Below are 144,179 nucleotides of genomic sequence, written 5' to 3' on the forward strand. Positions count from 1 at the left end.
GAGCGGGCCGTGGCTCAGCGCCCCCGCGCCCGCTTTCGGAGCCAGGACCGTCCCGCAGAGCAGCCGGGCCACTGACATGGCCGGGAAGGTCCCCTGCGCAACAAAGGCAGCCCAGGCGGCCCCAAGGGTAATGCCCGGGGTGACCCCAGTGCAAAGGGGAGTTCTGGGGGAGAAGCAGTCCGAGGCACCCGCCCCCAACTCCGGGGGCATTTATTTGAAATGTTAATGTTTTGAAGCCTCCCCTGGGCCCAGATCCGTCTCCTAGAAAGCAGGCAGAAGCCGCTGTGGGATTACTAAACTAACCGCCTCTGGCTCGGGTGCGAACCCGGTAAACATGTGTTGGTGTAAGCTAGAGAGGCCAGTGTACACAGATGAACCGGGTAAATTATTACACACCCCGACCCCTCGCCTTAAAGTATCCTTGGTGCACCAATTCCAGGAGTTGAAGTTTCTCCGGGCCACAGACGTTTATTTGCTCTTGTCCTTTACACCCTCCGCCCCCGCACAGGAACCGCGGAATGCAGGTCACAGGTGGGGGCAGGGAGGCCCGGGCGGGGTGGCTGCTGCGCAGCTCTGACAGAGCCCAACCCTGGCCCCGCCCGGGCCGCAGGCCTCGCCCAGGTCCTGCTGGGTGGCAGCCCGGCCTGCACTCAGCCGCCAAGTCTCCGCCACGCCTCGGGACGTCCTTGGGTAGCCCGGACCACGCGAGGTCGGGTGTCGCTGGCCCGGAGGCCGCCGGGCCTGGGGAGGACACAGAGGGTGTCACAACGGGAGCTTTTTAGAAACCTTGGAATGCGTTTCACTGTCCACATTCGATAGTTTGTCGAGTTATTGCCAAAATTATCTAGTCAGATCCTTTTCCCAGCTCAGCTGCTGGCGATGGTAATCATACCCGCACACACTTTGGGCGCGCTGAGACTCTGCCGGGCGCTGTTCCAAGTTCTTCTTATGGATTAACCTGTGATGAGGCGACCAAAGTCAGTCATCTGGCTTCTTTCGAGAACTGGCAGGTCACCTGCCCTCCACTCGACTGGTGGGGTGAGAGTAAATTGGGGCGTGCTCCCCTGTTGGATATGGGGCCCGAGCTGCGCAGACATGATTGCCAAGGGCCCGGGGCTCCCGTGCTGGAGAGGGGCTAGGTAGGGCGTCAGGCACCGTCTTGATTCTGGAAGATTTTTTAGGCCCCGCTATAGTTCTCCAACTTCAACATTCTCTAATCCACGAACTCCTCCAAGCTGCCTGAGCTTCCAAAAGCTTTCGCCTCAAGCTGGGAGAGCCCAATAGAGTGATCATTTTTCAACCAAGGGAGCCAACACTCATACATAATGAAGCGAGTTACACAAAGGACAGAATTCTTTCCCACTCTCCTGGGAGAGGCCCCTCAGCTCAGGGAATATGCAGGGCTGCCCAAACGACCCAAACTATGGGCCAGGTTAGGGGCGCATCAGAGGAATGGGGGCAAGCCGAAGAGCTCCTCTGCCCACTCAGAGGCTGGAGTTCCTCACACGAAGAAACCTCCACCCAGGTTATTCCTGAGCACTTCTCAGAAAGCACAATTCCTCCCTTTTCTTTGCCCCAAAGGCCAGTTGCAGAGCCCATGACCCAGCCGTGGGACAGGACGCTGTGAAGGGAGGAAGAGCCGCTTATGGTGGAGGAGCTCCCTTCAGGCCCCAGCAATACATCTGGATGCTGTCAAGAACCAAGTGGGCAGGGCAAGAAGAGACATGGGCCGGTTAAGACAAGACACTGTGACCTTGACTTCAACAACCTGGCCTGTTAGATCTCTGTCTGCCACCCTACCTTTGCTGCTCACAAATACCTGATCTCTCCCCAGGTCAAAGCTTCTCTACCTACAATTCCTCACTCCTCCTTGAATTTGGCTGCTTCTTCTAAACAGCTTTGAGTTATTGATCTTGATCCTCACTCCTCCTGGCTTGAGCCTCTGGCTTGAAATGACAACAGAAGGATGGGGTTCCTCTACCTGGCTTGATATTCAGGGCCCAGGACAGCACATGCTTCATGTCTGGAACCTTTGGAGAAAGATAGTTTTGGTTTAAAACCCTGGCTCTGTCACATTAATCAGTTGGGTGACCTTAGGCAAGTCATTTACCATTGTACAGTATTCCTTAAGAGTCCTATCAGAGAAGTGGTAGGATAATGCAGCTCTGATAAGGAGATGAGACATCAATGACAATGTAAATAACAATGTAAATTACAATGCAGGGAAATCTGCACTGTGGCTGGCAAAAAATAGGACTCAGTAAATGGTAGCCTTCTCCCTAGGTAAGAGTAGAGCAACTCAGCACCTAGGAGGCTGCTTGCCGTTGTTCTTTTATTTTAAAAAGTTCTTTTAGAGACAGGGCCTTGCTCGGTAACTCAGGTGGGAGTGCAGTGGCATGATCATAGCTCACTGCAACCTTGAACTCGGCTTACGAGATCCTCCTGTCTCAGCCTCCTGAGTAGCTGGAGCTTGCCTTTGTTCTCACACTCTCTCCCAAGGCTCCACAATATGGAGGTAGAGACCATGACATCAGTAATGTTGCTGCCACCTCCACCTCCACTCAGTCATGCCCTGGAAGTTAAATACCTGAAACTGTATGGCCATGGCATCCTCGCTTGGGCAAGCAGCATTCAGAGGCAGATTGGCTTTCAGAGCAGGTGACACCCCAGAGGCCTCTCTCCTGACGTCATTGTGGGCAAGCAGTCAGGGAGCAGGGCCTCACTGCTGGGATCTTGCTCCTAACTGGGTGTCCTGCTGCCTCTCACCCAGGAAGTGAGCCCAAGTAGATTTTCCCTGACATTCAATAGCCTTGTTCTGCTTCCACTGTTTCCATCTCAAGGTTATTAATTCCTCGCCCACTCATGGCTATCAGAATTCTTTTTCAACATTTCCAAGATTAATATATAGACCACCCCCCCCCCTTTTTTTTTCTTTTTGAGATGGAGTTTCACTCTTGTTGCCCAGGCTGGAGTACAGTGGAGCCATCTCCACTCACTGCAACCTCCGCCTCCCAGGTTCAAGCGATTCTCCTGCCTCAGCCTCCCAAGTATCTGGAATTACAGGCGCCAGCCACCATACCCAGCTAATTTTTGTATTTTTAGTAGAGATGAGGTTTCGCCGCCTTGGCCAGGCTGGTCTCAAACTCCTGACCTCAGGTGATCCGCCCGCCTTGGCCTCCCAAAGTGTTGGGATTACAGGTGTGAGTCACTGCACCTGGCCCATATCCATCTTCTAAATTCTTACTAGAAAGAAGCACGAAAATGACAAAAACATATGTCTGCTTTGCTGTATCTTCTTTTGTTTTTTTTAAACCTTTTTTGAGATAGATAGGGTCTAGCTCTGTTGCCCAGGCTGGAGTGCAGTGGCACAATCATAGCTCACTGTAACCTTGAACTCCTGGGCTCAAGTGATCTCCCACTTCAGCGTCCCAAGTAGCTGGTGTTAACAGAAACATGTTAACGGTAGAGTGTCCATGTTCTTGGTGTCTTGAACAAAGAATTGGACAAAAAGCACTAACACAGCAAGGAAGGAATGAAAGGATTTATTGATAATCAAAGTACACTCCACAGTGTGGGAGTCGGCCAGAGCATGAGGCTCAAAGACCCCATTACAGAATTTCTGGGAGTTTATATACTCCTTAGAGGATTCCACTGGTTACTTCGGGTACACCCTATGTAAATGGAGAGGATGAAGTAAAGTTACAAAGTCATTTACGGCGTATGCCCTATGGAGAGAATATTTCCTGTTATAGCTAAAGTATGAATTGGCCTTATGTTCCCTGCCTCCAGACCCTATCTTCCTGCCTCATTGTGACTACAGGAACATGCCACCACACCTGGCTACTTTTTTTGTTTTGTTTTTTTTTGAGACAGAGTCTTACTCTGTTGCCCAGGCTGAAGTGCAGTGTCACAATCTCGGCTCACTGCAACCTCTGTCTCCCAGGTTCAAGCAATTCTCCTGCCTCAGCCCTCTAAGTAGCTAGGACTACAGGTGCGCACTACCATACCCGGCTAATTTTTTTGCATTTTTGTAGAGACGGGGTTTTATCATGTTGATCAGTCTGGTCTCGAACTCCTGACCTCAAATGATCCACCTACTTCTGCCTCCCAAAGTGTGGGATTACAGGCATGAGCCACTGCACCTGGCCTAATTTTTTTTTTTTTTTTTTTTGAGACAGAGTCTCACTCTATCGCCCAGGCTGGAATGCGGTGGAGGGATCTTGGCTCACTGCAAGGTCTGCCTCCTGGGTTCATGCCATTCTCCTGTCTCAGCCTCCTGAGTAGCTGGGACTACAGGCACCCACTACCATACCTAGCTAATTTTGTTTTTGTATTTTTAGTAGAGATGGAGTTTCACCGTGTTAGCCAGGATGGTCTCAATCTCCTGACCTCGTGATCCGCCCGCCTCGGCTTCCCAAAGTGCTGGGATTACAGGTGTGAGCCACCGCACCTGGCTCTAATTTTTAAATTTTTAGTAGAGACAGGGTCTCACTATGTTGACCAGGCTGGTCTGGAACTCCTGGCCTTAAGCGATCCTCCCAAATTGGCCTCCCAAAGTGCTGGGTTACAGGCATGAGCTATGGCACCTGGCCCGTATCTTCTTTTAACATAGAACTGGTGGAACCAAGGACTAGAGGATGACTGATTCATTTATGTGAGGCTCCACAAGTGCAGAGGGAGAGGGAAGTTCTAGACAGAGAGGACTGCATGAGCTGGGCATGGAGTCAAGTAGTCTGGCCCAGCTAGTCAGGAGAGGAGGGAAAGAGAGGTATGGCAGGGTAGAACATAACCATAAATGCCAATGCAAATTACTTATGCCTATGGGATATGAACTTATTTCCCATAGATAGTGGGGAGCAAAATATTTTCTTCTTTTAGGAGAGGGAAGTGATTTCTCAAATGTATGTTTTAGAAATATCATTCTGGGGACTGTGCAAGAAGAGTACATTCATTTTTAAAAAATAGACTTTTTTAGAACAATTTTAGGCTCGTAGAAAAACTGTGCACATAGTACAGAGTTCCCATATACCTCCCTCCCCAATCCCCTTCCCCAGTTTCCTCTATTATTTATTTATTTATTTTGAGATGGAGTCTTGCTCTGTCGCCCAGGCTGGAGTGCAGTGGCACTATCTTGGCTCATTGCAACCTTCACCTTCCAGGTTCAAGCGATTCTCCTGACTCAACCTCCCAAGTAGCTGGGACTACAGCCGTGTGCTACCATGCCCAGCTAATTTTTTGCATTTTTAGTAGAGATGGGATTTCGCCATGTTGACCAGGCTGGTCTCGAACTCCTGACCTCAGGTAATCTGCCCGCCTTAGCCTCCCAAAGTGCTGGGATTACAGGTGTGCGCCACCATGCCTGGCCAGTTTCCTCTATTATTAAAATCTTGCATTAGTGTGGTATATTTGTTAAAATACTGATACATCATTAACTTAATTTACATCAGAATTCATTCTTTGTGTTATATAGTTCTATGGGTTTTGACAAATCTATAATGCCATGCATCCACTGATACAGTATTACAGGTTTTTTTTTTTTTTTTTTTTGAGATGGAGTCTCACTCTGTTGCGCAGACTGGAATGCAGTGGCGTGACCTCAGCTCACTGCAACCTCCAACTCCCAGATTCAAGCAATTCTCCTGCCTCAGCCTCCCAAGTAGCTGGGATTACAGGTATGCACCACCATGCCTGACTAATTTTTGTATTTTTAGTAGAGACGGAGTTTCGCTATGTTGGCCAGGCTGGTCTTGAACTCCTGACCTCAGGTGATCTGCCCACTTCGGCTTCCCAAAGTGCTGGGATTACAGGCATGAGCCAGCGTGCCTGGAGTATAACAGAATTATTTCACCACTCCCTAAGTCCCCTGTGCTTCAGGTATCCATCTCTCTTCTCCCCTCCTCCTGAACCCCTAGCAACCACTGATCTTTTTACTCTCTCCATTGTTTTGCCTTTTCCAGACATCATATACAGTAATTGGAATCATATCGTATGTAGTCTTTTCAGACTGGCTTTTTTCACTCAGCAATATACATTTAAGGTTCCATATCTTTTCATAGCCTGACAGCTCATTTCTTTTGGTAAATTCATTTTTAATATTTTTCTTCAACAAATATTTACTCAGCCTTTTTTTTTTTTTTTTTTGAGACAGGGGCTTGCTCTGTCACCCGGGTTAGAGTGCAGTGGCGCAATCATGGCTCTCTGCAGCCTCAATCTCCCAGGCTCAAGCGACCTTCCCACCTCAGCCTCCTGAGTAGCTAAGACTACAGGCATGTGCCAACACACCTGGTTAATTTTTGTAGAGACAGGGTCTCACCATCTTGCCCAGGCTGGTCTTGAACTCATGGGCTGAAGCCATCCATCCCGCCTCGGGCTCCCAAAGTGCTGGGATTATAGGTATAAGCCACTGTGCCCAGCTACTGAACTTTGATATCAGGGCTGCCAATATAAATATAATGCAAGTCACAAAGGTAACTTAATTTTTTCTAGTACCCACATTAAATAAAGGTAAAAAGAAACAGGTGATATTAACTTTAATAACATAATCTATTTAACTTGATATAAAAAATCATTTCAACATTTAATCAGTGTAAAAAGTATTGAGATACTTTATTTTCTTTTTTTGTAGGAAGTCTTTGAAATCCAGTGTGTGTTCTACATTGTCAGGATTTCTCAACTTGGACTAACTATATTTCAAGTGCTCAGTGAACGCACAGCTCATGGCTACCACATTGGACTGTACAGCCTGTTCTTGGTGCTGCGCATACAGCAGAGAGCAGAATGGACAAGATCTCTGCCTTTACACAGTTGACATTCTAACGTGGAAGATAGATAATACAGAACTAGACTGGGCGCGGTGGCTCACACCTGCAATCCCAGCACGTTGAGGGGCCGAGGCGGTAGACCATTTGAAGTCAGGAGTTCAAGAACAGCCTGGCCAACGTGGTGAAACCGTCTCTACTAAAAATAGAAAAATTAGCCGGGCAGTAGTGGCACAAGCCTGTAATCCCAGCTACTCAGGAGACCGAGGCAGGAAAATCACTTGAGCCTGGGAAGCAGAGGTTGCGGTAAGCCGAGATTGTGCCACTGCACTCCAGTCTGGGTGACAGAGTAAGACCCTGTCTCAAAAACAAACAAACAAACAAAGAAGTACGCAGGCTGGGTGTGGTGGCTCACAACTGCAATCCCAACACTTTAGGAGGCCCTGGAGGATTGCTTGAGGTCAGAAGTTCAAGACCAGCCTGGGCAATGTAGTGAGACCCCCCCCCGATCTCTAAAAAAAATCAAACATTCATTTTTTGAATTTTTCCCTAGGTGTCACTCTTGCCTGTAGTTCCAGTTACTCAGGAGGCTGAGCCTCGGAGGGCAAGGCTGCAGTGAGCCATGTGTGTCTGCACCACTGCACTCCAGCCTAAGTGACAGAGGGAGACCTTATTTGGAAAAAAAAAAAAAAGAGAGATAATTTGGGAGAGTGGTATGTGTTAATAATACACCAGTGTTATGATAAAGACTGGGAAGCTGCTTCAGATTGCCTAGTCAGGAAAGTCTTTTGGAGGCTGAGACTCCAAAAAAGGAGGCATTATCAATGGGAAAATCGCTAGTTGTTATCCATTATTTATTGTCACAATGCTGTATAACAAACCACTCTAAAATTCAGAAGCTTAATATAATAAGTAGCTATTATTACTCATGAGCCTCCAGGTCATCAGGACAGTTCTAGTCCCAGGTGGGCTCACATCTACATCTTTGGGTGGCTGCAGGTCAGGTGGGTTGCCATGCTGCTCCTGGCTGGGCTTACATGTTTGGGGTCTGCTGGCTGTTCATAGGTCAGGGAAGACTTCAGCTCTTTTCCATGTGGCTTCTCATCTTCCATCAAACTAGCCCAGGCCTGTTCTCATGGCAGAAGCAGGGATCCCAGAGAGAACGTGGAAGCATTCAAGGTTTCTTTAGGCTCAGACTCAGGACTTTATCACTTCTGTCATTTTCTTTAGGCCAAGGTGAGTTAAAATCTAGCTGAGATTCTGGGAGAAGCTGCCAAGTCACATTGCAAAAGGTGTGGCTATGGGGAGGAGTGAGTGGAAAATTCAGGCAATTTTTGCAATTAATCTCCCATATTACTTTAAAAGTTTTCAATTCTACCGGGAAGCGATAGCAATTCTAACTTGTACAGTATGTGCCCAATAAAATAGCCTCAAAATGCAGAAAGAAAAATAGAACTACAGGGAGAAATGAAAAAGATTACTCCTATAGTGGGAGGTTTTCATGCATGTTTTGCCATTATTTATAGGTCAAGCAGACAAAAAAAATTATTAAAGATATAGAAGAGCTGAACACTATTATTATTTTTGAGAAAAAGTTTTGCTCTTGTTGTTCAGGCTGGAGTGCAATGGTGTGATCTTGGCTCACTGCAACCTCCACCTCCTGGGTTCAAGTGATCCTCCTGCCTCAGCCTCCCAAGTAGCTAGGATTACAGGTGCCTGCCACCTGCCTGGCTAATTTTTGTATTTTAGTAGAGATGGGGTTTCATCATGTTGGCCAGGCTGGTCTTGAACTCCTGACTTCAGATGATTCGCCGCCCGCTTTCACCTCCCAAAGCGCTGAGATTACATGTGTTAAGCTGTACACAATTTTTTTTTTTTTTTTTTTTTTTTTTTTGAGACGGAGTCTCGCTGTCGCCCAGGCTGGATTCCAGTGGCGCGATCTCAGCTCATTGCAAGCTCTGCCTCCCAGGTTCACGCCATTCTCCTGCCTCAGCCTCCCGAGTAGCTGGGACTACAGGCACCCGCCACCACGCCCAGGTAATTTTTTTTTGTATTTTTAGTAGAGATGGGGTTTCACCGTGTTAGCCAGGATGGTCTCAATCACCTGACCTCGTGATCCGCCCGCCTTGGCCTCCCAAGGTGCTGGGATTACAGGCATGAGCCACTGTGCCCGGCTGCTGAACACAATTTAAAGCTTGAATTAATTCAGGTATTCCGTCAACAAATATTTATAGCACACTTTCTGTGTGTGAGGCACTATTCAAGGTGTGCTTGGCATATAAAGTGAACAAGTCAGTCATCCGCGTCCTCATGGAGTTTATATTCTTGTGAAAGGAAATAGATAATAACCAAGTTCATACACAAAGCAAACGTAATGACTATGTTATGGAGAAAAGCAGCAGGGAAAAGGAGATACAGGGTGCTGGATGACCTTAAATAGCATGGCCAGGGAAGACACTACTGAGAGAGACACTTGAGCAAAGACCTGAAAGCATGGAGGGAATGAGTCATGTATGTCTCTTGAGGACTAACAGAGGGAACAAGTATGAAGAGGGCCCGCAGGCAGGAGCTGGTTTGGCATGTTCTAGTAGTAGTCAGAGGCAGGCCTGGCAAGGTGGGAAGGAATAGGAGTACTCAGGGGCCAGATCATGCAGGGCCTTTTTGCCATAAGAATTTTGGATTTTAGTCTTAGTGACAGGAGGACCCTTCAGGGTCTTTGACTAGGGGGGTATCATACAGTATTAGGGGTGAGGATCCTGGATAAAAAAGGGCTGTTTCCAAGACAAGGGTCACGAAGCCAGACTTCTTCAAGGTTGCTCATACCAGTCCTTGTCAGGCAATGTGCTCCTAGAGAATTTCCTTTGCTTTGTGTTTCATCTACCTAGACAGCAGTGTATTCCCCAAAGGATGTCACTATCTCCAGAGAACATATTCCAATTATCCTGGGAAATAAGATAACTGAGATTATAAGAGTACTCATTTTCTCAATTTTCAGAATGAAAACCTATCCAAGGCAAGAACAAAAGGTCTCCAGAAAGTACTCCCTTCCCCATTGTGATATCCCAGTTAACACTTTATTAGAGCTACCAGGTTATGTGAAACTGTTGATAGTTTTGCCACTTTCAAGATATAGGCAGGGGCAGTGGCTCAAGCCTGTAATCCCAGGACTTTGGGAGGCCAAAGTAGGTGGATGGCTTGAGCCCGTCAGTGCAAGACCAGCCTGGGCAACAAGGTGAAACCCTATCTCTACCAAAAATACAAAAATTAGCGGGGCATGGTAGCATGGACATGTAGTCCCAGCTACTTGGGAGGCTGAGGTGGGAGGATGGCTTGAACCCTGGAGGTGGAGGTTGCAGTGATTGGAGATCATGCCACTACACTCCAGCCTGGGCGACTGAGCGAGACTCTGTCACAAAAAAAAAAAAAAAAAAATGCAGCCAGGCATGGTAGCTCACACCTGTAACCCCAGCACTTTGGGAGGCTGAGCCGGGCAGATCACAAGGTCAGGAGGAAAAAATGAGCTGGGTGTGGTGGTGCGTGTCTGTAGTCCCAGCTACTGGGGAGGCTAAAGCAGGGGAATCGCTTGAACCTGGGAGGCAGAGATTGCAGTGAGCCGAGATTGTGCCACTGTACTCCAGCCTGGTGACAGAGCGAGACTCAGTCTAAAAAAAAAAAAAATGTGTGTGTGTATATATATATATGTATATAATCTTACACGAAAGAAGGAAATAAATGGGTGCTTTTATTCAACAAGTATTTATTGAGCACCTACTCTGTGGCAGGCAGTCTTCTAGGTGGTAGGGTTGTAGCAGAAAACAAGACAGGCAGAGATCCCTGCTCTCAGAGGGAGCACAACATGTAAGATAAACATGCAGAACACCTGGTATGTTAGATGCGAAGATAAATGCCCTTAAGGAAAGTAAAGCAGGGACAGTGACATTTAGGAGTGAGGATGTTGCAACAATTTAAAATAGGTTGGTCAGGGGAGATTCATTGAAAAGTCCCATCTGAGTCAAAACCTAGAGGAGAGGAATTGAAGCAGGCTGGCATCTGGGGGAGTTGTGGGCAGAGGAAATAGGAAATACAAAGGCCCTAAGGTGGGGAAATAGCAAGGACTCAGGTGTGGGCAGAGCAGAAAGTAGGGGCTGCATGAGCAAAGGGCAGGGCCTGGCCCACATCTTGTAGAGCTTTGTAACATAACCACAACATGCAAGTGTACAATTTAACATTTTATTCCACATCTTATGGCAAAGAAAAATTGACTGCTACCAATATGGTAGTTTCTGACCTCTAGTTCCCTAAATAGAATTCTGTAAGTTGTAATACACTTTACTACACATTATCAGAAAAAGACTAAAAGTTCTATTTAGTAACTCCAATTCTGACAGTTCTCATGTCTGGGCTAGAACAAGCGCGTGGCAATGGCAGAACAGATGTCTTCTATTTTCTTTGCAGGATTTTCTTTTTTCAGAGGAAAGTACAGGTATGGGCCCACTCAAGTGGGGCTCCAGGTAGTAGGGGGTTCTGTCCTCACCCAGGCAGCAAACAGGAGGGCAGAAGCCCCTCCAAGGGTACTACAAACTTGGCTCCGATCCATGATTTCAGTTTCTGACAATTAACAACTTTCAGTGGGGGAAAGAAAATCAGGTATCTGAGAGCTTGCACAGAGGCATTCTAGCAAAACCAAAAGCATCTACTGGCCACTTGATGTTAGTGTGAAGATTCTCATGAAATAGAGACAACCATTCTAGGGGTTGAGGGTGGCCAGGGGGATGGGCAGAGGGTGAATCCTGAGCTGAGAGAACTAAGAAAACAAAAACAATACAACAAAAAGCTGCTCAGCCATGTGTTACCCATACTGGAGTCCTGTTTGCTTATTCTGGTGTGGAACCCAGGGCCCTGGTAAGGGAATGAGGTGACTCCAGGGCATTTGCTGCCTCAGTGGAAGCAGGGAGGTAAGGGGTTAAGGTGGTAGTACAGCCTGCAGGGCCAGGGGTCTGAACTCCCTCCAGGAGGGACCCAAGAGGTGTCTTTAGCCTGAGCCACACAAGGAAGGGTACAGAGCCCAGAAGAGCTCTGCTTAATATTCATATAGTAAGTTTCCACAGACTAAATACACACACACACACACACACACACACTTGTTTACTTCTCAAATCATGTACCACTTTCTACCAGATTCAAGAACATCCATAAGTACTAATGGGTACCCAACCATTAAGAAAAAGTTTGACTCCCTCACTAGTTGTAATATACAAGTCTTCCCATTTCCTTACCTGTAAGATAAGGGAACAGCCTAGCAACTTACCTGATGCATAGGAGGTTCTTAATCATCTCCCTTCCTCTCCCTCATCCTAACGAAAAATACTAGATTGCTGTCAAATGCTATGGGTATACTTTAAATCGGTGCTTGTCAAACTTTAATGTGCAGCCCAATCAGCTGGGGGAATCCTGTTAAAATGCAGGTTCTGATTCAGTGGAGCTGGGGTGAGGATAGGAATTATGCGTTCTTCACAGGATTCCAGGTTATGCTACACTGCTGATTGGGGATCCTTCTTTGAATGGCAAGAATTTGACACTACTAAGTTCCATTACTTAACACAACCATCTCACAAAAGCCCTCAAAAGGCACCACACAGTCTAAACAATGAGCCCTTCCACTTCAGCTTCATGCAGGCACTGACCCTGCCAGTGTCCAGCACTAGAGAGGCCAGGCATAATACATATATCCTTTGGTCTTGGGAGGTTCACAACACCCTCCTACAGGAAGATCTTGCAATTGTCTCCTCACCTCTTCTGGTTTTTTGATCTTATCTTTTCCCTCTGATGATAATTACCCTTTAATTACCATCCACTACCTTGTCATCTAAATAATTATAGTAAGTGCAGCCTGCACCTCTGCCAGAGATCTTTAAACAGAATAAAAACAAGTTCCTAAATTGCCAATTAAAAAAAAGAGACAAAACTGACCCAAATAAAACAGTCATGTGCATCCCACCCACAGTGGAAGATATGGACTTGTTATTCATATAAACTACAGAAGAAGTTGGTTTATTTTGAAACAAGAAAAAATACTGACTCAGTATTTGGGAAATTGTAAATGTCAGAATATAAATTCTGCAGTCAGGTAGGCAAAACAATCCAACCACACTAAAATCCACCTCAAATTCCTCTTGGGAAAGGCTGCAGGGTCTCTGAACTATTTTTCCTTTATTTGGAGTTTCCCCGATTATACCGGAGGGAGCTGGATAACTTCTGGGTGCATTAAAAGCAAATTATCCATTTGTGGAAGAAGGGCGGGCTTCTCACTGAAAGCAATTAGTAGTTTTCTAATTTCCCAGGTGGGTCTCCATTAACCGCCTAACAAACATCAAGGCTGTCCGAGTCCGACGAATCATGCACCTCTCTTAGGGGGAACTGGTTGTGCTATTCTTTAGAATGCTGTTTTCTCATAGTAGCCTTTAAAAAAAAAAAAACTTACCAATTTTCTGAATTAGGTAACACATTAAATGGGGAAAACCTAAGACAGCACAAAAAGGCGCACAGCGAAAAATTAAGACTCCTTCCTCCCTTCATCCGCCACCTCACTGTTCTCCCTTGAGGCAATCACTGGCTTACTTCTCTAAACTTTTTATTATGGAAAATTTAATATACACAAGTAGAGAGATTGTATGATGAGCGCATGTGCTTGCATCACGCAGCATCAACGATGAAAAACGTCCTGCCAGCTTGTTTTATTCCTCTCCCCCAGTTTTCACAGGCGTATTTTACACTCCTGACACCAGATCACTCTACCTGTCAACATATCAGTAGGTCTTAAAAAAAAACAAAACCATAACCACATTACCGTTACCACACCCAACAAGGTTAATGATAGTTGCTCAATACCATCCAATATTCTCGGGGCCACTTTCAATCGGTGACGGGCAGACGGAGTTAGAGGGAGGACTGCAGGACTGGAGGGGCGCGAAAAAGCGCGGGGCAACGCTGCTGGCGGCCTCGGGTGTCCGGCGCCTCGCAGTCCCGCCGTCGTCACCTACGCCGGGCCAGGACCTGCCAGGCCAGGTCGAGGGCGGCTCTGGACCACGCGCTCCCTGCCTCCGCGCTCCCGGGCGGCGGCCCCGGCAGGCCCAGCGCAGCTGCACAGCCCGCGGTCCCCAGACACCGGCGGGTCCCTGGAGGGGAAGCGATTGATACAGCTGCCTGCACTGCGCCACCCGCTCGGCCGCCCATCCCCGTGGCACCTGCGTCTCCCGGCGGGGCCGGGAGCTAGAAGTGGCTGCCGAGACCAGGAGGGCCAGGCCAGCCGCCCGCTCCCGCGCCCGCTCCCGCGCCTGGTCCTGGGCAACGCGACCTCGCGGACCTGGACTACAACTCCCGTCGGGCCCCGCGGTCAGGCCAATGGCGGGCGCCGGAGCATGCGGAGCGGAGCGCCTGCGCGGCGGTTTGAGTAAGCGGCTGCGTGATTGGCTGCGGGGTCGGGCGGCCGCGCGGGGACTGTGGGAAGCGGAGTGACGGAGCGAGCGGCTGTTGGAGGAAGGAGGTGGGGGCCGGGAGCGCAAATGGCGTTGAGATGGTTCAGGGCCCTGTTCAAACTCCAGCGCTGACCATTCACCGGCGGAAGCGGCGGCGCAGGAGGCGGCGGCGGCCCAGCAGGGGCACGTAGCGGGCTCTGGCACCAGCTCCGGCGGCGGCGGTCAGCGAGAGCTAGGCCCGAGCCCGGCCGGCGGCGCTCGAGGCGGGGAGGGAAGTTGCGGGGCCGCCGCTCCTCCCCCCCCCCCACCGGGCTTCCTATTTACCGAAAGCGGAGCCCCTCGCCTCTCTCGGCTCTCACCAGCCGGCCCTGCTCTCCCGCGCGGGGGTTCCGCGCCCGCCCGCGGGCCGTAGGGAGCGGGAGAGGCGGAGGCGGCCCGTGGCCAAAGCACCCGCCAGGCGCCGAGGGTAAGTGAGGTGTCGGGCGGCCGCCTAGGCCGGGAGGGAGCCGGGAGGGTGGGGGAGGCAGAGGCTGGGAGCGGGCGGTGGAAGTCTAACTGCCTCGCCCACCGGGCCGCTGAGGAAGTTGAGCAGGGGAATGACCTGAAGAACTCTCTTTTTCCCCTTTTATTTTCCTTTTTCGGAGTTCTTTTTCGGGCGACTGCTGATTGACTTAGGTCCCCAAACCCAGTCAAGTGTGTTGATTTCAGCCCCGAGTCCTTTCCCGTGGTTTCATCCGCCCCTGGCTGCCACTGGGGCCTTGCACTGCCCTAGGGATTCGGTGGCAGAGGCTTCCGGGGCGTCGAAAGCGACCTCCCTTTCCTGGGCGGCGCGGGTTGGGAGGAGAAAAGTTGCGTGAGTGTCCAGTCCGAGGGGTCCACCGCGCCCACTGCCCGTGGCGCCCCGGCTGTCCCCAGGTGAGGATTTCTCGATAGTCAGGTTTGTCCCGTCCGCTTTCCATCCTTAATGGAAGCCCCTAAAGCCTTTGGGGATCGGGAAGACGCTAGATTAGGGTGGGAGTGAAAAATAAAGGCTTTTTTTTTTGGTTTTCTTTAATCAGCGCACTTCCCTGAAAATTCGACCTGATTTTGGGCTAGGGCAAAAGCCCAACAACCGAAAAGACTTAGTCGTGAATCATTCTTTCGTTTTTAGTTAGGACAGTCTTTGGAGTTTAAAGGTTGAGCAGGATCGTGTACTTGAAACACTTAAAATTTAATTTCAAAGACGTCTGCACACTTATTTTGGAATCTAGTGCTTTATGCTTACATGCCATTGCAACAGTCTGCAGACTTAAAGACATTTTATTGTGGGAAACGATAAAGGCAATCAGGAAGAGATACTATATAATGAACTCCTCTGTACCCATCGCTTGGATTCAGCAGTTAATATACAAAGTTATTTCATCTGTACACTTCTCATTCTTTAATGTTGGAAAATCGCTGACGTTATTTCATCAGTATTTCACTATGTATTTGCAAAAAACGTGGTCTTTTGGCACGAAATTATTATTATTATTTTTGAGATGGAGTTTCGCTCTTGTTTCCCAGGCTGGAGTGCAGTGACGTGATCTCAGCTCACCGCAACCTCCGCCTCCCGGGTTCAATTGATTCTCCTGCCGCAGCCTCCCGAGTAGCTGGGATTACAGGCATGCGCCACCACGACCGGCTAATTTTCTATTTTAGTAGACACGCAGTTTCTCCATGTTGGTCAGGCTGGTCTCGAACTCCCAGCCTCAGGTGATCTGCCTGTCTCGTCTTCCCAGAGTGCTGGGTTTACAGGTGTGAGCTACCGCGCCCAGCCAGCACAAAATTATTTTTTATCACATAAAATAATTAAGTCCTTAGTGTCAGATATTCATCTGCAGACTTTAAACTTTCAACAGTGAATGCCTTGGGGTTCTAGAACCATTTTAACAGTGAGTTTTTCTGATGTTGACATAAAGGAACTCAAGTCTAGATTTTTGGTTTGGCCTTTGGTTAGTATTTTTAGATGATTAGCACATAAGCGTATCGAAAACATTTCAACTTTGTTGGTGTATATATGTAAGCACACTTACAGACCTGCAGGATCTCAGCTTTACATTCTTGAAAGAATCAAGAGAATCGACTTTTAGTTTGTTGTCCGTGGTAGTTGCCCAGTATCCTGTTGTGTTTAGGCTGTACTTAACAAGAAAGAGAGTAAGACTTCTTAGTGTTAGAGCTGCAGTAGAAGATGAAATAGATCTCCTTCAGGAACACTGTTTTCTCTTAACACAGATATATATGATGACTAAATTATTATTTTGTTAAATTAAAATTGTCTTCTCACCAAACATCGGGGGATCTACTACAGAATATATATAAAACTCAGACAGTGACTCATTGTAAGTTGTAATAATTTAAGTTAAGGGAAAACACAAGTGTAGCTCAAAACATATTCAAAAGTATAGGTCAAATATAATTTCAGTTCTTGTAGTTTTCAAAGTAAGAAGATTTTTCATCCCTTAGGCCCTTGTTCACTTTTTAAAGTTATATTCGATGTATTGATGTTTGAACTGTAGAAAGGTCAAAGTGTAGACAAACGGATAAGGATTGATCATGTTTAAAAAGTACTGTACCTTTTTTTAATAGGCACAGAACCAATGCAAGTAACTTGTTTTAAAAAATGTTTGACTCTTGATTTTCTGCCCTAAAGATTTTTTTTTTGTCCTGTGAAGTAGATAAATCAGGTAAATCGATTTGCCATTTATAAATCGAAGAGAAAAATAAAGGTTATATGTTTCTATTCCTGTATTAATCCATGAAACAGTGTAATATGCTGGAGCTCACTAGCTCCAGAAAATGTAACTCAGCAAATGAGCACAGCACTATCGGGACAAGGCAGATAGGATAAGGATAGTTTCTTTCCCTTAGGGAAATGACCATCTAAGGAACATTTTTTAAGTCACAGCCCGAATTACACTACACCAAGAAGCAGAATCTTCAGGATTGGGTTAAAAGCTGCAGGTTGTAAAACATGAGAAAAAGCACCATTTTGGGGACCTTTTTTCTCCTATGAATTAGTGCCATGAAATTTCAAAGAACTAAATCAAGTATTGGATATTTCTGAGGCCCTGAAAAAAATTAACATTCTGTGCTTAAGATTTTATATAGGTAATTACCCTATATAGATTATTATAACATCACTGCAACCTCCATCTCCTGAGTTCAAGCAGTTCTCCTGCCCCAGCCTCTCAAGTAGCTGGCATTACAAGCGTGTGCCACCACTCGCAGCTAATTTTTTTATTTTTAGTAGAGACAGGGTTTCACCATGGTGGCCAGGCTGGTCTCAAACTCCTGACCTCAAGTGATTTGCCTGCCTCGACCTCCCAGCCTCTATACAGATTATTTTTTAAGGTAAAAATGATGTTTATAAGAATAGCAAGTTGATTCATTTGGAGCTTAATACGTTTCAAGTTAGCTTTGTGGATATCGTATTATAAGTTGGTTAATCATTAAGTTTTTTTTACTTTGTAAGTAGCATAAGAATATGTACTCATTGTAGAGGAAAATTGACATGGAAGCATGTAGAGTAATAAATCAGCCTTTCTTTATACCCCTTCCTCATATTTGTTTGTTTAAAAGTCTGTGGTGATGTCAAAAGTCATGAGGGAATAATCCCTAGGTTTTTATTTTTATAGCACTGTTTAACACTTGTTGAGTATTTGATGATTATATGTTTTCTTAAATTTTTTTTCACAGAATATGAAACTGGTGTCAAAATGACATCCAGATTTGGGAAAACATACAGTAGGAAAGGTGGAAATGGCAGTTCAAAATTTGATGAAGTCTTTTCCAACAAACGGACCACCCTTAGCACAAAATGGGGAGAGACTACATTTATGGCTAAATTAGGGCAGAAGAGGCCCAATTTCAAACCAGATATCCAAGAAATTCCGAAGAAACCTAAAGTGGAAGAAGAAAGTACTGGAGATCCTTTTGGATTTGATAGTGATGATGAGTCTCTACCAGTTTCTTCAAAGAATTTAGCCCAGAGTAAGGGTTCCTCTTACTCAGAATCTAGTGAAGCTGCTCAGCTGGAAGAGGTCACTTCAGTACTTGAAGCTAATAGCAAAATTAGTCATGTGGTGGTTGAAGACACTGTTATATCTGATAAATGCTTCCCTTTGGAGGACACTTTGCTTGGGAAAGAAAAGAGCACAAACCGAATTGTAGATGATGATGCAAGCATAAGTAGCTGTAACAAATTAATAACTTCAGGTAAGTTTTGATTTTCTTTATTCTCAGCCAAGAGGGCTTCATGCAAGCAATTTTTTAAAATGATTTAACTTCTAAAATACATATTGTGTTTTCTTTCTGCACTTAGGATAAATGGGGACTATTGATAGTTTTGTAAAAGACATTTAAGAACTTTAAAGAAACCAGTTGGAGGTTGAAATAATAAAACAACTTGGATATTAATGTTTATAGACTGTTGCTCAGGGTACATTTTGGGAACAGTCATACGTTTCTAACCCCGATTCCAATAAGAAATATCTCTTTTTGTTGTGTTAGGATCACGGAGTATCTCATTTCTATTACTGTGGAGGATTTGGATGGTTATTGTTAATGAAAATGAGATGAGTACTTAAAATGAGGATTAGTTAACAATGGTAGACTCTCTGCCAAAACTAGCTCAGAAAGATTAAGGAGGTATTGAGTGGAGACATTAAAGAATTGAACTTGATTCCAAATTGAGATTAGTTTGGGGCCAGTAGCAGCTTGTATTGATAGATTTATTTATTTTGAGACGGAGTCTTGCTCTGTCGCCCACGCTGGAGAGCGGTGGTGCCATCTCGGCTCACTGCGCGCTCCGCCTGCCAGGTTCATGCCTTTCTCCTGCCTCAGCCTCCCAGGTAGCTGGGACTACAGGGGCCCACCACCACGCCCGGCTAATTTTTGTATTTTTAGTGGAGACAAAGTTTCACTGTGTTAGCCAGGTTGGTCCCGATCTCCTGACCTTGTGATCCGCCTGCCTCGACCTCCCAAAGTGCTGGGATTACAGGCGTGAGCCACCGTGCCCCGCCGTATTGATAGATTTTAAACCACAAAACTGGTTGTATTTTAAAAATGTTAATTTGTAAATAGAGCATCTAGTACTGTCTCCTAAAACGATACATTTTGTTCTGTCTCCTGTAAGGGATTTGAGATTTATAATAAGTGAAAAAGGTACAATTAACTAAAAGACTGAAGAGCTAATATTGAGGGTGGCAGGGAAGAGGTGGGGTAGAGAAGTGGGAGCACTCTATCAGCATTAGGATAAGGGTGGCACTATACTGTAATTGAAAAGAAACCTTAGTTCTTGACATCTTGGCAAAGTTTAGCAATAATGAAAGGTTATAAAAATCTTCCTTTGAAAGGAAGTAAACACAAACACAAAACTTTGCTGTACTGAATTCTTTTTTTTTTTTTTTTTGTGACGGAGTCTTGCTCTGTCGCCCAGGCTGGAGCGCAGTGACCAGATCTCGGCTCACTGCAAGCTCCGCCTCCCGGGTTCCCGCCATTCTCCTGCCTCAGCCTCCCGAGTAGCTGGGACTACAGGCGCCCGCCACCTCGCCCGGCTAGTTTTTTGTATTTTTTAGTAGAGACGGGGTTTCACCGCGTTAGCCAGGATGGTCTCGATCTCCTGACCTCATGATCCACCCGTCTCGGCCTCCCAAAGTGCTGGGATTACAGGCTTGAGCCACCGCGCCCGGCCTGTACTGAATTCTTAAGGGGAATTTGTCCTCTGAAGGTTAAGGCACATGAAACAGTACAATGTACTGGGCTTTGCATAGTTTTACTAAAAATGTTGAGCATTTTTTCACTCTTTCTCTCACTCTTGGATGAGACGATGAGCCAGCTGTTACTGTCATTCCTTTGATCCTCCGGGTTAATTCTAATTTGGCTGTCCTTACTGCTTTGCCCACATTTCTCCTCAGGCGTTGTTGGCAAGTTTAGGTTAAATTTCCATTAAAAAGACGGCATAAAGGGCCTGTGCAGTGGCTCATGCCTGTAATCCCAGGACTTTGGGAGGCCAAGGCGGGTATATCACCTGAGCTCAGGAGTTCAAGACCAGCCTGGCCAACGTGGTGAAACCCCATCTATATTAAAAATACAAAAAATTAGCTGGGCGTGGTGGTGGGTGCCTCTAATTCCACCTAATAGGGAGGTTGAGGTGGGAGAATCACTTGAACCCAGGAGACAGAGGTTGCAGTGAGCCAAGATTGTGCCCCTGCACTCCAGCCTGGGCAACAAAGCAAGATGCCATCTCAAAAAAATAAATAAATAAATAGCATAAACAGCATAAAAACTGTTTTCAGGTCAGCTTCTAAAAATACATAAATGTATGTTAAAATCATCAAACTTTGACACAGAGTCTCACTGTGTTGCCCAGACTGGAGTACAATGGCGCCATCTTGCCTCACTGCAGCCTCTGCCTCCTGGGTTAAAGTGATTCTCCCACCTCAGCCTCCGCAGTAACTGGGATTATAGGCACCTGCCATCATGTCTCGATAATTTTTTTATATATATATATATATATATATATATTTTTTTTTTTTTTTTTTTTTTTTTTTTGAGACAGAGTCTTGCTTTGTCGCCCAGGCTGGGGTGCAGTGGCCGGATCTCAGCTCACTGCAAGCTCCGCCTCCCGGGTTTAGACCATTCTCCTGCCTCAGCCTCCCGAGTAGCTGGGACTACAGGCGCCCGCCACCTCGCCCGGCTAGTTTTTTGTATTTTTTAGTAGAGACGGGGTTTCACTGTGTTAGCCAGGATGGTCTCGATCTCCTGACCTCGTGATCCGCCCGTCCCAAAGTGCTGGGATTATAGGCTTGAGCCACCGCGCCCGGCCAATTTTTATATTTTTGTAGAGACAGATTTTCACCATGTTGGCCAGGCTGGTCTCGAACTGACCTCAAGTGATCCGCCCACCTAGGCCTCCCAAAGTGCTGGCATTGCAAGCGTGGGCCATCGCGCCTGGCCCCTCAAACTCTTTTTGAACTAAAATGAATTTTAACTGAGCTCTCATTTTATATATGAAGCTCAAAGAGGTTAAGTCACTGTCCAAGGTCAGCTAGTGGCAGAACTGGAATGAGATTTGTTTATTATCAACATATTGAGCACCTACTGTTTGTCAAACCACTGTGTTAGGCTCTGCGAATGCTATTCTGCTTGTGTTTGTTGTTCAACTGACATTTCTTTTTTTTTTTTTTTTTTTTTGAGAGAAGTCTTGCTCTTTTCCCCTAGGCTGGAGTGTGATGGCACTGTCTTGGCTCACTGCAACCTCTGCCTCCTGGGTTCAAGCAATTCTCCTGCCTTGGTACCCCCGAGTAGCTGGGATTATAGGCACCTGCCACCATGCCTGGCTAATTTTTGTATTTTTAGTAGAGACGAGGTTTCACCATGTTGGCCAGGCTGGTCTAGAACTCCTGACCGCATGTGATCTACCCATCTCGGCCTCCCAAAGTGCTAGGATTATAGACATGAGCCACTGTGCCCGGCCTGACATTTCTTGATGTTTTCAGATAAACCAAAACGTGGGGTGGGTGGGCTGGAGGAAGGAAGATGACGCTGTACAAGTGGTGAAAGTCCTCAAGGCTAACTCCAGCTTCCTTAAGTGTGTGGTCTTTTGAGGGATGGCGCATCACTGGCAGGCAGGGACCCTGATGGCAGAGCGTATTAATAAAGATGAACGTTTAGGTAAGGGGGAAAGGAATGTGAAAGTATTCAGAAGTAATTGTTTCTGTAGCTTTGCGGACAATATATCTTTGTGTTAAATCTGTTGTTGGAAGTAGGTTGGAGAGACCAACCAGCTAAGTGGGATAATTGCTTCCCAGTCTACGTAGCTAAATTGTAGTTCTAATGCTGATACTGTGACTGACTCTGAGTTCAAATTCCATTTTAATTGGTTTGTGAGGGGAAAATACATACTAAAATACAGGCAAATAGATGTTCAGGAACATCTTGTCCATCTTCCTCCTTCACAAAGGGTCTTTTAGTGGTCAGGGAATGGTATAGCACTATGAATATTTCTTTTTTTCTCCTCTCCCTTCGTCATCCAGAGTTGCAACAACCTTGGCAGCTCCTTGTAGGATAAGAAGTGAATTTGAGGGAGTGCATTTAATTTTTATGGTAGTCTTCTCCTGTCTCTAATGTGTGCGAGTTAGTTGTTGTTATAAACCATTTATAAGTTTGTATGTTTGTAAGTTTGTTATAGTTGTGGGGATGCTTTTGCACTTCGTGACCTTTCCTTTGTCTCTCCCCTCTAAACTGGTCATTTCTCTTGTGCCTAGACTGTTTTCTTGCATTATGTCTATCAATTTTTGTTGCCTTTACTCTCACTCAGAAAACCTTGTAATTTTAATTGAAATTTAGAAACCGAAACCTAAATTTTTGATAAAAGAGGCCTCTGTAAATCTCAAGGGGTTCCTAACCTTTTTTGCATTAGGGACCCTTCTGAGAATGAGTTTCGAATTCTTTTCTCCAGATGCAAGTACTCATATACCTACTTGGGTCTCAGAAATCTTAGCAGTCTTTTGCAGATCATGGTTAGGCATTTTATTTAAGAACCTGTTGCAAATTTTTTTTTTTTTTTTTTTTTTTTTTTGAGACGGATTGTCGCTCTGTAGCCCAGGCTGGAGTGCAGTGGCGCGATCTTGGCTCACTACAAGCTCTGCCTCCCGGGTTCAAGCAATTCTTCTGCCTCAGCCTGGCAAGTAGCTGGAACCACAGGCATGCACCACAACGCCCAGCTAATTTTTGTATTTTTTTTAGTAGAGACGGAGTTTCACCATGTTGGCCAGGCTGGTCTCGAACTCCTGACCTCAGGTGATCTGCCCGCCTCAGCCTCCCAAAGTGCTGGGATTACAGGCGTGAACCACCGCGCCCGGCCACCTGTTGCAAATTTTAACAACTCGTTCAAAGTGCACAGAAGAAGTTCCATCATATCTTTCCAATGGAGTGTTGAGTGTCCCTGCTCGTTCATCTTATTTTTTTGCTGTAGAATTATATCACATTAGTGAAAAGGGCTAACCCAGGCTCAGAATTATTATGTCATTTGACCTGGCATTACGTTTTTAAGTGCATCTCTTTATCTATAGGGGAGTATGTGGTTGATTTTTTTTTTGACACTGTTAAAATTCTTTAAGTACTTTTATAAAAATGGATAGTACTTTTAAAAATTGTGTTGCGGGTGCGGCAGCCCATGCCTGTAATTCCAGCACTTTGGGAGGCCGAGGCAGGCAGATCAGGAGGTCAGGAGTTTGAGACCAGCCTGACCAACATGGTGAAACCCTGTCTTTACTAAAAAAAATACAAAAATTAACCAGGTGTGTTGGTGCATGCCTGTAATCCCAGCTTCTCAGGAAGCTAAGGCAGGAGAACTGCTTGAACCCAGGAGGCAGAGGTTGCAGTGAGCAGAGATTGTGCCACTGCTCTCCAGCCTGGGTGACAGAGTCAAACTCTGACTCAAAAAAAAAAAAAAAAAATTGTGTTTCACTTGAAGAGGAAACATAGGATGAGGTCACTATGAAACATACAATAGCCGGGTGCAGTGGCTCACGCCTGTAATCTAGCACTTTGGGAGGCTGAGAGGAGTGGATTGCTTGAGGTCAGGAGTTCGAGACCAGCCTGGCCAACATGGTGAAACCCCATCTCTACTAAAAATACAAAAAAAGCCGGAAATTGCTTGAACTGGGGAGGTGGAGGTTGCAGTGAGCCGAGATCGTGCCACTGCACCCCAGCTTGGGCAACAGAGGGAGACTCCATCTCAAAAAACAAAAACAAAAAACAACCCACAAAATCTACAATGGTTCCCATTTTCCAGACAGATGCTTGATGGGTAAGGGGAACCAGAAACAAGATTACAAACTGAATAGGTACTTCAGGGAAGAGTCGTGTTGCTAAAATATCCTATTCCTTGAACAAGAAGAAAATGTTTATTATGAAACTTTTCAGGCACGCAAAAATAGAATGGTAAAAAAAACCTCATGTACTTGATTGTCCACCTCCAATATTTAGTATCTGGCAGATCTTGTTTCATCTGTTTTGCACACTACTCTCTCCACTTCCCATCCTTTACTCCCTGGATTTTAAAGCTAATTTCAGATTTCTGTTTCTATCTGCAAATATTTCTGTGTCTAATCTTTAATTTTGAAAACAGAAATTTCTGATTACGGTTGCTATTAAAGCCAGTCAGTTCTCAGCCAGGTGTGCCCATTAAAAATGACTGTTAGCAGGAGCTAAAGGTTCACCCTTCTAAGAGATCTCCAGGTAATCCTTAATGGTTTGAATCAGTGCTGTCTGTAGTAGAGGCAAAAAAAAGTCTTCTTTTGCCTTTTATGCAAGGCTACTTCCATTTCTCCTCTTTGTTCTGTCTGCTACAGGTTTTTAATCTGGACTCTAAAGTGTGCAAAGACTTATATTTCGGCTTGGCACACTTTCCTTGCCAGTCAGCTGGGATTCAGTCTACATATCCTGCCAAATACTGAGAAAACTACAGCATAGGCTCTTAATTTGCCTGACTGGTTTTGTAGCCAATAAAATTTTTTAATTTGTTTAAAGCTGTAATGAGTATTTGTGTAAGTTAGAGGGATGGTATTGTCAGGAGATTTTTAACTTAGATTTAGAACTGAAGGTGATTTTTTAGAAAGGGAAATGAATTATTACTGAAAGTTTAGAGTAGTCCACGAACTTGTGACCTGAGATGAGATTGTCATTGGATAAACTATAGATGATTAATGAGGATTATTATTATCTTTTAAGTCCTGAAAGGATAGTATCAGCAAGAGTTACCTACCTTTATTTATTGCATGTATTTGTTGTGTAGAATATATTTAAATCATATCTAAAATCAGCTTCTTTTTAAGAGAAGTAGATAAGACTTATTATTTCTTTTTTTCTTTTTATTTTTTGGAGACAGGGTCTTACTCTGTCATCCAGGCTGGAGTGCATGGCTCATCGCAGCTTCTACCTCCTGGGCTGAAGCCATCTTCCCTCCTTGGCCTCCCCAGCAGTTGGGAGTATGGGGTGCACCACCACACTGGGCCAATTTCTAAATTTTTTTTGTGGAGACAGTGTCTCAGTATGTTGCCCAGCCTTGTCCTGAACTCCTGGACTTGAGTGATCCTCCCACCTCCACCTCCCAAAATGTTGGGATTACAGGAGTGAGCCACTGTGCCCAGCCCTGTTATTTCTTAAATTCCTACTTTTACATATTAATTGATCCTTAATCACAACTGTATAAGAGAGGCTTTGTTTCCATTGTATTGAGGGTAAGGCACAGTTCAGAGGTTGAATAACTTGAACTGTTAAGTGGAAGATCTGGGAAACATCCAAAGTGTTCTTTTCATACAGTGCTGTTGTATTCTGATGTGAATGAGATTAATTTTGTCATCTTCAAAGCTGTACGTTTAGAAGAGACTGTCACTGTAAGAACAGTTTTATCTTGATGTTGGAAATAAAGTTGTTTTGCGAGGGCCAAATTATGGATTCCCTCTTGTCTCTGTTCAAGTAATTTTCTGCTTTTTTTTAATATTAAAGATCTGATTTTTTTTTTAAAGAGGTGGGATCTTGTTATCTTGCCCTGGCTGGCCTCAAATTCCTGGGCTCAAGCGATGCTCCCACCTCAGCCTCCTGCCTCAGCCTTCTGAGAGGCTGGGATTACAGGCATGCTACCTGGCTTAAATAATTTTTTTTTTTATAAGAATGATGGGCCAGGCATGGTGGCTCATATCTGTAACACCAGCACGTGGGGATACCAAAGTGGGAGGATGGTTTGAGCCCAGGAGTTCAAAACCAGCCTGGTCAACATAGTGACATCCCATTTCTTCAAAAGAAGAAAAATTAGCCCGATGTGTCGGGGTGCACCCGTAGTTCCAGCTTCTTGGGAGACTGAGTTGAGGATCACTTGAACCCAGGAGTTCAAGGCTGCAGTGAGCCATGATTGGGTCACAACCTGGGCGACACAGCAAGATACCATCTCAAAAACAAAACGAGAATGATGACCAAACTATTTTTAATACTTACTGAATAAAGTTTTTGACTTGATTTTTATAGATATTTTCTACTTCTTATTTTCATATGTGTGTATACAAATGGAAATTCGACACTATGTAAATTATGAAAGAGGCATTATAATTTTAAGTAAATTCATTTTGTTCTAAAGCAGAACTTTTGTTTCTTACTCAGATATTCTGAGTAAAAAGAGTATTATTCTCAAGGTTTGTGTATTAACAAAAGCATGGGAGACCACTTAACAAATTTCTTCTCAGATCCAGTTTGAATACCAGCTATGGGGTAAAATAAGAAATTTATAAACATAGCCTCTGTACTTTAGAGTTATTGACTTCTGCTGGTCATGATAAAGAACTAACATGATGACAACACTTTTATATAATACATTGTGCTTTTCTGAGCATTTTCCCTAAGTATTCTATGCTTTTAGAACTTGAAGCCAGCCAGCCAGGCACGGTGGCTACGCCTGTAATCCCAGCACTTTGGGTGGTCAAGGCAGGTGGGTCAGGAGGTCAGGAGTTCGAAACCAGTCTGACCAACATGGTGAAACTCCGTCTCTACTAAAAATACAAAAATTAGCCAGGCGTGGTGGTGTGCGCCTATAATCCCAGCTGCTCAGGAGGCTGAGGCAGGAGAATCACTTGAACCCAGTAGGCAGAGGTTACTGTGAGCCAAGATCACGCCCCTGCACTCCAGCCTAGGTGACAGAGTGAGACTCTGTCTCCATAAAAAAAAAAAGTAATCCCATCCCTTTGGGAGGCCGAGGTGAGCAGATCACGAGGTCAGCAGTTCGAGACCAGCCTGGCCGACATGGTGAAACCCTGTCTCTACTAAAAATACAAAAATTAGCCAGGCATGGTCCGGGCGCCTGTATTCCCAGCTACTCTGGAGGCTGAGGTAGAATCACTTGAACCCAAGAGGCGGGGGTTGCAGTGAGCCGAGACCGCGCTATTGCACTCCAGCCTGGGCGTGCAGGGTAACTTGGGGGGTTTAAGGGAGCTGGAAAGAGTTCAGATAGATGTTACTTAAAGTGGGAGAGTGAGCTGTCTAGAGACAAAGTAGAATTCCTGGACATTATTGAGGCCTTAGTTGAAGTTGGTGTTACTGAAAACACATGGTCACTAATCTACCTAGTGTGTGAGTATGTTTTTTCTCTCTCCTTTAGTAGGCCCCATTACCTGGAACCTGGACAGAATACAGAATATTGGATAGGGTTATTAGAATTATCCTCAATAGACATTCTGTCAGTCAGCATGTGGAATGAAGAGAGAGAAGCAAGGGAATTTAGGATATTATTGCCCAGAGAGTGATTGAGAAGATTAGACTGTGGAATTTAAAATGCTGAGTGCCTGGACAGGGCTAATGAATAGGAGAAAGAGGAGAAAAAGGGTAGTATACTGAGAATCTGCTTAAGTAAAAATGAAGAATGGGAGTACTGGCACAAGCAAGTTGGATGGTTGGTAGGTTATGATTAAAAAAAAGTGGGCTATCTGATTTTAATGTTTAAGAAGTAAAGCATTTTAGGATGTACAGCAAGCTTCTGGATGAAACTGGTGGCTGAGATGGAATGCGGGAGATTGTTGATGATGAGATAGGTTAAGAAACTGGGAAGTCAGGGTTGGAATTTGGTGGAATTCAGTGTGATAGCAAAATTGGAATGGAGTAGATTATAAATATGGTGTAAAATCCTTAAATACATGAACAGTGAATAAGAGGTTGAATAAGAGGTTGTTAGATGACAGGTATTAGGAAGATTGGAGGGTAACTAGCACAGCCTCAAAAGAAGGGGCTTTACTTTATTTATTTATTTATTTTTTGAGACTGAGTCTCATTGTTGCCCAGGCGGGAGTGCAGTGGTGCAATCTTTGCTCACTGCAACCTCTGCCTCTCGGGTTCAAATGATTCTCCTGCCTCATCCTTCCAAGTAGCTGGGATTACAGGCGCCTGTCACCACACCTGCCTAATTCGTGTATTTTTAGTAGAGACTGGGTTTCACTATTTTGGTTAGGGTGGTCTTGAACTCCTGACCTCAGGTGATCCACCTGCCTCGGCCTCCCAAAGTACTGGGATTACAGGTGTGAGCCACCGTACCCGGCCACTACTTTTTTTTTTTTCTTAAATCTTTCCTTGTTTATTTTTGTTGTCTTATTATTATTATTATTATTATTATTATTTGTTTAGTCTTACACAGGAAAATCAAAGAAGCCAAGAAGGGGCTTTTATATAACAGGGTGAAGGAGTAATCATTTTATAAAGAGGCTCTGGAGAGTCAGCATATCAGTGTCCCCAAACTGTCCTGCCCTGAAATAGCAGGGAGGGCTGCAGGAGAAGAGGCACCCTTAGTCAAGTGTAGGGCAAGGAAGTGGTAGAAAGGATGAACCCCAGGTATCCTTTTAATTTTTTTTTTAGAAGCAAGGTCTTTCTCTGTTGCCCAGTCTGGAGTGCAGTGGTGTGATCATTGCTCACTGCAACCTTAAACTCCTGGGTTTAAGTGATCCTACTGCCCCCACTTCCTGAGTAGCTAGGACTATAGAAATGTGCCACCATGCCCGGCTGCTTTTCAAAAGTTTTTTTTGTAGAGACAGTCTTACTCTGTTATCTAGGCTGGTCTCTGACTCCTGGATGTAAGTGATCCCCCTGCTTTGCTCCCCCCAAGTGCTGGGATTATAGGCGTGAGCCACCACACGTGGCCAATATTGACATTTTAAAATATAACATGCAGTTTAGGTGTCAATAGTGATTTTCTTTAACTTTTTTAAGTTGTAAAATAAAACATACAGAAAACCGCACAAAAGAGGTCTAGCTTAATTAATTATTAGAAGAGGAACACTCCTGTAACCATTACCTAGGTTAAGAAATAGAATTGTGCCAGCCACTCTAGAAGCTCTTCCATGCATCACTTCCTCACCCTCAAAGTATTTATTTTTTTTTTGGAGACAGGGTCTCACTCTGTCGCCCAGGCTGGAGTGCAGCAATGCAATCATATTTCTCTGCAGCCTCAATCTTCTGGGCACAGGTAATCCTGCCTCAGCCTCCTGAGAAGCTGGGACCACAGGTGTGCACCCTCACAGTCAGCTAATTTTTTTGATTTTAGTAGAGAAGAGGTCTCGAACTGCTGAGCTCAAGCAATCCTCACACCTTGGCCTCCCAAAGTGTTGGGATTCCTGTCATGAACCACTGCTTCTGGCCCATAATTATTTTCTTGCTTGCAAATACCATAATTACCTGCTGTTCGTTCTCTTTTTAAAAATTTTTCTTTAATAATTTTTCTTTCTTACAAGTTCCCATTATGTCCCAGAAACTGTTCACTTTTGTATGTTTTAAAAAATACAAGAACATGCTCTTTAATAGCTAGAATATAGTGTTCCTTGTTCTTTTTGAAATTGTATTTCTATCCTACTTCCCCTTCAGAATTTTATCCTAATGATTATGGTATTTATGTTTAGTCTTTTAGTGGTCATCTTTTTCATAATTCTTGGTACAAAAATATGTATATGCATTTAAATTCAAATTATTTATGTATTTATTTTTCTTTTTTTGAGACGGAGTCTCACTCTGTCGCCCAGGCTCGAGTGCAGTGGCGCGATCTCGGCTCACTGCAAGCTCCGCTTCCCTGGTTCATGCCATTCTCCTGCCTCAGCCTCCTGGGTAGCTGGGACCACAGGTGCCCACCACCACACCTGGCTAATTTTTTTGTATTTTTAGTAGAGACAGGGTTTCACCGTGTTTGCTAGGACGGTCTTGATCTCCTGACCTCGTGATCCGCCCGCCTCAGCCTCCCAAAGTGGGAGAGGATTACAGGCATGAGCCACCACACCTGGCCTAAATTCAAATTTTTAAGAGCTGCAGTCGGGCCTGGTGGCTCATGCCTGTAATCCTAGCACTTTGGGAGGCTGAGGTAGGCAGATCACTTGAGGTAAGGAGTTTGAGACCAGCCTCGTCAACATGTTGAAACCCCATCTCTGCTAAAAATAAAAAAATTAGCTGGGAATGGTGACTTGCGCCTGTAGTCCCAGCTACTCAGGAGGTTGAGACAGGAGAATCACTTGAACGTGGGAGGTGGAGACTGTGCCACTGCCTCATTGACAGACCAAGACTCTGTCTCCAAAAAAAAAAAAAAAAAGTTGGACGCTGTGGCTGAAGCTTGTAATCACAGTACTTTGGGAGGCTGAGATGGGAGGATCACCCAAGTCTAGGAGTTTGAGACCAGCCTTGGCAACATAGAGAGACCCTGTCTCTACAAAAAAAAAAAAACAAAAAAAAAACTCCACAGCTTTTAGGAATTTTATGTGACTGTAATGCTGTAAACTGTTTTAAAAATGATTCTGTACTACATCATGATCACAGTTACCAGTGCTTACTTTTTTTTAAATCAAATGCTCTCTCTCTCTTAGCAGAATATTTGATCAAACTTAAATGCTGTAATTTATGAAACTTGAATGCTGTATAAATTAAGGGTAAAATTTACTGGAAATGTATCTTTTTAAGAGATGACTGGGCTTTTTTCAGTTAGTTTATATATATATGAATGAGTATTATTGCTAAAGTATATAAAGGTTTTGGACAAAAAAGTTTTTTGGTATCAATTTTATTCCTATTTTTTGTTGTTTGTTGTTGTTGAGATGGAGCCTCGCTGTGTTGCTCAGGCTGGAGTGTGTGGCTACTCACAGGTGTGATCGTAACACAGCAGCCTCAAATGAACTGCTGGCCGCAGTACCCTGGGTAGCTCTAGGTGGGACTACAAGCACGTACTACTATGTCCCTATTATTCCTATTTCAAATTTTTTTTTTGTTTTTGAGACTGAGTCTTGCTGTGTTGCCCGGGCTCACTGCAACCTCTGCCTCCCAGGTTCAAGCGATTCTCCTGCCTCAGCCTCCCAAGTAGCTTGGACTACAGATATGTGCTACCACACCCGGCTAATTTTTTGTATTTTTTAGTAGAGATGGGGCTTCACCGTGTTAGCCGAGATGGTCTCGATCTCCTGACCTTGTGATCGCCTGCCTCTGCTTCCCAAAATGCTGGGATTACAGGCGTGAGCCCCCGCACCTGGCATCCTATTTCAATTTTTTAATATGCGTAAATGTTGAGAAGCCATAAATTCATAAAATAAAGATAAGAATGGTAAGAATTTTGTTATAGCAGATTCTATTATTTGAATTCTTGCATGCCACAAAGCATGTGGTAATCATAGAAATTCATTGTAATAATGAATCAGTTAGGTCTTTTCAATTCTGTGAAATGCAATTAATTTAGGAAACTACCTGACATGAAAAGGATTTGTTACCCACACATGAAAGTTTTACTTAATTGTGAAGTACAGAAACCAACAGTCTATCACGTTATCAACAATCTATCACATTATTTCTTTATAGTTCATGTCAAGAGTTGGAGAAATGTACCATATAAGATTAGGGATAGGTGAGCGATACGCTGTTATTAATACTTGTAATGTGGGAGAAGAGTGATTGGTTAATGCCAGGTGGGTTGGCAAATCAGTTTTTGGAACAGTATACACCTGGAGGTTGGGGATTTAGAAGTGAATTTCCTTAAAACGCCATTGTACCTATATTTGGAAAGCCCTTGTATAGGCTTTCCACAGGCTGTGTTAGTGGGAGTTAAGGGAAGGTTGCGATAACCTGGACTGTTCTGTGTGGTGGGCCAAGCTGAGTAGTACTTTTGAAATTGTTTTTAGTTTAGTGTTTTTTCTTTAAAATTGCATGTAAATTTTGTATTTTATAGGTATGCCTTATAAAATATAAAATGTTTTGGATTACCAATTGTAACGCTTTACCGTTTTTTTGTTTTTTGTTTTTCCCCAAGACGGAGTCTCACTTTGTTGCTCAGGCTGGAATGCAGTGGCGGATCTTGGCTCACTCCAACCTCTGCCTCCTGAGTTGAAGTGATTCAACCAGCCTCAGCCTCCTCAGTAGCTGGGATTGTGCAGCACCACTCATGGCAATTTTTTGTATTTTTAGTAGACAGGGGGTTTCACCATGTTGGCCAGGCTGGTCTCAAACTACTGACCTCAAGTGATCCACCCGCCTTGGCCTCCCAAAGTGCTGAGATTACAGGTGTGAGCCACAGCGCCTGGCCTTAACTATTTTAAAAAATAATTTTTATCTTTCAAATCTTTGAGTAAAGATTTGCTCACTTAGGAAGATGTGCCGTGTTTTTCCTGTGGCCTTTCAGGTGCCTCTGGTGATCAGCCACATGACCATATTAACAGTGAAAAGTGAATTCCCTTCCACTGACCCAGTGCTGTTAACGGTCTGTTACACAGTCTTTAGTAGGCACAGCATGTGTGTCTATATTTGTGTTCTTAAAAACACACACAAATGGGAGCATATATGCATATATATATTTAGTGTATTATGCCTTTAAAAACACTTAATCTTTTAAGATGTTTATTGTAACATAAGGCAGATCTATAAATATTAATAAGATTATAATTAAAATTATAATCTTATTTTAATTATACTCTGATATAGATTATTATAGATTTATTTATACATTGTTACAATCTTACTGATATTTATAGATCTGCCTTGGTTTTTTTAAAGCAGTTTCATAGTTTTCCATTGTAGTTTCCATAGTACTATAACTGGTTTTAGTTTCCATTGTAGTTTCCATAGTACTATAACTATAGTTTCCATAGTACTATAACTGGTGTCTTACAGATAGTTTGGCTGTTTCTAGTGTTTTGCTATTACACATAATGCTACACAATATTATTATATACACATAAATGCTACACAGTATTACATACACATGTGTATTAATATATTAATATATTAGTATAATACACATGTATAATTATATTAATATATTAATACATGTGTAGTGTATTAATACATGTGTATTATATACACATAAATGCTACACAGTATTACACATAAATGCCACTTCAGTTTTCTCTGGAACGACCATTCATTGTTATTTGCTTTAACCTTTCTGATATGTTTTGTGCACATACAAGCAATACAGGCAGTTCCACATATCTTTGTGTACATGTGTGCCTGTGTATTTTAAGCCACAAAATTAAAATCCACAAAATGATAATTTGCTGCTGTTTTGTACCTTACTCTTTCTCATGTAATATCTGGGTGATAATACCATATCAGTTTTCTTTTTGGCCCTCTCCCTACCCTTTGAAAAAATACTGTTGCATGTTGTCAATTTCTGTATGTGCTATAAATTACACACGAATATGTCTTTGACCATTATGTCCCATGTCTGAATATAAGGGTAGGAGATGTTTCTTAAGTGGCATTGAAAGGGTTTATATTTATTTATCTTTGAGATGGAGTCTCGCTCTGTTGTCCAGGCTGGAGTGCACTGGCGTGATCTCAGCTCACTGCAACCTCTGCCTCCCAGGTTCAAGCAATTCTCATGCCTTTGGAATTACTGCGTGAGCCACCACGCCCAGCCCCTGCCCTACTTTTCTTTTTAAAACAGTTTATGGCTGGGCTCGGTTTCTCATGCCTGTAATCCTAGCAGTTTGGGAGGCTGAGGTGGGTGGATTGTCTGAGGTCAGGAGTTTGAGACTAGCCTGGCCCATGTGGTGAAACCCCGTCTCTACTGAAAATACAAAAATTAGCTGGGCATGGTGGAGGGTGCCTGTAATCCCAGCTACTTGGGAGACTGAGGCAGCTTGAACCTGGGAGGCAGAGGTTGCAGTGAGCAGAGATCGTGCCACTGCACTCCAGCCTGGGAGACAGAGTGAGACTCCGCTGCAAAACAAACAAACAAAAAACCCAAAAACACACAAAAATACCTTTTATTTGCACATGGTTCAATATGGTGTTGGTTAACAACTTCCCTCCTAGCACATTTCCTTAGCCACCTCAGTTTTCTCTGGAACAACCATTCATTGTTATTTGTTTTAACCTTTCTGATATGTTTTGTGTATATACGAGCAATACTGGCAGTTTCGCATATCTGTATGTACATGTGTGCCTGCGTATTTTAATCCACAAAATTAAAATCCACAAAATGATGATTTGCTGCTGTTTTGTACCTTACTCTTTCTCATGTAATAGCTTGGGGATAATACCATATCAGTTTTCTTTTTGGCTCTCCCCCTACCCTTTGAGAAAATACTGTTGCATGTTGTCAATTTCTGTATGTGCTATACATTACTTAGCCAATTCCTTATTAATGTCAGACTTTCAAGTTGCTTCCAATTTTTTTTAATAAGTTGCCTTATTTTTCAGAGAGTAAATACCACTCAATAGCCATGTAATCAACAACTAGTAATGTAAGCCCATTGTCCTTTATCTGTGGAATGAGATAGAGGTTCACATTTCGTTATCTGAAATCGTTGGGGCCAGATGTGTCTTAGAATTTAGAATTATTTTGGATTTTGGAAAGTTTATATTAACTCCCCTATCAGGATCTGAGGTGGTGTTCTCTATTCAAATATAGTGTTTCTTCAGAGGAGAAAATACCTTCCCTAAGTAGGGTAAATACTATAAACAGCCTCCCTTTGGTTGGGGTCGGGTTTTGCTTCCAAGTGTGCTGTGAGAAAACTTTTTACTTTTTAGAGCTTTTTGGATGTTGGAATTGTGGGAAAGGGATTATGAATATGGCAGTAGTACCTACCTGATGGTTGCTTTGAGATAAATTAATGGAAAGTATTTAGAATAGTACCAGGCGTATACTGAGGGCTTATATAAATATAGTTCAGCTTTGTTTTACTTTGAGTTTTGTGAGTGAAATTGAGTATCCTTCATAAGTTATTTAATTCATTATATATATTTTAATGAATTGCTTCTTTGTGTTCCTAGCTTCTGATTTATTTATTTTTGAGGCAGAGTCTTGCCTTGTTGCCCAGGCTGGAGTGCAGTGGTTCTATCTCAGCTCACTGGAACCTCCTCTGCCTCCTGGGTTCAAACAATTCTTGTGCCTCAGCCTCTCAAGTAGCTAGGACTTGGGAGTGGGTGGCAGGTGCCACCACGCCTAGCTATTTTTTTTTTGTCTTTTTAGTGGAGACAGGGTTTCGCCATGTTGGCCACGCTGATCTCGAACTTCTGGTCTCAAGTGATCTGCCCACTTCGGCCTCCCAAAGAGCCAGGATTACAGGCCTGAGCCATTGTGCCTGGCCCCTAGCTTCATTTTGTACTGGGACATTGGATTTACTGATATGTAACGATTCTTAGTATATTAAGGAGTTTACCTTTTGTGTTTCCCTAGCAACTCATGATAAGCATTTTTCATGTGTATATTCTTGATGTCATTATAATTTCGTTGGTGACAGCTGCTCAAATTTTTTTTTTTGAGACAGTCTTGCTTGTCACCCAGGTTGGAATGCAATCTATAGTGGCCTGATTATGTCACACTGCAGCCTTGACCTCCTACTCGGTAATTCTCCCACCTCAGCCTCCTGAGTAGCTGGGACTAGGCATGCCTCACCACGCCAGGCTAATTTTTGATTTTTTTGAAGAGACAGGGTTTCGCTAAATTTCCCAGGCTGGTCTGGGACTCCTGCGCTCAAGTGATCTTCCTGCCTCAGCCTCCAACAGTGCTGAGATTTACTGGCATGAGCCACTGTGCTCGGCTCTGAAGCTGCAGTGAACCATGATCACACCACTGTATTCCAATGTGGGTAACAGAGTGAGGTCCTGTCTTGAGGGGAGGAAAACCTATTGGGTAGCATTAAACATTTTATAGTGAATCTGTCCATGTAAAGCATCCCTCTCACCTGTATTTGATGATACTAATTGAGATTTGTAAATAGATTTTCTTAAATGTAGATATATTTTGTAGAAGTAATTTTATTGTTTGTCATAGAGTATACATTTTGCCAGTGTTTTTCTACAAGTAAGTGTTGAGGGAATTAATAATAATACCAGTTGGAATCATATTTGTATCTCATTTGGAAAGGTTATAAAAATGTTCCAATAGTAAAAATTGAAGGCAACAAAAATGAATTCTCCACATATAAGATGAAGAGGCAGGCCAAGGATTTGTTACTGGCTGATATGCATAAATAGCCACTATTAGCCATTTAACTAACACACCAGAACTACTGCTAAAAATTCCTTGAGGTTATATGGCTTTTAGGATTAGAAGAAAGAACAGAAATAGCTAGAGAAACCTGATCCTATGGGCAGGCTTCTAGATAGAACTAGCATACCTTATGGGCAGCCCTATCCCAAATAAATAAAAACATTGGTAGAAGGTTTTTCGGTTGGTTTAGATTTTACTGAATAATTTTTAATTTAAGCATCTTTATTTGAAAAGCCCTTAATACCCCTAAGAAGGTTTGGCTGAGTCATTTGCATGTCATTCTGAATGGATTCCGTTGCTTAACCCTGCTGAAATTTCTTGTGAGTTGATAATTTTAAGGGACTTGATTGCCTGAGGAAAGGTCAATAGAAGACATGAGAGCTATATACTGAAAAGATAGGAGAGAAAATGTCTGATATGTAAACGTTAATTTCTTCACAACCTAAAATTGTTTGCAGTTCTTTCGAGATTGATCATATACTATTGATTAACCACATGTCTGTTGTTTATTAACTTTTATATTGATACCACTCATGTTTTTATCCTTTGACTTATTTTTACAGATAAAGTGGAGAATTTTCATGAAGAACGTGAGAAGAATAGTCACCATATTCACAAAAATGCTGACGACAGTACTAAGAAACCCAATGCAGAAACTACAGTGGCTTCTGAAATCAAGGAAACAAACGATACTTGGAACTCCCAGTTTGGGAAGAGGCCAGAATCACCATCAGAAATATCTCCAATCAAGGGATCTGTAAGAACTGGTTTGTATGAATGGGATAATGATTTTGAAGATATCAGATCAGAAGACTGTATTTTAAGTTTGGATAGTGATCCCCTTTTGGAGATGAAGGATGACGATTTTAAAAATCGATTGGAAAATCTGAATGAAGCCATTGAGGAAGATATTGTACAAAGTGTTCTTAGGCCAACCAACTGTAGGACGTACTGTAGGGCCAATAAAGCGAAATCCTCCCAAGGAGCGTCAAATTTTGATAAGCTGATGGATGGCACCAGTCAGGCCTTAGCCAAAGCAAACAGTGAATCGAGTAAAGATGGCCTGAATCAGGCAAAGAAAGGCGGTGTAAGTTGTGGGACCAGTTTTAGAGGGACAGTTGGACGGACTAGAGATTACACTGTTTTACATCCATCTTGCTTGTCAGTTTGTAATGTTACCATACAGGATACTATGGAACGCAGCATGGATGAGTTCACTGCATCCACTCCTGCAGATTTGGGAGAAGCTGGTCGTCTCAGAAAAAAGGCAGACATTGCAACTTCTAAGACCACTACTAGATTTCGACCTAGTAATACTAAATCCAAAAAGGATGTTAAACTTGAATTTTTTGGTTTTGAAGATCATGAGACAGGAGGTGATGAAGGGGGTTCTGGAAGTTCTAATTACAAAATTAAGTATTTTGGCTTTGATGATCTCAGTGAAAGCGAAGATGATGAAGATGATGACTGTCAAGTGGAAAGAAAGACAAGCAAAAAAAGAACTAAAACAGCTCCATCACCCTCCTTGCAGCCTCCCCCAGAAAGCAATGATAATTCCCAGGACAGTCAGTCTGGTACTAACAATGCAGGTAAGAATTTAAAAAAATATATATAGTAAGTACAGTAGTCCCCCCCTTACCTGCAGTTTCACTTTCTATGGTTTCAATTACCCAAGGTCAACCACATTCTGAAAAGAGGTGAGTACAGTATGATAAGATAAAGACCCCATTCACATAACTTTTATTATAGCATATTGTTACTCTGTTTTGTTCTTAGTCATTGCTAATCTCTTACTGTGCTTGATTTATAAATTAAACTTTATCATAGGTATGTATATGCAAAAACATAGTATATACAGGTTTTGGTGTACTATCCATGGTTTCAGGCATCCACTAGGAACTGGCATGTATCCCCTATTGATGGCGGGGGGACTACTATAAATGTGTTTTTCAGGCTTAAATCAACACCTACATAGTTTCTTCCTAGATATTCAATTTTAACTTGTTGTATTTATTAAAAGTACCTATTTAGAACTATCTAAAGGTACAGCATTTTAAGTGTTAATGATCAAGTCCCAAGTTTTAAGGAACCAATTTGTAGATTGGAGAGTCGTCATACTTTGAGTGTTAATTTAAGCTTTAGCACTTGAGAATTTTAAAGCATGTATGTATATGGGGCAGGGACACCAAATATCATGATGTTTCCACTTGACAAATGCAAATGCAGTGAAGACATAGATTAGATTTTGGACCTTTGGAACTATACTGATAACAAATGGTTATAATGAGGGAAATACCAGAAGATTAGAATTTAAAAACTCTTTGTGGTTGGCTGAAAACTAATAAACATTCAAAACACTCTCAAACCATCTTAAGTTGGTTCAATAAAATTGAAAAGTACCAGGTAACTATGCATTCACTCTTAACTGTGGAAATTTAATTTGTGTGGAGATTGTAGACCCGGTAATGACTAAAGGTCCTCAAGGAGTTCAGTCTCCACTGTGAGAGACAAACAAATGAAGTAGGTTAGCTCTGCTATAATTAAGTCATTACCTGACAAGGGCTTTGTGAGGTGGATTGACTGTCTAGTGAGGAAGAATTTGTGAAAGCTTCTGGGATACATGGTTTCTTAACCAAATATAGTTTTTCTGGATTGCTTTACCTATTAAATCTTTTTTTCCTGGTAGGGCCACAGAAGTGTCATTATGGTAAATTAGAATTACAATAGTATTTTAAAATACAGATTCTCTTATAGAATATAAGTCATTCTTGAGATTACCTGCCATTTTGCTTTATTTGGCCTAAAAATAGTTTTGCTTAATTTATTCTTCAAAACTAGACATACACAGGAGTACCCCTAGAGGCTCACCCCTACCTTCTCCGAAAAAAAAGAAAAAATACATCCAGTGTCGTCTTTGAATCTTTTCTGGAGAATGGAAGTTTGCCGCAGCCTTACTATAGTCACTTAAGATCTGGCTGGGCAGAACAGCTAGGCATTTGCTTCCTCAGTAGAATGATAAATACTGCTATACAGTACCAGTGCCCTTGTCCTGCTGCAGTTTACTTATAAGCTTTTATTCTAATCTGGATAGCAAGTTATCCCCTGCAATTGAAAATCTGTGACTGAAATTTACATCTTGGGTAATAAAACTTTTAAAGATTTAAAATGTGAAATTAGACTCCCTTTGAGAAACTTGAAGTAGATGCTAAATAACATTTGACAATTAGAGGCCATTTGGTTGATCCACCCAAAGTTGAAATTTGAGTCTTCATACCATATGTGAAACAGCAAAAAACTTTAAGCATTGGGATACAGAAAAGTCTTCCTATTTTTCCTATTTTGTTTAGCTTAGAAAAAGATACCTATTTTTAACCAGTTGGGAAATAAACTGATTTTTTGGTTAGTTGTGTTTGAAGACCAACAAATCATTAAACTTTCTTGTATTAGGTCATTTTAAATCTCTTGCCAAGGATAACTGTCCTCCTTTTCTGGTGTTTTAAATGTGGCTTTTGTAGTTGCCAGCAGGCATTCTTTGAAGGCCAACGTGATTTAGTGGATTTAAAGTTCTGAAAAATGTTACAGGTAGATACCGCCTCGTGTTTTGTATATGTATAAACTATACCATTCCAGTGGCAGTATCCATAGATATCCAGCAGTTATGTGACCTCTCGGAAGTAAGAAAATTATTTGGGAAAAGATTTGGTTTTTCCATTTAACATAAAATAAGACTAGAACACATACACAGCAATCAGGTTTATGATTTCTCTCGGGAGGGGCAAGCAGGAAGGGAGAATGGCAGAATGAAACTTCTTATTCTAGGGAGTATTTTGTCAGCTCTGTGGTGCTCTGATTCCTTTATTCTTTTCTTCCCATTTTCATTGATTCATATATATATAATCTTGATAGGTTTTCCGGTAGGTAATTTGAAATATTAGTAAGCTAGATAGTTTTGATTACTATTTCAGAAAACTTGGATTTTACAGAGGACTTGCCTGGTGTGCCTGAAAGTGTGAAGAAACCCATAAATAAACAAGGAGATAAATCAAAGGAAAATACCAGAAAGATTTTTAGTGGCCCCAAACGGGTAAGTAAAGCACTATCAGTGATTTTTATTATTTATTTGTTACTGGAGGGCTCAACTCTTTATTTTTTATTTGAAAGTTACTAATAAACATAGCAACTGTCTTTCAAAGGATATATGGAAGTCCTTTTTTCAGATGTAACCATTTTTTAAAAATTGTAAAATATACATATTTTTTGAACCATTCTCAAGTGTATAAATCAGTGGCATTACTTTCACGGTGTTATGTAACCATCACAATTATCTATACCCAAAACCTTTTTATATCCAACAAAAACTCTGTACCCATTAACCAATAACTTCCTCCCCCACCCCATGCCTAGTCAATAGTATTCCACTCTGCTCTAGGAATGTGCTTTTTCTAAGTATCTTATATAAATAGAATCATACAATATTCATCACAAACCAGATACAAAAGGACAAACATTGTATGAATCTGGTTTATTTCACTAAGCCTGATTTGTCTAAGGTACATCTGTCTTTTACTGTATGTCAAAATTTCATTCCTTTTTATGGCTGAATAAAATTCCATTGTATGTGAGATATATATGTGTGTGTGTATATATTTATATATAAGAATAATATTCCATTGTGTGTGAGACAAACATACCAGCACCACACCCCCACACCTTCCACGTTTTGTTTATCTATTCATCTGTTGATGGACACTTGGATTGTTTTTACCTTTTGGCTACTGTGAATAATGCTGCTGTGAAGGGTGGCACACAGCTATATTTGTTTGAGTTTCTGCTTTTAGTACTTTTGGATATATACCTAGGAGTGGATTTCCTGGGTCAATATGGTAGGCCTGTAACTTTCTGAGGAACTGCCAAACTGTTCTCTGTGATGTCTGCACCATTTTACATTGCTACCAGCAATGTATGCTACCAGCAGTGTATGAGGGCCCTAGTTTCTTTTTTTTTTTTTTTTTTTTTTTGAGACGGAGTCTCGCTCTGTCGCCCAGCCCAGGCTGGAGTGCAGTGGCGCGATCTCGGCTCACTGCAAGCTCCGCCTCCCGGGTTCACGCCATTCTCCTGCCTCAGCCTCCCGAGTAGCTGGGACTACAGGCGCCCACAACCGCGCCTGGCTAATTTTTTGTATTTTTAGTAGAGACGGGGTTTCACCGTGGTCTCGATCTCCTGACCTTCTGATCCGCCCGCCTCGGCCTCCCAAAGTGCTGGGATTACAGGCGTGAGCCACCGCGCCCGGCCTATGGGCCCTAGTTTCTTCATATCCTTATCAGCACTTCTATTTTCTGTTTTTTGATAATAGCCTAATGGGTGTGAAGTGGTATCTCATAGTGGTTTGATTTGCACTTCACTAATGACTAGTGATGTTGAGCATTTTTTATATGCTTACTGGCTACTTTTGTATCTTTGAAGAAATGTCTAAGTCCTTTGCCCAGTTTTTGCTTCTTTGTTTTAGATGGAGTTTCGCTCTTGTTGCCCAGGCTGGAGTGCAATAGCACAATCTTGGCTCACTGCAACCTCCGCCTCCTGGGTTCAAGCGATTTTCGTGCCTCAGCCTCCCAAGTAGCTGGGATTACAGGCATGTGACACCATGCATGGCTAATTTTGTATTTTTAATAATGGGGTTTCATCATGTTTGTCAGGCTGGTCCCTAACTCCTGACCTGAGGTGATCCACCTGCCTCGGTGTCCCAAAGTGCTGGGATTCCAGGCGTGAGCCACTGTGCCTGGCCTCTTGCCCATTTTATAATTGAGTTTTTTGTTTTTATTGAGTTGCAGTAGTATGTTAATCCTTATCAGTAATAGGATTTACAGATACTTTCTTCTGTTTCATTAGTTGTTTTTCACCATATTGATATTGTCCTTTGATGCAAAAAAGTTTTTAATTTTGATGTTCAATTTATCCTTTTGTTGTCTGTGCATCTGGTGTCATATCCAAGAAATTGTTGCCAGATCCAGTGTTACGTACCTTTTCATTTATGTTTTTTTCCTATAGTTTATAGTTTCAGGTCTTTACGTTTAGATCTTTGTTCTGTTTAAGTTAATTTTTGTATATGGTATAAGGTTAGGGCCAACTTTATTCCTCCTCCTCTTTTTTTTTTTTTTGAGATGGTCTCACACTTACCCAGGCTGGAGTGCAGTGGTGTGATCACTGTTCAGTGCAGCCTTGACATCCTCGGGCTTAGGTGATCCTCCCACCTCAGACTCCTGAATAGCTGGGACTACAGGCGTGTATTTTGATACCTGGCTAATTTTTGTATTTTTTGTAGAGATGTGGTTTCACTTTGTTGCCCATGCTGGTCTTGAACTCCTAGGCTCAGGCTCTCTGCCTACCTTGGCCTCCCAAAATGTAATATGGTCCAGCATAGGTATTGAGAATAATTTGATTTCACCTTTTTTATAAAAAAATTCTTTAAATAGCTTGTTAATAGTATTCTGTTATTTAAAGTTAAAATTAGAGATTGTCAGTACCTTTTATTCTTGTAGATTGAATTGCTTTTAAGTAACAAATGAGTGTGTTCAATTTTTATGGCCTTATTTTTCCTATTTTACCTAAAGAGCCCATTTGGGGATCTTTTCAATGTAATTGTGCTATGGTTTTGCACTCCCAGGTGCTTAGGTGAGACTTTGGATTTCTAGAAAACTGTATGACTTCACAGTGATATATGTAGTTGTATTTTAACAACCTTTTTGAGTAATTTTGGATATTCTTCTACAGTACTACCCCAAAACTCAATAAATGGGAGTCTCTTGATGATTAGTTGCAACTTGGAATCTGAAACCATGCCAGTAACCTTTCATACCATTGCATTAAAATCTGCTGCTTTGTCTTGCATTTTGAATGGGCATTTACCCATACATGCTTTATAACATCATGTACTGGTCACTTGCAAAATACTGGTTACGATGAATTATGCAAATCTTTCAAATAATGACACATTTCATTATACAGTATCAAAATACCACTGTCAAACTCAGAAAAGTTTGTAAGTACTGAGAACCTGTCAAGTTCACAGTGGTAGATACAAGTTCTCTAATTTTTTGTTGTTGTTGTTGTTGGAAGCAAAGGAAAACAACTGATGGTAACAGATTTACTCTTTGTTTTCGAGAAAATGCCTGCCACATTCCCATGTTTGAATCAGCACAGTTTGTCGATCTTTCCAGTAAAGAATGATGTTTGAGAAAAAAGTAGCTAGTTTGGCTTGCAACTTAAACAGTGGTAGTTTTTTCTCCATACAACCACTGTACTTTACATGCAGCAGAAGTGTTTTATGCATACTTGTTTTGTCACAGAGATTATTAGTATATTCAGGGATAGAGATTTAATAAAATTAACCATCTTTATTCCTTCATTAAGGGCTTTAAGTGAAACTGGCATTTTACTTTTTGACTGCTACATAGTATGTAGCAGTTCAGAAGTCCTACCTTTATTGGTGCTAAGGCACCAGCAGTTTTACCCACCATTGCTTTTGCACCATCCATACAAATGTCAATCCAGTAAAAAAAGCCAGATAACATCTTTATAAAATTTTTTTTGAGGTGGAGTCTTGGCTCTGTTTTCTAGGCTGGAGTGCAGTGGCACGATCTCAGCTTACTATAGCCTCTGCCTCCCAGGCGCAAGCAATTCTCCTGCCTCAGCCTCCTGAGCAGCTGGGACTACAGGCAAGTGCCACCATGCCTGGCTAATTTTTTGTATTTTTAGTAGAGATGGGATCTCATCATGTTGGCCAGGCTGGTCTCGAACTCCTGGCCTCAGGTGATCCACCTGCTTCGGCCTCCCAAAGTGCTGCAATTACAGGCGTGAGCCAATGCACCTGGCCCCATCTTTAAAAAAAAAAAAAAGAAAAAAAAGAAAGGAAAAAATGTAGTTGGGCATAGTGGCTCCCAGCTACTTGGGAGGCTGAGGCAGGAAGATCACTTGAACCCAGGAGTTCAAGGCTGCAGTGAGCTATGATCACATCACTTCACTCCAGCCTGGACAACAGAGTGAGACCCTGTCTCTTAAAAATAAATAAGTTAAATAAATAAACTAAAATTTGAAATATACAGAAAATGTGAAAGAGCAGTAAGATGAATACCCATATCCCTCTGCCTAGATTGATTTCCAATTAGCATTTAACCATAATTGTACATGGTCCCTTCCCTTTCTCGCTCTCTATAATACGTATTTACTGTATAATATATAATATTTATATTAAATATAGTCTTATTTGCAAGTTTATTATATTAAATATATATAAGGTCTATTTGAAAGTAAGTTGCCTGCATTTCTTAAGAGAAAGGTCTTATACCTGTGGTTATATAACACTGAAGTCAATTCCTAATCTTTGATATAATCTGATAATCACTGTGTATTCAGTTTTCCCCATCTTCAAAATGTCTTTTCATATTTTTTTTTTCCAAACCATAATCATTTAGTTATGTCTCTTTTAGTTTTGAACAGTACCCTCCTTTGAAAAAAATTCCCGTTTGCCCTGATGTTTTTTCTTTTCTTTTTGTTTTTTTTTTTTTTGAGACGGAGTCCCACTCTGTCACCCAGGCTGGGGTACAGTGGCGCTGTCTCTGCTCACTGCAAGCTCTGCCTCCTGGATTCACGCTATTCTCCCGCCTCAGCCTTGTGAGTAGCTGGGACTACAGGTGCCTGCCACCACGCCTGGCTAATTTCGTTTTTGTATTTTTAGTAGAGACCTGGTTTCACCGTGTTAGCCAGGATGGTCTCGATCTCCTGACCTCGTGATCCGCCTGCCTCGGCCTCCCAAAGTGCTGGGATTACAGGCATGAGCCACTGCTCTCAGCCGGCCCTGATGGTTTTTTAAGAGCCTAGGCTATTTGTCTTACAGAAAGTTCTACATTCAGAATTTATCTGATTGTTTCCTACTGATGTCATTTAACTTGTTACATCACTGCATTAAAGTACCAGAATTTAAGTCTGGAAGTTTGATTAAATTCAGGTTAGACTTTGTGTGTGTGTGGGAGGGGGGAGAGACTATTTCACCGGTTGCATCATGTATGATGCTTTACATCAGAAGTCTCATGACATCTGGTTACTCCACTCTTAGCATTGTTTGATCACCAGCTCTCTCCAGAATATAAGTACATTTCTGCTTTTATAATTTAGTTAGGAAACTTCAGAATGCTAGTCTGGTACCACATGCATGCCTATTCCCCATTGTTGTCTTACCTCATCATTTTCGTATCCATTGTTGAGCTTTGCCTACATCATTTATTGCTCGAGTTACAGAATGATGAATTTTCTAATCATTATTTCTTACACATTTAATAGCTGGAATTTTGTAAAGAGGAACCTTCATCTCTCTTCCTTCTTCCCGTCTCCTTCCCACTGTCTCCATCACTATAAATTCAGTAATTTCTGCTTATTGGATAACATTTTTAGTTACGTTATGCTAAGTGAAGTAACTCAGACACAAAGAATATTAAAAATGGCATGATTTTACTTGTGTGTCAAACTAAAAATAGTTGAATATGTAGAAACAGAATAGAATGGTGGTTACCAGGGATGAGGAGGGGGAGGAAATAAGGCAGTGTTGGTCAGACAGTACATATTTGCAGTTACATAGGATGAATAAATGTAGCTATCTGATGTATAGTAGCAGACCTGTAGTTAATAACATAGGATATTTGCTAAGAGAGTAGATTGTAGGTGCTCTTAACACACACATAGGGTAACTGGAAAGTGATGGATGCTTGTAGTAATCACTGTGTATATTAAAGCATTATCTTGCGTGTGAAATATATGCAATAAAAATAAATACTATTTACTAAATGTTTTATAGTTGATTTTGCTTTTTTTTTTTTTTAAGTTGAAGTTGTTTTAGATTTGGCCAATGTGAACCATTTCAAGCTGTCTCTTGTATCCTTTTGAAATAACCTGTCATCTTTGAGCACTTCCCTTGCCTTCTGTACGATAAGATGGCTCAGGCTCATCTTGTAGATTCCCTGTTAAGTCATGGAATCACGTGTTTTTCTAGAAACTTGGTTCTGTTTGTGGATATTAGTACTCAGAAACCGAGATCTGAGTGCTGAATGTGTTCATCACATCAAGGGCCTTTGTTTGGACAGAGTTACGAGATACGTTAAAAAATGAACCATGAGTTTATGTTATTGATAGTTTTTTTTTTTTTTCAAATTTATTTATTATTTTATTTTTTTTTTGAGACAGAGTCTTGCTCTGTCACCCAGGCTGGAGTGCGGTGGCATGATCTGGGTTCACTGCAACCTCCGCCTCCCGGGTTCAAGTGCTTCTCCTGCCTCAGCCTCCCGAGTAGCTGGGATTACAGGCATGCACCACCATGCCCGGCTAATTTTATTCGTATTTTTAGTAGAGATGGGGTTATTCCATGTTGGTCAGGTTGGTCTCGAACTCCCGACCTCAGGGGATCCACCCGCCTCAGCCTCCCAAAGTGCTGGGGATTATAGGCGTGAGCCACTGCGCCTGGCCTTCAAATTTAACATCACAGAATTGTATACTTATTTGCTTTATCCTACAGCATACATATATATAAAAATAATTCCAGCGACATAAGCAATAAATATACTGAGTGAATTTTAATTTCTTTGCAATTTGTTTTGTCCTTAGATTATAGTTTACTTAGGATGAACAGTTACGGTAGTGTGTTAAAATTTGTTGAAATGATTTTTATATTGTCTGCTTATGGTTAATTCTATATTCAGTTGAGGTCATTTGTACCTATTTGTGTTCTGTTTTTTTAACTTAGTTTTGAACTTAATGTTGGAGTAATTTCTTTGCTACGAACATAGCTTAGAAGGCAGCAGTGTACATGTACTTGACCTGATTACGAAGGAATCTATCTGGCCTAAAGTAAATCAGGTCATGGCAACTGAGTCAGCAGCAGACCTATTTACTGTTAATGGATGCAACGTGATAGTGTCAGAAAATTAAGAAAATTATTGCTAATTTATAAAACAAAAAGAGCTATGGGACTGAGCTTATTTGAAAAATGTAATATGAGTAAAATTGTGTATGTGTTTTTTTTGTTTGTTTGTTTTTGTTTTTTGAGATGGAGTCTCACTGTGTCGCCCAGGCTGGAGTGTGGTGGCACGATCTCGCTCACTGCAACCTCTGCCTCCTAGGTACAAGCAATTCTCCTGCCTCTGCCTCCCAAGTAGCTGGGATTACAGACATGCACCACCATGCCTGGCTAATTTTTGTCTTTTTAGTAGAGATGGGGTTTCACCTGTTTGCCAGGCTGATCTTGAACTGCTGACCTCAAGCAATCGGCCCACCTTGGCCTCCCAAAGTCCCAAAGTGGGCCTCCCACCGCGCCCAACCAAAGCTGTGTCTTAACAAGCTGTGTCTTAACATAGTAGCGCCCCCCCCTTTTTTTTTTCAAGGCAAAGCCTTTATTCATTTTAATGTTGCACAAGTGTAAGGAACATATAATCTGGATTTATTAACTTTAGGTAACAGTAATTTAAAAGATAGAGAAAGGTCTCATATTACAGAAATTTAAAAACTGACTACAATAAATGGTGAAGAAAACTAACAGTAGAACAGGACAACGTTCAAATAGGTCATACAATTAACAGATGGGGCCAAGAGATCAACATATATCCCATGACATCTTTCATGCAATGTTTTAGCTTTTTTTTCCCCCAAACATAGAGGCCAATTAATTCAAATTAGCCCTATTAAGAATATTAGTTTGTTTCCTTCTGAAATTAATATTTGAGTGGAAAATGTATTAACTCATGGTTTCCTACTGAAGTTTAAGATTCCACCAGATGTTGCTCAGATTTAGACAGTGCTAGAATAAGATACTACTGGGTGATTATTTCGAAGTATGAACTACAGGTAAAATCTGAAAGGACATCATAAACATTATTTTCTAATTTAAAAGACATAATAAATATAAATGAATTAACTCACATAACCTTCTTACAAACAAAACTAGAAGAAACACAGCTTTTAGGAGCCAACTGCAGTTGATTTCATGACTTAACAGGAGCAAGATCTTAGATGTAGCCCTGACGTTTTATTCCCAGAAGAGCCTTACTTAAGTAAATGCCACAGATTTCTTTATGTATGAGAAATTAGGATTTATGGAAAGCTCAGTTCTCCAGGGAAGTTTTACATAAGTTACCTCACGTGTACCGGGAGAAAAAAAAGGACGAGATAGGTGGGTATAGGAAATGTTCTCAGCAGTCATTCCAGTCTCTCTTTTCTTTTTGTTGTTGTTTTTTGAGACATGGTCTTGCTTTGTTGCCTAGGCTGGAGTGCAGTGGCATGATCATGGCTCATTGCAACCTCAGCCTTTGGAGGGTAGCTAGTGCCTGTAGCTGTGACTACAGGCATATGACACCACATTTGCGAATTTCTGTATTTTTTGTACAGATGGGGTCTCATGTTGCCCAGGCTGGTCTTGAACTCCTGGGCTCAAGTGATTGCTCTCTTTGGCCTCCTAAAGTGCTGGAATTACAGGCATAAGCCAATGTGCCTGGCCCATTCTCTGTTATAATAGAAGCACCCTTGTGTAGTTGGTAGGCCAGTGGGAATATCTGGATTTTCTGGCTCTCTAATCTGATTAGATTTAAGAATACCAGTGGCCCCATTTCCAGGTGGTAAAGAGGTAGTCTATGACTTGTAGTGGCAAGAGTTTTCCTCCTGCTCTATCACACTTTTTCAGCCTAAGCACTATTGATATTTTGTACTGAATAATTCCTGGTTTGGAGGCTGGCCCTGTACATTGGAGGATATTCAGCAACATCCCTGGCCTCTATCCACTCGTTGTCAGTAGCATCCCCCTCTTGCCTAGTTGTTAAACCCAAAATGTCTTTAGACATTGCCAGATGTTTCCTGGGGAGTGAAATGCATCCTCCCATTGATGTATATGTATGTGTTTGTGACTTGATAGTAATTTCAGATGTGATGCCCCTTACTCCTAAATACCTAGTTTGTACTTTCTAAAAACAAAAGCACTTTACTGTACTGCCACAGAATACCCATCAAAACCAGAGTTAACATTGATGTAATCCATTGTCTAATCCACAGATCCCATTCAAATTTCAGCAATTGTCCCAGTAATGTTCTTTACAGCAGAACAACTAAACCACATCCCCATGTCTCCTCAACAAAGAACCCATGATCTAATCCAGAATCACATGTTTTTTTTTTTTTTTTTGAGACGGAGTCTCGCTCTGTCACCCGGGCTGGAGTGCAGTGGCCGGATCTCAGCTCACTGCAAGCTCCGCCTCCCGGGTTCACGCCATTCTCCTGCCTCAGCCTCCCGAGTAGCTGGGACTACAGGCGCCCGCCACCAAGCCCGGCTAGCTTTTTGTATTTTTTAGTAGAGACGGGGTTTCACCGTGTTAGCCAGGATGGTCTCAATCTCCTGACCTTGTGATCCGCCCGTCTCAGCCTCCCAAAGTGCTGGGATTACAGGCTTGAGCCACCGCGCCCGGCTTAGAATCACATGTTAAATGTAGTTGTCACAAGTCTCTACTCTCCTTCAGTCGGCCATGGGATCTGTGTTTCCTGATCTTTTCATGGTTTTTACATCTTTGGGGGAGTTAAGGCCAGTTATTTTGTCGAATGTCCCTCAGTTTGTGTTTGATGCCTTCTCATGATTAGACTCAGGTTAGATAGTTTTGATGGCAATACAGAGGAGATGCCATTTTCTTGCTGCATCACATCAGGTAGTACTTAATGTCAGTTTGTACCATTACTATTGATGTTAACTGATCACTTGGTTAAGATGGTATTTATCAGGTTCGTCACCTTTCCTCATTAGACTTTCACCCGCTAGTTTTAGCATTGATTCTTGCCTGAGTCAGTTTTTACAACATTGGTTGCCAAATGTGATTTCCTAATTATAGTATTTGTTCTACAGTTATTAGTATTTGGCCTTCTAGTGTAAGGTAGATATTTTCTTCCCCTCCATGTAGGTTAGAATGTATGCATGTATTTTTGTATGTATTCATTCAATTATTACAGTATGAACATGGATTTCTACTTTATTCAGTCATTTTTTACTGTATTTATTTAAATCATACTTCTGTCATTAGTTTGATCTTCTTAGATTTGGTTGGTGAATGTTCCTTCAAGCTGACTTTGATGTGTCCCACTATTTTGCATTTCCTTCCTTACTGACATTCTGTTTTCTTTAATTTTAACGCTTCATGAATTTGTGTGTCATCCTTGTGCAGGGGTCTTGCTAATCTTCTTGATATCGTTCCAGTTTTTGTATATGTGCTGCTGAAGCAAGCACCTTACTGACATTCTAAGATGTTCCAGGCTCATCCTATACTTTCCCAGTCCTGGAGTCAGCCATTTCTTCAAGGATTCCTGTTTGCAGTTCATGGAGAATGGTATTTAGAAATAAATATTTGTTCACTAGGTATGATTATTTCTTCTGAAGTGTCATTGCTGCTAGGGTCTCTTTGAGTAGACAGCTAGGAAACATGTAAAAATATGCATATACTCTTTCATATACAGACACATGCCTATTTCATGGTCATTCTATGTATGTTCAGAACCATGAGTTCATACTAATATTTCTGATACCACGTTTTATTCTAGACTTCTCATTTTCCATATTTTAATTCCCTTCACCGAGAGAAATCTGGTTTCCATTATCCTCCATATGTGTTCTTATTTTCACAATCCTCATGTATGTAACCAGTTTCTTGACTATGCCGGCCATCTTCCTCACCTTAGTTCTGCTGACATAGTCTGGCCAAGAGGTCCCCCTTCCCTTTACCTACCCCTCTACTCTGTGTTAGAAAGCATTAACTCTTAAGCATACTTGTCTGTGAGAATTTTCTTTAACGTCTCCCAGGAATATAGAGGAGTTGTTAATATCAAGGTTGAGGGCTGACTGTAGGAATACATGCCTCAGAAAGAAGATGAGGAGGGTGAAGAAGAAAACTTGTAGTAAAAACATAGTTGAGAAAATGATTCAGAAAAGTTGTCACTTGCTGGTGAGAAAAGGAAAGATAGGATTTGATAGATTGGGTTGAAACATACATGGATTTAAGTACCTATTGTTTCTAGGTAAGGTTTTGATCATTGAGCAGTTCTTGGTGCTTTCGTTCATGAAATGTCATCCAGTTTCTGATTTCTGGCTGTAGCTTCCCTACATGCCATTATTTGTAGCTGTCATATGTGTGCTGATAGATTATTTCTTCTGCTTGCCCTGCTTGTGGTTTGATTTCTACCTTTTCATTTAGCTGCTGCGTGTCATCCCTGCTTGTAAGCATTCATTGTCTGTATAGTCAGCCTGACTATACAGGTTTTCAGTGCTTGTGGGGTTGGTTGTGTTTTACTTGGGATGTTGGCCATCTTGTTGTGCAGTTAAGACTGTTGCTGGGTCATTGATGAAACTAACCATAACGTCAGTCTCAGTTTCAGTTCTCAAATATTTAATACCTTTACGTTCTTTTTTGTTGTTATTGAGACAGGGTTTCACTCCTGTTGCTCAGGCTGGAGTGCAATGGTGTCATCATGTTTCACTGTAGCCTTGACTTCCTGGGCTCAAGTGATCCTCCTGCTTCAGCCTCTTAGGTAGCTGGGACTACAGGTGCACGCCACTGTGTCCAGCTAACTTTTTTATATTTTTTGTAGAGATGGGATTTCACCATTTTTCCCAGGCTAGTCTCGGGCTTCTGAGTCTAGCCATCTGCTGGTCTGGGCCTCCCAAAGTGTTGGGATTACAGACATAAGCCATCATGCCCAGCCTGTACCTTTACTTTCATCATTCCCCTGTGGTTTAAAGCTAGGCCCTTCTGGCACTATCTTTTGTCTAACTCTTTAAGGAACATTCTGGACTTAATTTTTTCTTCCCATCTGTCCTTCAATATGACACTGGATAGTGGGCTTCTGGGCAATTAAAATTTATCAGTATAAATCATGGTTACATATTTAGTTGTTTTAGAATGTTACAATTACATAAACCTGCAGTTTTAAAGTTGGATATAGCTGTATACTTTGATAAACTTCATTTTTTGTTTCATAAAATGAGTTTATACAGGTTGTCAACTTAAGTAGCAAAATCTTACAATTGAAGAGACTTTAAAGGACAAGTACTCCCACATCTCACCCAAGAACAAATGTTCCTTCCACACAGTATCTTCCTTTAGCAGTTAGAACCCACTCTCATGAAATAGCATATTTTTCTGTCAGAACAGTTTTACCCAGTGTTACCTTTGTTCTATGTATAGGAACTCACTGACCATCTTGAGATCCAGTCATCATGTGGTATTGTGAGATCCACTATATTCTCAAGTACTAGAAACCTGTATTAATTGATATGAAGCCTGAAAAAAAGAGTGACTGTAGCAATTGGATTGGTGATGAGGGAAACTGGCAAAAGTGTGGAAGTTAATAGCAGCTGCCATTCATTACAGCTCTGGGGTGGGTGATCCAAAGAGTTGTTGAAGCTGAGCAGGTTCTGGCTGGGCCTGGGTATGGAAGAGAGGGAGTCGGTTTTAGGTGCCTTTTTTTTAATCATTGTTTTTATTTAGTGTTTACTACATGACTTTCACTGTGCTAGGGATACAAAAAGGAATAAGAAGAGTATCTTAAAAAGGCAGAATTGTTTTTTCCTGCTGGAATTTTGAGCAGTCTTAGTATTTCCTTAGTGTGTTTGTTCCAAACCAGAAGCATTATTTCTTCCTTTTATATAGGTAATATTTAACTTAAATAATAAACCAGATAATTAAAATCTTTGATCTATGTAAGTAGGCTGGGTGCAGTGGCTCACGCCTTTAATCCCAGCACTTTGGGAGGCCGAGGTTGGCGGATCATGAGGTCAGGAGATCGAGACCATCCTGGCTAACATGGTGAAACTCCATCTGTACTAAAAAAAAGTACAAAAAATTAGCCGGGCGTGGTGGTGGGCGCCTGTAGTCCCAGCTACTTGGGAGGCTGAGACAGAAGAATGGCGTGAACCCGGGAGGTGGAGCTGGCAGTGAGCCGAGATTGCGCCACTGCACTCTAGCCTGGGTGGCAGAGCGAGACTCCGTCTCAAAAAAAAAAAAAAAAAAAAAAAAAAAGGCAAAAGTTAAAAAGGCTTAGGAAAATGTAAATTATTTTCTCTCTGTGATCCAATTCTTGTGCTTTTTTTCCTTTAATACTTTATTCTGGAAGGATTTTAATAAGGAATGAAAGTACGGTTAATCTTTTTTTTTTTCTTCTTTGGATGCAGAGTCTTGCTCTGCTGCCTAGGCTGGAGTGCAGTGGTGCAATCTTGGCTTACTGCTTCTTGGGTTCAGGTGATGCAACTGCCTCAGCCTCCTGAGTTGCTGGGACTACAGGCGGATGCCACCACGTCCTAGGGCTAATTTTTGTATTTTTAGTAGAGATGGGGTTTTACCGTGTTGGTCTTGAACTCCTGATCTCAAGTGACCTGCCTCCCTCGGCCTCCCAAAGTAATGGGATTATAGGTGTGAGGTACCACGCCCTGCCTAATCGTATTTTCTTTAGTATAGGTGCCTTTAAAGTTTGAAAGTTCAAAGTATTTTACTATTATTTCCCAGGAAATGAGGCTCGAAATGAGAAAATGTGGCCAGGGGTTATCAAGAGCTGGAAAGCACTGACATCCATTTGATAGTTAAAGATGGGAAGGATTGAGGTAGGGGTTAGGAGGGTGGGTAGGGGGGAAATGGGGGGTGGGGAGAGAGAGAGCGAGCGAGCGCGCGCGCACGCGTATGCCTGTGTGTGTGTTAGGGTGTTTATAGTTTGGAATTTCATTTGTTTTTCCATTTTGTACTACAGTCACGCATTACTTCATGACAGGGATACGTTCTGAGAAATGTGTCATTAGGCGATTTCATTGTGCAAACAGAATGTACTTAGACAAAGCTAGATGGGAGAGCTTACCACACACCTAGGCTTTATGGTGTAGCCTGTTGCTCCTGACATGTTGCTGTACTGACTATTGTAGGCAATTGTAATATAGTGGTAAGTATTTGTGTATCTAAACATAGAAAATGTATAGTGAAAATACATATAAAAATGGCACACCTATATAGGACACTTAACCATGAATGGAGCTTGCAAGATTGCAAGTTTCTTTGGGGAGTCAGTGAGTAAATGTGAAAGCTTAGGACACTAGTGTAGCCTTTTAAACACTGTACATGTATGCTGCACTAAAGTTATAAGATAATAGTTTCTTCAGTGATAAATTAACCTTAGCTTACTGTAATGGCTTGTTTTGTTCTTTTTGCTTTTTGTTTTGAGACAGTCTCCTATCACCTAGGTTGGAGTGCAGTGGTGTGAATGCTGTTCATTGCAGCCTTTACCTACTGGGCTCAATTGACCCCCCCACCTCAGCCTCCCTAGTAGCTGGGACTACAGGTGGACACCACCACACCCTGCTGATTTTGTATTTTTTGTAGAGGTGGGGTTTCGTCATGTTGTCCAGGCTGGTCTTGAACTCCTGGGCTCAAGCGATCCTACCCACTTGGCCTTCCAAAGTGCTGGGATTACAGATGTGAGCCACTGTGGCCAGCCAGCTTACTGTAACTTTTTAACATTATAAACGTTTTAATTTGTTTAAAACTTTCTGGCTATTGTTAGTAACACTTAGCTTAAAACAAACACACTGTACTACTGTACAAAAATATTTTCATTCTTTATATCTTTATTCCGTAAACTTTTTTTTTTTTTTTTGAGACGGAGTCTCGCTCTGTCGCCCAGGCTGGAGTGCAGTGGCCAGATCTCAGCTCACTGCAAGCTCCGCCTCCCGGGTTCACGCCATTCTCCTGCCTCAGCCTCCCGAGTAGCTGGGACCACAGGCGCCGCCACCTCGCCCGGCTAATTTTTTGTGTTTTTAGTAGAGACGGGGTTTCGCCGTGTTAGCCAGGATGGTCTCGATCTCCTGACCTTGTGATCCGCCCGTCTCGGCCTCCCAAAGTGCTGGGATTACAGGCTTGAGCCACCGCGCCCGGCCCCGTAAACTTTTTTCTATTTTTAAAATTATTTTTAATTTTGCTGTAAAAGTTTTTTTGTTGCCTGGGTGCGGTGGCTCACGCCTCTAATCACAGCACTTGGGGGAGGTTGAGGCAGGTGGGTCACCTAAGGTCAGGAGTTTGAGGCCAGTCTGGCCAACATGGTGAATCCCCATCTCTACTAAAAATACAATTAGCCAAGCATGGTGGCAGGAGCCAGGATCAAGCCATTGTACTCCAGCATGGACAACAGAGCGAGACTGCCTCAAAAAAAAAAAAAAAACAAAAACCCACCAAAAAAACATTTTTTGTTTAAAACTAAGATACACTAGCCTAGGCCTATCCAGAGTGAAGGTCGTCATTCTAACAGTCTTCCACCTCCACATCTTGTCCCACTGGAAGTTCTTCAAGGGGCACTAACATACGTGGAGCTGTCATCTCCTATGATGCCAGCCTTCTGGAATAACTCTTGAAGGAGCTGTCTGAAGCGGTTTTACCGTGAACTTTTTTTTGTTTTACAAGTAGATGGATAATACTCTAAAATGGTTAAAAGTATAGTAAATACATAAACCAGTACCTATGTTATTGTTGATAGTCATTCATTGTCAGGTGTTACTGTATCTAATTGTATGTGCTATACTTTTTTTTTAAAATGAGATGGGAGTTTTTGCCCTTATTGCCCGGGCTGGAGTGCAATGGTGTGATCTTGGCTCACCACAACCTCTGCCTCCCAGGTTCAAGCGATTCTCCTGCCTCAGCCTCCTGAGTAGCTGGGATTACAGGCATGCACCTCCACGCCTGGCCAATTTTGTATTTTTAGTAGAGGTGGGGTTTTTCCATGTTGGTCAGGCTGGTCTCGAACTCCCAACCTCAGGTGATCCACCCACCTTGGCCTCCCAAAGTGCTAGGATTACAGGTGTGAGCCACCACACCTGGCCTGTATGTGCCATACTCTTATAGGACTGGCAGTGCAGTAGGTTTGTTGATGAAAGCATCACCACAAATACTCACCTAATGCTTTGTGCTAAGATGTCACTAAGCATTAGGAATTTTTCAGCTCCATTAAAATCTTATGGGACCGTTATATATGCAGTTTGTAATTGACCGAAACCTTGTTATGTGGTACATGACTCTGTAAAGTACATTATTATTAACTGTAGTTACCATGCTATAAGTCAGATCTCCAGAACCTAATCATTTTATAATGGGAAGTTTCTACCCTTTGACCAAAATCCCATTTCCCCTACCTGCCAGCCCCTGGCAGCCACCTTTCTACTCTTCATTCCTATGAATTTGACTTTAGTGAATCCCTACTTTTTCCCCAATGGTTTATAATCTGTTACTGTACTTAATTATTCGGGGCCTAAATTTGTCCTAATTTGGCTAGTAGAGCCTCATCAAGCTGGCTGTTTGGTTCCTCTGCCATGTCCCCATCATTCTATGAAAACTTCTTTCTTCCTGGTGTAATACAGTGTTCCAGGTTCATCTTATACCTGGTCAGCTGTAGCCTTGGGATCAAGTCCATTCTCTGAGGAGTAATGATTCTCTTTAGTGGAGAATGGTATTAGAGATTATGATAATGGGCCCTAGGTGTGTCCTTTGCTACTTGGCCCTTTTAGCAAACAGGGATAGGAAACATGCACATATACATATATTACGTATATACATATATATTCACATACATTCACATACAAATATACCTTCACATGTATATGTGGATTCATGCCTATGCACATAAGTTATCTAGAAATTATGAATTCACACTGATACCTTCAGTATCAGCGCATCCTCACAGGATTATTTCTTGTCTTCTGTCTTTTTCACAGTGAGAGCCCAGGGTTCTTTCTGGCCTTATGTCTTTTTCACAGTGAACAACAGCAACACCTTTACTCAACCTGTAATATATCTAAATAGGTACGGAATTGCTTTGCCCATTACACTACAATAAGTAAATTTACAAAAATTTTCAGGAATTGTTTGGCAATTCTGTACTTACCCTCCTCCATCCTGCCAAAGATTGAGGGTATAAAGTCAAATAATGTGTTCACAAATTACTTGGGATTATTTCTGCCTGCCTGCCTCTTTGATTGGTCAGTGCTTTGGGTTGTTTGTCTGGCTTCTCTTCACAGTATTTGCTGTCCATGTGAAATATGAGTAGGTTTCTTTGTTCTGGTTTGCTTTAAGTGTTGGGGTTTTGTGTTTCCATTCTTACCTTTTTTTTTTTTTTTTCAAATATGTACAGCATTATAAAAGTCAAAACTATATAAAAAGGTAAGTTTAATGAGGTCACTTCGTCTGAGATCTGTTCCAGTCTGTCACCCACCCTTGTAGGGAACCAGTTTTATTGTTTTCTGCTTTTTTTTTTTCTGTGTTTCTTTTTTATATAAAAATAAACAGACTAAAATTTTTCAGCCGGGCACAGTGCCTCATGTCTGTAATCCCAGCACTTTGGGAGGCCAAATCGGGCAGATACCTGAGGTCAGGAGTTCGAGACCAGCCTGACCAACATGGAGAAACTCCGTCTCTACTAAAAATACAAAATTAGCTGGGCGTGATAGTACTTGCCTGTAATCCCAGCTACTCGGGAGGCTGAGGCAGGAGAATCGCATGAATCCGGGAGGTGGAGTTTGCAGCGAGCCAAGATCGCGCCATTGTACTCCAGCCTGGGCAACAAGAGCAAAACTCCATCTCAAAAAAAAAATTTTTTTTTCTTACATAAAAAGTAGCATCTATATGTTCTGTTTTGCACTGTCTCTCCTTTAAAATTTAGTAATATTTCTTGGAAATCACTCTATATCAGTTCAAATAGATCTTCCTCAGTATATATTTTTATAATTCTAAAAAGTTGGTTTTAGATTTTTTTTCTTTAGTTTCTGTCTTCCTCCTTACATGTTGACTGTTTATATCTTTTACATTGTTTCTTTTTAATGTTGTATGTGCATAGTTTACCCACATCCAGTATTGGCAAAATTTTATATTTTCAGCATGTCCTGTTATTATTTGTTTCTAATCTCAATTTACTGTTGTTCAAAGGTGGCTCTTAGGGTTTGGTTCAGATGTTGTAAAAGAAATCACAAATTAGTTTTTAATAGATAGCTTATTTTTCTCTGGCTTACCAGTCTCTGGTTGTTTATCTCTGGACAATTTTCAAATTGCTGCAGTGTAGGGGACTCAGGTTTCCCTTGTGTGGTGGTGGTCTACCTTTTCTAGACTGTTGATTAAGATAAAGGAGCTAGAAGGGAGGGCAGTGAACCATCCCTAGAAGCCACGACCCCAGAAGGTGTACCTCACTTCTCTTCACACTTCATTGACATGAGCTTAGTCACATGCCCATGCAAGCATCAAGATATTGAGAAATCTGTGTGAGCATGTGTCCAGCTAAATGTTCTTAAAGGAAAACGAAGGGGAGAATGGATATTCTCGAATCACAGGTGGTGGTGTCTCAAGATATTTACAGCTTCTGTTTTTTTATTTCTAAATTTGATAATCATCTTTCTAATACAACTTGTCAACAATATTTAATGGTATTTTTAGTTGTGAGAACTGTTATTTTAGCTGATTGTGGTCATGGCTCTCATACTAGTGTCTTGGTTTTTAATTGTTGAATTATAGGCTAAGTTATGTTCTCACAAAATGCCAACTACTGCATTTTATGTTTTTTTGCACGAACTTTTTAGAACTTACAACCAAGTTATGCTATTTCCTGGTGATATTCTGAAGTGACAGTTACCTACTTTTAATAAAACCGTGGCTACCAATTAAGCTTTGAAGTTATACTCACAGTAGTGGTGTGCATCATTCTTCATGAAGACAGGAATTGACAATTTCTTCATAAAAATGGCAGCTGTCTTTTTAAAAGTCATTACTACCTGTAGTACGCAATTGATTCAGGCAAAGAAGAAAGACTGCAGTTTTATTTCTCCCTATTAGCTGTGGATTAGATTTCTGCACAGTGTTTCATATTGAATATTACAATTTCTAGTTCTTGATAGTACAGACACTGTTGGTTTTAATTTAGGAGTTTCTGTAGTCTTCCTTCAAATAATTCAATACTCTGAATATTTAACATGTGTTATGTTTTTTGTGTATTATTATGCTTAAAAGGAAGTTGTAAAGAGCTGAAAGATTCTTTGTAAGACTTTTCTTCTTCCTGCTTCTGATTCCAATTGTCTTTTATACAAATCCTTTAAAGAAATTTTTGACAATCCAGATCCAAATTGTTTTTTCTACTTCCCCCTTTTGAATTGCCAGTAAAGTACTGTGCATACATACACACACAGTTATGCATTGCAGTACTTCTTCAGAGTTCATTTAGTTCTACTTCATGCTGATTGATTAAATTACTGGTGATATCCTTGGGTGGGTAAGTCTGGGTGAATTCTGATCAGCTTACTATTTTTGTCTTCATATAGCACATAGTTTTTGAAACGTATAAATAAATTTGCTCTTGTTGTTTATAAAGTATTTATGGCTTAAAAACATTCCTTTTTTTGGCCAGGCGTGGTGGTTCACGCCAGTAATCCCAGCACTTGGGAGACCGAGGCGGGTGGATCACCTGAGATCAGGAGTTCCAGACCAGCCTGGCCAACATGGCAAAACCCCGTCTCTACTAAAAATACAAAAATTAGCCGGGTGTGGTGGCGGGCGTTTGTAATCCCAGCTACTCGGGAGGCTGAGGCGGGAGAATCACTTGAACCCTCGAGGCGGAGGTCGCAGTGAGCTGAGGTTACAGTGAGCCGAGGTTGCACCATTGCACTCCACCCTGGGCAACAAGAGCGAAACTTTGTCTCAAAAACAAAACCAAACCAAACCCATTCCTTTTTTTCCTCCTTTTATGACACAGCCCAGTGAGTGGGGGATAACATAATGTTGTCACTTTTTTTTTGAAATGGAGTGTAACTCTGTCATCCAGACTGGAGTGCAGTGGTACAGTCTTGGCTCACTGCAACCTTCATCTCCCAAGGCTCAAGTGATTCTCCTTCCTTAGCCTCCTGGAGTAGCTGGGATTACAGACGAGTGCCACCACACCCAGCTAATTTTTTTGTATTTTTAGTAGAGATGGAGTTTCACTATGTTGGGCAGGCTGGTCTCCGGACCTCAAGTGATCTGCCCACCTCAGCCTCCCAAAGTGCTGGGATTACAGACACGAGCCACCATACGTGGCCTTTTCCTCTGATTTATAGTTGTGATTCAGTAATCCAATCGGTTAACAGCAACCTTTGTGGTGTTACTGTAAAAACCCATTTTTGTCCATTGTTTTTATAGAAGCTATATTATCTCTCATGGAGAAATGCCCCATCAGTTTGTCACTGGAATATTTTTTCCTTAGCTTTAATGGAATGTCACATTTGAGGTTTTTCTTTCTTATGCCCTTGGAGCACTGAATATAAAAGAATAATATATTTAAGATTACTACTAGTATTGAAATATGCTAAAATGGATCTGAATATTTAGAATGTTAGATTATTATTATGAACTTTTTGCTTATTTTGTTCTAAGTATTTTTCTCATTAATTTACCTAGCAAACAGAATCCACCCTTTTTTTTTTTTTTGAATACAGGATCTCGCTCTGTCACCCAGGCTGGAGTGCAGTGGTGTGATCTTGGCTCACTGCAGCCTCCACTTCCTGGACTCAGGAGGTGATCCTCCCACCTCAACCTCTTGAGTAGCTGGGACCACAGGCATGTGCCATCATGCCCAGCTAATTTTTGTATTTTTTTGTAGAGACCGAGTTTCATCGTGTTGCACAGGCTGTCTCAAACTCCTGGGCTTAAGACATCTGTCTCCCTTGGCCTCCCAACTTGCTGGGATTATAGGCGAGAGCCACCATGCCTAGCCACAATATGTATATTTTTTAACACAGAAAAAAGTTTAGGAATTGGGTTTATATGCTGTATCTACTTTGCTTTGCTTTCTTTTCTTTTCTTTTTTTTGAGACAGAGTTTCACTCTTGTTGCTCAGCGTGGAGTTCAATGGCACAATCTCAGTTCACAGCAACCTCTGCCTCCCAGGTTCAAGCAATTCTCCTTCCTTAGCCTCCTGAGTAGTGGGGATTACAGGCACCTACCACCACACCTGGCTAATTTAAAAAATATTTTTAGTAGAGACGGGGTTTTACCATGTTGGCCTGGCTGGTTTCAAACTCCTGACCTCAAACTCCTGATCTGTCTGCCTCGGCCTCCCAAAGTGCTAGGATTACAGGCGTGAGCCACTATGCCCGGCCTGTATCTGCTTTTTTTGTTGCCCAGGCTGGAGTGTAATGGAGCAATCCTGACTCACTGCAGCCTCCACCTTCTGGGTTCAAGCGATTCTCCTGCCTCAGCCTCCCAAGTAGCTGTGACTACAGTGCCTGCCACCACACCCGGCTAATTTTTTGTATTTAGTAGAGATGGGGCTTCACCATGTTGGTCAGGCTGGTCTCGAACTACTGACCTCAGGTGATCCACCTGCCTTGGCCTCCCAAAATGCTGAGATTACAGACATGAGCCACTGCGCCTGGCCCTTTATCTGCTTTTCAAACAAGAATAAAATTAAGAAGATTAAAGACAATCCTGGTGATGCAATCAGAATGACTCTGTTAACATTTAGCTAGGTTGCTAAATGGTAAGGGTGACTTTTGATTTTCCATGGAAAGTTTATTGCTATATGATATTTTTACATATTTTGTACACACATGATCACTTTCATTAAGTGAAATTAGCATGTGACATACCACTGTTGTGTGCTTTACATACACAATTCACTTGGGAGCATGTGGAATTATTATACTGTTTTGGAATGATGTAAAGAGCTCAGTCAGTGTTCCTTTTCTGTCTTTCCCTGTTTCTTCCCCTCTCTGCTGTGCGTGTATGTTAGCCATACACAGATATTACTTATTTTAATTTTTGGTTAGTAAGATGTGTCTTCAATATCCCTCCTCCCGTAGTAAACCCTATATTAATCTTGTAAGACTTTGAAATAAAAGTCAAGAAAAAGTTCTGATGGGACTACTTCCTTTAGATTGCTTATTAGTATTAAAATGGTAAAACATCAAAAGCTTTAAAACTAATAGTGTTACTGAATTGCCTTGTTCAGCAGCATAACCAATAGTTCCTTTAATATGACCTTTTAATATAAATATTCAGTTATTCTCTATGCTGTCATGCTTCAAGGACTTTTGAGATGAATGGACACATCAGTTATTCCATTTGTTTATCATATTTATTAGGTAGTTAGGCTATATATTTCTATTTTCTTATGAATGTGTTAGACTTAAACTGAGCAGCACATCATCACATAACAATTATTAATAATATTTAATACTTACAAAGCACTTTTTTCTTTTCTTTTTTTTTTTTAAAGACAGAGTCTCACTTTGTCGCCTAGGCTGGAGTGCAGTGGCGCAATCTTGGCTCACTGCAACCTCTGCCTTCCGGGGTCAACCGATTTTCCCGCCTCAGCCTCCTGAGTAGCTGGGACTACAGGTGCTCACCACCATGCCCGGCTGTTTTTTGTATTTTTAGTAGAGACGGGGTTTCATCCTGTTGGCCAGACTGGTCTCAAACTCCTGACCTCAGGTGATCCACCCGCCTCGGCCTCCCAAAGTGCTGGGATTATAGGTGTGAGCCACCACAGCCAGCAGCACCTATTCTTTCAGGCACTCTTACAGTGTTTTAATTTAGAACTTTGAGCCGCCCTAGTATTTTGTTGGCTGTGGAACTAGGTAACTAGATTATTACCTGTAGTCAATGCTTTTTAAAAAATAATTTCTCTTTTTGTTTCTTTAATTTCTTTAATTTTATTTTTTGTAAAGAACAGGGTCTTGCTTTCTTGCCCAGGCTGGTCTTGAACTCCTGGCTTCAAGTATTTTCCTGCCTCAGCCTAGAGGGATGCTGCAATTACCAGCACGAGCCACTCTGCCTATCCCAGTCAGTGCTTTTTAAAAAGAAGTAAAATGCGTGAGCTTTGAGGCACTCGTTCTTGCCAAAAGGCTGTTGTTACCAAAGCCTGGACTCTGAGTATGCTTGAGGTACTAAAGGTAGTTCAAATCAGGGATCCATAACTAGCACACAAGTTATATAGTTGGTCTTTGAAAAGAATGGAAGGAATAGAGAGGTAGGTTTTAAAATTTATGTTCAGTCCACTTTATGTGTTGTGTCTCAGGAAGCCAGATCAAGTCATTGCATGAGTGCATAAATTGTTTCAGATTGCTAATGCTGCATCATGTTATGGAAACCTGGCATATAAGAATGATGGGTTTGTATACACAATACAAATAAGAGTTTTTCTACTTTGTTAAAGATAATATGTAAAAAGCTAACCATTAGTTCACACTAATGCTTAATGCTAATTATGTTGCTTCATTGCAGCTAGGAAGGGGAGATAAGTTTTTTAATGTAGATTTTTTGACGGTCTTGAAGTACGGTTTTCCACTTGTCTTCTTATTTTTGTGTTGTACTGAAAATAAGATTAGTTGCATAAGAGAAAATCTCTAATTTGACCAAACCATTTCTTTGAAGTTCAAAACATAATTTAACATCACATTTGTAGAGGATAGAATGAGATGTGACCTTTTTTTTTTTTTTTTGAGACGGAGTCTCGCTCTGTCGCCCAGGCTGGAGTGCACTGGCCGGATCTCAGCTCACTGCAAGCTCCGCCTCCCGGGTTTACGCCATTCTCCTGCCTCAGCCTCCCGAGTAGCTGGGACTACAGGCGCCCGCCACCTCGCCCGGCTAAGTTTTTGTGTTTTTTTTAGTAGAGACGGGGTTTCACCGTGTCAGCCAGGATGGTCTCGATCTCCTGACCTCGTGATCCGCCCGTCTCGGCCTCCCAAAGTGCTGGGATTACAGGCTTGAGCCACCGCGCCCGGCCGAGATGTGACCTTTCTATCTTGTCAGTCGTTGTAATTATGCAGTTTTCTCTTGAAAGTGAGGGTTTTGTTCTTTTACTTGATTTGATTTTGTAGGTTTACTGTCATTTATTCTCAGTTCTGAAATTCTGTGTTAAAACTGAAAATCCCCCTCTATAAGTTTAGGTAAATTGATGGGGCAGCACAATAACCTGAATTGATGTGAGGGACTTTACATCCTTGTCCTGCTTAGTGTGACATTTTGCTGCAGAAATCATGTATGTTTTTACATGGTACTTTCTTGGATCCCACTGTATCTTGGAATATGTGGTATATGTATTGTATTTACCTTGATAAAATTTGAGAACTCTTGAGTGGTGGCACACATCTGACTGCAGTGGTTTGCTTTAAATGAGTGCATTATCTGTCATAAACTGCTGGATTCCCATTGTTGGAATGTTGTGAGGCATGAATTGGTAGTAGGAAGAATAACGTTTTACTACAGAACACGTTGAACTATTATTATTATCATCATTACTATTTTTTAAATTTTTTTGAGATGGGGTCTTGCTTTGTCACCCAGGTTGGTCTTGAACTCCTGGGCTCAAAGTGATCCTCCTGCCTCGCTCTCCCAAAGTGTTGGAATTACAGGCATGAGCCAGCATGCCCAGCCCATGTTGAGTTAAATGTGTTGATTACTTAGTAAGCCTAGAAAGAGGCTTACTATTTTTTTTTTTTGAGACGGAATCTCACTCTGTCACCCAGGCTGGAGTGCAGTGACTCAGTCTCAGCTCACTGCAACCTCTGCCTCCGGGTTCAGGTGATTCTCCTGCCCCAGCCTCCCAAGTAGCTGGGATTACAGACGCCTGCCACCATGCCCAGCTAATTTTTTTAATTTTTAGTAGAGACGGGGTTTCACTATGTTGGCCGGGCTCGTCTCAAACTCCTGACCTCAAGTGACCCGCCTTGGCCTCCCAAAGTGCTAGGATTACAGGCATGAGCCACTGTGTCTGGCCTAGGTTTACTTTCAAGTGCCATCTTTTCTTGGTTAGTCATAGTTGCACAGAGCGTAGTTACTGATTTTGTGACCTAGTACTACAGAGATTATATTTGCCATAGACATGAGAATAGGAACTATCGTGGGACTATTCCCAGTATCCATCCTGCTGTTTCTAGGACATGTTTATGCATATAAATTATTCTTTATGATTTTTAGTTTATTGAGAGTCTTTTATAAGGATGGAAGCAGTTGATCTTTCTCTCATTTCTCTAGTCACCCACAAAAGCTGTATATAATGCCAGACATTGGAATCATCCAGATTCAGAAGAACTGCCTGGGCCACCAGTAGTAAAACCTCAGAGTGTCACAGTAAGTGAACTGTACTTATTTATTTTGTGTTTTTTAATAAGCTGTACTTTAAACAATAACTCTTTTAATTCATAATTTGTAAATCTTTGACTTTTCTATTTAACGGTTTATTTTGGCCTTCTTTACTGGAACTTAGTAGTTTCAGTTTAATTCATTGGAAAACCGAGGATTGTCAATAAGATAGCAGAAATTCTAGTGCTAGGTTAAACAATGAAAGCCATAAAAAATAAGGCTCTTGTTACTCATGATCCACATTTCATGGAATTTATAGTATTTAGTGTTTAAGAGCAAGATTGTCCATATTTGATGTTTGTATAAGAGCTATATTGTATATTACATCCTGTATATATTTCTAAGTGGCTTTCAGTGCTTAATTTGCTTTTCAGAGGCAAATCTCTTCCTGTATTCCAGTAATACTTTTCAATCCAAAACATTAGGAAAAAGATTCTTAGCAACTTACTTTCTCCAGAATGACTGGTAATATCATACATGATTTCTAGGTTAACAGTAAAGCTTCACTCATCTGGAGTTATCAAGTAAATTAGTTCTTTATAACAACAAGAAATTTGGGGATAAAGTCTTTCTAAAGTATAATGTACAGTTCCCTGTTTTCTTAAACTGATTAGACTCCTTTCGATAGTATAAAGAAATCATTTTGCATATTAGTAGTAATATAGCATGCTTCTGTTATAGCTATTTGTTTCTACCCTAAACTACTTCACACTCTTGTGCTATTAAAATTCTTTTGATTCTGTCTAGTTTTTCTGTCCTGTCCCTTTCTGCTTATAAAAGCTATTTTTGCATGCAATTGTGGTTCTTTAGTCTTTCTAATGGTACTAGAGACAAACGACAAATTGTGAAATAAAAAGTTTAAAAAAGACCAGAAGGAATCCTTGAGTGGTTCTTCTGTGTGCAGACAGACATATATCTTACCTGTTAGTGCATGGAATTCAAAGTATTTCTAAAGACCTTTGAGAGGCCTCCCTGCTCCCCGCTTTTTGAAAAGCTTTATTTACTTTTTTTGGAAGCTGAATTTGCCAGATAGATGAGATGTTCCTATTTTTATATATTTATTTAGAACAACTAATTTAATACCTTTATTAATAGGTGAGGCTGTCTTCAAAGGAACCAAATCAAAAAGATGATGGAGTTTTTAAGGCTCCTGCGCCACCATCCAAAGTGATAAAAACTGTGACAATACCTACTCAGCCCTACCAAGATATAGTTACTGCACTGAAATGCAGACGAGAAGACAAAGAAGTAAGCAGCCATATACAGTGTTTACTGCATGTTGATAGATTTTTGTATGTAACATTTAGCCTTTTAATATCTTCAACAAGTATCAGTATACTGATACTCAGTTTTGAACCACAAACTTCTTTTGTCCTACCATCATTGTTCTAAAAATATTTTTGTTGCCATCTAAGGAACTATTTTATGCACTTATGTAAAAGTACAGTGAGCCCATTGTTTTAAATATGCTAGTTCCTAGTTAAAAAGGGGTGAACTTTTTTTTTCTTGGCAGTTATATACTGTTGTTCAGCACGTGAAGCACTTCAATGATGTCGTAGAATTTGGTGAAAATCAAGAGTTCACTGATGACATTGAGTACTTGTTAAGTGGCTTAAAGAGCACTCAGCCTCTAAACACACGTTGCCTTAGGTAAGATCTTATTTGTATATTTTATAATTATGTGCATGCCATATTAAATTTTTTCAACTAGATGTTGTCCAAAAAGCCAAACATTTTTTATTTTGTTATGATGGGGAGTATATATAGCCAGTGATATGTTAAAATGCTATCCATTTCTTTAGAAAGAATTTGATTCTACATGATAGAGGGAAAGCTGGGTGGTGAGAGCCTTTTTTTAGCATAGCATAGGCTTCAGTTTTCAAGTGCTTTAAAAAAAAAAAAAAAGCATTATGCTAAAGCATCTTTTTGTCCTGTATGGTGGCTCATACCTATAATCCCAGCATTTTGGGAAGCCAAGTTGGGAGGATCGTGTGTGTCCAAGAGTTCGAGACCACCTTGGGCAACATAGTGAGACCCCCATGTCTACAAAAAATAAAAAATTAACGAGTCATGGTGACATATGCCTGTAGTTCTAGCTACTTGGGAGGCTCAGGTGACAGGGTGGTTTGAGCCTGTGATCATGCCGTTGCTCCAGCCTGGGTGATAGAATGAGGTGAGGCCCTGTCTCCAAAAAAGAAAGAAAAAAATAGCAGAAAGAAATAAAGTAAATAACTTTTTAAAAAGATATTTTAAGTTCTTTTTACCTCTGATGTTTAAGTAATAAATTAGATTTATTTAAGCATATTGTGATCTGAGTGCTTACATTTGCACCCAAATGCTCAAAATAAAAAGATGATCTTTTGTATTTCCTAATGGATTGATTGAATACTATAATTTTGATTGAATTTTTCAGTCATTTGTAGTATATCCAGTCAAATATAATTATAATTTTTATCAGAAGTATTATGAAAGGCAGTTCAGATTTTAAGCTTTTAATGGTAGTAGTAATGTAAGGAATGCACTAAAGACAGTTACGTTATTTTTTTAAAATACAGTATACCTAATCATGCACTAGGCATCAGTATGTTTTTAATAGTGTGTTTTGCCTATGGTTTTTATATTGTGATCATGTATGGGCAGTGCTTTGACCCTTTTACCCCCTTCCTATTTGCTGGTTTTGGTATTACACAAACTAAAAACTAATGTACTAGCTGTTTCCAGTCCCCCTAACCTACTCTATTTTCTTGTAGTGTTATTAGCTTGGCTACTAAATGTGCCATGCCCAGTTTTCGAATGCACCTGAGAGCACATGGGATGGTAGCAATGGTCTTTAAAACCTTGGATGATTCCCAGCACCATCAGGTATTTTTAAGTTTCCGAGATTGAGAAGCCTTATATTGAAAACTACTAGTCTATTTGGCTATCAAAAAATATCTTCACTGAATAGTCTATAAATATATCCTCATTACAGATTGAGTTCATTTTATTTGCTAAATTTGTAGTGCTTATGGCCAGAAGTTTTTGCTTAATACTTATTTTCTCATGAAAACATTTTTTCTTAATTTGTCATTTTATATTGTTAAAATTGTATTTTGTTATCTTAGCTAACGTAGTATATTGATACTGAATTCTGTAAGCATGATTTTCTCTATAATCAGAAAGCACTGAGAAGAATCTTTTAATATTATTTGATACTAATGAATGGAAAAAAACTGGTTCGGAAATGCAGCCCTAATTTTTTAGAAACGTTTTTGTCCAGTGTTGAATCTGGAACATGGCCTCATTGTGATAAGGAATAAATTCTTCATTTTCCTTGCCTTTGATGCTTTTGCTTAATAATAAACATAATAACAAAAGTTATTAGGTTTAACATTTTCCAAAATTAGAAGAGAGTAACATCATTGCTAATTATTATCATTAGTAGTATTTTGAGATGGCCTTACTGTATTTTTGTTAAATTATGTTCTAAATACAGGTTAGGCGATAAATAATTTAATACTGCATCTTCTGGGCTGGGTGCAGTGGCTCATGCCTGTAATCCCAGCACTTTGGGAGGCCAGAGTGGGCGAATCACCTCAGGTTAGGAGTTTGAGATCAGCCTGGCCAACATGGCAAAACCCCAACTCTACTAAAAATACAAAAAATTAACTGGGTATGGTGGCGGGCACCTGTAATCCCAGCTACTTGGGAGGTTGAGGCAGGATAATTGCTTGAACCTGGGAGGTGGAGGTTGCAGTGAGCCGAGATTGCACCACTACACTCTAGTGTGGGCGACAGAGCGAGACTCCTTCTCAAAAAAACCCCCAAAAACCTGCATCTTAGGAAACCTAAAGTAATGCACTTAACCCTGAGTGAGCATAACTCCTTTACTCAGTTGTAGCAGATACAAAATAATAATGGAGAAAAAGTGAGCACTAAGAAGTTAGTTCGTTAGCTAGGCACGGTGACTCACACCTGTAATCTCAGCACTTTGGGAGGCTGAGGCAGGTGGATCACTTGAGGTCAGGAGCTTGAGACCAGCCTGGCCAACATGATGAAACACTGACTCTACTAAAAATATAAAAATTAGCCAGGTGTGGTGGCATGCACCTGTAGTCCCAGCTGCTCGGGAGGCTGAGGCAGGAGAATCGCTTGAACCTGGGACACGGAGGTTGCAGTGATCCAAGGTCGTACCACTGCACTCCAGCCTGGGAGACAGAGCAAAATTCTGTCTTAAAAGAAGTTAGTTTGTCGCTAGGCAAGGTGGTGTGCATTTATAAGTCCCAGCTACTCTGGAGACTTAAGGTGGGAGGATCTCTTGAGCCCAGGAGTTCAGATCCATTTTGGGAAACCTAGTGAAACCTCATCTCTTAAAAACAAACAAAAAATAGAATTTGCTTTATTATGCAGTTAACAGTGAACTTAGACATTATAGTGTGTGATTTTAAGGGCAGTGGATCCCCAATGGCCTTTACTATGGCATCCTAATTTCCAAAAATAATTTGCTATATAAACATTTAATCAGACACCTGGTCTGATGCTTCTCTATTTCTGGGGGCTCAAAGTTTAAATCTTTAGATAGTTGCATTTTCTGTATATTGAAATAAGTGTAAGTACAGAATATCTCAAGTGTTGGGATATCCCAAATGTAAGACCTTTTTTTTGTATTCACATTTATCTAGAATATTTCACCTTCAGTATTTTTAGATTGTGTTAGTAGAGTGTCCTGGCCAGGTGCGGTGGCTCACACCTATAATCCTAGCACTTTGGGAAGCTGAGATGGGCAGATTGCCTGAGCTCAGGAGTTTGAGACCAGCCTGGGCAACATGTGAAACCCCATCTCTATTAAAAATGCAAAAAGTTACCCGGGCGTAATGGTGCGTGCCTGTAATCCCAGCTACTCAGGAGGCCGAGGCACAAGAACTGCTGGAACCCAGGAGGTGGAGGTTACAGTGAGCCGAGATTGTGCCACTGCACTCCAGCCTGGGCGACAGAGCGAGACTCCCTCTCAAAAAAAAAAAAAAAAAAAAAAGTAGAGTGTGCTGACTTAACTACCTGATCTGAGTGATTTTGAGACAGTTTATTAATGATTTAAAAAATTATTTGGTTCAACCAGAGTTGATTGGTTTATTTTATTTTTTTAAGTGATCCTCCCAACTCACCCTCTCAAGTAACTGGGACTACAGGCTCCTGCCACTATGCCAGGCTAGTTTTTGTATTTTATTTTGTTTTGTTTTGTTTTATTTTATTTTTTATTTTTTTATTTTATTTTATTTATTTTGAGATAGAGTCTCACTCTTGTCACCCAGGCAGGAGTGCAGTGACACCATCTCAGCTCACTGCAGCCTCCGCCTCCTGGGTTCAAGTGATTGTGCTGCCTCAGCCTCCCGAGTAGCTGGGATGACAGACGAGCGTCACCATGCCCAGCTAATTTTTTTGTATTTTCAGTAGAGACGGGGTTTCATCATGTTGGCCAGGCTGGTCTTGAACTCCCGACCTTAGGTGATCTGCCTTCCCCAGCCTCCCAAAGTGCTGGGATTAACAGACGTGAGCCACTGCGCCCAGCCTAATTTTTGTATTTTTAATAGAGACGAGGTTTCACCATGTTACCAGGTTGATCTCGATCACCTTACCTCAGGTGATCTGCCCGCCTCAGCCTCCCAAAGTGCTGGGATTACAAGTGTGAGCCACCACGCCTAGCAATTGGTTTATTTTAAAGAAATCCAAATACGTGTATTTCAGCATCCTGGGTTTATATACGGATGCAAACACAGCTGTGTTTTCCAAGGGAAAAAATGTGTTAAGGGTTTGATATAGATTTAAAATTATTATTTAAATTATTGATTTTAAACTGAAATATGACTACTATGTCATAAAGAATAGGCTGGGCGTGGTGGGTTACGCCTGTAATCTTAGCACTTTGAGAGGCCAAAGTGGGTGTATCACTTGACCTCACGTGTTCAGAACCAGCCTCGGCAACATGGTGAAACCCCATCTACAAAAAAATAGAAAAAAATCAGCTGGGCATGGTGGCGTCTGCCGATTGTCCCAGGTACTTGGGAAGCTGAAGTGGGGAGGATTGCTTGAGTCCAGACAGACAAGGCTTCAGTGAGCTGATGTGGTGCCACTGCAGTCTAGTCTGGATGACAAAGTGAAACCTTGTCTCAAAAAGAAAAAAAATGAGGTATGTCATAATAGAATTTATATATATATATATGCACACTCACACACACATATCTGTAAAAATGTTCTATAAACTCTTCGTTTAGCACAGAATAGCCAAATAAATATTTAACTCAGCTTATATTCTTCTAGCTATCAGGCATTCATATATGGATGATCCATTGAAAGGAAAATTTTAAGCAACAGCGTTTAATTTTTTTTTTTTTTTTTTTTTTTTTTTTGAGACGGAGTCTCGCTCTGTCGCCCAGGCTGGAGTGCAGTGGCGCGATCTCGGCTCACTGCAAGCTCCGCCTCCCGGGTTCACGGCATTCTCCTGCCTCAGCCTCCCGAGTAGCTGGGACTACAGGCGCCCACAACCGCGCCCGGCTAATTTTTTGTATTTTTAGTAGAGACGGGGTTTCACCGTGGTCTCGATCTCCTGACCTTCTGATCCGCCCGCCTCGGCCTCCCAAAGTGCTGGGATTACAGGCGTGAGCCACCGCGCCCGGCCAGCGTTTAATTTTTTAAACATGTTTCTTCAGAATATTTGGTAATATGTTTTAAGTGTTCTAACTTGTAAACAAAAGTCATTAACCATCTTATTTCCTGAGATGTCAGGAGTTGCTTACATGAACTTTTTTCTCTTTTCCTTTTTTTGGCCTGTGGAAGAATCTGTCCCTGTGTACAGCTGCCCTCATGTATATACTGAGTAGAGACCGTTTGAACATGGATCTTGACAGAGCTAGCTTAGATCTAATGATTCGACTTTTGGAACTGGAACAAGATGCTTCGTCAGCCAAGCTACTGAATGAAAAAGATATGAACAAAATTAAAGAAAAAATCCGAAGGCTCTGTGAAACTGTACACAACAAGCATCTTGATCTAGAAAATATAACGGTGGGTTCCTTCTTCCTTCCTTCTAAGATGAGAATTACTTTCATAAAGTCTTTGGTTAGTTACAGCAGCTGTGTGACTGTGGGCAAATTATTTTAACTCTAACCTTGGTTTACAGTTTGGCAAATTTCTTAGGTTTAGATCTGAGCATAATTTCCTTCCTTTCCTGAACTTCCTAAACTAGTTTATCTGTATTTAGGCTTTTTGCCCAGTAAATAGTTGCATTTTCTGTGCATTTTTTCTAATCCTTTTCTCTTTATTTTTTATTTTTTAAGGAAAAAAATGGGCCGGGCACAGTGGCTCATGCCTGTAATAACCAGCATTTTGAGAGGCCGAAGCAGGTGGATTGCTTGAACCTGGGAGTTTGGGTCCAGCTTGGGTGACATGGGGAAACCCCAGCTCTACAGAAAATACAAAAAGTTAGCCAGATATGGTGGTGTGCACCTGTAGTCCCAGCTACTCAGGAGGCTTAGGTTGGGGGAATATCCTGAGCCAAGGGAGTTTTAAGGTACAGCGAGCCGAGGTTGTGCCCCTGCACCTCCAGTCTGGGTGGCAGAGTAAGATCGTCTCAAAAAGAAAGGGTAGAAACTACATTTAGGCTATTAGGAATTTGAATTCTTTTTCTCCATGGATTTCAGGAATAAAAGTTTCAGAGGATTTACGTCTGCCATTTTCTTTTTTAATTTTTATTTTATAATAATAGTAATAATTATTATTTTTTGAGACAGGGTCTTGCTCTGTTTCCCAGGCTGGAGGGCAGTGGTGCAGTCATAGCTCATTGCAGCCTCAAACCCCTAGGCTAAAGTGATCCTCCCACCTCAGCGCCCCAAGTAGCTGGGACTACAGGTGTATACCACCATATCTGGCTAACTTTTGTATTTTTAGTAGAGGCGGGGTTTTTGCCATGTTGCCCAGGCTGGTTTTGAACTCGTGGGCTCAAGCGATCTCCCCTCAGCCTCTCAAAGTGTTGGGCTTACAGGCGTGAGCCACCACCCCTGCCATAACTGCCATTTTCAATTGGCAAGCATCTATTTATTCCAGAGTACCTCAGGGTGTCTAACTGCTTCATTGGACTTGAAGAACCCTGAAGACACGACAAGGAAGATTCCTAGGCACCTCGCCTCCCCTGAGGTGGTATTCCTTATAATTTAGTCATGGCCAGTAGCTGCTGTTAATGCTCATCATGATGCCCCATGTGTGAGATGGCTATTCCAGTTTTGCTTTAGTTCAGTTCTGCTTTCTTCTGACTTTTTACTTGTACAATCAATAATGTTTCAATGGTTTCTAGGCCAGTAGAAGATAATTGGCCTGTGATTTTGAAAACAAACAAACAAAAAGAATATTTATTATAAAGTAACCTGGTTTTCAGACATTTCCAACATCAAAACTATATAAACATTGGTTATTGTCTACTGGTTCACAATGGACAAGTCTATGCAAACGTACCCCCAAAGTCCAAGGAAGCTGAGAGGCCGAAGAGTGACAAATCCAGTGTTTTAGAAAGAAACATTTAATAGGGACTTACGAACAAAAGCCGTATCTGTATCTCGGGATCCCCATGCCATTACACCCCACATCCAGGATTTATATGCTATATGGAAAGCGTAATTCAGAATGGATGTGTAGGGCTGTTGAAGTACACCAGGGTTGTTTGACATAAGGGCAGGATATACAGTAAGTACCTGATTTTACATAAGGAACAATGGGTAAACTGGAAATTTTAGAGGCTTTCCTGAACAGATGTTAATTAATCAGAAGCCAGGCTGGGCGGTATGGCTCATGCCTATAATCCCAGCATTTTGGGAGTCCGAGGCAGGTGGCTCACCTGAGACCAGGAGTTCAAGACCAATCTGGCCAGTATGGTGAAATCCGGTCTCTACTAAAAATACAAAAATTAGCTGTGCATGGTGGTGGGTGCCTGTATTCCCAGCTACTTGGGAGTCTGAGGCACAAGAATTTCTTGAACCTGGAACCTAAGAGGCAAGGTGGAGGTTTCAGTGAGCTGAGATTGGCGCCACTGCACTCCATCCTGGGCAACAGAGCAAGACTGTGTCTCAAAAAAAAAAAAAAAAGGCCAGTGTCTCCACACTTTCTTAACTGAAGACTGCAGCATTTGCCACAAAAATTTGTAGGATGCTTTGTGCTAGCCAGATGTGACTTAAGGCTCTTGCTCTATTCTCTATTTTAATTAAGGTAGAGGTGGTAATACATTCTGGTTACGGTGGAGGATGGGAGAGCAATTTAACTTTAAACAGCAAGGTACAAAACTGACATGTATTCAGTACTTTTCACTTTATAAGATTGTGGAGAGAGGTGGTGTGCTCAGATGGCAAATCATGAAGTCTTGCCCCTGTCGCCCAGGCCAGAGTGCAGTGGTGTGATCTCGTCTCACTGCAGCCTCTGCCTCCTGGGTTCAAGCAATTCTTGTGCGTCAGCCTCTTGAATAGCTGGGATTACAGACGTGTGCCATCACACCCAGCTAATTTTCTTGTATTTTTAGTAGAGACGGGGTTTTGCTATGTTGGCCAAGCTGGTCTCAAACTCCTGATCTCGGGTGACCTGCCCTCCTCGGCCTTCCTGGGATTACAAACATGAGCCACTGCACCTGTCCAAAATATCTGTAATTTTTATTTACTTCTATATTTTTAGTGTCTACTAATTTTTTCATGCTATAAAAGAATAAATTTGAGCCTATAATTTTTATTTGCCTGCATAGTTGGATGAATGTGCCTTTAGTTTTTTGTCTGTATTCGACATTTAGATTCATTTCAGGTATGCTGTTAAATAACATGATAAACTTGATAATTGGATTTGTCTTATATTTTGTTGAATTTATTAGGATGATAAATACCAGAATAGAAACTTTCCTACACTGTATTAAATAGTTTACTCATATGATTAAGCAGAGCACAGTTGTCAATTTTAGGATTCCTCTTTTTCCCCACTAATGTTAGCTATTCTTGAATATTTTTGTTTTAAATTGTACAGTAGATTTACTATGTTGTTTTGTACAATGAATATCCTCTACACATTAGTTTTGTTACTAGTTGCTTACTTTCTTGAATATATTGGTATTGCTGATTTGCCATGAAAAGATAATTTAAAATAGTAATATAGTCATGTTTTGCGTCATGACGGATATGTTCTAAAAATGCATTGTTAGGTGATTTTGTTGTTGTGTGAACATCAAAGTGTACTTACACAGACCTAGAAGTTATAACCTACCACACATCTCGACTGTATGGTAAAACCTGTTGCTTTTAGGGTGCAAACCTGTATAGCATGTTACTATATTGAACACTGAAGGCAGTTGGAACACAATGGTGGTAAAATTTGTGCATCTAAACATAAAAAAGATACAGTAAAAATATGATATAAAAGATTTTAAAAGATACACCTATATGGACACTTACCATGAGTAGAGCTTGCAGGACTGGAAGTTGCTCTGTGTAAGTCAGTGAGTGATGAGTGAATGCGAAGGCCGAGGACATTATTGCACACTACTACAGACTTGATAAACACCATACACTCTGGCTCCCTTAAGTTTAACTCTTGACTCTTTTATAATAACACTTAGCTTAAAACACAAATTGTATAGATCTACAAAAATATTCTGTGAGCTTTTGTCTGCTTTTAAAATTATTTTTTAACTTTTAAAACTTTTTTTGTTAAAAATGAAGACGACACACACACTTTAACCTAGGTCCACACAGGGTCAAGATTATCAATATGATTGTCTTCCACCTCCATATCTTGTCCCATTGGAAGGTTTTAGGGGCAGTAAAACTTGCATGGAGGTGTCATCTCCTGTGATAACAATGCCTTGACCTGGAATACCTTCTGAAGGACCTGCCTGGGGGCTCCCCTGCACTGCCTTGAAACTCTCTGGCTCTGTCAACCTGGCTGGAGTGCAGTAGCGCCATCTCAGCTCACTGCAACCTCCGCCTCCTGGGTTCAAGTGACCCTTGTGCCTCAGCCTCCCAAAGTGCTAGGATTACAGGTGTGAGCCACCTCGTGGCCTGTTGCTCTTATTTTCTGATTAGTGATTTGACTGTGCTTTAACTCTGAGGACTATTCCAGTTTTCAAATAAAATGCTTGAATAGTAGGCTGTTTTTACATGCTAGCTTATAGTATACTGAATATAGCCTAAAATATCAAAGAATCGTTTTTATGCCAATAGAAACAAAACCAAAACTTACTAAAAAGACTCGAGTTTTAATTATTAATATCACATTACCATCACCTTTCTTCTAAACAAAGAATGCCTCATTAGGCTTCAGCTTTGCCAGTATGACTCATGAATTAACACACCCGAACCAATCTAAATTACTCTTTGAGGGACAGAATGAAAAATGGGCACAATTGAATCTGTTTTTTGTGGTATTGGATTCTAGTTCTATATTTGTCACCTTGGAGAACTTTTTTTTTTTTTTTGAGACGGAGTCTCACTTTGTCGGCCAGGCTGGAGTATAGTGGCACAAATCTTGGCTCGCTGCAACCTTGGCCTCCCGGGTTCAAGCAATTCTTCCTGCTTCAGCCTCCCGAGTAGCTGGGATTACAGGCGCCCACCACCACGCCCAGCCAATTTTTGTATTTTTAGTAGAGATGGGGTTTTACCATGTTGGCCAGGCTGGTCTTGAACTCCTGACCTCAGGTGATCAGCCTGCCTCGGTCTCCCAAAGTGCTGGGATTACAGGCTTGAGCCACCACACCTGGCCGAGAACAACTTTTTTTAAAAGAAGTAGATTAAAATATTCTAGATCTCTTCTAAATGTGCAATCCTAAGGTTTTCACTGGTAATATCTGTTATTTGCGTTTCTAAATATCTAATTATTTTGCAGTTTTCAAATAGACCTGATAATGTAAACCATCATCTTTCGAAAGGGAGAAATTTAGGGAGAAAAATCAGATCTTGTCAGTCTTTGCTAGTTAAAGAGCGTTTATTTTGTTATGCTGAAGTTCCTTTATTACAGCAGGAACCAAATTGCTGTTTGTTGGGAAGTGGCTGTCTGCTTTAAAAAGAAAAACAACAGCCAAAGTGAAATAAAGAGCAATAAAAACTTTACTCAGATTGTGAATGTGGCTCTTAGCTTTTGTACCAGAAGGTGGTGGTCCTAAAGCATTATTTGTATACAGTTTTGTTATCATGGCCACATGATGAATATCTGAGCTGCTAAGCCTGCAGTATGCCCTTTAAAACTAGTCAGTCTGCAACACTAAAATGAACAAAAGATTTGTATGCAGAATAGACAAAATACACTGAATAATAAGAAAAGACCATCAGTCTTGAAGGAAAATATGGAAAGAATAATGAACAGGAGTCTCATATTAGAAACAATATGTGAAAAACTGTTCAAGGTTATTGTAGTTGTAAAAATACAAACAAAAGCAATATGTTACCATTTTGTGTCCTCAGACAAAAATGTTAAGTGATAACTTGTGCTTTTGAAGATTCAGGGCAACTGACTTTGCTCCTGAGAGCGTTACTTGTTAAATCCATTGCAGTAAATTAATCCAATATTGATTTACAGTTAAAAAATACATGTACCCTTTGACTTAGCAGTTCCACACTTCTATGCTGTAGAAATAAGAGTACCTATATATATGTATAATATTAAACTGATAGATGATAGACTAATAGCACATTTTCTCTATGAAAAGCTGGTTAAACTTTGTTCAATGTAGACTATTCTGATAAAATTGAAAATTAGTTCAATTTTATGTATAAAAGTAGTATTAAAAAACTACATGTAGCATGCAGTAAAGTTTTGTAAAGAAACAATTTCTAGACTTATTGCTGAAAGTTAATATTCATTAATGATGCTTCTGGTTTTTAGACTGGGCATTTAGCTATGGAGACATTACTGTCCCTTACTTCTAAACGAGCAGGAGACTGGTTTAAAGAAGAACTCCGGCTTTTGGGTGGTCTGGATCATATTGTAGATAAAGGTATGATATTCACATTTATAATGTTTTTATATATTATTTAAAGCCTGAAGAAAACACTCCATTGACATACTTCAAAAAATAATTGTATCCGTTTGGAAATGTCTGTTTTTTTTTTAGTAGCATCCTGCAAATTTCTAACATTTAAAGAAGCGACCAGCTGGGCGCGGTGGCTCACGCCTGTAATCCCAGCACTTTGGGAGGCCGAGGCGGGCGGATCACCTGAGGTCAGGATTTTGAAACCAGCCTGACCCACATGGAGAAACCCCGTCTCTACTAAAAATACAAAACTAGCCAGGCGTGGTGCTGCATGCTTGTAATCCCAGCTACTTGGGAGGCTGAGGCAGGACAATTGCTTGAACATGGGAGGTGGAGGTTGCAGTGAGCTGAGATTGTGCCATTGCACTCCAGCCTGGGCAACAAGAGTGAAACTCTGTCTCCAAAAAAAAAAAAAAAAAAGGCCATTAACATTTTGATATTGGGGGATTATGGAAACAAAATAATTACAGAGTATGATATATTTCCAAATCTCACAGTATGAAACCTAGAATAAAAAATGTTCAGAGAGGTCCCAGCATGTTCATAGCGTGTGTACAGATGGCTTCTAATGTTAGTTAAAAGTATTCTGTTGGTAAGTATTGATGGTAAATACTAACTTACGTTTGTTTCTTTTCACCTAGTAAAAGAATGTGTGGATCATTTAAGTAGAGATGAGGATGAAGAGAAACTGGTAGCCTCACTATGGGGAGCAGAGAGATGTTTACGAGTTTTAGAAAGTGTAAGTATGGATGATTTGGCAAAAATTATTCAATCTTAATTGTGATTGTGTGTGTGAGAGAGACTGCCAAATATTTTATATACCCCTGGGGGTTCACTTCTGTTAATCCAGATAGAAATAGCAGTACTTTTTTTGAGCAACCAGTTAATAAACAAGCTAAATGAGTAGTTTTATATTTTAGGAGTACCTGTATTGTTGCTGCAAATGAAATGTTATGCTTGTTTGTTTATATATGCCAATCTTTTTTTAAGATTTTATTATTTTTATTATTTTTTGAGCCAGAGTCTCGCTCTGTCACCCAGGCTACAATGCAGTGGCCTTGTCTCAGCTCACTGCAACCTCTGCCTCTAGGGTTCAAGCAATTTTCATGCCTCAGCCTCTTGCGTACTGGGATTATAGGCGTGTGCCATCATGCCCTTCCAATTTTTGTATTTTTAGTAGAGTCAGGGTTTCCCCATGTTGGCCAGGCTGGTCTCAAACTCCTAGCCTCAAGTGGTCTGCCGGCTTTGGCCTCCCAAAGTGTTGGGATTACAGGCATTACACCTTGCTGGGCCCCTCCAAGCCCAGCTTTTTTTTCCTTAATGTGAATTTCCTTAATGTGAATTTCTACTTGACTACATTGTAGATAACAATAGTGAAATGCAATCAAGTTTTATTTTTAAAGTATTATTAGCATTTTGTTTATTTGACTTTTATTTGAGTCAGATTGTTTATAGGCGTGACTTGTCATAATATTTGACTTTGGAGAATGATACTGTTGAACTGCAGTAAGTATATTTTGTTCTTTGACTCTTATGAAGGACTTAACCCACTTCCGTGTAGATTAGAATTTATACTGCCAGCTAATTTCAGCATGCATAGGTTTGTTCACCAGGTTATTTTAAAAACATCTATGGGGAAAATAGGCCAGGCACGGTGGCTCACGCCTGTAATCCCAGCACTTTGGGAGTCCGAGGTGGGCTGTTCACGAGGTCAGGATATGGAGACCATCCTGGCTAACACGGTGAAACCCCATCTCCACTAAAAATACAAAAAATTAGCTGGGTGTGGTGGCAGGTGCCTGTAGTCCAATCTATTCGGGAGGCTGAGGCAGGAGAATGTTATGAACCCAGGAGGTGGAGCTTGCAGTGAGCTGAGATTGTGCCACTGCACTCCAGCCTGGGTGACAGAGTGAGACTCCGTCTCAAAAAAAAAAAAAAACAAAAAACAAAAACTGTGGGGAAAATAGTGTGGTATAAATTAAAAGCTCTGGCCAGATTAAATTGTAATCGCTCCATATGTTTTCTAGAGTGCTTTGGGTACAGTAGATAACAGATATTTCTTTGTAAAAATGTATTCTAAATGAATCTACTTATGAACTTTACGTTATTTGTAAGTTGAGGACTGCTCTATTCTGACATTCAGTGTGTTTGGCAATTTGTTACAGTGAATATATAGTGTAGAATATGTTAATTATGAATGAATAATTATAACAGTGATGTCTTAATTTTTTCGTAAAATATTAGCTTTCTTATTTTACATCTGGAACCTGTGGGTTGTGAAATTATTTCCTTAAGTAACAAGAACTGTTTCTTCCTCATTTTTATATCTTTTACGCCCCAGGCAGAATGTGGTGTTGTGAATGAATGAAAGTTTTGGATTGTCACAATTATCTCATATTCTTCCCTTTTAGGTAACTGTGCATAATCCCGAAAATCAAAGCTACTTGATAGCATATAAAGATTCCCAACTTATTGTTTCATCAGCTAAGTAAGTTTTTTGTTTATTAGTTAACAGTTAACATTGTTACTTATTTTGAACATTTGGATTGATCATAAATGAAAGAAATTTGGATTAGCTTCCTCCATGAAGTACTCTGTTGAGTTCTATGAATCAGTTCACATTGTGTAACGAAAGTTTGAAGAGTACAGATTTTGGACGCAAAATGAAGATGTGGATTCCAATTTGATAATTTCAGCTGTATCACTTTTGTAATATACAAACCAAACTCTTTACAAGGGGGGATAATAATTGTGTCTAACCCACCTAGGATTTTTATTACAATTGAATGAGTTAATTTGTATGTTTGTAAGAAATATATACTTAGTAGACATTTTAAAATATGTGTATATTAAAAATACATATAAAAACATTTTTAAAATTTAAATGACGTTAAAAGTATCTTTTGTATCTTATTTGTGATACATATTAATGAGTTACATTAGTTAATATGCAAAGCCTAGAACAATACTTGGCATATAGTAAATACTAAGCATTTTTCCTCATTCTGGTTTTAAATGGAGTTTTCTAGCCCTCTTCTTCTGCACTTTATTTATCTATCTGTATGTAGCTTCATATCTGTATGTAGCTTCTTCCATTCCACATTTCTTTCTTCCCACATTTCATCACAATTAGGCTAATGCTGTCACCTCTGCGCAGGTAAAATTCCCAAGTATGTCTCCAGTCCTGGTTTTATTTTATTACAGCAGCCTCTTCCTGATACCTCTGTCCTAGTTCTTGATATCTGCCCTAGTTCTCTGGCTTTTAGCCTATCCAGAACAATACTACTTGGAGTTAACTTTCTCCAAATCGCTACTTTGAAAAAATAGTTTTAATTTCTCAAATCTCTGATTCCTTACTGTCTTTAGATATATGTACGACTTTCTTATTGAAGTCAGCCTTATCAAAGGCCCATTGCAGTCTTACTCTAGTTTATCTGTTTTTTAACCTTTTATTTTGGAGGAATTCAAATATAAATAGTGTAATAAACTGTAATGTACACATTATCAATCATGACCAGTCTGGTTTCCATCTGTAACCCCATCCATTCCCTCTGCTGTATTATTTGAAACAAATCCAGGTATTATTTCATCCATAAATACTTAAGTACATAAGGTCTGAAAGAAAAGGACTCTTTTAAAAAATATAACCTCAATGCCATTTTCATACCACACATTATTAGTTGCCTCCTATTTTATGTTTAGGCAATATTCTAATTTTCAATAGTCTCAAATTTTTAGTCTCAATAGATTTTCTTAATCTGTAGGTTTTTAAAATCTCCCTTTTTGTCTTGGATTTGTACATTTTGTATCTTTCATTTGTATATTTTATTTATCTTTATTTTATTTATTTTTTTTTCTGAGCCCCAGCTGGAGTACAGTGGCATGATCTTGGCTCACTGCAACCCCCGCCTCCCAGGTTCATGTGATTCTCCTGCCTCAGCCGGAATATGAGTAGCTGGGACAACAGATGTGCGCCACCACACCCGGCTAATTTTTGGATTTTTAGCAGAGACGGGGTTTCACCATGTTGACCAGGCTGGTCTCAGGTGATCTGCCCGCCTCAGCCTCCCAAAGTGTTGGGATTACAGACGTGAGCCACTGTGCCTGGCCTATTTTATATACATTTAGCACTTTTTTTTTTTTTTAAAATAGATACAGGGTCTTGCTGTGTTGTCCCGGCTGGTCTCAAACTCGTGGGCTCAAGTGATTCTTCTGCCTTGACCTCCCAAAGTGTTGGGGTTACAGGCATGAGCCACTGTGCCTTGCCTATATTTAGTGCTCTTACCGCATGCATTCTGGTTGGTTGCTACCATGTTATTACCCTTCCTTACCAAAGATTATTGAAGTTAAATGTTTCTGGTTTCATTTTCTTTTTTAAATTGACAAGAAAAATTGTATATGTTGTTTCTGATTTAAAAATATCTCTTGTGTATACTTCATAACCTCTGGCAAGTACCTTGTAAAAGGAAGTATTTCATATGACAGATGCTCTTTCGTTGTGATTAGGAAAATCAGGCCACATGTCTTGGAAGTGGCAGTAGAGGTCAGAATTGAGTGTTTGTAAAAGAGCACTTATCTCTAGGTTTTTAAGCTTTTCAGCAGAAACCATAATCAATTCAGAGATAGCTTACAGAAAGATTAAATAACATATGCTGAACCTCCTTTCATCTTCAAAGCCCGAGTTTAGCCCAGTCTAAAAACAGTTGAGTTACCAATGACAGTATGGTAATCCTGACCAGCATTCAATACCAGAAGAACAAATTATTTTAGGTTAGACATGAGGAACACCTTCCTGACCAAATGGTTGTAAAATATTAAGAACTTTCACAGAATTTCCTCAGTATGTTTTAAAGGGCAACTAGGCATAGATTAGATACGGTTTCTAATTTTGTGTGATATATAATGCATGAAGAATCAACTGATAGAGCCAGCTTACTTGATTTGTATTAAACATAAAAATAGTGGATTTGATGATTTAAACAGTGTCTTTAGAAATACTAGATCCATTTAGGGATTATATTTCCTTGTTATTTTGGGTAGAATCTTGAGAATCCTTGGATGTAACTCATCCCCTTGGATAACTGTCAAGGAGACATGTCAGTTTGAATGAACTTAAATTAAAAAATAATGATTTATATTGTCACATTGGTAGTTAAGATAATAAAAATAATGATTTGCTCTAATGCGTATGAAATATTTAATACTTGTGTTTACTTTAACATTTGTTATGTAGTCATAACATTTACTACCTCAGAAGTGTCCAACATTAGCTCTTTAATCATTTGCACTGTTTGAGAAAGGGTTGTTGTCCGTCTCATATTGGAGAGATCAATAACATGCGAGACAATTTGGAAATAAAGAGATTACTAGTGGTAAATGTAGATAGTACAGATATAAACTTCTGCCATGAGTTTTTAATTTTAACGTTCCTTGGATAATTTTTTTTAAGGTATCAGGTTTTTCCAAAATAAAGTGAAATTTCATCCGATAGCCTTTAGGTTCAAGTAAATAGAAATTTGCTGTGTACCTATTATTATTTACTATAATAGTCTATATTTTATTTCCTTTTAAGAGCATTACAGCATTGTGAAGAACTGATTCAACAGTACAACCGCGCTGAGGACAGCATATGCTTAGCTGACAGTAAGCCTCTGCCTCACCAGAATGTAACTAACCATGTAGGCAAAGCAGTGGAGGACTGCATGAGGGCCATCATTGGGGTGTTGCTCAATTTAACTAATGATAATGGTAAGATTTTTTCCATTTTTTTCTCATTGAAAGATGTATATTACATGTGAAAACAAGTTATTTTTCTTTGTTTCTCCTTTTCTTAGGATAGTGATTTTTTAATTTGTCATAATGTACTTGACTTATTCATGTGTAGGTTTAAATTGCTTTTAAGAGTTGGTATTTTTAGAAGCTTAGTAGCTTAACCCGGAAGTATCAACAGTATGTTTCAATGGAGAAATGACTGTACAATTCCAAGTTAATGTCCATGTTAATAAATCTCCATTATTAGTGTTCTAAGGAAGAATCAATAACACTTTCCTATATCCATTTCTTATTTCAGAGTGGGGCAGCACCAAAACAGGAGAGCAGGACGGTCTCATAGGCACAGCACTGAACTGTGTGCTTCAGGTTCCAAAGTACCTACCTCAGGAGCAGAGATTTGATATTCGAGTGCTGGTAAGTTGAAATGACTTTTTCAGAAAAATGAGTATCATATCTAGTAAGGTGTGCAAAATGTTAACCTTAGTTTGGGTTTAAGAACCAACCCTTTAATATATTTTGGGTTTTTTTCATGAATTTCCTTAAGAACATACTTTTTTTTTTTTTTTTTTTTGGAGATGGAATCTACAGTGGCATCATCTTGGCTCACTGCAACCTCCGCCTCCCTGTTTCAAGCAGTCCTCTTGCCTCAGCCTTCCAGGTGCTGGGACTATAGGCATGTGCCACCATGCCTGACTAATTTTTGTATTTTTAGTAGAGATGGCGTTTTGCCATGTTGCCCAGGCTGGTCTCAAACTCCTGGCCTCAAGCGATCTGCCCACCTCAGCCTCCCAAAGTGGTGGGATTACAGGTATGAGCCACTGCGTCTGGCTGAATGTACTTCTTATTGTGCAAAAGAAAGCCATGAAAGACCCTATGTAAACATAAAAAGTGCAAAAGCTAAAAGTGACGGTTAAAAATTAAAGGAATGATTCTTTGGGAAAATTGGTGGGTTTTTTTGTTTTGCTTTTTTTTTTTTTTTTTTGAGACAGAGTCTTAGTTTCTTTCCCAGGCTGGAGTGCAGTGACACAATCTTGGCTCACTGCAACCTCCATCTCCTGGGTTCAAGCAATTCTCCTGCCTCAGCCTCCCAAGTAGGTGGGATTACAAGCATCCAACACCACACCTGGCTTGTTTTTGTATTTTTAGTAGAGATGGGGTTTCCCCATGTTTGTCAGGTTGGTCTTGAACTCCTGGCCTCAAGTGATCCACCCACCTTGGCTTCCCAAAGTGCTGGAATTACAGGCATGAGCCACTGTGCCCGGTCTTTTTGCTTTTTTTTTTCTTTTTGTCCTTTCATACTACTGGTTTTTAGCCATTTTATAGATGGTAGAACACTGATATTCAGCTTTTTAGCTACCAATAAAAATTGTGTATATTGTGTTTATTTGTTTTAAGCACTCATCTCTGATAATATGTGTCTTTTAAAATTTTTGAAGGGCTTAGGTCTGCTGATAAATCTAGTGGAGTATAGCGCTCGGAATCGGCACTGTCTTGTCAACATGGAAACATCGTGTTCTTTTGATTCTTCCATCTGTAGTGGAGAAGGAGATGGTAGTTTAAGGATAGCTGGACAAGTTCATGCTGTTCAGGCTTTAGTGCAGGTAAGCAACCACTTAAATACAAACTCATAACTGCAGTTTGTTGGATTTGTCCAATTTCTTTTATCAATTCCACCTTTTACCTCCTTTTCTTCCCCACCTGTTGCTGGCCCCTTCTGCCCCTCCCCCAGCCTTTTTAGTTAGAACTCCTGAAGCATGTCTCTGCTAGGGTCGAAAGGGACTGTTTTACACCTGACCAATTTTTAAATATTCACAGCGTCTAGGGTGAAAGCTTATTTTAAACCAGAATTTGTAACCAATTAAAAATGTGGTACACGGTGGTGCACGCCTATAATCCTAGCACTTTGGGAGGCCGAGGCAGGTGGATCACTTGAGGTCAGGAGTTCAAGACCAGCCTGACCAATATGGTGAAACCTCATCTCTACTAAAAATACAAAAATTAGCCAGGCATGGTGGCATGCACCTGTAATCCCAGCTACTCAGGAGGCTAGGCAGGAGAATCACTTGAACTGAGGAGTTTGCAGTTCCTCAAGTGGAGGTTGCAGTGAGCCAAGGTGGCATGTCACTACACTCCAGCCTGGACAACAGAGGAAGACTCTGTTTCAAAGAAAAAAAAAAATGGTGTTGTGATTTCTCTGTAGATCAGTACACTGCTTAGAATGCATTCTTACTTTATTCTGCTGATTTTTCTCAACTTTTATAATCACTCCTTAAGTATTGTTACCAAAAAGCAGAGACAAAGGCACATTTGTTTTATTAATCAAATTGGGTGCGGTGCAGTGGCTCACACCTGTAATCCCAGCACTTTGGGAGACTGAGGCGGGGAGGATCACTTGAGTCCAGGAGTTCAAGACCAGCCTGGGCAACATAGTGAGCTCCCATCTCTGTTTAAAAAAAAAAAAAAAAAAAGGTCAAGAATCCAGGCCCATCTCATCCACTTCATGTTCTCTAGTATTTATTTACTCATCTGATCTGTGTCCAGAACTTTGACCTTATGGACCATAGAAAGCTAGAAGTTCCTTTGTCACCTGTTCCCTTACCCAGTCTGGAAAGGGCAGAGTAGCTGAGCATGGGAAATCGTGAATGAGAATGTTTCTTTGAACCATTTAAAGTCATTTTTCATTATCCTCTTTTGTTCTCTATTATGTGTGATTGAATGTTGACTGTAGGTAAGAGGTAGTTAATCCCTAGGATTTTCTTCTTAGATTCAGGATACTCGGTCTTGACTAGCCTTGAAATTTTAGTTTATTTAAAATACAAAATTAAATGTGAAACTAGTGATAAATTGTCATTACTTATCAATAACAGTAATAGTAAATGGTAGTAGTAATTTACTAACAATAATTGGTAATAGACTACTTTTAGTCTCCAGATACCATTTAGAGATTTCATTTAATGCAAAAACCATTTTAAAATATTTGGCACCTCTCTCTTTGATCCCATCGACACATTTATTTTTCTGCTAAATGAAGCATTTCTTGACCAGGCTAGGTAGCTCACACCTATAATCCCACCACTTTGGGAGGCCAAGCAAGGTGGGTGGATTGTTTGAGCTCAGGAGTTTGAGAACAGCATGGTCAACATAGTGAGATCCTGTCTGTACAAAAAGTAAAATAGTTGATCGAGTGTGGTGGTGCATGCTCATAGTACCAGCTACTCGGGAGGCTGAAGTGAGAGGATTGCTTGGGCCCAGGAGTTTGAAGTTGCAGTGAGCCGTGATTACAGCACTGTGTTCTAGCCTGGGCAACAGAGTGAGACCGTGTCTCAAAAACGTTTTAAAAAAGTATTTTTTTTCTGTACAGTTGACTTGTTTTTAAACTTTTTATTTCAAAATAGTTATAGACTCACAGGAAGTTACAAAAATAGTACAAAGAATCCCATTTACCCTTTACCTAACTTCCTCAAATGGTGACATCTTATATAACTGTAGTACCATAGCAAAACCAAGAAATTGACATTCACTGTTAACTGCACTGTAGACCTTACTTAGTTTCACCATTTTTCATCTGCATTCATTTATGTTTGTGTGTAACATATGTACCTCTGTTCAATTTTATTACATGTATAGATTAATGTACTCACTACTACACTGAGGTATAGAACCATCACCATAAAAGAATTCTCTTATGCTGCTCACTGTACAGCTTACCTGCCTTCCCTGTCTCCTAGCTACCACCAACCTGTTTTCCATCTTTTTTCATCTCATTTTATTTTTTTCTATCATTCTAGTCCCTTTCTTTTAAAAATTGACTTTTCTTCAAATGGAACCTAGAAATGAATAAAATCTTAACCGTCAGCCGCCTCACGAGCTGTATTTGAAGGCACAGATGATAGGTCTGCATTATTCACATAATAGGGGTTCATTTGCAGAAGCCACCCCCACACCCTAGGAGATCTCTGTTTGTGAGTTGTTTCAGGATAGTCTCAAATTTTCCTACTGTGTCTAATTGACCTGGGAATATCACTTCCAGTATTCCTCTTTTGCACTTAGTGTTATAGAAGCTTCTTGTCCTTCAGGGTGTCATCCTGTATCTTCTCTGGCTTTCCTTTATCTGCTATGGTTTATGGTTTGTCATTTTTAAATCAGTTTACAGTTTTTGTTTTTGACTGTAATACCTTTTGGGTGATGGGTTCTGTTACTCGTTTTAGAAAATTGTGCTGCCTTGTACTCAGTTATCTTAAAGTATCAAGAAATGGCTTTTAATTCTGTTATTCAAAGATAGAGTGGAAAATTCCATGTTCATATTTATATCCTTTATGCTACTGGTAACGTTGGTCTGAATCCAGTAATTTTCAAATTACGTATCTTTTCAATAATGTTGTATAAATGGAATCTTACAGGTAGTTCTGATTACTGACATGAACTTTCCTCTTTCTAGCTGTTCTTACCTATTTATGGATCTGTTTATTTTTTAAAAACCAAACATAATTCACAAAAATAGTGGGGGAAAAAAGTCAGATCCAGAAAGGTTTAAACTCCATAAATGTATTTCCTAAAACATTACCATTTGTAACAGTTTTGTGTTTGTCCTGAGAAATCAGTGTTTGTGCATATATCAAAATAAATGTGGAGGCCAGACATGGTGGCTCATGCCTGTAATCTGTAATCCCAACACTTGGGGAATCTGAGGCAGGCAGATTGCTTGAGCCCAGGAATTTGAGCCTGGCCTAGGCAACATGGCAAAATTATGTCTCTACTAAAAATTAAAAAATTAGCCAAGTGTGGTGGCATATGCCTGTAGTCCCAGCTATTTGGAAGGCTGAGGTGGGAGAATCACTTGAGCCCAGGAAGTGGAGGCTGCAGTGAGCCATGATCCTGCCACTGTACTCCAGCCTGGTCAATGGGAGTGAGACCCTGTCCGAAAAGTAAATAAAAAATAAATGTGCAATGTGTTTTATATAAAGGGACTCTTACTGTACATAGTGTTTAGTCTATACCCGCTCTTTGCGTAAAGTGTCTTCCTGAGCTTTTCATGTCAACACATAGGTTTATCACATTCTTTGTAATGACTGCAAACCAGTAGCTTTTTTATTTATACATACATACATACATACATACATACATACCTACCTACCTACCTACCTACCTACCTACCTACCTACATAGTAGTCTCTTTTGCCCAGGCTGAAGTACAATGGTCCAGTCACAGCTCACTGTAGCCTTTACCTCCCAGGCTCAGGTGATCCTTTTACCTCAGCCTCCCAAGTAGCTGGGACTACAGGCACATGCCACCACATTTAGCTAAGTTTTGTATTTGTAGAGCTGAAGTCTCACTATGTTGCCCAGGCTGGTCTCAAACTCTTGCACTCAAGTGATCCTCCTGCCTTGCCTCCTAAAGTGCTAGGATCACAGGCGTGATCCACCATGCTCTGCCTTAGTACTTTATTTAACCAAACCTCTACTGATACACTTTTTGATTGTTTTGTGTTTAAGTTTTATTTTGTTACAAAAATTACAGAAATAAATACCCTAGCATCTAAATCTTAGGCCATACTTTTCTTTTTTAAATTTTTTTTGGAGACAAGAGTCTTGCTCTGTCGCCCAGGCTGGAGTGCAGTGGCACCATTTCAGCTTACTGCAACCTCTGACTCCCAGGTTCCAGTGATTCTTCTGCCTCAGCCTCCCAAGTAGCTGGGATTACAAGCATGCGCCACCACGCCCAGTTAAGTTTTGTATTTTTAGTAGAGGTGGTTTCACTGTGTTGGCCAGGCTGGTCGCGAACTCCTGACTTAAGTGATCCGCCTGCCTCGGCCTCCCAAAGTGCTAGGATTTACACGCATGAGCCACCCTGCCTGGTCAGGCCATACAAAGTATGTCTGTGAGCGTACTTTTCTGGTTTAGGAATTGTTGTGTCAGAATATATTGTACTGTATTTAAAGTTGATATGCCTAACTCCTCCCACCCTCATCACCAAACACATACTTCCTGTGCCCTCAATTTATACTTCCCCCTAAAACTTTTTATGAGTCCCCATTCCTTCATACTCTTGCCAAGATTTTTGCTAGTCTAACAGGTTCCTAGGTATTTTTGGTATTTCCTTATGGCATTTTGTACATGTCCAGAAACAGTGATGGTTCATTCTTTTTATTTTTCCAAAGCCCTTGCTGTGTTTAGCTTCCTTTTTTTGACCTTTTCAAAAGCAGTCATCCTTAAAGTTGTGTCTTCAGAGTAACCCACAACAACTCAGTTCTTTCTGAAGTCATAAGTAGGAGTCCATTATTCTCTTCTCATACATTTTTATCTCAGGGCTTGAAAATTATTGGGAAACCCAAAGAACTTTTGTTGTTTATATGTGCTTTATCTATCTATATTTATTGAATTAGAAATTAAAACTGGGAGACATTACATTAGCTGTTAGAGCAGTGACATAATCACATGGCATGTAGATTCCAAAACTCCACTGTACACTCAGTGAAAGAAGAAAGAAGTCAGCAGACCTCTTAATATTATTATGAGTGTAATTTTGACCTCCTGTACTCCCTGATAGGGTCTTAAGGATCCATAGGGATTCTTAGACCAGTTTTGAGAATTGCTGTTCGCTATAAATGTTAACTTTTATTTTCTGAAAGATATTATCTTGTATAATCTCTCTTTGAAGTTTGTATACCACTCTTCTGTATACTCAACAAATCTTTGGGGTCTACTTGGCATTTGATTTTCAGGCAATTCTTTTAGTAACTTGGAGCATTTCCCAATTCATGTCAGTGTTTTCTATGTGTCAGTACTGTACCAGCTCCGGGAAAATAAAGTAAGTGATGGCAAGGAATTTAGCATATTCCCCTTTGACTTAAGAATTTTCCAATTTTGTATTTTTTGCTTGAATTTCTTGTATTATGCAAATTAAGGGAAATTATTGAGACTCATTCTTCCAAGCAACGTGCGTCATTAGTAGATGACTTCATTGAATCTTAGCAGCATTTATACTTTTGTTTTGGCTTTCGATAGGATGTAGAGCAAAAGCTTTTACTTATACTCACCTCTTTTTACCACATAACCATCTTAGAGTTAGTGATACATTTAAAAGCAACTATAACTTTATATTTGCATATATGCATATTGATTGGCGATCTCTTTTTAATGATCTTCAAAAATAATTTTTATCAGCTATTCCTTGAGCGAGAGCGGGCAGCCCAGCTAGCAGAAAGTAAAACAGATGAGTTGATCAAAGATGCTCCCACCACTCAGCATGATAAGAGTGGAGAGTGGCAAGAAACAAGTGGAGAAATACAGTGGGTATCAACTGAAAAGACTGATGGTACAGAAGAGAAACATAAGAAGGAGGAGGAGGATGAAGAACTTGACCTCAATAAAGGTATATTTACTTTGAATGGTGTACTTACATTGAAGATAGTGGTTTGATTTTGTTTTTTTCTTCAAACCATTTTAATTCGCAGATTGTCTTAATCTGGCTATTACTTGAGGACCTCTCTAGTTCAATCCAGACAAGCTTTGATACTTGAGTGCTTGTGGTAGTTCTCCCACAGTGAGGAAGGTGCATGCCAATGGCAGGCATGCTAGTGACAGGAAAGATCCAGTTAAATCACTCTTCCTTCCGGCGCCCTCCTTTCCTTTACTCATCTGTGAAGAGACACATAGGAGACATAATGGAATTTTTTCAGTTTTCAGTTTTTGAGATTGTTTTTTCAGCTTCACTATAAACTTGAAGATCTGTTGTCATAAATTATAGTAATAGTTCTCAAAATGTAAGTGCTAGATGGGAAACAATAAGAAATATACTGTAGGCTGGTGGCTCACACCTGAGCCCAGCACTTTGGGAGGCTGAAGCAGGAGGATTACTTGAGGCTAGGAGTTTGAGACAAACTAGCAAGACCCCATCCCTACGAAAAATTTAAAAAATTAGCTTGGCATGGTGGCACAAGCCTGTAGTCCTGGGTGCTCAGAAGGCTGAGGTTGGAGGATTGCTTGAGCTGAGGAATTCAAAGTTACAGTGAGCTACGATTGCACCACTGCACTCTACCCTGGGTGACAGAGTGAGACCCTTTCTCATTTAAAAAAAAAAAAAGATACTAGAGGTAATATCTTCACCAGTCATACATTACTGAGTATCTGCTGTTGTCAGAATTTGTGATACAACTTTTGCCATTCATACGAGTTCTGCAGAATAGCCATTTGTAACTTCATATCACTAAGGTTATGAATTTAAGTTCAGTCAGCCCTCCATACCTGTGGGTTCCACATCCACAGAGTCAGCCAACCACAAATCAAAAATATTTGAGGAAGAAAAAAATAATACAGGTTAATAAATAATATAGTATAACAGCTATTTACATAACATTTACATTGTATTAGGTATCAGAAGTAATCTAGAAATGATTTACAGTATGCCAGAGGATGTGTGTGTCTTATATGCAAATACTGCACCCTTTCCTATCAGAGATTTGAGCATACGCCAGTTTTGGTATTGGAGGGTGCTGGCATCCTGGAACCAATCCCCGCTCGGATGCAGAGGGACGACCATAATGTGTTCAGTTTTACATCACTAGGAAGCAAGCTGCCGCAATGTCTCATTCTGAGCCTTTTCTCCTATTACTCCCACTTCTTCACAAATCTGATACCATTAGTTCTAATATTGTAATACTTTTCCTTTTTCTCAGTTACTAGGTTTTGATGCTTTTCTTTTTTTGGCGTAATAACAGTTTTGGTTCTTTAGCAGTCTTTTAAAAAGTTACAGCTTTATTGAGATAGAATTCACAGACTGTACAGTTCATCCTTTAAAAGTGAGTAATTCAGTAGTTTTTCATATATTCACAAGGTTGTGCTGCCATCACCACTAATTCCAAATACTGTTTTTATCACCACTAAAGGAACCCTATACCCATTAGCAGCCATCACCCCTATTTTCCCGTCCTCCCTGGGCACTGGCAACCACTAATCTACTTTCTGTGTCTATGGATTTGCCTGTTTTGGACATTCCATTTAAAAAAGAATCATACAATATGTGGCCTTTTATGACTGGCTTCTTTCAGCCAGCAGAATGTTTTCAAAGTTATCTGTGATACAGTATTTGTTAATACTGTATTCCGTAGACAAATAATATTCCATAATATTGTTATACCATAGTTTATCCATTTGTTTACTGATGGACATATGAGTGGTTTCTGCTTTTTAGCTTTTTGAAGTTATCTACAAGTTTTTTTGTAGACATGCATTTTCTTTTGGATTTATACCTAGAATTTGGAATTGTTGGATTGTTTGTAACTGTGTGTTTAACATTCTAAGAAAATGCCAAATTGTTTTCCAGCGTGGCTGCACTATTTTACATTACCATCAGCAATGTATGAAGGTTCTAAGTTACTTGTATTGTAAAATAAAATTTTTAGTCATCCTAGTGGGCGTGACATGATATCTCATTGTGGTTTGATTTGCAGTTGCCTGGTGATTAATGCTGCTGACCATCTTTTTCATGTGCTCATTGGCCATTTGTGTATCTTGTTTGAAGAATTCTCTAAGTCCTCTGCCCAGTTTTGTGGGTTTTTGTTTTTGTTGTTTTTGAGACAGAGTGTTGCTCTGTCGCCCAGGCTGGAGAGCAGTGGCACAATCAGGGCTTACTGTAGCCTTGACTTCCCAGGCTCAAGCGATCCTCCCACCTCAGCCTTGCAAGTAGCTGGGGACTACAGTCGTGCACCACCACACCCATTTAAGGTTTTTTAATTTTAGTGGAGAGGAGGTCTCACTATGTGGCCTAGGCTGGTCTCAAACTCCTGAGCTCAAGTGATCCTCCCGCCTCAGCCTTCAAAAGTACTGGGATTATAGGTGTGAGCCACCACGCCTGGGCCCTTTGCCCAGTTTTAATTGGGTTGTTTTTGTTGTTGAGTTGTTAAGAATTTTTTTGTATGTTCTGGATACTTGACCCTTATCAAGTTCATGATTTGCAAATATATTCTATCATTCTGTGGATTATCTTTTCAGTTTGTTAATTGTTTCCTTTGTAACACAAAAATTTTAACTAAAAGTTTTATGGTTTCAGCTATTCTTTTGGATCCTTTTTTCATTTTGATTTAATTTTTGTTAAGTTGTGGATATCCAGTTGTCCTAGCATCATTTGTTGATTTGTAGCTGTTTTGAAGTAAAGATAACTAACAGAATGGTTGGTTTTACAATTCTCAACTCTCTCAGCCCTTCAGCATGCCGGCAAACACATGGAGGATTGCATTGTGGCCTCCTACACAGCACTACTTCTTGGGTGTCTCTGCCAGGAAAGTCCAGTAAGTACATAGTTCAGTGATGTTTTATGTATCTTTGAAAGATTCCAATGTAACAGCTTCATACCTTTACCTGTTTCACTTACTTATTTCTTCAGTGTTTCCCCTTTAATGTCCAACTTATTCCACAAAGGCTATTGGCTGGTTATAGGGTTATTTAAACTGTTTGTTTTCTATGGAGGAAAAATGGCAAGAAAATGTGTTAACATTTCCAGTAGTTTTATTTAAATTACCTAAATAGTTTTAAAGTAAAAACTTTAGTACAGTCTCTATTGGAAAGAGAATGTGTAGCATTTTTTACATGCTAATCCTTTCCAATATAGGTTTTATTAAGTAAGGCTTGGAGTGGAGTAAATTAAATTGATTTTCACTTTTTAAAAAGTGAAATAAAGTTGATCTTTATGGCTTTGTTAGAAAGGATGTGCCTGTCAGAGTTAGGCTGTTAAAGATATAAGAAAAAGCAGTTCTGGAAAACAAGCTAGTCAGTCCTTTAATCTCATGAAAAAGGAAGAATTACACACATGAAATCAACTTAAAAATCAAGATAGTGTATAATACTGAAAACTACTTGTTGAGATTTTTAAGGTATGTCCCAAAGGTCAGAATACATTAGGTCTAATGAAAAAGCTCTTGTGGCTGGGTGTGGTGGCTCACGCCTGTAATCTCAGCACTTTGGGAGGCCGAGATGGGCAGATCACTTGAGGTTAGGAGTTCGAGACCAGTCTTGCCAACATGGTGGAACCATGTCTCTACTAAAATATAAAAATTTGCTGGGTGTGATGGCACACACCTCTACTCGCGGCTACTCAGGAGGCTGAGGCGCAAGAGTTGAATTGCTTGAATCCTGGAGGTGGAGTTTGCAGTGAGCCAAGATCACGCCACTGCACTTCAGCCTGGGCTTCAGAGTGAGACTGTTTCAAAAAAATAAATAAGAAAAGAAAAGGCTCTTGTTTGATGGATGAATCTGTTCAGATGCCTTTGGTTGGAGTAAAAGAAGGGATAGTGTGAAACCTGTACTCATCTGGCTTAAACAAGATGGCAGAGTCTAATTTGGGTGATGTCAGTGCCTCACTGAGGTCATCAGAGGCTCGGATCATTTCTGTCTTTATTGTTTTTCTGTATTTTTTTGTAGAGACAGGGTTTCACCATGTTGCCCTGGCTTGTCTCGAACTCCTGGGCTTAAGTGACCCTCCTGTCTTGGTTTCTCAAAGTGCTGGGATTATAGGTGTGAGCCACAGCGCTCACCCCATTTCTGTGTTTAAACTGCTGTCTTCCACATGTTGTCCTTTGCTAGCTCTCATGGTCCCATGCTAAGCTAGGTGTCTCATCAAATTAAATAATGCCTAGCAGTAATAGGTGCCTCTTCCTCTAGGTTCTTTTTTTTTTCCATAGGTACATTGGCTAGAAATACGTATCTTTTTAAGACAACTGTTTGTTTATTTCCCCTTTGGGACCCCATGCCACTCTAACCCCTCACCAGGTAGACTTCCTTATCTTGGCCAGCATCGGGTCACAATGCTTTTGTCTGAACCAGTTGCTGGCCAGGAACATGGGATTACTATGAGTGGATTAGATCATCAGGATTCACTTTGGAGAAATACGAATGTCTAGACAATCAGGCTGAGTCAGCCCGAAAGTGGAAGGTAATGACTATGGGGATAGTCTGCTGCCTTGGGAAAAACAAGGATGAGGAGTAAAACTGTTGAAGAAGGACACGGCAGAATCATTGTGAGTATTCTCTTTAAGATGGGGGGGTTGGGCGTAGGTGGATTATTGTAAAGCCAGAGTTTGAAATGGAAGGCAGATTGTTTTCTAAGAGCAAGGGCATTGAGGGAGCAAGAAAGAGTGGAGACCTATAGAGTGGGGGTTGGTTTCAGAAGGAAGCAGGGGCCATCTCATTTTGAAGCTGGAGGACTGGAAGAACAGAATAATGATAAATGCATGGCTTCATTTGAGCAGGAACTCATGCTGGCTCCTTGTACTTGGGCCCATCTACCCAGCCACGTTTCCTTATTTTTGCCATCTAATTCTTTGTATTGCCTTTTTTTTTTCACTTTCTGTAACTAAGTCCTGTGTGTTTTTTCTGAATCCATCTTGTCCATCTCTTCCATACTTATATTTTAACCAACCTAAATACACGAGCCCACTCTGTGTGGCCCCTCTGGGTACCACCCATTTCAGGATCGAGACCAAAGTTCTCATCATGGCTCTGGAGGCCCCGCAAGATCTTTATATCCCTTTTTCTTATTTGCAGTGACAAGATTTTAAGAGCAAATCAGAAACACATCACACACAGGAGAGGAAGAAGAGGCAGGCCTCAAAAGCAATGAAAATAATATTTAAATGTAAAGATTTTTAGATACTCTGTTTTGTACACACTATAGGTTTAGTCATATTTCAGTCATATTCTTTCTTACATAATCATTCTTGAAATTGTGTTATTACCACATGTGATTTATCTTGGGTCATCTTTCCCATGCTAATTCCTATTTGTGTTTGCCTGTATCTATCTTGTCTCTAAAGAGAGAATGTTCTTAAGTTGTAGGCAATGTTGTGAATTCAGAGAGCCCCAGATTTGTTTGTTGCCTTGGAGATTATTATGATTAACACCAAAAAGCTAGCTGATACCACAAAATGTAAAGGAAGTTTGGTTTGCCTAATGTGTAAGTGAAAGAGATAGACAAGAAAGCATGTGGTTGTTGCAGCAAATGCCGCTTTGTGGTCTGATCCTGTTTTCACTTGCCCTTCATGACTTCTCACTTTGCATTTGGTGCATTGCAGTGGTCAGTCTTCTCACTGCTCTTCCTGCTTTCTTGCCTGTCCATTCCTGGGACATTGCACATTGCCACCAGAGCTAACTTACTTCAGAGCACTTGCTGATCACATAGCTCCTTGCCCAGTCTTCCTTGGCTCACAGCCAATAAGGGGACTAATGGCTGTTTAATGTTGCAAGACCCTGGACTTAAGACTGCTTCTCCAATTTCCAAACTTACATACCCACTGGATACTTTTAAAATTTTTCGAATAGGCCATGCTGTATCATGCCTTTTCTTTTTGTACCTGCTATACTCTGTTAAAAAATGCAGTCACTGTCCCTCCCATTGCCTCAGAAATGCTGTATGTTATGTTCTGTAGTGTGTTGACAGAGAAGGATTTGATTTGGATTGAGGGAGTTGCATCCAAAACATAGGAGCTAATCATATATTCTCTATTATAGAGGTGTACTTTTGTACTGAGCAGTTCTCCAGAGACACTTTAGCCACTACTCTGCCCACTACTGTGATAGCTTTTGGTGGAAGGATCAGTTTGAATGTAACTGATACCTTCAGCACATGAGTACTTTAGCAGTTTTTTGATTAGATCTTTTCTGAAGCTGTATTCATCTCATTATTTTGCCGCTTTCTAATTTTGCAAGTACCCTGGCATGGGAATAGAAAAAAGGGGGAGGGTAGTGGCAAATTTCTGAAGAGAAATATGTTGTCTCTCCTTTTTTGCCCCCGCTAACAAAAGTCAAATTGGAAGTTTTTGTGTGTTTTATTGTTGTTTGGTTGGTTTTGTTTAACCTTTACCTTGTGTCCCCAAACTTGGGACAGTATACTTTCTTTTGCTCCTTACTACAGGTGAACCTTCCTAAAAGGTCTTTTCTTTTTATTCTCCCTAAAACATTTAAAGCATTCTTTAATGTAATGAAATAGTTTTTTAAGCAGGTTGTGTAATGTTTTCCATGTAACAGATTGGTTTATATATAGTTTGGCTGCTTCTTGCTAATAATGAAGGGTTTTCTCTCCTGATACTGTCTGAGAATCTTTCGTAAGTGAGGTTAGATTACCTTTGGAAAGATGCTTCTAGTTAATTCCTGTCCTATATAATTAGTTGAATTCATCTGTGAAGCGTGTGAATTTTTCTTTCATCTTTTTATTTCATGAGCAGCTTTGTGAGTACATTCTCAAGTCTAAAGTCCTCACCCTCTTCTCCTATTCCTCCGGGGCCCCCAGTGAAACATACACATATATTAAACAGTGCAGTTTGTTATTTCAGGCCTTTTTCTTTGCATTTATGAAAGTAGGCCAGCATGCTGCCTCACGCCTGTAATTCCAGCACTTTGGGAGGCCAAGGCGCGTGGATTACTTGTGCCCAGGAGCTCTAGACCAGCCTGGCCAACATGATGAAACCCCATCTCTACTAAAAATACAAAAATTAGCCAGGCGTGGTGGCACGTGCCTATAATCCCAGCTACCCGGGAGGCTGAGGCATGGGAATTGCTTGAACCCAGGAGGTGGAGGTTGCAGTGAGCTGAGATTGCACCATGGCACTCCATCCTAGGTGACAGAGTGACTGTTTCATTAAAAAAAAAAAGTAAATGTGCACACAAATGTTTATTTGTAGCTTTTGCCAACTTTGCCTTTCTCCTTTCTTTCTGGGGGTGTGGTAGGAAATCGACAGCACGCAGAATGAGTGTGGAAAGAGAATAACCACGTGTTCCAAGGATCTTGAAAATTTACACCGAGATGTGTGTCAAAACCAACAACATTGTACGAGGTGCAGTCTCGTGTTTTCTGCCAGCTGACCAACATTTCTTGCTGTTTCCTCAGATCAATGTAACCACTGTGCGGGAATATCTGCCAGAAGGAGACTTTTCAATAATGACAGAGATGCTCAAAAAATTTTTGAGCTTCATGAATCTCACTGTAAGTAGCTTTTATGATTTTAAATTTAAGTATAATACATTGACAGTAGACATAAAAATACTATGGCCATAGTAAGTGGGAGCAAAAAGGGATTTTCTTCTAATTTTAATAATTGTGTTCTATTTCTTCAAGGTAATTATTGCATGTTATGGCAAATAACTATCAAACCCACAATTTAATCTCGGTGTACTTTGATTTGTAGTGTTCAGTTTAGTAAATCTAGAGGTAAACTTTTATTTTTACTTCTTAAAATCTGTTAAATATTAACTGTTACTTCCTTTCGCCTTCATCCCCCTTTCAGTGTGCTGTTGGAACAACTGGCCAGAAATCTATCTCTAGAGTGATTGAATATTTGGAACATTGCTAGCTGCTTTACCTTTGCTTCAGGTGCTCGGTAATGCTGGAGCTATCCTTAGACAAAGAAAAGTCAAGTTATGAAAGAAGTCCTTGAAGATGTACCAAGAACATTCATCAGTATCATTCGTGTTTGGATTTTTAAGGCCACCTGATTTCTTCGTCATGCATTCGGCATTTGCTAAATGACAGTTACTACATCAATCTGCAACTATCAAAAATGAGGGAAAAGGTTCAGGCTGTTAACAATTCCATGCAGTATTTAAATACATTTACTTTGGCAGAGTTTATACCCTCCCCTTGTTTTCTTGCTTTATTCGGAGCAAGTTTGAAGGGGAAAATTTGTGCTGCTGTTAGTGCAACTGCTGTGTATGTTGAGCCACTGTTGTCATGCCAGCCAGGTGCAAAGGCAGCTTAGCTACTGAGGTAGCGAATGTTCTGAGGACATTCTAGACAACAGCTTAGTTCCTTTTTCAGGCTCATTTGCTTTTGCTTTTTTGTTGAATGATTCCAATCGTAAATAAAGCTTTTAATAATTTTGTGAATTTTTTGGTTGTTGTTCCCTGAACTACTGTCTATATTTAAAATTAGATGGAATCCAAAGATACATGGGATTAATAGTATATTTTTTTATTCTTGATTAGGTTTGGGTTATTGAACTATTTTTTACTTTTGAGACCACAACCATATTCAGTATCATACCGTAATGTGTCATGCTGTAGACACAAGAAAAACAACAGTTTGAGGGAATATTGTATAAGATGATGTGCCCTGTTAAAGGAAGAGGCAAAATAGTCAAACCCAGGGTAGTTTACACTTAATGCTAGAGAGGCTCTTGAAACATTATTAGGTTTTGAGGAAAGACTCTCTAGATATATTTTCTAATGTTCAGTACAATAAATATAAGGAAGCTAAAACACCAATGTGGAATTCATGTTTTCAGATAACATGTATATTCTTCTATAGAGTGACAGGATCAATTGCATAAGCGCAAAGCCTTAAATTGCTGGTTTAGAGAAGACCCTTTTTTCATTCAGATCCTTTGTTCATAGAGCGGTTATTTGGAAAACAGTTATGGAACACAAAACATTTTATAGATTTAATATAACATTGCAAATTTTTCTTGTATTTTTCAGACCACTGGTTATACTTTTTTTTTCCCCTTTTCTTTTTTATTGATTGGGCCTGAATACAGGCTTTCTAGAGATCTTTTTCATTAATACTTTTAAATACCTTTCAGGTAGTACACATCATGTTTCTTCATTGGATTTGTAAAACTTGAAGCCATAAAAATATTAGTTTGGTGTGTATTGGGGAAAATAGCTAAAAGTCTAATTTTTACCCATTTAGACTTTGTTATTTCCTTGTATAAAGTGACAAATCGGGGCTCTTGTATCAGTGCCAGCTGTAATGTTTTTAAATGCAGTGGCTGCCTTCTGTTGTCTTCCTATTTTTGATAATGCAGATTGTTGGGAAATCTATAAGGAAGTAACTGATTCCAGGCAAATTGTTTTCTTCCTTCTACCCACCCCGACCCCTACCCATCACCTTTTAAGAACATACAACGCCAGTGTAACGTGGGAACCATTGAGATTGTATTTGCCCTGAGTATTAAAGCTGGCTTAGCAAAATACTTTTAAAAACATATTGGTAAATGATACCCATAAAACTAAATTAGTTATATTTTATTTTAAAATGCAAAATACATTGGTATTTATTAATCATTGGATTTAGGGAAAGGGACAGATTTTTGGTGAACCTGACTTGTGGCAGATGGTAAGGAATATTATAAAACATTTGGATGAGAACAATCAGGGCGAACTACATTTTTCTGTTACACTGGTAATCATTTGAAAATTGATTTACCTCAGTGTTTAACAGTTTTTGTTTTGTTTTGTTTTTTAAATAATAACTAATTGTCAAGCACTGATAAGAGATGCAGATTTTGGTGGGGGGAGGTGGTGGGGGAGATAATCACTTCACCAACTGCAGTGCATTTGTGTGTTTTTAACCCTCAGAGAACTCTGCATTTTAGGGTACTTGAGGCTGACTTGCAAATTAACTAAAAGTTTTAAAGTAACCTTTTTTTCCATTGTAAATATTTCTGTAAATACTACCAATTGGAAATTAGAACAGTAGAGTACTTTTCTGAATCCAATCCTATTTTTATTTTATACAGTATTTCTCAGCTGTGATCTTTGGAGCAAAAGCCAACGGCAGGAAAAAATAGTTTGTACCAGTTTCATGAAGTATGTCTTTGGGTTTTTGTAAATAATTTTAACTCAAATAAAATTGCTACTTTCAATACACATGTTGTCTTTAACATAAGTCTATTGGAGGACAAAAGTGTCACAAACTTTATATATAGCTGACTAATGGGAAATACACTATCACTTAGCACACATTTAACCAATTTTCGTTAAATATTTTATTTCTCTGTTTTTAATAATACTTATCTGAATATAATGTGAACTCAACAACTCAGGCCAATTAGGGACTGGATTTTCAGTTAGGCCCTTGACATACTGTTTTGATTTAGGTATTTTTTGCTCCTATGAGTATGATCCAGACTTACTTGCTTCTGAGGTTTTACACTGCTTTTTAGTTTTTTTAGTTTAAGTTTTCTTCTTAATTGTCAGTCCTTAGGCCTCCTGCATTTACAAGTAGATTCCTCAACTACTTTACTGCTTTACTGCTTTTAGCCACAAAACTAGATTGAAGGATCTCTCCTGGGAGTTTCCATCTACTCTCCCCACTTATAAAACATGAGTATGTAAGAGTGGTTTCAGGATGCAGGCTATGGATATAGAAAGACAAATCACACATAAAATTTGAATCCTTTTTCTGATACATGTTTATTGACTTTGAGTAAATTCTTGGAGCATTAAGCCTGTTTCCTCAAAACAGGAAAAGTAGGGATAGTACCTACCTCATGGTTGTGAAAATTAAGTAAGTACCTACGAAGCATTAGCACAACATTCTAAACTTAGGATGACCGGGCACAGTGGCTCATACTTGTAATCCCAGCACTTTGGGAGGCTGAGGTGGGCAGATCACTTGAGGTCAGGAGTTCAAGACCAGCATGGCCAACATAGTGAAACTGGTCTCTAATAAAAATACAAAAATTGGCCAGGCATGGTGACGCACACTTGTAATCCCAGCTACTTGGAAGGCTGAGGCAGGAGAATTGCTTGAACTCAGGGGCGGAGGTTGCACTAAGCTAAGATCGTACCACTGCACTCCAACCTGGGAAACAGCAAGATGCCGTCTGAAAAAAATAAATAAAAAGTAACCTTAACTTGGCAATGGTAGCTTTTATCGTCTCACTATTTTCTATCAGAAAGGTGAAATACTCTAAACAATGGGGTAGCATATTGTTATATTACTGAGGTCAGTGGGGCTTGGGTTACTTTAACAGCACCTCTACAATTGCTGTTTTCAAATTGATCTTGTTAATAGCTTGTTCATGACTAAGGAGGGAATTGAACACACTTCAGTATTAAAGTAAGCATGGGAGTGCGGCGCGGTGGCTCATGTCTGTAATCCTAGCACTTCAGGAGGCCGAGGTGGGTGCATCACAAGGTCAAGAAATCCGAGACCATCCTGGCCAACATGGTGGAAACCGTGTCTCTACTAAAAATACAAAAATTAGCTGGGCGTGATGGCGCATACCTGTAGTCTCAGCTCGGGAGGCTGAGGCAGTAGAATCGCTTGAACCCGGAAGGCGGTGGTTGCAGTGAGCCAAGATCGCGCCACTGCATTCCAGCCTGGGTGACAGAGCGAGACTCCATCTCAAAAGTATTTTAAGCGTGTCCTTCAGAATTTTTCTTAGATGTAGAAGAACGGGTTGAAAGAGGCTTGCACAATTCCCTGTCATGGTCTCCTGACATTGGATGTGTAGATGAATAACTTTATGGATAATGTCTTAGAACAAAGAATTTGAATAAATACTGAGTGTTTTGGTCAAACCTCTTTCCCTGTTTAACCTTTGTGTGCAGTTTGAATACTCCAAATGCCATGTACTGGCTTAAGGAGCCAGTTGAGTTTATAAAACCACATCTGTATACTGCCTAGTTGTTAGTTATAAGAACCTGTCTTGCTATCTAGAATTGTATTACAGCAAATGTAGGTAAATGTAACTATCCTCTTGCAAAAATTGTTAAGTAGATTGTCATATATTAAAGGTGCCTATCATAACCCCTAGAGTAACGAGTAAAATATAAAGCAGACACATATAGCTGGAGCTGCCAGAGGAAATTAAAAGAAACACTGGAAAATATTGATTAATCAGAGGAAGGCAGGGAAGGAGTAACTAACAAAAACGAACAAGAAAAGTAGAAAACAAGAAGCAGGACAAATATAAATAAGCAAAACATACTTTCCCTGTAAGGAATAAGCCAAAGATGTCCACTAAGCCTAATGACATGAATACTTATATTAAATGTAAATACACTAAAAGGCAGAGATTGTCAAACTGAACAGCCAAGAGACACTAAATACAAATATACAAATGGTATGAAAGTAAAAGGATAGGAAAAGATGTAGCGTGCAAATACTAATCACAAAATTGGAGTGGCTGTATTATCAGACAAGATGGGCTTTAAGACAAGGGAATATAGATCTATTAAGGGGAAAGGGTCTCTAACAGGAAGAAATAACAGTTCTGCCTGTGCATCTAATACCTGATAGACCTTTTATACATGCAGTTAAAAATTTAAAGGAGAAATAGACAAAGTGACATCATAGTTTGATATTTCACCCTTTGGAATAGGATACATATATATATGATATATATCAGTAAGGATAGAGAAGCTCTGAATGACAGTATCAACTATCTTTACATAATTGACATTTATAAAACATTACACTGAGCATATTTTTCAACTGCACAAAAAACTTGCACAGACCATCTGATGGGTCATAAAACAAGTCTCAATGAATTTAAGATGACTGAAATCTTAAAGGGGATATATCTTCACCCCAGGGAATTAAATCAGAAGTCAATACAATATCTAGAAAACTTTGAAAAATAATACACTTCCTAGTAGTCGTTGAAGGGGAATTAGAAAGTTTAATGATCTGAATGACAAAATACAACATATCAAAATTTGTAGAATACACTTAAAGCAGTGCTTAGAGGAAAATTAAGAAGGCTTAAATTATCCTAATTTCTATGTGAAGCTAGATGAACAATTAAACCTAAAGTAAGTTGAAGGAAAAAAATATGAGCAGAAATTAATAAAAGACAAGTAATAGAAAAATTTTACCAAAGCCAAAAGATGATTCTTTGAAGTTAATAAAACTGATAAATCCTTAGCAAGACTAATCAAGAAAGAAAAACACCCAAATTATCAACGTCAGAAATAAAAGATGGAATACAGATGCTATAGGCATAAAGGGATAAATAATTTTAAAATTTCTGTAATTAAAAGATTTTTATTACTTAATAGAGACAAAGTCTTGCTTTGTTGCTCAGGCTGGTCTTGAACTACTGAGCTCTGATCCTCCCACCTTGGTTTCCTAAAGTGCAAGCATTACAGACGTGAGCCACCACACCCGGTCAGATAAAGAATTTTATGAATAACTTAAGCCAGTAAATTTTACAAATTAAATGAACAAATTCCTTGCAAAACAAACATACCAAAACTGACTCAAGGAACAGAAAGCCTCATTAGCCCTATATTCAAAACAATTGAATTTGTACTTTAAAATCTACAAATAAGTCCTGTCCCAGAAGACTTCATTGATGCATCACATGAAACACAAGGAAGAATTAATATCTGTCTTACACAGAAAGTAGAGACGGGAATACTTATCAAATCAGTGTATAAGGCTTACCTATATATCCCCAATACAAAACGCAGACAAAGATATTGCAAGGAAAAAAATAGCAACATTTTATAGATGTAAAATATTTAACAAAGTATTACAAAATCAAATCCATTACTATATAAAAAGTATAATACATCACAACAAGGTATTTTTCAAAGGAGTGCAAAATTGTTTTATTATCCTTTAGATACAGAAAAACAATTTTCCAAAATGCAACACCTATTCATGGTTAAGAAACAAAAAAGCAACAATGCAGTGCCTCATGCCTGTAATCCCAGCACTTCGGGAGGCGAAGGCAGATGAATTGCTTGAGCCCAGGAGTTCGAGACCAGCCTGGGCCACATGGCGAAACCCCTTCTCTATAAAAAATACAAAATTAGCCAGGTGTGGTAGTGTGCGCCTGTGGCCCCAGCTACTTGGCAGCTACTAAGGCAGGAGAATTGCATGAGCACAGGAGGTTGAGGCTGCAGTGAGGCGTGATCACACCACTGCCCTACAGCCTGGGTGACAGAATGAGACTCTGTCTCAAAAAAAGAGAAAGAAATAGGAACTAATATTGATCCCCCGCCCCCCAGAAGAGAGCATGTATGAAAAGTGTACAATATAATTAAACATGGTGAGTCACTGAATACTTTCCTCTGAAGAGCAAAAACAAGGCAGAAGTGTCCAATATCAACACTTCTACTTCGTTTAAAAGCGGAATTGACAGGGGGATTCTAAAATTCACATGCAAATACAAAGGACATAAAATAGTAAAAATAATCCTGAAGAATAACAAAGCTGGAGGACACACACTATTGACCTTCCAGTTTCACGATGAAATCACAATGGTCAAGACCATGTGATATTGGCATGAGGACAAGATCAATACAATGAAGGCAGAGCCTAGAAATAGGTCAACAGATACAAGGTCAACTGATTTTTGACAGAGGCACTAGAGCAATTTAATGTAGAAATTAAAATATTTTTAACAAATGGTTATGAAACAAGTGAATATCCATATTTTTAAAAAAAAAACCTTGACCCTTACCTCATGCTAAACAAAAATTAATTCCAGATGGATCATAGATCGCAATGTAAAAGCTAAAACTATAAAGCTACTATAAAAAGAAAGCATGAGGCCACGCGTGGTGGCTCATGCCTGTAATCCCATAACTTCGGAAGGCTGAGGCCAGCAGATTGCCTGAGCTCAGGTGTTGGAGACCAGCCTGGGCAACACAATAAAACCCCGTCTCTACTAAAATACAAAAAATTAGCCGGCCGTGACAGTCTGCGCCTGTAGTTCCAGCTACTTGGGAGGCTAGGGTGGAAGGATCACCTGAGCCCAGGAGATGGAGGCTGCAGTGAGTGGAGATCAGGCCATTGTACTCCAGCCTGGGAGATGGAGCCATACCTCGTCTCAAAAATAAAATAAAAATTGGTCGGGCACAGTGGCTCACGCCTGTAATCCCAGCACTTTGGGAGGCCCAGGCAGGTGGATCACGAGGTCAGGAGACTGAAACCATCCTGGCCAACATGGTGAAACCCCGTCTCTACTAAAAATACAAAAATTAGCTGGGTGTGGTGGCTCGTGCCTGTAATCCCAGTCACTGGGGAGGCTGAGGCAGGAGAATCGCTTGAACCCGGGAGGCGGATATGTTGCAGTGAGCAGAGATCGCGCCACTGCACTCCAGCCTGGCGACAGAGTGAGACTCCATCTCAAAAAAAAAAAAAAAAAAAAATTGAAAAACCCCTAAATTACAATGAGATGCTATTGTATATTCAGTAGAATTGCCAGTTCAAAAGATGACAACACCAAATGGTGGCACATGAACAACTGGAACTTTTTTTTAATACTGTTGGGAATGTAAAATTGTAACACCATTTTGGAAGGGTTTTGTCAATTCCTTGTGAGGTTAAAGTTATACCTGTCTGGACTGAGTGCACTGGCGCATGCCTGCAATCCCAGCACTTTGGGAGGCGGTGGCAGGAGAATCACTTGAGGCCAAGAGTTCAAAACCAGCCTGGGCAATGTGGTGAGACCTCATCTCTGCCATTGTATGATTGATTGATAGAGATAGATAGATAGATAGATAGATAGATAGATAGATAGATAGATAGATAGATAGACAGACATAGATAGATAGATAGGTAGATAGATAGATAGATAGATAGATAGATAGATAGATAGATAGATAGATAGATAAAAGCTGGGCATGGTGGCACATGCCTGTAGTCCCAGCTGAGGCAGGAGGATTGCTTGAGCCGAGGAGGTTGAGGCTACAGTAAACCGCGATTGCACTGCTGCACTCCAGCTTGGGCCACAGCTAAATATATATATATCTGTCCTTCAACTTAACAGTTTCACTTTATCCAGGAGAAATGAAAATATTCAACAGAAAAAGTTGTGGAAAATGTTCATAGTCATTTTATCAACAAATAGCCAAACACTGGAAACAACTCAAATGTCCATCCACAGACAATAAACAAATTGATAGAATCATGCAATAATATACTACTTAGTAATAAAGAGGAATGAATTACTTTTTAAATCAACAACATGAAGAAATTTTACATTCATAATGCTGAGTGGAAGAAGCTGAATTTTCAAAATACATATAATACAGCCATGTGCAGTGGCTCACACCTGTAATCCCAGTGTTTTGGGAGGACAAGGTGGGAGAATCGCTTGAGACCATGAATTTGAGACTTATAATATGCATCAATTTATACAAAATTATAGAACAGGCAATATTATCTCAGGTGAAAACATTCAGAACAATTTATTTAAAAGACAGTAATAAGCAGTTAAATGAAAACTTCTATATGCTTAGAAATGTAAAAAACACAACCCGATAACTCATGAGTTAAATCAATTATAATTTTTTTGTTGTCGTTGTTTAGATGGAGTCTTGCTCCGTCACCCAGGCTGGAGAGCAGTGGTGCGATCTTGGCTCACTGCAACCTCCAGCTCCTGGGTTCAAGTGATTCTCCTGCCTCACCCTCCCGAGTAGCTGGGATTACATGCCATCATACCCAGTTAGTGTTTGTATTGTTAGTAGAGACAGGATTTCACAGGTTGGCCAGGCTGGTCTCGAACTCCTGACTTCAAGTGATCTGCCCACCTCAGCCTCCCAAAGTGCTGGGATTTACAGGTGTGAGTCACCACACCTGGCCATAATTTTTTTTTTTTTTTAAATTAGAACTAGGCTGGTGACAGTAGGTCACACCTATAATCTCAGAACTTTCAGGAGGCTGAGGCAGGTGGATCACCTCAGCCCAGGAGTTCGAGACCATCTTGGGGAACATGGCGAAACCCCATCTCTATGAAAAATACAAAATTAGCCAGGTGTGGTGGCATGCGCCTGTATTCCCAGCTACTTGATAGGCTGAGCAGGGAGGATCACTTGAATCCAGGAGGTACAGATTGCAGTGAGCCCTGATTGAGCCACTGCACTCCAGCCTAGGTGAAAGAGTGAGACCCTGTCTAAAAAAAATAAATATTTTAATTTAAAAAATAAATTAGAACTGGATGATAATGAAAATAAAATATATCAAAAGTCATGATGCAGGGCGCAGTGACTCATGCCTGTAATCCCAGTACTTTGGGAGGCCGAGGCGGGCAGATCACTTGAGGTCAGGAGTTCAAGACCAGCCTGGTCAACATGGTGAAACCCTATCTCTACTGAAAATACAAAATTAGCTGGGCGTGGTGGCACATGCCTGTAATCCCAGCTACTTGGGAGGCTGAAGTGGGAGAATCGCTTGAACCCGGGAGGCGGAGGTTGCAGTGAGCCAAGATCGTACCATTGTACTCCAGTCTAGGCAACAAGAACAAAACTCCGTTTAAAAAAAAAAAAAAGACAGTCATGGGATGCAGCAAAATTTTTTACATGCTTATATTTGAAAGACGGAATGACTAAAATTGTAAAGTACATATTATTCATCTTAATGACAGAGTAAGAACAATAGAATAAACTCTTAATAAGTAGAACAAAGAAGATAATGGCAAATTTTTAAAAATTGGTGGAAAAAGGATTTTTTGAAAAGTCTAAATTTTGAGTATGCTGACCAAGAAGGAAGAATACAATACAAATTACAAAAGTAAGTATATAAAAATCAATACATGTGGGCCGGGCGTGGTGGCTCACACCTGTAATCCCAGCACTTTGGGGGGCCGAGGCGGGCAGATCACAAGGTCGGGAGTTTGAGAACAGCCTGGCTAACATGGTAAAACCCTGTTTCTATTAAAACTACAAAAAATTAGCCAGGTGGGGTGGCACGTGCCTGTAATCCCAGCTGCTTGGGAGGCTGAAGCAGGAGATTTGCTTGAACCCAGGAGGCAGAGGTTGCAGTAAGCCGAGATTGAGCCATTGCTCTCCAGCTTGGGCGACAAGAGCAAAAACTCCATCACAAAAGAAAAAAAAAAAAAGAAAAAATCAATACATGCTATCCTGTATGAAATAAATAAATAAATAAATAAATATTAAAAAGACAATATATGAGTACAGAAACACTAGAGATTTAAAAAGTTTTAACTAAATACTCTGAATAAATGCATGCTAATGAATTTATGACTTAAATGAAGTCATATTCCTAGAACAATATAGCAAAAAGGAAAAACCTGGCCAGATGTGGTGGCTCATGCCTGCAATCCTAGTACTTTGGGAGGCTGAGGTAGGTGAATCACAGGAGGTCAGGAGTTCAAGACCAGTCTGGGCAACATGGTGAAACTCTGTCTCTACTAAAAATACAAAAATTAGCCTCATGTGGTGGCATGCGCCTGTAATCCCAGCTATTTGGGAGGCTGAGGCACAAGAATCCCTTGAACCTGGGAGTTAGAGACTGCAGTGAGCCAAGATCATGCCACGGCACTCCAGCCTGGGAAACAGAGCAAGATTGTCTCAAAAAAGAAAAAAAAAAACCTGACACAAAAAGGGATAGAGTTTTATAATTTCTCAAGAAATTGAATCAGTATTATTAAAAGATTTCAAAACACACATGACACGAAGTCCATGGTTTTGAAAGTAATTTCCACTAAATTATCAAGAAATAATTTCAATCTTATACAAATTCTTCTGGAGCATTGAAAAAGAGGGAACTCAGAAACTCCCCTAAATATTCAATGAAGGCTATATAATGATAAACATAAGAAAAGGACAAGAACAGAAAGACAAATTCCAGGGTAATCTCCTTAATAACCATAGATAATAAATTCCTTTACAATATGTTAGAAAATTGAGTCCAGAAATGTATAAAAAGCTAATACAATGTCCAAATTGAATTCATCACAAGAATGCAATGGTGAATTAACATTAGAATAATCAACAAATGTAATTTATCACATAAATGAAGAAAATAATGAGGTTTTCTCAGTGAAAGCACAAAAAGCATTTAATTAATTTTAAATAATATTCAAAGATAAATATACAAACTACACAAATTAAATGATTAAATAAAAGAAAGTTTTAAAGATTGACACTAATTACATAAATTCTTTTTTTTTTTTTTTTTTTTTTTGAGACGGAGTCTCGCTCTGTCGCCCGGGCTGGAGTGCAGTGGCCGGGTCTCAGCTCACTGCAAGCCCCGCCTCCCGGGTTCACGCCATTCTCCTGCCTCAGCCTCCGGAGTAGCTGGGACTACAGGCGCCCGCCACCTCGCCTGGCTAGTTTTTTGTATTTTTAGTAGAGACGGGGTTTCACCATGTTAGCCAGGATGGTCTCGATCTCCTGACCTTGTGATCCACCCGTCTCGGCCTCCCAAAGTGCTGGGATTACAGGCTTGAGCCACCGCGCCCAGCCAATTACATAAATTCAAAGATACTCAAAGAACAAATGTTTTAGCAGAGTAGGAATAGAAGCGAATTTCCTTGAAACAATTGAAGGTATCTATTTAAAACCTACAGAAATATTCTACCTTAGTAGTAAAATCTTAGCAGCATTTGCTTTAGAATTAGGAATAAAACAAGGGTTTCCAATGAGAGTACTCCTATTTAAAACAATAACAGAGGTGTCAGCTAATGTGATAAGATAAATACAGACATAAAAGTGAAAGGATGAAATTAAACCTGAAATTATTTGCAGATGATATGATTAGCTATATAGAAAATCCAAATTTATAGAGAATTTGTTAGATATAAAAAGACAGTTTAGCAATATGGCCAGACGTAATTTCAGAAAAAATAGATGACAAAAGAATTCAGACCAACCATCTTGCTAAAGACAAATCACTGGAAGAAATATTTTTTAAAAGTCTCTTAAAAATGCACTGAAGCCGAGCGTGGTGGCTCACGCCTGTAATCCCAGCACTTTGGGAGGCTGAGGCGGGTGGATCACCTGAGGTCAGGAGTTGGAGACCAGCCTGGCCAACCTGGTGAAACCCCATCTGTACTAAAAATACAAAAATTAGCCAGTGTGGTGGCTCAAGTCTGTAATCCCAGCTACTCAGGAGACTGAGGCAGGAGAATTGCTTGGATCCGGGAGGCGGAGGTTGCGAGCTGAGATTGAGGAGTGCAGTGGCACTCCAGCCTGGGCACAGAGTAACACTCCAGCTCGAAAAAGAAAAAAAAAAAAGTAGGCAAAAGATTTCAACAGGTACTTCAGGAAAGAAAATACAAGCAAGATAAACAAGTGCAAGAAAAAAATCCTAAACATCATTAGTCTTTAGGGAAATAAAGATTAAAACCATGATAGTGTATAACTCATACATATTAGAATGTCTAAAATTAAAAGACTGAACACACCAAGTGTTGGCAAAAAGGTGAAGCAACTGGAACTTTCTTTTTTAATTTTTATGGATACATAATAGTTTTACATATTTATGGGGTACATGTGATATTTTGATACAAGTGTACATTGTGTGATGACCAAATCAAGGTAATTAGAATATCCATCAACTCAAACATTTATCATTGCTTTGTGCTGGGAACATTCTAAATCTACTCTTGTAGTTATATTGAAATATACAATAAATTATTGTTAATGATAGTTGCCCTATTGTGCTACCACTCAATGTTATTCTTACCATCTAACTATATTTTTGTAGCACTAATCACATGCTTTAATTCCGTCATCCATTAACCAGCTCCTTTTTATCCTCCCCCAGTGCTGTGCTTTCCAGCCTCTAGTCGCCATCATTCTACTATCTACCTCCATGAGATCAATTTTCTTAGCTCCCCCATCAGTGAGAACATGAGATACTTGTCTTTCTCCGCCTGGCTTATTTCACTTAACGTAATGTTCTCTAGTTCCATCCATGTTGTTGCAAATGACAGGATTTTATTATTATTATTATTATTTTTTTTTTTTGAGACAGAGTCTTGCTCCGTTGCCAAGGCTGGAGTTCAGTGATGTGATCACAGCTCACTGCAGCCTTGACCTCCCAGGCTCAAGTTATCCTCCTGTCTCACAATCCCAAAGTATTGGGATTACAGGTGTGAACTAGCATGCCTGGCAATGTTATTCTTTTCCATGACTGAATAATATTCCACTGTGTATCTATACCACATTTTCTTTTTCTTTTCTTTTTGTTTTATTTTTTGAGATGGAGTCTCACTTTGTCACCCAGGTTGAGTGCAGTGGCATGATCTCAGCTCACTGCAACCTCCACCTGCCCAGTTCAAGTGAGTCTCCTGCCTCAGCCTCCCCAGTAGCTGGGATTACAGGTGCATGCCACCACACCAGGCTAACTTTTGTATTTTTAGTGGAGACAGGGTTTCTCCGTGTTGGCCAGGCTGGTCTTGAACTCCTGACCTCAGGTGATCTGCCCGCCTTGGCCTTCCAAAGTGCTGGGATTACAGACGTGAGCCACTGGGCCTGGTCACCACATTTTCTTTATCCATTTATCTGTTAGTAGACCCAGTGGAATTGTTGATTCCATATCTTGGCTATTGTGAACAGTGCTGCAATAAACATGAGAGTGCAGATATATCTTCAGTATACTGATTTCCTTTCTTTTGGGTAGATACCCAACAGGGGGATTGAACCGTTAATGGGTCTGTTACCTGATGTACCCAGCAAGTTAATACCCTGAGAATGTTAATATTCTTTGGGTTGCAGCAGAGAAAGAGGTTTAATTATAGGGTCACTGAACGAGGAGATGGGAAGAAAGTTCAAATGCCTTTCTCTGAGGAGTTTGGGGCTAAGGTATTTAAGGGCTCCGGAGTGAGCTGAAGTGTGGGGATCATTGGTCCAGGAGGGAAGGGTGAAGTCATAGGATAACATGAAGAAACGATTCTCATGTTGATTCTATTCCTCCGTGGGGGTCTTTAAACTGGTTGGCATCAGCTGTTTTGGTGGAATTGGGGATCTGAAAAACATCTTGAGCAATTCTTAAACAATAGCCTCATGATTTTAACATCAGTTCTGTCTCTACAGGAACAAGGTGAATGCAAATAGTCAGACTCTGGTGCTACAGGGACCTCTGGTTACAAGGACGTGGGCCAAAGTGCAGCCTGATTATAACTTCACTTCTGTCCAGAATTCTTCTTAACCCTGTGAGAATAACTACAGGAGTCCTGGGTCATATGGTAGTTCTATTTTTAGTTTTTCGAGGAATCTGTTTTCCACAGTGGCTGTACTAGTTTACGTTCCCTCCAGCAGTGTACCAGTTCTCCATAGCCTTGCCGGCATTGTCAGTTTTGGTTTTTGATAATAGCCATTTAAACTGGGGTGAGATGATCTCTCATTGTGGTTTTGATTTGTGTTTCTCTGATGATGTTGAGCATTTTTTTCTTTTTCTTTTCTTTTCTTTTCTTTCTTTCTTCTTCTTCTTTTTTTTTTTTTTTTTTGAGACGGAGTCTCGCTCTGTCGCCCAGGCTGGAGTGCAGTGGCGCAATCTCGGCTCACTGCAAGCTGCGCCTCCCGGGTTCACGCCATTCTCCTGCCTCAGCCTCCCGAGTAGCTGGGACTACAGGCGCCCGCCACTGCGCCCGGCTAATTTTTTCCATTTTTAGTAGAGACGGGGTTTCACCGTGGTCTCGATCTCCTGACCTTGTGATCCGCCCGCCTCGGCCTCCCAAAGTGCTGGGATTACAAGCGTGAGCCACCGCGCCCGGCCCTTCTTCTTTTTTTTAATAGAGACAGGATTTCACCATATTGCCCAGGCTGGTCTTGAACTCCTGGGCTCAAGCAATCCTCCTGCCTCAGCTTCCCAAAGTGCTGGGATTACAAGCATGAGCTACTGCATCTGACCTAGTTTTTTTTTTTTTTTTTTTTTTTAATAGAGATGGGGGGCATTTTTTCATATACCTGTTGGCCATTTGTATGTCTTCTTTTGAAAAATGTGTAATCAGGTCTACTCCCATTTAAAAACCTGATTCCTTGTATTTTTTCTATTGGGTTGTTTAGATTCCTTATGTATTCTGGTTATTTTAGTCCCATGTCAGTTGAAGAGTTTGCAAATATTTTCTCTTATTCTGTAGGTTGTCTCTCCCCTTTGTTGATTGTTTCCTTTGCTGTGCAGAAGTGTTTTAGCTTGATGTGATCCAATTTACCCATTTTTGCTTTGATTGCCATGATTTTGAGGTCTTACTCAAGAAATCTTTGTCCAGACCAATGTCCTGAAGCATTTCCTCAATGTTTTTTCCTAGTAGTTTTATAGTTTCAGGTCTTACATTTAAATCATTAATCGATTTTGATTTAATTTTGGTATATGGCGAGATATAGGGGTCTAGTTTTGTTCTTGTGCATACAGATATCTGGTTTACCAGACACCATTTGTTGAAAAGACTGTCCTTTCCCCAGTGTATGTTCCTGCCACCTTTGTTGAAAATGAGTTGATTGTAAATGCATGGATTTATTGGAATTTTGTACTCTGCTGGTGGGGAATGTGAAGTGGAAGAACCACTTCGGAAAACACTTTGCCAGTTTCTTTTTTTCACTTTCTTTCTTTTCTGCTTTATTCTTTCTTTCTTTTTCTTTTCTTTTTTTTTTTTTTTTTTTCTTGGAGAAAGGGTCTTGCGCTGCAATCCAGGCTGGAGTACAGTGACATGACCTTGGCTCACTGCAGCCTCAACCTCTTAGGTTCAAGCGATCCTCCCACCTCAGCCTCTGAAGTACCTGGGACTACAGGAGCATATCATGATGTCTGGTTAATTTTTTGTATTTTTTGAAGGGACAGAGTTTCACCATTTTGCCCAGGCTGGTTTCGAACTCCTGAGTTCAAGCAATCCACCTGCCTTGGCCTCCTAAAATGTTGGGATTACAGGTGTGAGCCACTGCCCTGGCCTGTTTGTCAGTTTCTTAAACACACACTGTCCATATCACCCATACATCTCACTGCTAGGTATTTACTGAAGACAAACGAAAGCACACTTTCATACAAAGACTTGCTGGTTCAGGATATTGATCATGGGGGAGGCTGTGCATGTTGCAGGCACGGGGGTACCTAGGAAATCTCTGCACTTTCCACTCAATTTTCCTGTAAAACTAAAACTACTTTTAAAAATTAAGTCTATTTTTTTTTTTTTTTTTTTTGAGATGGAGTCTCGCTCTGTGGCCCAGGCTGGAGTGCAATGGCTTGACCTCAGCTCACTGTAACCTCCGCCTCCTGGGTTCAAGTGATTCTCCTGCCTCAGCCTTCTGAGTAGCTGGGATTACAGGTGCACGCCACCATGCCCAGCTAATTTTTGTAGTTTTATTAGAGACAAGGTTTTACCATGTTGGCCAGGCTGGTCTTGGACTTGTGACCTTGTGATCTGCCCACGTCAGCCTCCCAAAGTGCTGGGATTACAGGCATGAGCCACCACAGCTGGCCATAATTTTTTTAAAAATTAGAACTAGGCTGAGCGTGGTGGCCCACACCTGTAATCTCAGCATTTTTGGGAGGTCGAGGCGGGTGGATCACTCTATCCCAGGAGTTCAAGACCATCCGGGGCAACATGGTGAAACCCCATCACTATGAAATATACAAAATTAGTCGGGTATGGTGGCACGCGCCTATAGTCTCAGCTACTTGAGAGACTGACAGGGGAGGATCACCTGAACCCAGCAGGTGGTGGTTGCAGTGAGCCCTGATTGAGCCACTGAACTCCAGCCTAGGTGAAAGAGTGAGATCCTGTCTAAAACAATAAAATATAAAAAATTTAATTTCCTTAAAAAAAATTAGAACTGGATAATGAAAATAAAATATATGAAAAGTCATGGTGCCGGGCACAGTGGCTCACACCTGTAATCTCTACTTTGGGAAGCCAGGGTGGGTGGATCACTTGACTCCAGGAGTTCACGACCAGCCTGGGCAACACAGTGAAGCCCTGCCTCTACAAAACACACCAAAACATTAGCTGGGGTGGTGGCATGTGTCTGTAGTTCTAACTGCTTGGGAGGCTGAGATGAGAGGATTGTGTGAGCCTGGGGAGGTCAAGGCTACAATAAGCCATGGTCACGCCAATGCCCTCCAGCCTGGGAGACAGAGTGAAGCCAATGCCCTCCAGCTTGGGAGACAGAGTGAAGCCAATGCCCTCCAGCTTGGGAGACAGAGTGAAGCCAATGCCCTCCAGCCTGGGAGACAGAGTGAGACCTTGTCTCAATAAAAAATACATTGACTGGGTGCCTACTATGCGTCAGGCCCTGTTCTGGGCACTGGAATTGAGCAGTAATGAAAGACACAAAGCTCCTGCCTTCATGAAGCTCACATGCTAGCAGATACATAATAAAAATATGCTATCTGGCAGTGAGAAGAGGCGGTGAGAGGTAGTCAGATTCTGGGCATAATTTGAAATGGAAATGAGGGGTAATAAATGAATTATATAAAGGGAGGTGGTGTCACAGTTGTTCCGTGTTTGGTGCCTAGGAGCTCAGCGAAGGGAACTGAGCTATGAAAGGCTCATGGGTTACACACATGTTGGTGGGGAGGGTCTCTGGGTTTAGTTTCTATATATGATGTAGGAGATGCCTGTGAGACATCCAAGGGGAAAGGGTGGATGGGTGCCTGGATGTGTATGTTTAGGAAATGTTACGATTGAAGCTACAAATTTGGGAGTCATCAACACGTAGGTGGTGTTCCAAGTCATGAGTCTTGGTGGTCTTATGGGTTATTTCAGTGTTGGAGGTGGGCTTAGTTGGGCCCTCCTCCCTCATGAATGGCTTGGTGCCCTCTCTGCGGTAATGAGTGAGTTCTGATTGTACTAGTTCATGTGAGATCTGGTTGTTGAAAAGAGCCCAGGGCCTCCCTCCCTATTCTCTTGCTCCCTCTCTTACCATGTGACATCTCTGCTCCCTCTCTGCCTTTTGCTTTGATTGGAATCTTCCTGAGCCTTCACCAGAAGGAGATGCTGGCACCGTGCTTCTCGTACAGCTTGCCAAACTGTGAGCCATAGAAACCTCTTTTCTTGATTACCCACCCTCAGGTACTCCTTTATAGCAATGCAAAACAGATGAATGCACCTTCCTATAAAGAAAACACTTGGCCCGTTTACTTTTAGTGGTGAGTTTTCCAACATTTTAAGACAAAAGTAACAACAGTGCTATACAAAACTCTTTAAGGAAATAGAAAAAGAGGAAATACTTTTCCAACACATTTTATGAGACCCATTTGTCCCTGACACCAAACCCTGATGTGGACATTGTAAGAAAGAAAGATTGTACTGTAGTCCAATCTTTCATGGCTTGGATGTGAAATGGTAATAAAATGTTAGCCAGTAAATTACAGCAATATATAAAAATGTGGCTAGATGTGGTGGCTCACTCACGCCTGTAATCCCAGCACTTTGGGATGCCAAGGCGGGTAGATCACCTGAGGTCAGGAGTTTGAGACTAGCCTGACCAACATGGAAACCCTGTCTCTACTAAAAGCCGGGCTTGGTAGCAGGCACCTGTAATCCCAGCTACTTGGCAGGCTGAGGCAGGAGAATTGCTTGAATCTGGCAGGCCGAGGTTGCAGTGAGCTGAGATCACGTGACTGCACTCCAGCCTGGGTGACAGAATGACACTCCGTCTCAAAAAAGAAAAAAACAAAAAGTGAACACCTCAGAACCAAGTTGCCTTTATATTAGGAAAACAACCCGTCGTCTGTGTGCACAAAAGCTTCTGCACACCCCTGATCTCAACCTGTGGCCCCTTCTTTTCCCTCCCTCACTTCTTGGTGGTCTTAATGGCTTGGAATAACCCGTAAGACCACCAAGACTCATGACTTGAAACACTACCTATGTGTTGATGACTCCCAAATTTGTAGCTTCAATCCTAGCATTTTCCTAACTGTACATATCCAGGCGCCCGTCCACCCTTTCCCCTTGGATGTCTCACAGGCATCTCCTACCTCATATGTCAAAACTAAATTCTGAAACCCTCCCAAACAATTTGTATGTAACCCATGAGCTTTTCATAGCTCAGTTCCCTTCATTGAGCTCCTAGGCACCAAACATGGAATAATTGTGACACCACCTCCCTTTATATAATTCATTTATTACCTTCTCACTTCCATTTCAAATTATGCCCAGAATCTGACTACCTCTCACCGCCTCTTCTCACTGCCAGATAGCATATTTTTATCATATATCTGTTCATCATCTCTCTCCCCTGCTAGCATGTAAGCTTCATGAAGGCAGGAGCTTTGTGTCTTTCATTACTGCTCAATTCCAGTGCCCAGAACAGGGCCTGACGCATAGTAGGCACCCAGTCAATGTATTTTTTTTATTGAAACAGGGTCTCATTGTCTCTCAGGCTGGAGTGCAGGGTCGTGATCACGGCTCATTGCAGCCTTGACCTCCCTAGGCTCACACAATCCTCTCATCTCAGCCTCCCAAGCAGTTAGAACTACAGACACGTGCCACCACCCCAGCTAATGTTGTCGTGTGTTTTGTAGAGACAGGGTTTGCTATGTTGCCCAGGCTGGTCATGAACTCCTGGAGTCAACTGATCCACCCACCCTGGTCTTCCAAAGTACTGGGATTACAGGCGTGAGCCACCGTGCCCAGCCCCCATCAATATTTTACAAATAATGACCTCGAGTGTTTTTAAATACATCACACATCTTAAAAGATTGATACCATCTCCTTTGTAAGGATGTTGGGCCACAGGTACACATTCATAAACTGCGTGTGTGAGTGTAAATTGTTATAGCTTTTTAAAAAATAGACTTTATGCCAGGTGCGGTGGCTCACGCCTGTAATCTCAGCACTTTGGGAGGCCAAGGTGAGCGGATCACAAGGTCACAAGTTCAAGACCAGCCTGGCCAACATGGTGAAATCCTAAAATACAAAAATTAGCCGGGCGTGCTGGCTCATGCCTGTTATCCCAGCTACTCAGGAAGCTGAGGCAGGAGAATCACTTGAACCAGGGAGGTGAAGGTTTCAGTGAGCTGAGATCGAGCCATTGCACTCCAGCCTGGGCAACAGGACAAGACTCAGACTCAAAAAAAAAAAAAAAAAAAAAAACTTTATTACTTTATTTATTTATTTATTTATTTATTTTTGAGACGGAGTCTCGCTCTGTCGCCCAGGCTGGAGTGCAGTGGCCGGATCTCAGCTCACTGCAAGCTCTGCCTCCCGGGTTTACGCCATTCTCCTGCCTCAGCCTCCTGAGTAGCTGGGACTACAGGCGCCCGCCACCGCGCCCGGCTAGTTTTTTGTATTTTTTAGTAGAGATGGGGTTTCACCATGTTAGCCAGGATGGTCTCGATCTCCTGACCTCGTGATCTGCCCACCTCGGCCTCCCAAAGTGCTGGGATTACAGGTTTGAGCCACCGCGCCCGGCCAAAAAGACTTTATTTTTTAGAGTAGTTTTAGTTTTACAGCAAAATTGAATGGAAGGTGCAGAGATTTCCCAGGTACCCCCGTGCCCGCAGCACGCACAGCCTCCCCCACGATCAGCATCCTGCGCCAGTGCCGTGCATTTGCTACAATCAGTAAACATGACATATCATTGTCGCTCAGAGGCCAAGTTTACATCACTCATGGCCTCACTCATGGCCTTCTATGCTCTGTGGGTTTGAACAAATGTACAATGACATCTATGCACCATGTTAGTGTCATACAGAGTACTTTCACTGCCCTAAAAATGTTTTGTACTTCACCTATTTATCCTCCCTCAATGTGACAGCCTTTACAGAGGTCAATTTGAGGGTATCTATTGAAATTGTAAAGATGGGTATCTTTTGACCGAAATTTTTGTTTTGTAATCCATTGAAGAAAACACTTGTATTGTACCCAAAGAATAAATATGACTATGTTCTCTGCAACATCAGAACAGTGAAAAATGAAAACTCCCTGAATGCCCCTGAGTGAGGAGATTGCTGCTGAACAAAGTGTGGCCCTTCCTTGCATGGAATATCACACAGCAGCAAAAAGAAAGAGCTGGCTCTTGTGCTGACGAGGAAAGAGAAAGTCATATTTTTAAGAGGGAAATGTAAGTGGCATAGTAATATGTACAGTGTGTTCTATCAGTTGAAGTATATATATAATTTCCATACATGCTTGTGAGTGCATAGATGGAAAAATTCTGAAAGGCTAAATATCAAACTCATAGTTATTATCTCTGGGGGATGAGATGAAGGGAGATACAAGGCAAATTGTGTTTATTCTGTATTGATTTGGATTTCTTTATCTCTCTCCCCTCTTTCTCTCTCTTCCTCATTTCTCTTTCTCTTTTCTTTCTTTTTTTCTTTCTTTCTTTCCTTCCCTTCTTTCTTTCCTTTCTTTCTCTTTCTTTCTTTCTTCCTTTTTCCTTCCTTCCCTCCCTCCTTTTTTCGTTCCTTCCTTCCTTTCTTCTTTCTTTCTTTCCTTTCTTTCTTTCTTTCTTTCTTTCTTTCTTTCTTTCTTTCTTTCTTTCTTTCTTTCTTTCTTTCTTTCTTTCTTTCTTTCTTTCTCTTTCTTTCCTTCCTTCCTTCCTTCTTTCCTTCCTTCCTTCCTTCTTTACTTCCTTCCTTTCTTCTTTCTTTCTTTCTTTCTCTCTCTTTACTTCTTTTTCTTTTTTTTGGAGACAGGGTCTCACTCTGTTGCCCAGGCTGGAGCACAGTGGTGCTATCATAGCTCACCTCAACCTAGAACTCCTGGACTCAGGTGATTCTCCCACCTACAGGAATATAGGCATGCACCTGGAACTACAGGCATGCACCACTATGCCCAGCTATTTTTTTTATTTTTGTAGGGACAGGGTCTCACTCTGTTGCCCAGGCTGGTCTCAAATTCCTGAGCTCAAGTGATCCTCCCACCTTGGCCTCCCAAAGCGCTGGGATTACAGGTGTGAGCCACCACACCCAGCCTGGACTTCTTTTAAATGAGAATATACTTATTCATTTCCTATGTATTAAAAATAAGTTGAAAGAGTCAGGAAAACAAATGAACAGACAAAAAGTTTAGCATTGTTATTTAGAAGGGGTCAGCAGAGGGTGCTGAATATTGAGCCATATCTAAATGATGACCTGCTTACATTCAAGAGCAGCTAGAAATCCACACTTAGTTTAATTAAAACAGTCCTGATAGCTCAGTGGAAACCTGACCTCTGTGAAGCAGATTATTATTCTTTATTGCCAGAGGCAGTGGATATAATAACCGTGTTATCTATAGCTAACAGTTCCTGAGTGGTTTACACGTAATGTGTATTTCAACAAGCATCATGCGAATGGGTTAATGCTAAAATGAGCCCACTCCTTCATTCTTTAGGAATATGAGCAAAATTAAGAATGGTTCTTGAATCCTTTTACTGAATGTCTTGATTCTCTAAAACAATCCTCAGCCAGTCACAGTGGCTCATGCCTGTAATCTCAGCACTTTGGGAGGCTGAGGCAGGAGGATCGCTTGAACTCAGGAGATCGAGACCAGCCTGGGCAACATAGCAAGACCTTGTCTCTACTAAAAATAAAACAAACAACAAAAAAAAATTAACTAGACATGGTGGTGCTCCTGTAGTCTCAGCTACTTGAGAGGCTGAGGCGAAGGATCTCTTGAGCCCAGGAGGTAGAGGCTGCAGTGAGCCAAGATTGTGCCACTGCATTGCAGGATGGGTAACAGAACAAGACTGTCTCAAAAATAAGTAAATACGTAGCTGGGCACGGTGGCTCACACCTGTAATCCCAGCACTTTGGGAGGCCGAGGCAGGTGGATTGCCTGAGGTCAGGAGTTCACAACCAGCCTGGCCAACATGGTGAAACCCCATCTCTACTAAAAATACAAAAAATTAGACGGGCGTGGTGGCACGTGCCTGTAATCCCAGGTACTCAGGAGGCTGAGGCAGGAGAATTGCTTGAACCCGGGAGGCAGACGTTGCAATGAGCCGAGATTATGCCATTGCACTCCAGTCTGGGTGACAGAGCAAGACTCCATTTCAAAATTAATTAAATAAATAATAAAATAATCCTAGAAAAGAGTGTCTAATAATGAAAATAGTCAATATCCAAATTAGTCTGTTCAGGGTATTTAAAGTGTTTAAAAACACCTGGAACAGGGGAGTAAGATGTGAGAATATGGCCATTGTCCGCTGATTAACAACCAAGACTTAGGAAGCAGCTGGTGAGACAGTCCAAGTCCACCTCTAAAGAAGATCAGTGTGCTTTGAAAACAGTTCCTTTAGCTGTCCGGTAACACTAACTGATCGCCTGATTGAAAACCTAAACTCTGAGAATAGAAAACAACAGAATTTTCACTGCGGGCTTTTCTCACAACCACCCTGAGGAATTAGTTGAGCTCTGAAATGGGGATGTACTAAAATGAAGTTATCACTTTCCAGTGAGACTGAGCTTTTTACTTTTGTAATCACAAGCCTTTGAAAGTGCTAAAAAAAAAAAAAAAAAAAAAAAAAAAAAAAAAAAAAAAACCGGCCGGGCGCAGTGGCTCATGCCTGTAATCCCAGCACTTTGGGAGACTGAGGGGGGTGGATCACCTGAGAGCAGGAGTTGCAGATCAGCCTAACCAATATGGTGAAACCCCATCTCTACTAAAATACAAAAATTAGCGGGCATGGTGGTGCACGCCTGTAATCCCAGCTACTCAGGAGGCTGAGGTGGGAGAATCGCTTGAACCTGGAAGGCAGAGGTTGCAGTGAGTCGAGATCATGCCACTGTACTCCAGCCTGGGCAACAGAGTGAGACTCTGTTTCAAAAAAAGAAAGGAAGAAAGAAAAAGAAGAAAGAAAAGAAAGAAAGAGAAAAAAAGAAAGAAAGAAAGAAAGAGAAAGAAAGAAAGAAAGAAAGAAAAAGAAAGAAAGAAAGAAGAAAGAAAGAAAGAAGGAAGGAAGGAGAAAGAAAGAAAGGAAGGAAGGAAGGGAAAGAAAGAGCTAAAAAAAAGTTAAGGTGATTTTGGGGAGGACAATTGCAATATGAAATGAAAAATCAACACAAATCCTAAGGTATGTGGCTCTTGGGGTTTTATTTGAGGAGTTTTTTCCTGGACTCAACTGTCAAGATTGGGAGGGCATGACCATGTCAAGGGTCTGGCGTGTGCTGAGTGCTTTCACGTAACTTTTCTGGCATAACTTCTCCAACATCCTAGGAGGATGGGTGGGTGGTATCTGTGTTTTACAGAGAAATAAATCCCGTGTCATGAGCCTGGATTAGCCACCTGAGGTCACATGGGGGCAGGATCAGAATCTGAACCCAGGTCTGCTTGATTCCCACAGCAGCCAGGAGTCCCGAGACCCCATGCTGTCCTTCCTGGGTGGCCACTCCTGTAGCCCCTGCGTACGCATTCCTGAATTTTTCTGTTTTATGGTTTTCCCTGTTCAGTTAAAGTTTGTTGAGGGCAGGAAGTCGGTTTTATTCATGTTTGAATACTCAGTGTCCTACTGAAACTATCTCAAAATGACTGTTTATTTTTATCTCAACCAATTACTAAAATAAATTCTGATTCCTTGTAGCAAGGATGAAACCACTTAAAGTTCTAAGGAAGAGAGTAATTAGAAGCAGGAGAATTTCAGGAGAGACAAATATATTAAGTAAAGAAAAATATATTAAGAGAATGGACCTCACGGGTTTGAGTGTTCTAGGAATCAATTCATGAGTCAATTGGCACCTCTTGATGAAGGGAAGATAAATACTTAGAAAAATAAGCAAATTATTAACTTACAGGAAACAAAGTTTCACGAGAAAATAAATGCAATCATAGTATAGTATACATGGTTCACTGGGTAATATTTACACAGTTGTAATCATGAAAGCTGAATACTGAGTACTGATCTCACCAAAACTTGTGATAGAACTTTATTGGGGAGATATGTGTGGGGCATAGGAGAGGGAAAATCTAGTCTTCGAGGGCAGACAGTCAATGGAAAAGTCAAGAAAAAGCAGTATAAGCATATTGTTTAAAAATATGGAGTAAAGGCTGGGCGCAGTGGTTCACGACTATAATCCCAGCACTTTGGGAGGCCAAGGCAAGTGGATCACGAGGTCAGGAGTTCAAGAGCAGCCTGACCAACATGGTCAAACCCTGTCTCTACTAAAAACACAAAAATTAGCTGAGTGTGGTAACGGATGCCTGTAATCCCAGCTACTCAAGTGACTGAGGCAGGAGAATCACTTGAACCCGCGAGGCAGAGGTTGTAGTAAGCCGAGATCGCACCACTGCACTCCAGCCTGGGCAACAGAGGGAGACTCCATCTCAAAAAATAAAATGAAATAAAACAATAATAAAATTAAAATATGGAGTTAAATCAACTGGCAGAAAAAAGCAGGTGCCAGGGCTGGAACAGGGTGCTTTCCGGGAACAGAGGTCAATGATGAACTGCAGAGCTAGGGAACCATTAGTTTTAATTGTAAGCATTTTCACGGTAAAACGTTTGATTTTTAAAGATATGCACACTTATTACTTCGATAGCGATAAAACTCAAGCTATAAAAGGAAAGTGAGGGGCCAGGCACAGTGACTTGTGTCTGAAATCCCTAGTCAGAGACTAGGGTGGCTGAGGCAGGAGGAGCACTTGAGGCCAAGAGTTTGAGACAAGCCTGGGTAGGATAACAAGACCCTGTCTCTACAAACAATAATTTTGAAAAGATTTAATCAGGCATGGTGGCATGAGCCTGTAGTCCCAACTACTTTGGAGGCTGAGGAAGGAGGATTGCTTGAGGCCAGGAGGTTGAGGTTTCAGTGAGCCATGATTGTGCCACTGTACTCCAGCCTGTGACAGAACGAGACCCCAGCTTTTTTTTTTTTTTTTTTTTTGAGACGGGGTCTCGCTGCAATGCCTGGGCTGGAGTGCAATGGTGCCATCTTGGCTCATTGCAACCTCCGCCTCCTGGGGTCAAGCAATTCTCCTGCCTCAGCCTCCCGAGTAGCTGGGATTACAGGCATCTGTCATCATGCCCGGCTAATTTTTGTATTTTTAGTAGAAACGGTGTTTCACCATGTTGGCCAGGCTGGTCTCGAACTCCTGACCTTGGCTGATCCGCCCAAAATGCTGGGATTACAGGGGTGAGCCACCATGCCCAGCCAAGACCCCAACTCTTAAAAAAAAAAGAAAAAAGTAAAGTGAGTGGCAGCTGGGACTGGCTTTGGGTTGAAAACCACATCCTGAATTGAACCTTTAGACCATGGAAAAGTTTCTGAGGCACGTAAGCATGAATTTTTGCATGACTGGCCATGTGATACATCAAATAGTTTTTGGTAACTAAACTGAAATAATAAAAAATAAATTTTCAGGGTTTCAGTACTATAGTTGTCAGTACTGTATTTACATAGCGCCCCATGGAAAATAAAACAAGACAAACCAAATATTACATAAGCACACACCGCTACTCTAACTTCTTCTGTTTTATGTTGCTGTCATCCAAGGAGAAAATTTAAGCACAGCTTTCATAAAAATAGCTTGCCTGCGCTGAACATGCGCTATATATATGCCAGAGTCTGCAGAAACCACATCCTGCATTTAACCTTTGGATCACTGAACAGTTTCTGAAATGGTAAGCATGAATTACTGCACAATCCACCATGTCCAGACAGAAATAGTTTAAGTGGACTAATATTAAATATAGCATTTATTTTTAGGGTTGTAAGAGTGACAGAGAACCCATACACAAGAGAAACTAAAATGGAGTAAAGTAAACCATCTTACTTCAGCACCTGTTACTGTTCCAACGACTGCCTGATCATGCCTCTCCAGCCCAGGATGATGTTCTGAGGAATGTTTTTAATATTAATTGTGAACATTCACTGAGCACTTAGAGTGTGCCTGGCAGTCTTCGATTATTTATTTATTTTTTTAGAGATGGAGTCTAGCTTTGTCGCCCAGGCTGGAGTGCAGTGGTGTGATCTTGGTTTGCTGCAACTTCTGCCTCCCGGGTTCAAGCATTTCTCATGCTTCAGCCTCTTGAGTAGCTAGGATTACAGGTGCCCAAAACCATGCCTGGCTAATTTTCATATTTTTAGTAGAGACGGGGTTTCTCCATGTTGGTCAGGCTGGTCTCAAACTCCTGACCTCAAGTGATCTTCCTGCCTCTGCCTCCCAAAGTGCTGGGATTACAGTTTGTGAGCAACCATGCCCGGCCTGTCTTCAATTTTCAGATACCTCCAGAAGAGTTTATGTTTCAATTTTGGGTTTCCAGGTCTATGCGTCAAGAGTTCATAATGTGTGAACAGACAAACTCTTACCTAATTTTCAAGGCAGTGTGAAGTTAAAGAAACAACAGGTTTACTTTGGGCACTACCTGGAAGTGTATGAATTGTTTATAGCGGAGCATGTAGGTGTCTCATACACAGCAAATTAACATAATGCCATTTTAATCAAATCTTCTACCTGGTCAAATGATGAATACGGTGATATAATGTACTGAGGGTGAGCCACAGGTATGTACAGCCTGGCATGGGAGAAAAAAGAACAACCTCTTTACAGTGCCAGGTGCGGACAGCCCACAAAGGCCTGATTTCTTTTATTTTCCTTTCTTTTTCTTTTTCTTCCTTTCTTTCTTTCTTTTTTTTCTTTTTTCTTTTTCTTTAAACAGAGTCTTTCTCTGTCACCCAGGCTGAGGTGCAATGGTGTGATCATAGCTCACTGTAGCCTCAACCTCCCTGGGCTCAAGCAATCCTCCTACCTCAGCCTCCTGAGTAGCTGAAATTACACACAGGCACCACCATGCCTGACTAATATTTTACTGTTTGTAGAGATGGAGTCTCACTATGTTTCCCAGGCTGGTCTTGAACTCCTGGGCTCAAGTGATCCTTCTGCTTTGGGCTCCCAAACTGTTGGGATTACAAGTGTGAGCCATGATGCCTGACCAGGCCTGGTTTCATGACAGGTGATGAAGTGGATGGACAGGGCCAGCTTTCTGCAGGGCTGGGTTGCACCATGGTCCAAGTGGAAGCCAACGTCTATTGAACACCTACTAGGTGGTTTATGTGCACTGTCTCATTCATTGTTACTCCTCTTTTACAGCTGTGGGAACTGTGGCCTACAGAAGTCAAGGATCACAGCTAGCAGATAAGGGCCCAGTCCATGCTTTGCCTCAATTCTCCGAGTCTGGGCTGTAACAGCAATGCTTCCTGTGTCTGTGAGCTCACAGCTCTGAAGTGCACAGAATTTCCTGTCTGAGCACTGTGGGTGTTTCCTGAAATAATCTGCTGGGTCAGAGGCTGATGCATGCTGTCTGTGCAGTCTTTGACATTTATTTCTGTTTTGCTCCACCTCCGTTTGCACGGAGGTTTTGGATTTATGAAGATTTAGCTGGAATGGGAAATCCAGGAAGAAGCTGGGTGGAGTGGGAAAGTGTCAAGAGAAGCAACTGATTTTTTTATCTAACCTGGGGTTACCCAAGATGGGTTTTTTTTTTTTTCTCATTCTTAACAATGACAATAAAATATTTTTAGCTCAGCTTTAGTCTCTTAGACTGCACACTATCCCCATGCATTTCCTGAAGGCTGGTTCTCATAAACACAGACGACTCCTCATGCTGGTGTGGAGCTCAGCATCCTGGTTTTAGCACCTGTTTGTGTTTGTTATAGGGACAGTGGTAGCCAGTATCTGAAAGTTTTACAAGAGCTCAATGGGAAAGGAGAGGATGTGTTCAGGCAATTCTTAATGAGCTGTTGAGAAGAGAGCAGAGTCAGAGATAACAGGTATCAAGGCCCACGCAGGGAGGGAGGTGTGTTGGATCCCCCAGCTGTAGTTGAACCACCTGAAGACACCACGTGGGGAAGGATAAGCTATGCCCACTGAGCCCTGCTAAACTCCACAGAATCATGAGTGACAAATGCTGTTTTGAGCAACCAAGTTTGGGTGTACTTTGTTACACAGCTATAGCTGACTGAGACAGATACTTATCAGGAAGAGTCAAAACGAAGGGTTCATAGATTCACAGGCCATGGTCAAATTCAAGTCAGCTAAACTCATGAGATGGAAAAGGTCCACAGAAGAAAGGGAGAGAGGCTAAGGCAGGAGCAGAGATAAACTGAGTCAACATGAAGGGGAAGATAAAGCCAGTTCTGTTTCCGAGGCATCAGTCAGATGGCCTGATCCTTAGAGGAGAAGTTGGCATGATGTCTGCATGTGGCCGAAGTTCAAATAGTATTTGTGGAATAAACAAATGAATTCATGAAGCAGTCTGCTTTCCTGTTCTACTTATCTTCATTTCATCAGCAAAATACATTCCTCTCAACTGTGTCACCTGGTTTCTTGTTTATCCTGTGAGTCATTTGTTTTTTTTTGAAGCAGAGTTTTGCTCTTGTTGCCCAGGCTGGAGTGCAGTGGCGTTATCTAGCCTCACTGCAACCTCCGCCTCCAGGGTTCAAGCAATTCTCCTGCCTTAGCCTCCTGAGTAGCTGGGATTACAGGCATGTGCCACCACGTCCGGCTAATTTTGTATTTTTAGTAGAGATGGGGTTTCACCATATTGTCCAGGCTGGTCTTGAACTGCTGACCTCAAGTGATCCACCCACCTCGGCCTCCCAAAGTGCTGGGATTACAGACATGAGCCACCGTGCCCAGCCCTGTGAGTCATTTTATGCTCCTAATAATACTTAATGTCTTTGCTATATTTGTTCACTGTGATTCAAGTGGCTCTCCTTAGGCCAAATGTCAAGGAGTCCAAAATTCTTATACAGGGAATGCTGGGGAGGGGAAATCTGCTTGAAAGAACTTGTGGGCCGGGCGCGGTGGCTCACGCCTGTAATCCCAGCACTTTGGGAGGCCAAGGTAGGCGAATCACCTGAGGTCAGGAGTTCGAGACCAGCCTCAACATGGAGAAACCCCTCTCTACTAAAAACACAAAATTAGCCGGGCGTGGTGGTGCATGCCTGTAATCCCAGCTACTCAGGTTGCGGTGAGCCGAGATCGCACCATTGCACTCCAGCCTGGGCAATAAGAGCGAAACTCCATCTGAAAAAAAAAAAAAAAAAAAAAAAAGAGAGAGAGAACTAGTGGAATATATATGGTAGAATATACAAATCTTAACTGTACAACTCCATAAAACTTTTCATGTGTATACACAATGTAACCACCACTCAGATCAATATCTAGAACATTTCCATCATCCCAGAAGTTTCCCTCACGTTTCTTCTCAGGCAAGACCTTTCCCCACCAAAAGGCAATCACTATTGCAACTTCTACCATCACCGATTAATTAGAACATCATATATATAGAACCATACAGCATGTATGTGTCTGACTTCTTTTGATCTACATAATGTTGGAGATTCATGCATGTCACTGTATCAGTAGTTTGCTCTTTTTAATTGTATAATATATCACAATTTATTTACCTTGTTGGTAAACATTTAGTTTGTTTCCAATTTGGGGCTATTCTGAATAAAGCTATCATGAAGAGTTTCGTGTATGTCTTTTATAGATATATGTTCTAGATTGTTTCTAGTGTGGGGCTATTATGAATAAAACTTTCATGAACAGTTGCATGCATGCCTTTTATAGCTACACGCGCTAATTTCTTTTGGGTAAATAGGAGTGAAATTCTGGGTCATAGAGTAGGGCATATATTTAACTTTAGTAGATATTGTCCAACTGTTTTCTGAAATAGAAACATGGATTACTCTCCCTCTGACAATTAATGATAATTTCCAGCTGCTCCATAACCTTGCTAGCACTTAATATTGTCACACTTTCATATTTCAGCCACCCTGTCTGGTATGTGATGGTATCTCACTATGGTTTTCATGTATATTTCTCCCATGAGTGATGAGGTTGAGCACTTTTTCATGCACTTATTGGTTATTTGGATATCTTCTTTATGAAGTGTTTGTTCAAGCCATTTGCGCATTTTCTAATTGAGTTGCTTTTTAATTGCTATATAGGTGTTTTAAAATATATTTTGCATATTATATTTTGTCAGATACATGTGTTGCGAACATGTTCTCCCAGTCACTGGCTTGCCTAATAATGATGTCTTTTGCTTAATGTAAGTACTTAATTTTAACAAATCAAGATTTACCTTTAAAAAAAATATAGGCCAGGCACAAAGGCTCACGCCTGTAATCCTAGCACTTTGGGAGGCTGAGGTGGGCAGATCACCTGAGGTCAGGAGTTCAAGACAAGCCTGGCCAACATGGTGAAAACCTGTCTCTACTAAAAATATGAAAATTAGCTGGGTGTAGTGGCATGTGCCCGTAATCCCAGCTACCTGGGAGACTGAGGTAAGAGACTCGCTGGAACCTGGGAGAAAGAGGCTGCAGTGAGCTGAGCTGAGATCACACCACTGCACTTCAGCCTGGGTGACAGAGTGAGACTCTGCCTCAAAAAAAAAAAAAAAAAAAAAAAATATATATATATATATATATATGTATGTATGTATACATATATGTAGCTTATGTAAGTTATAATGTAATATAGTGAATATGGCAAGCCTGCCCCAAACTTCAGCTCTTGAATGTGACCATTTGGAGCAGTATGCCTCTCCCTTATACCAACCCCTGCCTCCCTCTCTACTCTTCAGAGTAAGGTAACTACTACCTTAAATTTTGTGTTTATCATTTTCACGCTTTTAAAAATAGCATTAGCTAACATGACTGTATCTCTGCTATGGTCTAAATGTGTCCCCCAAAATATGTGAGGTGGGGCCTAATGGGAGGTGTTTAGGTCATTTGGGCTCTGACCTCATGATTGGATTAATGCTGCTATAAAAAGGGCTAGCATGCCAGGCGCTGTGGCCTGTAATCCCAGCACCAGGCTGAGGTGGGTGGATCACATGAGGTCAGGAATTCCATACCAGCCTGACCAATATGGTGAAACCCTGTCTCTACTAAAAATACAAAAATTAGTTGGACATGGTGGTGTGCGCCTGTGGTCCCAGCTACTTGGGAGGCTGAGACAAGAGAATCACTTGAACCTGGGAGGCAGATGTTGCAGTGAGCCAAGATCGCACCACTGCATGCCAGCCTGGGTGATACAGGGAGACTCCATCTCAAAAAAAAAAAAAAAAAAAAAAAAAAAAAGAAAAGAAAAGAAAAGAAAAAAGAAAAGAAAAAAGGGCTAGCAGGAGTGGGTTTGTCCGCTTCCACCTTCTGCCGTGTGAGGATGCAGCGTCCCTCCTCTCTGGAAGACACAACAAGGTGCCATCTTGGAGCCAGAGATAAAACCTGCTGGTGCCTTGATCTTGGATTTCCCAGCCTCTAGAACTGTGAGAAATAAGTTTTTGTTCTTTATAAATAATCCAGCCTCAGATATTCTGTTACAGCAGCACAAAATGGACTAACATGATCTGTAAACAACATGTTGCTTGGTTTTGCCTGTTTTTGAGATGTATAAAAATAGTACCTTATAATGCACTGTCTTCTGAAGGATTCCTTTTTTTTTCCCCATTCACTTTTATGTTTCTGAGATTTAGCTTTATTGCTACATGTAGCTGTAGGTCATCCATCTCCACAGCTGGATAATATTTCATTACATGAAATTTCTTATGCAGTAGCCCATCCATGGAAATATGGAATGTTCTCAGAATTATTTTTTTTATTTTTATTTTTTTGAGTCAGAGTCTTACTTTGTTGCGCAGGCTGGAGTGCAGTTGTATGATCTTGCCTCACTGCCACCTCTGCCTCCCAGGTTCAAGCGATTCTCCTGCCTCAGCCTTCCGAGTAGCTGGGACTACAGGCGTGCACCACCATGCCTGGCTAATTTTTGTATTTTTAGTAGAGATGGGGTTTCATCACATTGGCCAGGCTGGTCTCAAACCCCTGACCTCAAGTGATCCGCCCACCTCGGCCTCCCAAAGTGCTGGGATTGCAGGTGTGAGCCACTCTGCCTGGCCCTCCAAAGATTTTTAATTTCAAAGAATTCTGTTATGATCTGTTTTGTAAATATCTCCTCATGCATATGTACAAGAGTTTCTCTAGATAGATACCTAAGAGTGAAATATCTAGCTATAGGATGTGTGCATATTCAGTTTAAAATACTGTCAACTTGTTTTCCAAAGTGACTGTGCCAATTTATACTCCCATGTGCAGCTAAAGGCATCCCTACTGCTCTATCTTTCCACCAACACTTTGAACAATCAGATTTTTAAATCTTTTGCCAATTTGATGGATATAAAATAGCATCTCAAGTGTCATCTTTATTTCCATTTTCCTGATTACTGGTGAGGTTGAGCATATTTACAGACCACCGGTCTTTTGTCCATTTTTCTATTGAATTGTTTATCTTTTTCTTACTGATTTTTTTTTTTTTTTTTTTTGAGACAGAGTCTCACTCTGTTGCCCAGGCTGAAATGCAATGGCACGATCTTGGCTTACTGAAACTTCTGTCTCCCGGATTCAAGAGATTCTCGTGTCTCAGCCTCCTGAGTAGCTGGGGCTACAGGCGCTTGACACCATGCCTGGCTAATTTTTGTATTTTTAGTAGACACGGGGTTTCTCCATGTTGGCCAGGCTGGTCTTGAACTCCTGACCTCAAGTGTTCTGCCTGCCTTGGCTTCCCAAAGTGCTGGGATTACAGGCATGAGCCACCACGCCTGGCCTCTTATTGATTATTATACTTACATGTTCTGAATATGATTTCCTTGTTGATTATATATGTTGTGAATATATTCTTCCAGTTTGTGGCTTGACTTTTCACTTTCTGTACAGTGTCTTTTACAAAATAGAATTTTCTTATTCTTTTTTTGTTTTAAAATGACGATGAAATGTGCCTTCATGTTCTGGAAGGTTTTTTTTTTTTTTTTTTTTTTTTTTTGAGACAGGGTCTCACTCTGGCATCCAGGCTAAAGTGCAGTGCCGTGATCTCGGCTTACTGCAACCTCTGTTTCCCAGGCTCAAGCAATCTTCCCACCTTAGCCTCCTGCGTAGTTGGACTACCGATGTGCAGGTGCGCATCAACTTGCCTGGCTAATGTTTTTGTGTTTTTGTAGAGGTGAAGTTTCACCATGTTGCCCAGATTGATCATGAATTTTAGGGCTCAAGTGATTCACCTGCCTTGGCCTCCCAAAGTGCTAGGATTGTAGGTGTGAGTCATTGTACCTGGCCCAATCTTTTGTGATTCCAATTTTTAATATATTATTTAATAAATCCTTCTCTACCGAAGTTGTTAAAACATTCTCCTATATTAGTTTCAAAAAGTATTAAACTTTGATTTTCACATTTAAGTGATCTTTTTGAAATTATTTTTTGTATTACAAATATAAATTTTGTTTTTTTTCCAAATGAACAACCAATTGTCCCAGCACCATTTCTGTCCTTTCCCTGTCGGTCGGTCTTTGTGGTAGGCTGAACAATGGTTCTCCGTAGATGTCCACATACTAATCTCTGTAACTGTGAATGTGTTACTTTGTAAGGCGAAAAGGAATCTGTAGATATGATTAAGTTAAGGATCTTGAGAAGGGGAGATTATCTTGGATTACGTGGTGATCCCAGTATAATCAGAAGGTCCTCATTGAAGGAGGCAAAGAGGTTAGAATCAGAACAATGTAAAGACACAAGCAGCTCAGGGGTTGAAGTGATGCACGTTAAAAATGGAGGAAGGGGTCACAAGCCAAGGAATGTAGGCTGGCTCTAGAAACTGTAAAATAATTCTTCCTTTGAGTCTCCAAAAGGAACAGAGCCCTGCCGACACATTAGAATTCTGGCCTCCAGAACTGCCTGATAATATATGTGTATTGCTTTAAGTAACTAAATTGGTGGTAATTTGTTGCAGTAGCAATAGGGAACTAATATAGTACTCAAAATCACCTTTGTTGGATATCAAGTTTTCATATTCTTCTGAGGTCGTTTCTAGGTTCTCTTTCCTGTTCCATTAGTCTACTATGTATCCTTCTGCTGACACCACACTCTTAGTTATAGTAGCTTCATTATAAATATTGACCTGGTAAATCAGGTCCTTTAGCCTCCTCTTCCTACCTGTGTCATGGCTACTTGACTCTTCTTGGGGCTTTGCTTTTCTAGATAAATTTCTTTCTTTCTTTTTTTTTGTTTTTTGGGATGGAGTTTTGCTGTGTTTCCCAGGCTGGAGTGCAGTGGCACGATCTTGGCTCACTGCCACCTTCGCCTTGAAGGGTCAAGTGATTCTCCTGCCTCAGCCTCCCTCCCAAGTAGCTGGGATATATGCCACCATGACTGGCTAATTTTTGTGTTTTTAGTAGAGACAGGGTTTCACCATGTTGGCCAGGCTGGTCTCGAACTCCCGACCTTGAGTGATCCAACCCCCCCCCCCCCCCCAGCCTCCCGAAGTGCTGGGATTACAGGGGTGAGCCGCTGCGCCCAGCCGCCAGATAAATTTCAGCATCTGCTTATCAAGTTCCTCAAATATGACCATCGGGGTTTTTGTTTAGAATTACATAGATTCTAGAAATCAATTTGGGAAAAATTGACCTCATTCGGTATTGAGTTTTCTAAAAACACATTATACTCTTGTATTTATTTATGTCCTTCATATATTATAATATAAAGTCTTTAAATTTTTTTCTTACACATCTTTTGTAAGACTTTTTTCCTAGATACCTTGTATTTTTTTTTCCTAATGGAAATAGTATTATTTTAAAAATTATACATAACGTTTAAAAGACTATGCTTTCTAACTGCTGTTGTATAAAAATGCAATTGATTTTTTTTTTTTTTTTTTTTGAGATGGAGTCTCGCGCTGTCACCCAGGCTGGAGTGCAGTGGGCGGATCTCAGCTCACTGCAAGCTCCGCCTCCCGGGTTCCCGCCATTCTCCTGCCTCCGCCTCCCGAGTAGCTGGGACTACAGGCGTCCGCCACCTCGGCCGGCTAGTTTTTTGTATTTTTTAGTAGAGACGGGGTTTCACCGTGTTAACCAGGATGGTCTCGATCTCCTGACCTCGTGATCCGCCCGTCTCGGCCTCCCAAAGTGCTGGGATTACAGGCTTGAGCCACCGCGCCCGGCCTGCAATTGATTTTTATATAAGCTCTTATTAGTATACTAAATTATCTACAGATTTCTTGGTTTTCTATTAGATGTGAATATCTCCTGCATAATGAGTTTTGTTTCTGCCTTTCCACTTTTTTCTACGTCCATTTTCTTTTTCTTCTCTTACTGTGTTGGCTAGGACTGCCAGTATAATACTGAATAGAGAGAGTGATAGAGGTCATCCTATATATACTTCTGGTTTAAAAATAATTTTGACATTTCTCACTGAGAATAATGTGTGATGTAGATTTATTTTTTATTTTTTATTTTTGCCCAGGCTGGAGTACAGTGGTGCTATCGCGGCGTGGGAGCCGCCTTCCAGGCGCTCTCTCTGCCTCCAGAGGTGAGGGCACTGCCGGGCCCCAGTCATGCCCGTGGCCTCAGTCTCCCAATCTGAGAAGTGGGTGGGCAAAGAAGAGCTCGGCAGAGCTGCATCTCCAACTCCCTGCTCTCACCTGGGGGAGTCCACCAGCTCGAAGGTCACTGTAACCTTCGCCTCCCGGGTTCAAGCAATTCTCCTGTCTCAGCCTCCCAAGTAGCTGGGGCTACAAGCACCCGCCACCACACCCAGCTAATATTTCTATTTTTGCTAGAGATGGGGTTTCACTATGTTGGCCAGGCTGGTCTCAAACTCCTGGCCTCAGGTGATCCACCTGTCTCGGCCTCCCAAAGTGCTGGGATTACAGCCATGAGTTACCACACCTGGCTGTGTGATGTTGATTTTTAAAAAATTTTTGGCCAGGCACGGTCGCTCATGCCTGTAATCTCAGAGGTGGGTGAATCTCCTGAGGTCAGGAGTTGGAGACCAGCCTAGCCAACATGGTGAAACTCCGTCTCTACTAAAAATACAAAAATTAGCTGGGTGTGGTGGCGGGTGCCTGCAGTCCCAACTATTCAGAAGGCTGAGGTAGGAGAATCGCTTGAACCCAGGAGACGGAGGTTGCAGTGAGCCAAGACTGAGGCACTGCACTCCAACCTAGGTGACACAACCAGACTCCATCTCAAACAAACAAACAAACAAAAAACAAAACAAAACAAAACAAAACCTGGTTGAAGTTTACCAAATACCCAAGTTCGTGTTTTTCTTTCAGTGAAGTGCACCAGTGTTTTCTAGTAAGAATGAGTTGTCCCTGCTGTTGTCTTTGATTGCTTCTCTTTGGCATCTCTACCAGACCTGTCAGTCAACTTTTGAACTAATCTGCTTTGCCATAGCTCAGGAAGGGGCAGCGTTGGTGACCTCACCCAAGAGTGGACACATGACCCAGTGTACACATGGCCAAATGCCAGCCAATTATTTCAATGTCAAGATCCTTAACTGTGAGCAGAAGTGTGGAACACAGGATCTTCCAGGTCACAGAGATGAGAGGTCAGAATTGGCTCCAGGGCAACGGAAGATCAGTGCAGGATGAAGTGATAGGGCACAGAAACTGGAGCCACAGAGTACAGGGCAGAGTCACAGAAAGGAGACACATACATGGAAAGAGGAGCTTTCTCCAATCTTAATGATTCCCAGATCTCAGCCTCGTTTCTGTAAGGCCTGACTCGGCTTCATCTCTGCCCTTAAGGAAACTCCCCCTTCCTCCAGGTAGACTGAGTAGGCTTCTCCACCTGATCAAAGGAGCCACACCCATATCCCCTGGCACTGGCTTGCATAGCACCTGTCCCTTTGACCTCTGCTTTTCCATCCCCATCACCACATTCAGGTCCTTCTTGTGCAGCACCAGGCCTCTCTTGCTCTTGCCAAACCAGTCTCTGGCTTGTCTTTAGGAAAATCACCTTCTCCAGCCGCAAATGTGGCTTTCTGCAGCCCAGCTCCAAAACCATCCCTGCCCTTTGGATCACCCCGCCTCAGCTGCCAGCGCCTTTCGGAAGTCTGACCATCTCACCCTGGCATTCAAGGACCCACGTGATTCAGTCTCACTGCCTCTCAGAGTTATGTCTCCTCTTGGTTACAGGCGACCCAGTCTGCAAGTAAACTGTCCTGCTTTGGGCCCTGCAGTGTCGCTCTCTGCACCAGCCTTTGCCTCTGCACTTCGCTCTATGAAGTCCTCTCATGCTGCACGGAAGGACGACTCTCTCAGGTCCCTTAGCGATGGAGACTCAGGGACATCAGAACACATCTCAGCGGTGGTGACTAGCCCTCGGATTTCCTGCCATGGTGCTGCCATTCCCACCGCCCGTGCCCTCTGCCTATGCTGTTCCTGCTGCACCAAACGCCTTCTCCTGCCACCGCCCTTTCTTTAGAAGCCTTTGCCAGCACCCGACCTCTCTGCAGATTGCTGTTCCTCCCAGTCTGCAGAAGCTCTGCCCATACGCTTTCCTTAAAAGGGCTCTGGGCAGGGCAGGTGCCCCCACTTCTCAGGGATCCCCTCCTTTTGTCTTCAGCTCTCCTTAACAGATATCTATATATTTGTATATATTCAGTTTCACCAACAATGCATCAAGTACTTTTTTTTTTTCAGTAAAGATAAGAACCGCACTCATCAAACCGGAGTCCCATTGATTCCCCACCCCCCACCGCCCCAAATCTGGCACCTCCCCGAGGTATCCTCAGAACCATTTGAGGCGTCCTTTGGCATTGGGTAATAGAAATAAAATTTTACCTCTTTCTACCATAAATTGTACCAGGTTTTATGTATTGCTGACTCCCTTCATCTGACTTATTGTTGTTTATTTTAGAATATTTTCTCTTTGAAATATTTTTTTTTTTGGCAAAAAGACACGACACCGAGCACAGTGCTCCGAAGGCAGAGGCGGATGAACGCAGGAGGCCTGCCTTCGTCTCTGTAGGCGACACCCTCCCACCCCTTCCCTTGTTCTCACGGCACTCCTCGCTGCTGGCAAAGTAGACGTGCCAGTTTCTGCTGCTCCCCCACGGAATGGAAGCCCCAGAGGGCAGGGACCTAGTCTGTCACGTCCCAGGCCTCTCCCCAGCTCCTCTGAGGCCCCGGTGCTGGGTCAGGGCATCTGCTGGGCTGCGCGGGCGGCGGGGGAGGGAGAGCCTTGGAGCGCGGCCCCAGTCCTGGGAGGGAGAGGTGTCCTTCGAGGAAAGGGACAGAAGAGAATTGAGGATAGAGGTCCAAGGGGAAGAAAGAGGGAAAGGATAGACGTGAGGAGGACGTCCGGGCGGGGTGAGGAGGGCCCCGGGCGAGGTCGGGCCCACGGGCTTTCTAGGGCGCGTCGCAGCTCAGGGCCGCGGGTGTGCTCTCCGCTCCAGTCGGACCGCCCGGACGCTGTAATCTCCTCTGAGGCTGGCCCTTCTGCCTCGAGGCAAGCTCGGGTCTGGCACGGAGCAGTGGGAAGGGCGGGAGATTGCCCCTAGCGGACTCCAAGTCCAGCCCCTGTCCCTGGGCAAGTCTCGACACTTGGTGGATCGCGGAGGAAACCCGGTCGCGGATCCCCAGCCAGCACCGGCCCCCGCCTCGGCTTCGCCCCCTTTACCCAGAGGTGGCCTCGGAGGCCAGGGTGGGGCGCGCCGCTCACCTGGAGAGGAGGCTGGGGGTCGGGGGACGCGCGCGCCCTTAGGCCCCACTCCTGTCTTCTGCCCTTTTTATTCTCCCCTGCACCCTGTGGCGGGCGGCGGGGGGCGAGGGTTTGCCAGTGTCACCTGCTTGGTAAGTAGGTGGGCGAGTGACGCATCGCGGCGTGGGAGCCGCCTTCCAGGCGCTCTCTCTGCCTCCAGAGGCGCCGGCATTGCGAGGCCCCAGTCATGCCTGGGGCCCCAGTCATGCCCGCGGCCCCAGTCTCCCAACCCGAGAAGTGGGTGGGCGAAGGAGAGCTTGGCCGAGCTGCGTCTCCAATTCCCTGCTCTCCCCTAGGGGAGCCCACCAGCTCCAATCGCGACCTCTTCTGTCCCCAAACCACAGACCATAGCCCGCCTCGGGGACCCGGATATGGAAGGAGCTGTGGGGCGCCCTGGCCTTGATCCACCCTGGGCCGGGCGGGCGTTCGGGAGGCTGTGGGGCTGCCGCCCTTCCTCCCCGCCTGGAAGGTGCGGGTGTGGGAAGAGCGGGAGACTGCGAGGCCGACTCAAGCCCTGCGCGACCAGCGGCGAAGCCCAGAGCCGGGCTAGGAGCGCGCTCAAGCGAGCTCGGGGGAAGGCCGAGAAGGTTTCCCGGAGGCGGCGGCGAGCGGAGACCTGGAGAGAGACCGGGCGGGGTGACCGGGCGGGGTGACGGGGCGGGCCAGGTGAAGAGGCGGGCCCCACCCCAGGAGCGCGGGGCCACACGGACACCGGCGGGCGGTCTCCCCGTGATGCGCGGGGATTGCAGGACTCCAGCGGACCCGCCCGCCGCCTCCGCCCTCGCGCGCCGGGGCTGCCAGTCCGGCGGGTTCTGCCGGTCCTCGGCCGTGCGTATGGGGTCTGGATCCCCGGCTCCGCTTGCCGCGAGCGCGAGTGTCAGCCGACTAGCTCCGGACCGCATGGAGCAGCTCCCGCAGGGCCACAGCCGTGGGTCGTCGCTGATTGCCAGCTCCGCGCCCCCTGCACCGTTGGGCGGCGGCCTAGGGCTCATCGCGCGAAAGTCTGCGGGGTCCCTCCCCTGTGCTAGAAGGGGCCGTTCCTCCCGCGCCGTCGCGCTCTGTGTTGGATGCGAGAGAGGCTTCTGGGCGCGTCGCGAGCTAGGTCCGGGAGCTGCGGTCCTCTCCGAGGTCTCAGTGTGCCCGCAGCGTCCCCTGCAGTGCGTCCCCTGCAAGGGCCCAGAACACATTCTTGTCCCCGCCAGGCCTGGAGGCCCGAGCGCCTGCCTTTCATCCGCTCTGCCTAGCCGCCTCTGCTGCCTTGGGCGCTGGCCTTAGCAGTTCTGAGTTTGAATTCAATCGCCAATACACAGAAAGCCACACAAATGTGAAGCTTTGTGAATTATTGTAAAATAAACATCTTTGTAACCACTACCCAAGCCAAGAAATAGTACTTTCCCTCAGAATACCTTGCTGGTGCTCCCTCCCGATTTCACTCGACTCCCTCCTTCCCAAAGTAGCCACTATCCTGCCTTTCATAGTAATTACTTAACAGTTTTAAAAAAACTGTTGTCACCCAAGTTCGCCTCTCTAGAGGCTATAAATTAGACTTGCTCATTTTGTTAATATCTTTTAAGTCTCTTTAATTTGTAGTTTCTTTCTCCATCACTTTATTTTCCTTGCAATGTATCCTTGGAAGAATCTGAAGAGATTTCTAGTCTGGATTTCACTGATTGCATTCTCCTGGTTCAGGTCAACACATCTCCCTGTTTTCTGCATTTTCTGCAAATTGACAGCTGGATCCAAAGCCTTGATCAGACTCAGGTTCAAGATTTTTGGTGAGACTCCAGGTAGTGGAGTGCTGTTTTGTCAGGAGGCAGATAATGTCTGGTTGTCTCTCTTTTTTGAGATCTGAGGAGAGATAATGTCCAATGCTTACATTCATTAATTCACTGGGGGATGAAAATGGTGATATACTAATTAAATAATTTATTTTTCATTTATCATCTGGGTTGATTTTATAAAGAGACTCTCCTCCTCATCTGCTATTTGGTTACCCAGTGGAAGCATTCACAGAGGAAAGGCAGGGTAAATGCTTGTTTATTTGCATTTATTTATCCATTTTCAAGATAATGAATTGCTATCCTGTCAAAGTGAAGGATTAGTTAAAAAATATATACCATTATGTTGCCAAGGATTTAAATGTGCTAGATGGATTTCAATACATTGCAGTTACTGTCAGTGCTGACATACAAATGGTCCCATGTTTGGGCAGCCGGAGCCTCTTTAGGTTAACTCTTGAGTCCTTTAGATGTGACCCTAGTAGTCTTTGAACACTTCCTTGTTGTCTGGAATGACAAGACGTCTTACCAGTTTGAGATGCTAGGAATTCTCTTCACTTCTTGGTTGGTCTTTGTTTCTAGGTCTTTTCTTTATTTTATTTTATTTTATTTTTATTTTTTTTTATGTTGAGACAGAGTCTCGCTTTGTCGCCCAGACTGGAGTGCAGTGGCCGGATCTCAGCTCACTGCGAAGCTCTGCCTCCCGGGTTCACGCCATTCTCCTGCCTCAGCCTCCCGAGTAGCTGGGACTACAGACGCCCACCACCTCGCCCGGCTAGGTTTTTGTATTTTTTAGTAGAGACGGGGTTTCACCGTGTTAGCCAGGATGGTCTCGATCTCCTGACCTTGTGATCCGCCCGTCTCGGCCTCCCAAAGTGCTGGGATTACAGGCTTGAGCCACCGCGCCCGGCCTTTTCTAGGTCTTTTCAATGGATGGGCTATAAATTACGTATATGATAAAATACACTGGGAATTTATACTGATGTAACTAAGTTAAATGGAGGACTTCTTGATTACACCTGTATTTCTTTTCTTCCACACTGGGAATCCTGGTTCTTAGGGACACTGGGAATAACTGAATTAGAATCCAATTAGTCATTTGTTTTATTTCAATTTATATACTTATAGGTTCAGAATAACAATATCGATACCATAACTAGCTATAATTTCTGAAAACACCTAAAACTTTTTCTTTCTGCATATGTTATTTCTATTCCCTCCATGTTTTTTTTGTTTTTTGTTTTTTGTTTTTTGTTTTTGAGACAGAGTCTTGCTCTGTTGCCTAGGCTGGAGTGCAGTGGCACACTCTTGGCTCACTGCAACCTCTGCCTCCTGGGTTCAAGCGATTCTCCTGCCTCAGCCTCCCGAGTAGCTGGATTACAGGCACATGCCACCATGCCTGGTTAATTTTTTAGTAGAGACAGGGTTTCGCCATGTTGGCTAGGCTGGTCTCGAACCCCTGAACTCAGGTTATCTGCCCTTCTCGGCCTCCCAAAGTGCTGGGATTACAGGCGAGAGCCAACGAACCCAGCCTCCCCCACTATTTTTGTTTGTACTCTACATTCTCAGATGGTAAAGCCATTAGATAGTATAATCTCTCTTTTTAAACCCTCATTTAGTCTTCACTCCACAAATAACTATACATTTGTTAATCATCACCAATCATTAACGTGATGTTTCTCTAGTTATTTTGGTCTCTGCGGCTGGTGCTTTAGTAGATCCTCAAGAAGGGCTATGGACCATGTTACTGTATCACTGTAATAAAGACAGGATCAGCATCACTGATTATTCCTTTGGCCTCAGGCTCCAGTATGGTTCAGTACAAGACTATTAATATCCTATCTTTATTTAAAAGTTTGATATTTTGTTCATCATGGATTTTTTGGCATTGAATTTGGTTTAAAAAATTATTGCATTAAAATCTCATTTTCTGCATCCCTGAACTGTTTAGTGCGCTCTGAAATTCTGTGCTGCAGGCCAGGACCTTTCTCTACTCACCTGCCTCACCCTGGTTGGAGATGAGTTGGAGCTCGTCTCTCCTTGCTCTTTATTTTTCTTATCCTGTTCAAAAACAACAACAACAACAACAACAACAAAACTCGGTGGGCGAGTTTAAAGAGACTGGGTCTTGCTATGTTGCCAAGAGTGGTCTCAAAATCCTGGCCTCAAGCAATCCTCCCACCTTGGCCTCCCAAATTGCTGGGATTACAGGTGTGAGCCACCATGCCTGGCCTCTGCTTAATTTTGATTCAATTTCCAGCAGTTGCCGTCCATTGTGGGGGTGCAGTCTGGAAGAGAGCCCTGGCAGGTCAGTGAGAGAATTCACAGACCTTCAGATCTTACCGCAGACCTCTGGTAAGATCTGGAGTGAGCCAAACCTGCTGTTCCTCACCCGGCCTCTGCGCTGTACATGAACAGGGCCCTCAGGTGCCCAGGTAACCTGTTGCTTCCCTCTGCTTTCCCCCAACACATGCTGATACTATGCAGGAGTCATGGCTGTTGTCCACCCACTTGCATTTTGTGGTGACAGGATACCCTGTCACTTAGTTTTGTTGCAATATTGTCCACAGGTTTTGGTTTTAATGTCTTGTTGCTCTGACTGTATTTATGTGGGGATTCAGAAAGCACAAATTTATGTTTCCACCACCACTGCCCCTTTTTCAGATTAAATTTAATTTATTTTTAAAAAGACAGTTTGTTTTATTGATATATGATGGTTGTATATATTTTGAGGGTACACCCAATAGTTTGATACATGTATGCAATGTGTAATGATCAAATTCAGGTAATTGGGATATGCATCACCTCAAACATTTTTCTTCGTGTTGGAAACATTCCAATTCTTCTCTTCTAGCTATTTTGGAATATACAATCAATTATTGCTAACTATAGTCACCCTACTGTACTGTCAAACACTAGAACTTATTTCTTCTAACTGTATATTTGCACTCACTAACTTTTCATTATCTCTTCTCCCTTCTACCCTTCCCAGGCCCTGGTAAGCACCATTCTACTCTCTGCCTCCATAAGATCCACTTTTTTAGCTCCCACATATGAGTGAGAACATGTGATATTTGTATTTTTGTACCTGGTTTATTTCACTCAACATAATGAACTCCAGCTCCATCCATGTTGCTACAAGTGAAAGGATTTTGTTTTTTTTTTATGGCCAAATAATGTTTCTTTGTGTATATATACCACATTTTCCTTATTCATTCATTCATTGGTGGATACTTAGGTTGATTTCACTTCTAGACTAATGTGAACAGTCTGTAACAAACATGGGTGCGCAGATAGC

The 144,179-nt window shown here is 41.5% G+C and overlaps 3 protein-coding genes and 1 non-coding gene across 8 annotated transcripts; 1 reads left to right on the forward strand and 3 right to left on the reverse strand.

Moving 5' to 3' along the window:
• Positions 1-13,368: 13,368 nt before the first annotated feature.
• Positions 13,369-15,192, reverse strand: LOC141407623 (uncharacterized). The gene is made up of 4 exons (XM_074000852.1): positions 14,985-15,192; positions 14,558-14,808; positions 13,647-14,440; positions 13,369-13,553 (listed from the first exon to the last, which is right to left on the reverse strand). The coding sequence occupies exons 1-4, from the start codon at positions 15,190-15,192 to the stop codon at positions 13,550-13,552; spliced, it is 1,257 nt and encodes a 418-aa protein (XP_073856953.1). The 3' UTR covers positions 13,369-13,549.
• On the forward strand, positions 14,270-101,864 carry WAPL (WAPL cohesin release factor). 5 transcript variants are annotated; one of them, XM_074001653.1, is made up of 21 exons: positions 14,270-14,454; positions 14,650-14,699; positions 15,105-15,106; positions 17,951-18,469; positions 36,815-37,840; positions 40,217-40,335; positions 65,330-65,425; positions 66,533-66,685; positions 66,951-67,087; positions 68,188-68,299; positions 72,248-72,475; positions 78,311-78,422; positions 79,100-79,197; positions 80,870-80,946; positions 84,031-84,206; positions 84,529-84,644; positions 85,667-85,831; positions 91,395-91,602; positions 94,428-94,516; positions 99,106-99,201; positions 99,503-101,864. In XM_074001653.1, exons 4-21 carry the CDS (start codon positions 17,971-17,973, stop codon positions 99,566-99,568), a joined length of 3,573 nt encoding a protein of 1,190 aa, XP_073857754.1. In that variant the 5' UTR covers positions 14,270-14,454; positions 14,650-14,699; positions 15,105-15,106; positions 17,951-17,970; the 3' UTR covers positions 99,569-101,864. The 5 variants fall into 5 exon arrangements, with proteins under 5 accessions (XP_073857754.1, XP_005565313.2, XP_005565314.2 ...); XM_005565256.5 differs by lacking the exon at positions 15,105-15,106 and having other exon boundaries at positions 14,270-14,699; XM_005565257.5 differs by lacking the exon at positions 15,105-15,106 and having other exon boundaries at positions 14,270-14,699; positions 40,235-40,335.
• On the reverse strand, positions 50,441-50,547 carry LOC123567063 (U6 spliceosomal RNA). Its single transcript, XR_006689758.1, has one exon. It is a non-coding gene; the product is annotated as a U6 spliceosomal RNA (small nuclear RNA).
• Positions 101,865-138,203: 36,339 nt separating the features above from the next.
• Positions 138,204-140,236, reverse strand: LOC135965097 (uncharacterized). Its single transcript, XM_065520778.2, has 2 exons — positions 139,065-140,236; positions 138,204-138,621 (listed from the first exon to the last, which is right to left on the reverse strand). Exon 1 carries the CDS (start codon positions 140,093-140,095, stop codon positions 139,307-139,309), a length of 789 nt encoding a protein of 262 aa, XP_065376850.1. The 5' UTR covers positions 140,096-140,236; the 3' UTR covers positions 138,204-138,621; positions 139,065-139,306.
• Between the last annotated feature and the right edge of the window lie 3,943 nt (positions 140,237-144,179).

Source organism: Macaca fascicularis, chromosome 9 (genome assembly GCF_037993035.2).
Source record: "Macaca fascicularis isolate 582-1 chromosome 9, T2T-MFA8v1.1".
Lineage (NCBI taxonomy): Eukaryota > Metazoa > Chordata > Mammalia > Primates > Cercopithecidae > Macaca > Macaca fascicularis.

Bases quoted from the DNA above. Each gene is read 5' to 3' on its own strand.
- LOC141407623 (XM_074000852.1), bottom strand. From the start codon at position 15,192: ATGGAAAGCGGACGGGACAAACCTGACTATCGAGAAATCCTCACCTGG. The intron at 14,809-14,984 runs GTGGCAGCCAGG...CAACTTCCTCAG, and splicing joins TAGGGCAGTGCAAGGCCCCA to CGGCCCGGTGGGCGAGGCAG. The intron at 14,441-14,557 runs GTAAATAGGAAG...CCGCCGCCGGAG, and splicing joins GGCGAGGGGCTCCGCTTTCG to CTGGTGCCAGAGCCCGCTAC.
- WAPL (XM_005565256.5), top strand. From the start codon at position 17,971: ATGACATCCAGATTTGGGAAAACATACAGTAGGAAAGGTGGAAATGGC. The intron at 91,603-94,427 runs GTATATTTACTT...CAACTCTCTCAG, and splicing joins AGAACTTGACCTCAATAAAG to CCCTTCAGCATGCCGGCAAA. The intron at 94,517-99,105 runs GTAAGTACATAG...CTGTTTCCTCAG, and splicing joins GTCTCTGCCAGGAAAGTCCA to ATCAATGTAACCACTGTGCG.
- LOC135965097 (XM_065520778.2), bottom strand. From the start codon at position 140,095: ATGAGCCCTAGGCCGCCGCCCAACGGTGCAGGGGGCGCGGAGCTGGCA.